The sequence below is a fragment of the Schistocerca cancellata genome, chromosome 8 (assembly GCF_023864275.1).
Source record: "Schistocerca cancellata isolate TAMUIC-IGC-003103 chromosome 8, iqSchCanc2.1, whole genome shotgun sequence".
NCBI classification, from domain to species: domain Eukaryota; kingdom Metazoa; phylum Arthropoda; class Insecta; order Orthoptera; family Acrididae; genus Schistocerca; species Schistocerca cancellata.
The window spans coordinates 10,130,588-10,274,766 of record NC_064633.1 but is presented as its reverse complement, the minus strand read 5'-3'; positions in this window follow the sequence as shown (position 1 = coordinate 10,274,766).

The following is a 144,179-nucleotide window of genomic DNA, read 5'->3' as shown; positions in this document are numbered from 1 at the left end:
CATTGTTATTAATGGGAATGATTAAAGTTTCGTTGCGAGAAGGTGTGGAGGATGTGATGTGTGGGTGCAGTGTTCGAGGAATATCAGGTTTCCAGGTAATTAGTATATTACATTGGGCTCGATAGAATTTTGAAGGACAGAAATCCATGCTACAGTGGCATCGCATATGATGCATTGGAACTGGGATTTATAGCTGTGGTGGACTACCGCGGGGTCAATGGTCTTAACAGTTTCACTCTATCATCGTAGCACCCGGCATACACCACTGAAAGGTGTACAGAAAGAGAAAGGCGGTATAAGAGCTGCTTACAGACCTAGACTGTTAAGTTCTTCACTAAGTAAGTAATACACAATGGGAACAATTGTCGCAGCATTTTCTCGACATGATGTGTATTTGATACTACAACAGAAGAGGCTTAGGAGCGAGCGGCGGCCGCTCCGGAACTTAATTAAATCCGCGCAGTGCCAGAGAGGCCTGCGGTGGCAGCGCTTTGTGGCGCCACCGCCAGGGCGCGCGCGTGTAGCCCGGCGCGTTTCGCCCCTTCTGGGAATCTTCAGCTGCAGTTTAAGCCGCATTACTGCGGCACCAGGCATAAACAGCCGGTTTGTTTGCACGTCGCGGAAGCGGCGCCGCCGCGGTGCTCGGCTTGCAAAAGAGCTACTAGCTCTCCCGCAGACGTGAATGCCGACACAAGTTCCGTGCAGCTGTTCTCCTTTGTTACTAAAGTTTCAGCGCTTTCCCCGTGGTATTCCGACGCTCCTCTTGAGTCGACTGAGGCATGCTATGATAGCTGGTGTCGTCACAATTTTAAGTTAACATGTCCTGTATATGTATACTGGCTGAAAGAGAAAGTCAGGCAGCGAAGAGGGCAGCGCGAAACTAAATGAAACTCCAAGGGTACGAGAGGGTATATGATGTTATTTCAGTCTAGACAATATCAGGTCAGATTTAGAAAGAACATACGTATGAACCCAGTTATCAGTATGTCAGTCTGCCACTACGTACCTATATGCATGCATAGATTTGGCTTGCAAGGTTGTCTTAAGGCTGTTGTATCCCAAATGCATCATCACGTCGATTCATGTGACCGAGACTACTAACTTTAAGAATGACGTTGATTCGCATTAAACATACAATTTATTGTGGCACTTTTCTCAAACTTTAGTGGAGAACAAAGCATATGTTGCGTGAGTTAGCTGTTCTTACTGATGTTGATTTATGCAACCCACAATGTTATGTATGCCTCCAAAAAGTCCGCAACAGATTTTCATATTCTCTCGCTTGCTACGGTCTCACTATTCGTCCTACAAAACCTTCAAACTCACCTCCACCCCCACACTCATCCCTCACCAGTCAGAATTTATAATATGTTGTTCGAAGCACTCCCACCTACCGATGTACAAAAGTTTCCGACTGCACGAACTATTCTTGGTATTCGACCTTCTTTGGTCTCTGTTGGCTAAGCTATTACGTCGCCAGCATTGTCGGGTATTTCGTTAACATTAAATCTGAAACGCGCCCGAGAGGGTAACGAAAGAAAGAAGGCTGTTTTTAAATATTACACTACATCTAATTACGTTGACAATTCCATCCAAACTTGACCCCTTAATGCATAGTAATTTCGTAGCCAGGAGCCCTGACGAATACAGCAATGTCATTGTTTATTTTCTACTGCGCAAAAAAAAAAAATTTATACAGTCAAGTTTACAGTCTGCAAGCGCTCGAACATGCAAGTGGCGTAATACGTCCAGTCAACGAAGGTGGACAAAAAGTGGAACGTAGTAAATAATTCCTGCAAGCGCAAAATTTTTTGTACAGTTGTGGGAGAGAGTGCCACGAAAAACATACTGGAAATCCTGACCGATGGAGGCTGAATGTGGAAGTGGGCGTCAACCTTGTGCGTTTTTGTTGAATAACACGAAAACATATCCCACTACAAAATCTTACTACATTAAATTTCCTACAAAAAGGTCCTGCTCATATTTTTTGTGGGACTAACAATTTGCATGAGCGAGCGAGAGAATGTGAAAACGTCGAGCGTGTTTTTTGAAGTCCCGAGTTGTATAAAACGACATCGGTAGTGCTAGCTGAATCAGGCTGTGTAATATCTTTCACGCACTGATGACGCCCGACATCTAAATCTAAGAAGTCTTCCACGTTGTTATGCACAGGATTAGGTTGCTTCCCGCATTAAGGTGGCACTCACACGTAGCTTCCATATTCATACCATCGATTCACTGTTTGCTGGCTACTTTTTATAATAATGATCCACACACTGTGGCTAATGGTGGGCTGAATACGTATGGAGCGAATAATAGATGTATAATTTCAAGATATCAAAAAAGGGTGCAAATAGAGATCCAGCAGATAAAACTACATGCGATAAAATAAATATGTCATCAGCAATTACACGTTTAAACTGCTGGGAAGTTCTACAACAACGATCAATTTGCAATGACCGTGCAGCCAACACCATGTGAGTAATTGGAAATCAATGGCAGAAACATGCACTCATCATGATGGATCGAGCTTGGATTAACAGCAAAATTTCACATGCAACACACATTGTAAATTACACAAAAACGTAAGTAGCTCATTGACTGTACAGCCAGCACAATATGGGTGATTGGGAGTCATTAGCGCGACTATGTACTCACTATGGATAGTTCTTGCGTTACTAACAAAAGTTCACACGCATCACAAACAAATCATATCCCTAGATGTCTCAGGAAGCAGATTGTCCTTTCACCGTGCACTTTTAGTCCTGTGGGAGCATGTAGACAGCGACCAGCAGATAAAAACAAATGAAATCAAATAATTCCACCCACACACAAAAAAATCAAATATTTAACCATCAAACGGCATTGTGTGGTTCTTTTTGGTACCAGTGAGTACCAGTGAAACTGTACACCCCTTTCATTTCCTCTGTTAGCCGTTCTACGGTTGGTTGTTCTACCTACCTCATCGCCAGGTGGTCTCCGACCAGCAGACAAACGACAAGCATTGTCGAGTCATCCACTTTTTCAGTGCACAACTGTGGCGTCATTACTGTTCCCAGGACACCATAAGTGTTTCTGTTTTCCATATTTTCCAAATTTACTTATCAACTAAGTATCATTTTATTTTTAGTCTCAGTTAGTGTACGTATTTATTTACATTGCTACTATGGCTTCGCGGTCTCATTCATGTACGTCAGTAGTTGAGTCATATTTTTCAGACATTGTGAGAAAAACGCTAGAAGAACTAGAAGAAGAAGGTAGCAACAAAACTGATCTCGAAGATTAAAGTGACCCTTCTTACAATAGTGAACATGAAACTGCTTCAGAACTAAGTTGTGACTATTGTAAATCATATAATGTAGGGAGAAATAAATAAAGAGGGAAAACGTCTAGTTCCGGTGGCAGAAGTGGGTACAAGTAGTCCGCTCTTGAACCTCAAAGTAGTGTGAGAACACCACCCCACAACAAACATGTTTTTTTTTCTATAGATGTGTTAGAGCAAACTGAGAGTTACCAATGTGAAAATATCTTCAAAACCCTCAAAATTTTCTGACCAACAGCGCACTAAGCTACGAGATATGAATGTCAACCAGCTCAGGGCGCTATTTAAATTATTATATTTTAGTGTTATTTTCAAATCCGATCATGAATAAAAAATGGTTCAAATGGCTGTGTGCACCATGGGACTTAACTTCTGAGGTCATCAGTCCCCTAGAACTTCGAACTACTTAAACCTAACTAACCTAAGAACATCACACACATCCATTCCCGAGGCAGGATTTGAACCCGACTATAGCGCCTAGAACCGCTCGGTCACACCGACCGGCGATCATGAATATTCTGAATGTATCTTTGCAGCAGACGACATCGGAAGAGACATTTTCCACGTGCTGATATTGCTTTGCTGCCTAAGAGTTGAAGATATAAGTAGCAGAGATGAAAGGAAGAAAAATGAGCTTGTTGCTACGATTTCTTGGGTATTTGAAAGAATGGTTCACAATTCTCAGACATGATACAACATATGTTCCCATCCATGCATGGATGAAACGCTGTTTGGTTTTCGCGGTAGATGAACATACAGGTATTATATTGCTAGTAAACCAGCGAAATATGCGTTGAACATAATGATTTTAGCTGATAGTCATACAAATTACTTTCTGAGTGCCTATTTGTACACTGGAAATGAGAGTAATGTTGACTTGACAACAGAAGAAAGAAAGTTTCAGAAATCTATTCAATCTCTCCTGAGACTAGCAAAGCCCATTTATGGTACACACCGTAACATTACATCTGACTAATATCTTGGCTCTATTGAATTAGTTGAAAGAACGAAAACTGACCTATGTTGGCATATTGAGCAAAAAGGAAAAAGAAAATTCCACCTGAATTCTAACAATATAAGGGGCGTGTAGAAGGTGTAAACACTTCATGGGTTCTCAAATGACAGGACATTTATTCCGAATGTCCCTCAAAAAAGAATAGGCTGTTATTTTTAATTTCCAGTATGCATCATTCAAACTGTACAGATCCCAAAACAGGACAACCAGAAATAGCACAAAAGCTGGAGTAGACTCTCTTGACCAGAAGTATGTTACCTGCAGCACAAGCAGACAAATACGTAGATGGCCTTTTGATGTGTTTTATATAATTCTGAACACAGTCGGAGTTAATCCGTATGCAATACAAATAACTTGCAAGAAGTGAATACCTGTTTCCCTATTTGACTTCACCAAACCACTGGGCAGGCAGATTACTGAGCCCTATCTCAACGAGAGGTTGGTCAGTGGCAGACTACCAAAAGAACTAAGAATAAGAATCTCAGAAGTTTTGAAAAAACCTCTCCCAACATCGCAAATACCCGTTCTGGATTCAAAGAGGAAACGATGTGCTCTGTCTCCCTGTGCCAGCGAGAAAAAGACCACCCATTATTGTACCTGCTGCAGTCCTCCAGATCGCCAAACCTGTCGTTCAGTCGCGTGTAAATAGGGTGCAGAGGACGTCTTAGTGTCTGAAACGGCGAGGAAAATGACCAGTTGTGAAAAACTCTGTATCACTTCATGTTTGATGTTCATCATATGCTACTAAATTTTTCACACTTTATATGTTCATCTTGCAGCAATCTATTACTAATTCGTTTTATTTCTGACACAGTCTGGACTCTGATGTTTCATTTCACTTCACTGTTATGCAGGGTTACGTAACATTATTTTCCTATTGTGATTTATTTTGAGTATTTTGTATTAAACTGATATATGAGTTTAATAAATATTTGTGTTGAAACTAAATTAATTTTCATGGCTGAAATGAAGTGGTATTCTTTTGGATCCAGAACACCATACCAACTTTTATGTCGTCTCTTTGTCTCTGCAGAGCTGTAGCATGGGAACCAAGAAGAGGATGTTGGCTGGTGGCCGGTATCCTCGTTCTATAACCCAAATCGCACGAAATTATTAACTGCGTTCTTTATTCATGATCAAAGAGCTAATTAACTCGAGCTTCCATGTGCTGTTGTTCAAGCTCTCCTGTATAGTCAACTTTAGCCTTCCTCATTGCTGTTGAAGTGCAAAGTTCGCTATGAACACTATTATGTTCGCCATGTGCTGCCTGTTTCTGTGCTAGAGACTGTGACTGCGGCTCCATCTCGGGGACACGCTGGAACTCACACGGCGTACAGACTCGAACTAACTCCATCTAACTGAATTAACTGGGCATCCGATCCGCGGGGACGATCCTAAATACTGGCAGCCGAAAGGGCGTTGGCAGCATGTTTCCGGTGAGTCTGCTTTTGGCCTCTGTCGATTTTCCCGTGACCTCTATGGCGCATGGTGTGCTGGTGCCAGCTAATTCCAGCACAACCACTCCACCTCAGGGTGAAATATTTCACACTGTTCGCTCCGTTATGAACAAACACAAAAAAGTGTAATCTTTGTTATAACGTCAGTCACTAGGATGACTGGCATACAGCGGGAGTGGCCCATATAATAAAGGAAAAACTTTAAACCTTCTGGAAAAAAGTTAACGAAAGCGAATAGAGGCATATGAAGGGAAAGAAAGAATACAACAGACATCAAAAGTGTGGAGGGCGCCACAGGAATAATATCCTTCTACTGGATTTCAAATGAGCTACACGTCCTCGTTATAAATTTAAGACTTAACAGAAAAGTAGTCCCAGCATAACCCTTACTACGAGGGTAATCCCAAAAGTAAGGTCTCCTGTTTTTTTATAAGTACATAGACTTGTTTACATCTGTTTACAGCTTGAACATTTAGCTATTTTTCAACATAATCACCATTTCTGTCGGTGCATTTTTGTAGACGCTGTGGCAGCTTTTGTATGCCCATATCATACCAGCTCGCCGCCATGTTTGATCAGAAAGTTATGAACCTCTTCTTTCACCCCGTCGTCGGAGCTGAATCGCTGGGACCACAATTAACGCTGACAGGTTCTGTGGGACTCTGAAAAAACTCAAACGGGCAATACAGAACCATAGAAGAGGAATGTTGAGTAAGGGCATACACATTCTCCATGACAACGCTTGGCCACACATCGCTCGGCAAACTGTTGCTCTCCTACAACAGTTTCAGTGGAACATAATCACCCACCCACCCTATATCCTAACTTGGAGCCCACTGACTATCACCTGTTCCCTAGGTTAAAAGAACATTTGGCCGGAAAGGGATTCAGCTCCGACGACGAGGTGAAAGAAGAGGTTCATAACTTTCTGAACAGCATGGCGGCGAGCTGGTATTACTTGGGCATACAAAAGCTGCCACAGCGTCTACAAAAAGGCAGCGACTCAAATGGTGATTATGTCGAAAAATAGCTAAATGTTCAAGCTGTAAACTGATGTAAACCATTGTAGAAATAAACATGTCTATGTACTTATAGAAAAATAGACCTTACATTTGGGATTACCCTCGTATGATGGTACTGAAAAGGAATGGATTAATGATTTTAAATACAATATGCCTCATATTCTGAGTTTACAAACAGCCTGAAGGAGATCCACACAGTGTCCTTCCATCCTTTTAGTCAGGGATTCCCAACCTTTCTGAAAGAATTTCTTAATGGCAACTCCTTCTACTCATAGGATGAATTTTTGGATATAGTAAGTGGGTAATTTCCCCAACCCCCACAAAAAATTAAAAATATTAAGTGTCATGTAATATTTTGTTTAATGTAATATGTTGTATAGACACCTTTTATTATCCTGACACGTTCCACATAATTACGAAATGTCGTATTCATGATCTATGGAACAAGTACTAATGTAATCTAATCTCTAATCTAATCTGAGACTATTACCCCTGAGTCTAATCAAATATTAGCTACTACCCCCTTCACTCACAGCTTCGTCAACATTAGCGCCTACCTAACTTTGGAATGGAAAACAGTTTTCTTTGTGCATTTTTAATTCAAAAATGACGAAAGATAATTGATATTTAAGTTTTGTAGGTGTTTTATTAAACCAGGAAATGATGAGACAAATGCCACCGCTTATTTCTAACAACCTCTCTTTATTATCTTCTTTCCTTTTCCAGACGTTATGTCTGGTTGCAAGTGGAAAGTGACACGGACCTTGATCAAGCGTGACTTCCTTTGAACTGTACGGTATATGTTACACTGCATTTAGGAACTTTCGGGTAATTGAACATGTATCAATAATTACAGATTTCTGAAGTTGTATATATACATTTGGATGTAGCTGTATTGCGTTGATGTACTGGTGGATATTGTGTGGTATGACTCCTGTAGTTGATAGTATAATGTCTATCCTGATGCCACATGTCCTTGACTTCCTCAGCCAGTTGGATGTATTTTTCAATTTTTTCTCCTGTTTTCTTCTGTATATTTGTTGTATTGGGTATGGATATTTCGATTAATTGTGTTAATTTCTTCTTTTTATTGGTGAGTATGAGTCAGGTTTGTTATGTGGTGTTGTTTTATCTGTTATAATCGTTCTGTTCTAGTATAATTTGTATTCATCATTCTCCAGTACATTTTGTGGTGCATACTTGTATGTGGGAACGTGTTGTTTTATTAGTTTATGTTGTATGGCAAGTTGTTGATGTATTATTTTTGCTACATTGTCATGTCTTCTGGTGTATTCTGTATTTGATAGTATTGTACATCCGCTTGTGATGTGATCTACTGTGTCTATTTGTTGTTTGCAAAGTCTGCATTTATTTGTTGTGGTATTGGGATCTTTAATATTATGCTTGCTGTAATATCTGGTGTTTATTGTTTGATCCTGTATTGCAATCAGGAATCCTTCCGTCTCACTGTACATATTGCCTTTTCTTAGCCATGTGTTGGATGCGTCTTGGTCGATGTATGGCTGTGTTAGATGATGTGGGTGCTTGCCATGTAGTGTTTTCTTTTTCCAATTTACTTTCTTCGTATCTGTTGATGTTATGTGATCTAAAGGGTTATAGAAGTGGTTATGAAATTGCAATGGTGTAGCCGATGTATTTACATGAGTGATTGCTTTGTGTATTTTGCTAGTTTCTGCTCGTTCTATAAAGAGTTTTCTTAAATTGTCTACCTGTCCATAATGTAGGTTTTTTATGTCGATAAATCCCCTTCCTACTTCCTTTCTGCTTAATGTGAATCTTTCTGTTGCTGAATGTATGTGATATATTCTATATTTGTGGCATTGTGATCGTGTAAGTGTATTGAGTGCTTCTAGGTCTGTGTTACTCCATTTCACTACTCCAAATGAGTAGGTCAATATTGATATAGCATAAGTATTTATAGCTTTTGTCTTGTTTCTTGCTGTCAATTATGTTTTCAGTATTTTCGTTAGTCTTTGTCTATATTTTTCTTTTAGTTCTTCTTTAATATTTGTATTATCTATTCCTGTTTTTTGTCTTTATCCTAGATATTTATAGGCATCTGTTTTTTCCATCGCTTCTATGCAGTCGCTGTGGTTATCCAAAATGTAATCTTCTTGTTTAATGTGTTTTTCCTTGACTATGCTATTTTTCTTACGTTTGTCTGTTCCAAAAGAAATCTCAGGAACCTTTGATATTCAAGTAGGTGTGAGACAAGGAGGTGGACTCCTTGCCTTTTCTGATCAACGGCGTCCTAGACAAGATTATGGAAGGAGGGAGAAACAACGCAAGAAACGTGGGTTTTGGAAGCCAATCTTACCGTGCTGTCCAAAAACCTCTACACAGGATACCTCGCGATTGCAGAAGATCTCACGACACTTACAGAGGACGAAGAAACTACAGTGAAACGCCTCGAGACACTTACAGAACGTGCAAAAAAAGTAGAGCTATGAATCGCGTTCGATAAAGCTGAATTCTTATGTTCAGAGACAGAAATCGCGAACCAAAAACAAAATATGGTAAAATCAACAGAGCCTCGTACTTTGAATACATCGGAGAATTCATGGAACCGACAGACCTTGAAAAAATGTCATAGCTAAATCTCCTCCAAAAAGTAAATCTGCATTAGGGTTAGTCCAAAACTGCTACAACAAAAATTTCATGCCAAGACGGACAAAAATTTGGTACTACAAGACCATTATAAAATCAGCAGTCCTCTACGAAAGCGAGACACTTAACAGAGAGTACGAAATTGAAGAAGTCAAAAAAGAGGAGAGAAAGGTAATTAGGAAAATTTTGGGAGCACGACATACCAAAAACGGTTACTGACCACAATCAATCAAAACAGAAAAGGTTTCCAAACATCGAAACTGACATTAAGAAAACGCAAATGAAGTTCTTCGGTCCTCCCAACAGACTACCAGAAAAGAGATTGACAAAAAGGATAGATAACAGACTACGTAACATCACTTAATAACTCAACACCTTGGCTGAACGAAAGTCGAAAGCATGGTAACTTACAGACAAGTGTTCCAATAGACGTCAACCATCTCGGCAGTTACTTACCAACCTCTTCAACCTGGACGTGGTAGTTTAACACCCACACAACGTAAAAGTGAAAGAAACAAGTGACGGCAGAAGAGGGGGGAACTATTGTTCTTGCTGCTGTTACAGCAGTTACTTACCAACCTCTCCAACCAGTTACCAGGAAGTGGTAGTTTAACACCCACACAACGTAAAAAGTGAAAGAAATAAGTGACGGCAGAAGAGGGGGGAATTATTGTTCTTGCTGCTGTTACAGCTGATCCGCACGTTAGCTCTCGCGCAGTCGCACAAGGAAGTGGCATGAGTCAGCTAAGTGTCCTACTCATACTCCATTGACATAATTTTCGTATCTATCACATCTCTCTCCATTAAGAGCTGCATGGAAATGATTGTGAGAATCGTGTTAACTTCTGTACACTGGCATTAAGACAGGATACTCCAGATACATCATGCACCTTGTTTAGTGATGAAGCCACATTTACCACTTATGGCCGGGAAACCGCCGAAACATGTACTATTGATCTGTTGGCAAACCCAGATGATTTCATCAGGTGGGACATCAGTGTCCACTGACTGTAAACGTGTGGTGTGGAATAGTAAAGTATCGGCTCTGTTTTTCATAGACGGAACACTGAACGGACAAAAATATTGCAACCTCCTTACGGACCATCTTCCACGGGTGCTAGAAGACGTTCCCCTGAGAACTAGGAGGCACATTTGCTATCAACATGATGGCTGTCCAGCCAATAGTGCACGAAGTACTACAGCAGTTCTGTTTCCAAATCGTTGGATTGGAGTCTGCTCGGACATCTCTGCTGAAATGCTGGCAAGTGTACAGTAGTCGTTCCATACCAGACTGAAAACGTGTATTTCCGCTGCCGGAGGTCACTTTGAACTCAACCTGTGATGGTCAATTGTCTCGTTACTGGTGAGAATCCACAAACCAGTGTGTGCACTTGTGATGTTCTTTAGCGTGTGCTACCACACATCTCGTAAAAGTGTCGCATTGTGAACTTTTCAAAATAAGATATCTCGTAAACGACTCACAACACACGAGACTGACATCCTTATTTACCCTAATTTCAATTTTTTTAATGGCAATAGGTATAGTTCCATTTAAAAAGTGTATATTTGGACAAAAATACGCTTTGTAAATATTATTAAAATCCGTTCATTTGCTAATATGACAAGCCACCGACTACCAATCCATTCAGTGAAAACCGCGCATCAGTAAGACTTTCCATTTCTGCAGTATTTGCTGTGCAAGTTTTAGGTGATTCAACAGAATGTACGTGGCTTTGCTATTAGTTACCTGGCACGTTTGCGCTGGAATGATAATCATCTGAAAATTGAAATATGTATTACACTGAATGATTTCACTGTGTTGCAGTTTTGATGGCCACATGTGCAGTATGCCCGGAACTTACTGTTTTGAATGTTTTATTTTTATTCCCATCCGCTTCTGATTTTCACATTTGTGGAAATGAATGGACAGATTGGTTCCAGCAAACACGTGGTGTGAAACAGAACATCCAACTCTCACCTTCATTGTGTTCCTGGTTGAGATAATGACTAGGTAGTAAAAAAAACTGGTAAGATGACTTGATGGTTTAGGGAAACAGGGAGGCGGAGATTCAGGAAGAAATTGATGCTTGGGAAGAAACTGTGAGACAGTGTGGAATGAAATTCAATGTAAACCAATGTGAGTTCCTTGCTACAACTAGAAATAAAGATAGACCAGTTAACGGAACGCGGATTGGAGGTGAACAACTGAAGAAGTGGGAAGTGTCAAGTACCTGGCAAGTGTAACGGAGGGCAATGGGAGAAATGAGAAAGAGATCAGTGAACGTGGCAGACAAGCAGAAGCATTTTTGTGAAGTCTTAGGGGCTTTGTTCGGAAGAAAGACGCCTCCCCCCCTCCCAAAAAAAAGCACGTAATTAATGTTCAGGCCTTGGTACATCACAATACTCATCCATGTACCTAAAAAATGAGTAACGTTAAAATGGGGTATAAGCACATTAAAGGCATGTGAAATAAGGGTGCTCTGAAGTAGGACAGGAATAACAGGAAAAATAGGGTGAGAAATGAAAAGTTATGGAAAATAGCGAGAGAAGAGCCGTTGTAGAGAGGATAGAAACATCAACGCTACGATGGTATGGTCACTCTGATACTGAAAACAAGAGGTTCCCAAGACGGTACATGAAACGGAGGTGTGAAGGAAACAACCAAGAGGAACACGGAGGGATAGATGGCTGAAAAGTGTGAAGGTGTGGTTTGGAAAAGAGGAAGTTACTGGACCAGAGTGAACACAGAAAGATGATGGGAGAACACGACTAGAGGGAGAGGCTTATATTCCAAACAGAGCCATCCTAGGGCTGGAAACTGTTCAAGATAATGCTGGTGATGATGATGTGTGCTACTCGTTCTGTATGGTTTTCAGAGTCAGATATCAGTGACCATAGGTTCTATTACCATGAAAGAGGTAGCAGCAATAATAACGCCACTCTCCTAACCAATAGCAACAATGTTTTCCACCGTAATTTTTTAGTGGCGTAACGAAGTGAACTGTTACGTTGTCATCTTGCACTTAAAGCGTAGCTTGCTATGGAGCCCGGAGGAGAGGGGAGTTTGGTTCTCATGTTCTCACAGCTGAGGCCGGCTACTCAGCCGAGCGAGCCGTTGAATTTTCTTATCGCAGCGTGCATTACGTTACCCACATTTCAATAAAAGAATCATTCAAATGATCTATCGAACATTTAACTAATTAACTGACCAATGGAAGACTATTGTACCGACAGTCGTACAATGGCACTCAAAAGAAAAACGATTTAAAGCAGCAGCTGAGGATTTGATCCACCTGCTAAACAGTACGTTGATATTAATCTGTTATTTACTGAAGAGGTCGCGTCTTTTACACAACCAATTTTCTTCTATTCAAGCTATGTAAACGACCGTAGTACACAATAATAAATTCATTTAGTTAAAAGAAAGTGTACATAGTCAAAACGAATAATGAACAATATAGTTTGGAAAAATTATTCTGAAACCTTAATTCAGCAGACCCATTTCTGAAGATATTGCACTGCAGTTGAGTCTGTTCTCCTGTTCGTATCATAGTTATACATCAATTTACATTACTTAGTATGAAGTATGTAATAACCACTGCATAATTGTGCAGTCATTACTCATAATTTCTCAGTATTATATTTGATTACGTACATACCTCAGAAAACCAGTTGCCAGTTGCCTTTGCTTCTGTGCTTCAAATTTAGCTGATTTGGTTCTCTTATTGTTATGAATGATGAGAATATCACTAACGCCATCGGAATCTAGACAATTTCTTTTCTGAGTCAATACCATACCTGCCTTACTAAAATTTCTTTCACTCGAGGTACTGCTGGCAGGTATACAGAAAACCTTTTTGCTGAGTTTGCTGAGTTTCGACAGGGCACACGAATTTGTTTTCCACCATGAAAGAAGGTCCGTGAACTCATCATTTGGACTCTCCATGTTCATACATTTCTCAACCACATCTTACGATTTTGAGGTGGATGTTCGCCAGTTTTGAAATTTTTTTGTGGGAGAAGGCATGACATCTTTGGTTACGTTCGTATCAACAACGTTATTTAACACTTTCGCACATCTTGATGAATATTTTCTCTTCTTTCTTCGCGAAAAACTAATAGTTCCTTGACACAGGGATGCAAGAACGTTGCCACGTAATGAATGTCATGTAGTTCATTTAGAACTTTCTGTTTTATGAACAGTTCTGCCCTTTCCTTTAGCTTACACATTGTCACATCGTCTCCTCCAGTTTCGCAGAGACCTATCAGTTTCAAAATCCACGGCACTACAAATGGTAGTGTTGGCTCATTGTCTCCTTCCAAATCGTCCGTGGCCTCTTTGAAAACCTTCAGAAATTGAATAACGCTTTCCATAGTCGCATTATGATACGACATCATCATCTCGTATTTGTTTGAATCAAGCAAAACTGTCTCCATTTGGTCTTTCTGTGAATTGAATGAGTCTAACATCAAGTACACACTGTTCCACCTGGTTTCTACATCATGGTGTAAGGTTTTATCTACTATCGCGACTAAGCCAGGTCGTTTCATAAAGCCTAGTAGTTTACGTACAGTCAGGATGGAGTCATACACTGCAGGAAACTCTTTAATAAAACCTTTATTGAATGTGTGTCTCAGTGCTGTATTAATACAGTGCATCACACATGGGAGTCGTTTGTGTGCTTCTAGTGCTTTCTTGATGTTAGCTCCCTGATCTGTAACGAAAGTAACCTGTCTTAGTTCTGAGGACGTTATCTGCAACTCTGCCATTTGTTCATATATTTCCGTAATGATATGTTCACCAGTCTTGGCAACACCAGGAAACCTCGTAGTTAAGAGTACACTGTTTTTAAGTTTCCATTGTCCATCGACTCATCAATACAGCTGGACGTGACAGTCAGGTAATGGGTCTTACGATAACTGTCTGTCCACAGACCGCACGTAATTGAACACTGGTTTTTACCAATTGCGTCTTTCACTACTGCAGTAAGTTCACTCCTGACTTGAGCAGCCAATTCCTTGATATGTCGCCGGCCGCTGTGGCCGAGCGATTCGAGGCGCTTCAGTCTGGGACTGCTGCTACGGTCGCAGGTTCGAATGCTGCCTCGGGCATGGATGTGTGTGATGTCCTTAGATTAGTTAGGTTTAAGTAGTTCTAAGTTCTAGGGGACTGATGACCTCAGATGTTACGTCCCATAATGCTTACAGCCATTTAAATTGAAAATTGCTTAATATGTTGTGCTACAGTCCTTGTGGAATGTAGCACGTCTTGGGCGGTGATTTGTCCATATTTTGCTCCTCTATTTATCAGTTTTTGAGCTATGCTTATGAATCCTTCACCACTTATCATGTTAAATGGTCGGTGGTCTGTTGCACACAATAAAACACATTTGTCCCTAATAGATATTTTATCAGCACTGGCAGCTGCAACGCTTTTACAAGTGCCGATTCTCCTTACATTTATGTCTGTTCACTCCAGCTGTGCTTCCTCTGCATGCAAGCAATGCTCCACAATTTACATTTTGGCACTGAACGTAACCAACTGGAAGATCTGAATCGCTTTCAACAACCACCTGAAACAGTCGTAATAAACACGAAGAAAATTTTTATTTTCGTTTATTGTCACAACAAACGTACCAATTCATTAAAAAATGCTACACAAACGAAGCAATTCGATTAATCAAATACTATCACGTCTCGAATTCGGAAGCTCCATTCTGTAATTATTTAGTAATAATTGAAGGACTTACCTTAAATTTTTCCCAACTGGAACTGCCACTCCTTACTCCCACTTTATTTATCAGAATGTACGACCCATCAGCAAGTTTCTTCAACACAACGTCTTTTGTGATGGTAGACACTGCACTGGTTCCGGTTCCGCAACCACTAATGCTGGGTTTAGTCACGTGACAATTTACTGCCTACCGCTACGTTACCATAATGCGAGTCTCTCGGCCAGCTCGCGCTCTCGTAGTCTCGGGCCAGCAGGTGTCCTATTCGACAACCCTCGTCTCAGCTCAGTTTCGAAGCGTGACGTCAGTCATCCCCACCTCAGGCGCCCCTGCAAGTGATAATGGGTCGCGTACTCAGTGAGAAGCAAGCGACACTGAGCAGCCTTTTTGACGTGCTCTAGCGTGGACACATTCCCACCACCCTCTTCTTCATGCCCAGCAGAAAACCCACGTTCAGATCCAGCAACGGTCAGTGGAGTCCCATGCCTGTTAACATGGCTCATTTACAGGACTCTCAACAACGCCGGAATCTAGCTAGAAAGGCCAGGCGTAACAATATCTTCTATTATAATCACTGTGCCTATTTCTGGCGTGCTGGATGGCGGGTGTACCTGAGTAGTAGTGCGACAGGAACACAGTCTTGGCCAGTGGATCACTCTCTTGCAACGTCCTAAACGTAACCTCTGGTTTATTCGCCAGCCTACCAGCCCACGGTCGTTAATCCATCGTCCAGATTCCACCCACCTGTTGTTGTTGTTGTCTTCAGTCCTGAGACTGGTTTGATGCAGCTCTCCATGCTACTCTATCCTGTGCAAGCTTCTTCATCTCCCTGTACTTACTGCAACCTACATCCTTCTGAATCTGCTTAGTGTATTCATCTCTTGGTCTCCCTCTACGACTTTTACCCTCCACGCTGCCATCCAATGCTAAATTTCTGATCCCTTGATGCCTCAGAACATGTCCTACCAACCGGTCCCTTCTTCTTGTCAAGTGGTGCCACAATCTCCTCTTCTCCCCAATTCTATTCAACACCTCGTCGTTAGTTATGTGATCTACCCATCTAATCTTCAGCATTCTTCTGTAGCACCACTTTTCGAAAGCTTCTATTCTCTTCCTGTCCAAACTATTTATCGTCCATGTTTCACTTCCATACATGGCTACACTCCATACAAATACTTTCAGAAACGACTTCCTGACACTTAAATCTATACTCGATGTTAACAAATTTCTCTTCTTGAGAAACGCTTTCCTTGCCATTGCGAGTCTACATTTTATATCCTCTCTGCTTCGACCATCATCAGTTATTTTGCTGCCCAAATATCAAAACTCCTTTACTACTTTAAGTGTCTCATTTCCTAATCTAATTCAATCAGCATCACCCGACTTAATTCGACTACATTCCATTAGCCTAATTTTGATTTAATTGATGTTCATCTTATATCCTCCTTTCAAGACACTGTCCATTCCGTTCAGCTGCTCTTCCAAGTCTTTTGCTGTCTCTGACAGAATTACAATGTCATCGGCGAACCTCAAAGTTTTTACTTCTTCTCCATGAATTTTAATACCTACTCCGAATTTCTCTTTTGTTTCCTTTACTGCTTGCTCAATATACAGATTGAATAACATCGTGGACAGGCTACATCCCTGTCTCACTCCCTTCCCAACCGCTGCTTCCCTTTCATGCCCCTCGACTCTTATAACTGCCATCTGGTTTCTGTACAAATTGTAAATAACCTTTCGCTCCCTGTATTTTACCCTGCCACCTTTAGAATTTGAAAGAGAGTATTCCAGTCAACATTTTCAAAAGCTTTCTCTAAGTCCAGAAATGCTAGAAATGTAGGTTTGCCTTTCCTTAATCTATTTTCTAAGTTAAGTCGTAGGGTCAGTATTGCCTCACGTGTTCCAACATTTCTACGGAACTGATCTTCCCCGAGGTCGGCTACTACCAGTTTTTCCATTCGTCTGTAAATAATTCGCGTTAGTATTTTGCAGCTGTGACTTATTAAACTGATAGTTCGGTAATTTTCACATCTGTCAAACCCTGCGTTCTTTGGGATTGGAATTATTATATTTTTCTTGAGGTCTGAGGGTATTTCGCCTGTCTCATACATCTTGATCACCAGATGGTAGAGTTTTGTCAGGATTGGCTCTCCCAAGGCCGTCAGTACTTCCAATGTAATGTTGTCTACTCCTGGGGCCCTGTTTCGACTAAGGTCTTTCAGTGCTCTGTCAAACTCTTCACGCAGTATCGTATCTTCCATTTCATTTTCATCTACATCCTCTTCCATTTCTATAATATTGTCCTTAAGTACATCGCCCTTGTATAGACCTTCTATATACTGATTCCACCTTTCTGCTTTCCCTTCTTTGCTTAGAACTGGGTTTCCATCTGAGCACTTGATATTCATACAAGTGGCTCTCTTTTCTCCAAAGGTCTCTTTAATTTTCCTGTAGGCAGTATCCCCTAGTGAGATAAGCATCTACATCCTTACGTTTGTCCTCTAGCCATCCCTGCTTAGCCATTTTGCACTTCCTGTCGATCTCATTTTTGAGACGTTTGTATTCCATTTTGCCTGCTTCATTTACAGCGTTTTTATATTTTTTCCTTTCATCAATTAAATTCAATATTTCTTCTGTTACCCAAGGATTTCTACTAGCCCTCGTCTTTTTACCTACTTGATCCTCTGCTGCTTTCACTACTTCATCCCTCAAAGCTACCCATTGTTCTTCTACTGTATTTCTTTCCCCCATTCCTGTCAATTGTTCCCTTATGCTCTCCCTGAAACTCTGTACAACCTCTGGTTTAGTCAGTTTATCCACGTCACATCTCCTTAAATTCCCATCTCTTTGCAGTTTCTTCAGTTTTAATCTACACTTAATAACCAATAGATCCCCTAGTGAGATAAGCATCTACATCCTTACGTTTGTCCTCTAGCCATCCCTGCTTAGCCATTTTGCACTTCCTGTCGATCTCATTTTTGAGACGTTTGTATTCCATTTTGCCTGCTTCATTTACAGCGTTTTTATATTTTTTCCTTTCATCAATTAAATTCAATATTTCTTCTGTTACCCAAGGATTTCTACTAGCCCTCGTCTTTTTACCTACTTGATCCTCTGCTGCTTTCACTACTTCATCCCTCAAAGCTACCCATTGTTCTTCTACTGTATTTCTTCCCCCCATTCCTGTCAATTGTTCCCTTATGCTCTCCCTGAAACTCTGTACAACCTCTGGTTTAGTCAGTTTATCCACGTCACATCTCCTTAAATTCCCATCTCTTTGCAGTTTCTTCAGTTTTAATCTACAATTCATAACCAATAGATTGTGGTCAGAGTCCACATCTGCCCCTGGAAAAGTCTTACAATTTAAAACCTGGTTCCTAAATCTGTGGCTTACCATTATATAATCTATGTGATACCTTCTAGTATCTCCAGGATTCTTCCATGTATACAACCTTCTTTTATGATTCTTGAACCAAGTGTTAGCTATGATTAAGTTATGCACTGTGCAAAATTCTACCAGACAGCTTCCTCTTTCATTTCTCTCCCCCAATCCATATTCACCCACTATGTTTCCTTCTCTCCCTTTTCCTACTCTCGAATTCCAGTCATCCATGACTATTAAATTTTCGTCTCCCTTCACTACTTGAATAATTTCTTTTATCTCATCATACATTTCATCAGTTTCTTCATCATCTGCAGAGCTAGTTGGCATATAAACGTGTACTACTGTAGTAGGTGTGGGCTTCGTGTCTATCTTGGCCACAATAATGCGTTCACTATGCTGTTGGTAGTAGCTTACCCGCACTCCTATTTTTTTCTTCATTGTTAAACCTACTCCCGCATTACCCCTATTTGATTTTGTATTTAAAACCCTGTATTCACCTGACCAAAAGTCTTGTTCCTTCACTAATTCCCAGTATATCTAACTTCAACCTATCCATTTCCCTTTTTAAATTTTCTAACCTACCTGCCCGAAAAAGGGATCTGACATTCCACGCTCCGATCCGTAGAACGCCAGTTTTCTTTCTTCTGATAACGACGTCCTCTTGAGTAGTCCCCGCCCGGAGATCCGAATGGGGGACTATTTTACCTCCGGAATATTTTACCCAAGAGGACGCCCTCATCATTTAACCATACAGTAAAGCTGCATGCCCTCGGGAAAAATTAAGGTTGTAGTTTCCCCTTGCTTTCAGCCGTTCGCAGTACCAGCACAGCAGGGCTGTTTTGGTTAGTTTTGCAAGGCCAGATCCGTCAATCATCCAGACTGTTGTCCCTGTAACTACTGAATAGGCTTCTGCCCCTCTTCAGGAACCACACGTTTGTCTGGCCTCTCAACAGATACCCCTCCGTTGTGGTTGCACCTACGGTACGGCCATCTGTATCGCTGAGGCACGCAAGCCTCCCCACCAACGGCAAGGTCCATGGTTCATGGGGGTAGGTCCAACCACCTATTCGTATCGAAATGTAGTGTACTGCGCGTTACGCTATATGAGCAGGTACAGAATTTGAAATAATAAACTATTTCCAGCACTATCCGTGAACATAATGTGCACGAGACGTGGTGATCGAATATGGTTCTGCATTTTTTTCATTCTATTCGTTTTGTCTTTTTCTTTGCACGCTGTGTTCTCAGTTCTCTGTTGTATGTACTTAAATTGCTACCTCCTCTTAGATATTTTACCTACTACCGCTCACTCTGGCAGCATACAAGTTATTTCCTGTTATCTTAACACACATGCTGTCATACTGTCGCTTCATCTTCTCGGTGTTTTCAATGCCTTCCTTTTTTCGACGATTGTGCGGACAGCCACCTCGTTCCTTATCCTGTGAGTCCACCTAATTTTCAGCACCCTTCAATATCAACATGTCTCACACACTTCGATTCTCTTCTGGTTGTCCACAGTTATGATTCGCTTCTATATAGTGATGTCCATCAAACGCACTTCCTCAGGAACTCCTTCCTCAGATGAAGACCGATGTTTGGTACTTCTCTTAGCGAGGGATACCAAGTATCAATTCAAAATATTACACCACTTCTGTATTCGCTGATGATAGACTTTACAACACCAAGACGATCTAGATCTGCAGACCGTACTCAAATCTGACACATGCTTAACCATCAGAGTGAATTTAAAAAAACAATAAAAATAAAACTAAAAAGTAAGTTCAGCAATAGTCTTTAAATAAAGTCTATTTTCGTACTATTGCTGCTAACTAAAAAGACTAATAATATTCTTGACGAAACCGTTAATGAAGGATTAGCACATCAAAATCATATTATTGTATCCGATCGGATTATTAGAATTAACTTCGCAACAATATGTTCATTAAATCCACGTTTGACAGCATTAGTTACGTACACCATACAAAATGGAGGGATGATAAATTCTGAACACAACTGAATATAGCCTTATATAAGTTTGAGCAACTTCATTCCAGCACTACGGACACGTTCGCTGGGAAGCTCACCTATATTGGTCCACTTTCACGAACACGTAGAGAGAACTTTATCGTCACGTTCCAAACCAATGGTCTCTCCAATCTCCGGCGGAACACGAGAGGTTTGACTGCGCAATGGGATCCCCGTGGTCTCTGAGAAATCCAATAGAACTTTGGGCTGAGCGGCCTTGGAAGCCGTCGGATGTGTCCGGAAGCTGCGCCCTTCCGCCCGTCGCGTGAGGTGGAGAAGTAACCAGTCCGCTGTGCGGAAGATCTCAGGCGTTTCCTGCCCTACGGAAATTGCCATCGTCTTCTGAAATATGTATTTTATTCATGCCGTTTTGTAGGCTAAAGCACACACTAAATCGTATAAGAATAACGGTAGCAACGCTTCGGTTTGATTTCACTGTCTTCAGCAAAAACCTTTTGTTTCGTTGTGATCATTACTAAAATCATTATGTTCATATGTTTCCTCTTCTCTTTCTTCTCCTTAACTTCCTCACACACCTTCGCAGGATCCTTCACTTAAATAGAAAATCTGAAAGCTGCCCTGTTATCTCTTCAGGTTTTACCTGTATCAATGTCTTACACTTTAGTTTGGAATTTTATCCGTAATTGAATAACAATGGGGTCAGACAGCTTTTAATGGAGGGTGAGGTTGTGGGCAAACTTCCTAGGACATCGGAAAAATAAAGATAACTCAAATCTTGAAACCAAGATCTTTATGTGTTCTAGAGCATAGGACATCGGAGCAAAATGGTTCAAATGGCTCTGAGCACTATGGGACTTAACTTCTAGGGCATCAGTCTCCTAGAACTCAGAACTACTTAAACCTAACTAACAGAAGGACATCACACACATCCATGCCCGAGGCAGGATTCGAACCTGCGACCAAAGCGGTCGCGCGGTTGCAGACTGCAGCGCATCGGAGCAACAAAGACAGTTTATATGAAGACAACTTCTAACAAATGTCCTGTTGTTCTAATGAAACTTATTAGTCCTTATAGGAAGTGCGTGCCATGCAGGTGCAGCTACACATGGTATGTTCTTATACCTATTATAAAGAGATTAACACGTTTGAAAACTAAATCTTAAAGTAATCATTGATGCAGTTCGTGTCCGGAAGTTTACTACGACTTACACCCAGTCGATAGCCTGAAAATCGTAATAAATTGGAAAATACCGTGTCTGCTGAACACAGTTTACGGGGCCGGCCGAAGTGGCCGTGCGGTTCTAGGCGCTGCAGTCTGGAACCGCGTGACCGCTACGGTCGCAGGTTCGAATCTGCCTCGGGCATGGATGTGTGTGATGTCCTTAGGTTAGTTAGGTTTAACTAGTTCTAAGTTCTAGGGGACTAATGACCTCAGAAGTTGAGTCCCATAGTGCTCAGAGCCATTTGAGCCAGTTTACGGGAAAATTAATTGTGCTGAAGGTACTTTATTTTAAAAATTTTGTAGTCGCAACTGGCACTATTACAAAACTATTACAAATGGAGATTAAATGAGCACATGTGTAAAGGAACATAATAGTTGGTAGGCCTGCATGATGACTACCAAGCAAAATAATTCGTGGGAAATTTTAAATTATTATTATTCAGCAAGCTAGTAGGAAACCTCATGAATAACATTCATAAATGACCTTTAACAGAGAACATTTATTTAAAATACTAGGCAATCAGAAAGAAAAACAGAAAAGTAAACCAATATGCTATCAAAGCCCACAATACTATTTAGAGAGTGTGAAAGTAATGTGAAAGAGGACCGATACTATCGGATGACTCGATACATATATGTCGACCTAAATATTGATCATCGCATATTCAAACAAAGACGCGAACTGAGAAAAGACTTAACTTTGCCCAATATCAAAACCATGCACCTGAAACATCGTATGGTAAACATACAGCCCGTCTCAGTAACACACGGAACAAATATCTGGCTTTTCTGCGGGTAGGATGGCGTTACCAACTTCAGGCACTGTATCTCTACATGGCCGTATCAAACTCGTAACATAGTGCCATGCTTTTCACTACTCAAGGAATGGTAAGACTATGAACTCTAGAGTAGTTGTGTCATACCAACGCTTCGCAACTAGTGTACTAATACATAACATGAGAGTCTATTACAACAGACGGCTTTGAAACCACCTGCTTGAACACCTACTATTTTTCAACTTCTTTATCTATCCGACCCTGTGTTTTTAATAAAAAATTACGCCAATTACGCTGCCATAGTTTGCTTTATCGATTACCTCCGTTGGCACTCAAACTGAGAGCTACGCTGAAACTTCCTTGTTACCTCAATGTAGTTTATTGACATTTTTCAACTCATCCAAGAGAAATGAGCGGGTGTTTGTTGGCTCGATCGTCCTTACAGGACTGTGTTCATTTCGTGTAATTTTGTGTAAGCCAAAATACGGGAAACTGGCAGAGGTGTAAAGCAAAATGAGTGAGGCAAACTACAGGCTAAAAAAAGTGAAATATACAACCAGTGATGTCAGTCAACTTGCAGCAGAAGTAAGTAAACAAGAAGATCCGCAGTGTGTGGAACAAACAGCTACCGTTAACGACACGAAAATTTTAAAGTTAACGTAAATGACACATTAAAGGCACAAATTTGTGTCCACAGACCAAACAGTGTAACAAGATAACCATGAGATTATCAATATACTTGGTAAAATGTATAAGCAACGTAGACAAGAAGTTGACTGTCGTAAAGAAAGTTGTACAATGATGTTACAGAGTGAAGAATGAATTCAAGCGCTAGAAATTTGCATTATTTCAAAAAAACTGTAAAACCTGTAGGCAAATGTCGATATGAAGAAAACTGTCTCCATAGTAGTAGTAAGTGAAATAAATCAGACAGAGAGTAGCTTCCTGCGTTCCACTGCAGCACGAGGCTGTGGCATCGACCTGTTCTGCGATGTTGCGTTTTGCAGTGTTTCATCTATATCCCCGCTCTCCTGGGAAACGTAATCCTCCTGCAACCTGGACGGCTGTGCAGGGTGCTGTGTCGCTCTTTTGCACGACACTTCACTCCCACTGAATAGAAATTATTGACACTTTTCCCCTTGTCTTCAAATTTCTCTCACCCGACATCCACTGTAGTAATTTTCCATCTTAATAGCGTGTCGTTCCACTTTTGGAACGCCATACGGCAGCAGATCTACACACCATGGATTCCAAAAATTGTTGGCACGTCTCTAGACATAGTGGTACCAGGTTTCTACGCATGGGTCACAGAATTCCCGAAAATTAAGGCCTAGTGTTTTGTAGGCATGCCAGATGTGTTCTACCGTGCCTCGACCACGTGACTTTCGCTGCCGAGAACCACAGTGTGATTCCCGTATGACGCTACTCAAAGACGGTAGCACGATTCCAACCTTAAGACACAGATATAGAAGATGCTACTACTGCCGGGAAAACAATGTCGTGAATGGATGCAAGTGGTTTGCAGGAATGTTCACTTAATCCATAGCTCTAATGCTGCAGTCGATTACTACCACAGGTCCCGTGAAACCCCAAGTGAATTTCAGACATAACGTAATACGATCTGCAACGGCTTGAGTCCGGCGCGCGGTGCGTGTTTCAAGCAGCCGTTATCTCGGGTGATACCATGTACGGGAAAGCTATCAACCTGGTATAAGAAGAAACTTGATTCACCCGACGAGCTGACACGTTTCATTTTTGCACAGTCCACTCTTCATGGTCCCAGGCACGCTGCTCTCATAACGGATGATGTCATTGGGTCAACATATAAACACTTAGTTCTTGTGTAGCCCCTTGCTTAACTAAGTGCGCGCAACATTGTACTCTGAATTGTTTTGGTAATACAATGCAGGTTTTCACGACGGAAAGTCTTTGTTGCTGGTGAGTCATTCGGGTTGTATCGAAAAGCGGCAAGCCACCTAGCACGTCTCTTTTCGTTTTGTATATGAATAACAATGTATTTTGTGGATAATGAGGGAGCGCAATATGACAGCAATGTTTATAAAAGTGAACTGGACTACAGTGACTGTATGTACGTTCTGACTTCTAACAGAATTCAAATTTTAACTACACTACTGGCCATTAAAATTGCTACACCGAGAAGAAATGAAGATGGTAAACGGGTATTCATTGGACAAATATATTATACTAGAACTGACATAAGATTACATTTTCACGCAATTTGGGTGCATAGATCCTGAGAAATCAGTACCCAGAACAACCACCTCTGGCCGTAATAACGGCCTTGATACGCCTGGGCATTGAATCAAACAGAGCTTTGATGGCGTGTACAGGTACAGCTGCCTATGCAGTTTCAACACAATACCACAGTTCATCAACAATAGCGACTGGAGTATTGTGACGAGCCAGTTGCTCGGCCATCATTGACAAGACGTTTTCAATTAGTGATAGATCTGGAGAATATGCTGACCAGGGCGGCAGTCGATCATTTTCTGAATCCAGAAAGGCCCGCACAGGACCTGCAACATGCAGTCGTGCATTATCCTGCTGAAATGTAGGGTTTCGCAGGGATCGAATGTAGGGTAGAGCCACGGGTCGTAAAACATCTGATATGTAACGTCCACTGTTCAAAGTGCCGTCAATGCGAACTAGAGGTGACCGAGACTTGTAAACAATGGCACCCCATACCATCACGCCGGCTGATACGCCAGTATGGCGATGACGAATACACGCTTCCAATGTGTGTTCACCGCGATGTCGCCAAACAGGGATGCGACCATCATGATGCTGTAAACAGAACCTGGATTCATCCGAAAAAATGACTTTTTCCCATTCGTGCACCCAGGTTCGTCGTCGAGTGCACCATCCCAGGCGCTCCTGTCTGTGATGCAACGTCTAGGGTAACCGCAGCCATGGTCTCCGAACTGATAGTCCATGCTGCTGCAAACGTCGTCGAACTGTTCGTGCAGATGGTTATTGTCTTGCAAACGTCCCCATCTGTTGACTCAGGGATCGAGGCGTGGCTGCACGATCCGTTAGAGCCATGCGGATAAGATGCCTCTCATCTCGACTGCTAGTGATACGAGGCCGTTGGGATCCAGCACGGCGTTCCGTGTTACCCTCCTGAACCCACCGATTCGATATTCTGCTAACAGTCATTGGATCTCAACCAATGCGAGCAGCAATGTCGCGATACGATAAACCGCAATCGCGATAGGCTACAATCCGACCTTTATCAAAGTCGGAAACGTGATGGTACGTATTTCTCCTCTCCTTACACGAGGCATCACAACAACGTTTCACCAGCAACGCCGGTAAACTGCTGTTTGTGTATGAGCAATCGGTTGGAAACTTTCCTCATAGCATGTTGTAGGTGTCGCCACCAACGCCAACCTTGTGTGAATGCTCTGAAAAGCTAATCATTTGCATATCACAGCATCTTCTTCCTGTCGGTTAAATTTCGCGTCTGTAGCACGTCATCTTCGTGGTGTAGCAGTTTTAATGGCCAGTAGTGTACATTTAACACGGTTCAGGGCTTCTTTTGTCTTTACTCTTGAGGATGCGTGGGAACAGGGCAGAATGTTGGATCTAGGGCAGGAACAGCAGTGTTCAACACAACAAAACTTTGGCTTTCAGATCTGTCATCCAACCCTGCGACCAAGCAGTGGTCAGGGAAAGAGCCACATCCGCGGCAGCCCTGCGCTGTGGTGTGTTCTGAAGAGTACCTTCAGCAGATAAGAATCTTACGCTTTCCAAACGGTCTGCAGAAAAATGTCAGCTACCCTTAAGCAGAGCTTTTGTTTTCTGCGGATCTCTGATGCGAGGCTTGTTTTTGGGCGCTTTATTGGACCGATCTTTGTGCAAGAACGAATCACGCCACTGGCCAGCTGAGTGTTCTTGTTCATAGATTGCCGTGTATGTCCTGTCCGGCGACAAGAAAAGAGTAGACTGTAGAATTCAGCTAATGGAACTGGTTGCGGGACGGAGACACGGATAGATCAAAGACTTCATCCAGAGAGAGGGAGACACGGATCTGGTGTCCACCTTAGCAGCCGATCAGAGCCCCAGTTCGCAACAGTGGAAGCGCGACCCTCGCCTTCTTCTGCAGAGACACAGGGATGATGCCAACTTGCTGCCAGTCTCATGCTGAATATTTATGGTGAGCACTTTTACCAGCGCCAGCATCGCACAACAACTCCTTGTCCATGTTTGCTCAGGTCACTGCGGCTACTTATCTCAAGTCCAGCATTGTATTAGTAGACCCATGAGTTCCCAACCAGTCAGACCAAAAGTCACTGTATTCATTGTAATTCGAGAGTAATTTTAGAACGTCAGTTGTGTCTGAAGAGGACTTCCTCATTTACCTTCAAATAACACTGAAAACCAAGACGTTTACTTGGGCACATTTTGTAACATCAATTGCAGTTCTTTCTTAGTCAGATGAGTTTTATGTGTGTTTTAACTGAAAAAAATAACGTGTTCACTGAAAACTCGTTTCTGACAAAACCTTTCATTAACGTCAAATTTAATGCTACACAATTTTCAAGGATCCACAGCTAGAACCGTTTATACTTTGCTTTAATCTCTCCGCTGTGCGCAATAATTTCAGCTTGGGTTTTAAAGGCATGTACAGCTCTAATTAACTTCGTGCATCAGGGTAAAAATTTTATACACGCACGGCGTTTTGCATAAAACTGGTGAAACCTTGTCCAGGATACGACTTTTGGAATTTTCTCGAAAACACTCAGTAACTTTAATATCTGCATCTGCATAAATTGGTTTCATGTTCATTGTAAGCGACATCGTCAGAGTAATAATACACAGAACCACGACAGCATGTAATTTGACTTTCAGCTTCACCTTCATGGTTTCATATATTTTGTTCAACTTATAATTGCTTATTGGCGCTATAAAATTTTGAATGAGTTATATAATGTGTTGTGGGAATTTGTAAAACAGTATGATGACAACAGATGTTAGTTTTAACGAACTGGGTTTCGTATTTTGAATGTGAACACGAAGTAAAATGCTGCTTGAAGTGCATCAGTGCAAAAATAAAATTAATTTTTTGAGTTACAAAATCTTCACATGTTCCCTTTTAAGGATATAATAACACGCAGAGATCATTCTTTGTTGCCATGTTCAGTCAGGCTTAGTAAACACACCATGGTTTTGACACAAAAAGTATTTTAGCAAATTCAAATATACTTTGCTTCATACATGACTTAGATCACCTTTGACATGAAATGTATTCGTTAAATGTAACTGAAAACGTGGTTAGTCATAAGCACATCATCGGAATCATGTATTTGTTTTGTGTTGGTGTCAGGGTTACCTAGACTGATTTACAGATCCTTGTGTAGTGCCTTACTGTTTCTTTTCTTTCCACATATGTCTCTTATTGATTCTGAGAATGATGTAGGATGTCGTACTGTTTTCTTAAAGCTATGGTCATACTGTACTTTAATCAGATATCAATAGAGGTCATGTATCTTCTGTACACCTTAGTAGTAGGGCAAACTGCGTTCTGTGCCTTTTTGTTGGAGCTGGCTGCACACATTCAGAGGGAAAATTTGATTGACCTATAACCCTCTTCCCCTAATCTATTGTGTTGTTAATTCATTTATGATCCCCTGGGGGTTGGCTTCTAACCCCTGTGAATAATACGTCCTTCTGAGGAAGCTCTGGTGTAGAAGGCAGTAGTTTTATAACCTTAATGTTTGTCACCATAGTGAGTGGGATAGAAACTTGGAGGGTAGATGTAGGTCAGATTTTTGACATATATATATATATATATATATATATATATATATATATATATATATATATATCTTGCAATAGAATGTTAAGAGCGTTGTTTTTCACATGACTAATATTTCGCAAATAACTTGGCTTTAACATCAGAGTATGTTTAAGTACAGAACCGTGTAGTCTTAGGAGTGCCTCTGTTTATGTTCTATGATTATTTATCTCTTGCAAATATGTTCTTGGTATTGACCCTAAGCGTTATAACAGAACTTCACAATTAATAGCACAGTTGATTTACATATTAGGCTTCAACCTATGTCCATATCGAGCTCCATCATCCATAAACTGCATGTTTCTTCTTAACTGTCTGTTATATCACCACAACACTCATATATCTACTGTAGACCGATAAGGTGTGCTAAAGTCCTCAGCATGTGCTCATATGGAGAAATATTGTGTACTTGTTTAGGTGCTTTGAGTAAGATTGGTGCAGAACAGTCTTCACTCAACAGCAGTTACAGACTCTGGTCACTCTGTTCCATCACGAGAAATGGAATGTAGTGGGTATAGCACCCTCCTACTTCCGGTCAGTTGCAAAATAAACCGTGGCAGTGTTGCAGGGAGGGTTGGTTTAAAACAGTGAGGGGAGATCTTTCAATTTCCAGCCTTATTCTATGAATGTGAGAATACTCTGTGACTCCCATCCAAACAGGGAAAGATGGCCAGTAGTAATAGTTTATTCCACACTGTGATCGAACTGCTAGAAATATGTAGATAATCTAGCTGTATCGGTATAGGACACTGTCTGGTGTACTTCCATGTATATGTCCAAGAATTAATCATGAATTGACTTACTACACAGTAATCTATCTACATTCACAATCTAATATATGGTACTCACAAAGTAGTGGAGGGGTGGGAAGCATGCAGCCATAGCATTTGTTGGTGTTGAAATTCTAGAAAAAAGATCAAAATTGCTAAAATTGATTGCACTGCCAATTTTGCTGCTTATTACAGTACATTATCCCATATCGACAGTGGCTTTTCTGTCCCATCTTTCCCTTGGTACACCGTTGATTACCACATAACACCCGACTGACATCACTTATCTGAGATCGGGGGAGTCTTGGTGGGAGCAACACTTGTGGGGATGATCAACAATAAAAAAGTGGTTCCTGTGATATGAGGAATCAATGCTCTAGGTCTCTTCGAAATGGAACACTGAGACATCTACTAACCTGTCCTGTGGAAAATGAGATCAAATGTAGAGATCACCAACTTTGGACAGTTGTTTGGAATTGATCAATGTTGCAATGTCTTCCACATGTTTGTTAATAAAGAACTTCACCGCTGTCTTTTATATCAACCAACATGTGTTGTGATAGCAGCATACTTTACACCACACGATGTCCAGCTTTCTGTGAGAGCCAATGAATCAGAACGTGCTAATTTCCAGTTAGTACCTGACACAGACCTCAAATTCATGGTAAAAAAACAATATATGGTTGTATACACAGCTGCCGTCATACACTGCTTTGATGTGTTACAGCAAAAAACAATGTATTAAAATAATTATGATACAACAACACAAAAACCCTGTTCTTGTGACTGATAGTCGATATCATCTCCCTCCAGTAAAGGCAACAAAACTTTACACAAGTCTGTGGAAGCTACTTCAACCACCGGCGCCTGCTCCAGTGGACCAGTACATGTATATTTAACAGATTCACCACGTATACTCGATGTCAACACTCAGGCGGTATTTGTTTCCTGATATAAAGCGCCACAGTCTGGAATACGCAAACCGGTGACAGGAGGGTAATATTGTGGCGTGTGTAACGAGGTGTGTTTCCGACCAGAGTGTGGAAGTTCACAGCTAATTTCTAGCGGGCAGACTGCACGTCAGGTGACTATAGCAGCAGCATGCATCAATCGTCCAAAGTTACCACTCGCATTGCAAACAGTGGCGTGGAGGCGTCAACAGAAGAGCAAAGAGGTGTTGTTCGTTTTCCGACAGCGGAAGCAGCAGGAGGAATGTACATTCATCGGCGAATGTCACAAGTGTACGATGAACACTGCATGTCCCTTGCAAGGGTCAAGGCATGCCACAAGCACTTCAGGGAAGGACGGGTGTCGTTAGCCAATGACTCTCCCTCGTGATGACTGGGTGTTGTGTGATGTCCTTAGGTTAGTTAGGTTTAAGTAGTTCTAAGTTCTAGGGGACTGATGACCATAGATGTTAAGTCACATAGTGCTCAGAGCCATTTTCGTTAGCCAATGATGCACAGTCTGGAGGACCACACTGCATTACTGATGACATCGTCCAGCTAGTGGATGCACTCATTACCCAGGACCGCCGAGTGACAGCGAAAGCCATAGCCGCCATGGTCGGACTGAGCAGCGGAAGTGTTCATACTATCATGAATGAATGAATGCACATGCGCAAAGTGTGTGCCCAGTGGTTGCATGTCGAATGGGGCACTGTCTTGCTCATCTACAACACTATGCTCGGGAAGGGAGCTGGCACGAGTGGCAGCTGGAGATGATCTGCGGTGTCATGTGTTCGAACCAGAATCAGTGGAAGTATTCAGGGTCACTAACACCAAAGTGAGCCAAGGCCATCTGCACGCGTGCAGGAAAGGTTACGCTGACGTTCTTCTTTGACCAAGACGGCACCTTTCTGATTCACTTCCTGCTCACGGGACAACAATGAATGCCTAGTGTTACATGCAAACCTTGACCACCTTTCAACAAGCGATCAAATCAAAAAGACCAGGCACTCTCACCAATGGGGCCATTCTGCTCCTCGACAGTGAAAAGCCTCATATGGCCAACACAGTCACGGTACTCCTGCAGAAGTTCAAATGGAAGGTTCTCGGCCACAGTTAATACAATCCGGACCTCTCTCCCTGTTACTACACCATTTTTGGTCCCCTTAAATAGGCATTGAGGGGATAACGATTCACCTCAGACGACGACGCCTAGCTGCACGTGCGGAACTGTCTAACATCGCAGTCCCAGGAATTTTATTAGACAGCCATTCACCACCTTGTGTCACAGTGGGACAAGTGTCTCAACAGCCAGGGTCAATACTTCTAACATACACGTACTGGTTTATGTATATATCGGAAGAGAGAGATGTGGTAAAATCTTATTGAGTTTTCTACCTGGTGATGTTAGTGAAGTTTTTATAGTTTCCAGTTTTACTCCATTGGATGCTCAAAAAATAATGAGGAGAGAGAGATTGTGGTGTCAACGAAGACTCGGACATGACCACACTGTTTTCTTTCTAGCGCGATTACCATAGGATTTTGATAAAGGTGATTAGGACATGAACAGAGTGATATTTATAGACCATCATTCGATATTGAAAAATTGTTGATGTCATGCTTGTGAATTTCTTTGTACAGTCCATGTATACTCTGCAAGGTTGTGCATTTCCTCCTGTACGTTAATGTGCTATTTTGAACATTGTGATAGCTCTCTACGTGTCAGCCTTCTAACAAATGGAACAGTGCAGTCGGAACGTGATGGGATTTCGAGAGAATTAGCTGAAATGTGGGACTTACGGCAAGCAAGAAAGGTGTAAACGGGGCTTAATCAGTTACCATTGGCTGCACAGAATACACATAATCTTAATTTTTTTAAAAAAAGAAACAAAACTCCCAACTGTCATTTTTAAAATATTTTACTACACTGGCTGTTGAAAGCCTTATTAGAAGAATTGCAAGCTATTGTCAGCTGAAGGCCACAAGCAATATTACACACAATCAACAGCTGAAGGCATGATTAAGAAGGTACAAAATTATTTGTCGGCTGAAGGCCAGAAGCAATTTCAAAAATACACGACGGCTGAAGGCCTGAATTACCAGTAAGGTGGACAATTACACATTAAAAATACCAAAAATCCTTTTAACACTCTTAATAACTGTAGCAAGTTATAGTGACGGCTGAAGGCCTTATCAAGACAGAATTGAAACTATTTGTCGGCTGAAAACCACAAGTAATGTAGCAAACAATTAACGGCTGAAGGACAGCACCAATTTCTGAACACACAACGGCTGAAGGCCTGAATTACAAGTGAGGAAGGCAGTTTCACATTAACAAATACTAAGCTATTTTCTTCTTATCAGTCAAAACGGTAACAAGCTACAGTAATGGCTGAAGACCTTATTAAGAAAAAAATGCAAGTTATTGGACGGCTGATGGCCGCAAACAATGTTACACGCAATCAACGGCTGAAGGCCTGATTGAAAATTATTCGTGGGCTGAAGGCCACAAGCAATTTCGCAATACACAAGGGCTGAAAGGCCTGAATTACAAATAAGGTGGACAATTACACCTTAAAAATACTAAAACCCTTTCTAATAATCTTAATAACTTGTAACCAGCTATAGTGACGGCTGAAGGCCTCACTAAAACAGAACAGAAAATTATTTGTCGGCTGAAGGCCACAAGCAATGTTACAAACAATTAACGGCTGAAGGCCGGAATTACAAGTGGGTAACGCATTAACTTGTTAATACATCAGGGTAAATTTTAAGCAATTATGACAACTTGTCCAAATAAGACAGAGATATCCACAGACAGTGCTCCCTGGATCGATCCGAGGAAGGTGACTACCGCTGTGTAAGCGGTGAGACAGGCAGCCAAGAGTTGTATTCACGTAACAGGATGGCAACTCGCACTAGGAGTAGCTTAAGCGCCGACCGACTGACTAACCAATCCCTTCAAACGTCCTGGGTTCGATCCTCGGCTACAGCCCTTTGGTCCGACAGTGCCTGCATGCCGCCAGCGGTCCCGGCCTGCCCTTGCACTACAGACCTCCTCGCTACTCGGTCCAGACCAAACTGCCGACACCATAACGATGGCAGCATTTAAATAACTGGACATTAAAACCCTCACAAGATACACACGGATCCGTAAAGACAATTCCACAATGTCTCAATCAATACTGCAACCAGTCACTGCGAAACAACACGTACGAATTGTAAGTCGGCACAAACACAGAGAAGCCAGAAGCGGTCGGAGAACCAACTGCACGTCGTCCGCTGCGACGACCGAATGAACGACCAAACGACGGACGTTCCCGCTAAAGTACGGCACTGGATATATCACAGTATAAACCAACGACTGACAACTTTTGCCATGAGGGTACTTCGATGGGCGGACACACACACGTAGGTGAAAGTTACACTACTCGAAATACCACGGCCCATTCTACTAAAAGTCGCTGAATGCGGTCTTTGACGTGGTCGTGCACTCTCGCTACCACATTCCTCCGTCGGACAGTGCATGTGTGTCGCCAGCGGTCGGGCGAGTACTGGCTGTCCGGACCTCACTGCTGCTCCGTCCCAACACAACTCTCCTCGACAAACGACGACCCGGACATACTAGAGGCCGATCCAAAGATGGTACCACAGTACGTGCTATCGATAAGCGCTGCTGCTGCCACTCACGGACAGACAAGGCGAGCAAACGTAGTCGCGCCAGTGAACACACTAAGAAAACGAGACGCCACTATCGCTATTACAAGATGCCAAGCTATGAACGGCAATACCGCGAGCCGCACACAGCTCACTAGCAGGGTTCTGTGACTTGGCGGGGGACATCTCTTACTAATGGAAATGATATGAATTGAAATGCTATATCTCGAAGACTGGAAGAGTCGTGGCAGTACGGTAGGTAAGTAATACTCTGACGAAAAGGGAGCTGAGTTCTATACCACTTCTTTTAAATGTTGTAGGCAAACGTATTACAACCTCTTACATTCGTCTAGCGGAGTGACTGCACTGACAAAACGGGGAGCCGATATGAAGATTTTTACCGAGAGACAATCATCAGCAGAAGTTCCACCTTTTTTCTCGATAAATACGAGGTGCATTCAAGTTCTAAGGCCGCCGATTTTTTTTTTCTAATTAACTACTCACCCGAAATCGATGAAACTTCTCGACGTAATCGCCCTGCAGACGTACACATTTTTCACAACGCTGACGCCATGATTCCATGGCAGCGGCGAGGGCTTCTTTAGGAGTCTGTTTTGACCACTGGAAAATCGCTGAGGCAATAGCAGCACGGCTGGTGAATGTGTGGCCACAGAGAGTGTCTTTCATTGTTGGAAAAAGCCAAAAGTTACTAGGAGCCAGGTCAGGTGAGTAGGGAGCATGAGGAATCACTTCAAAGTTGTTATCACAAAGAAACTGTTGCGTAAAGGTAGCTCGATGTGCGGGTGCGTTGTCTTGGTGAAACAGCACACGCGCAGCCTTTCCCGGACGTTTTTGTTGCGGTGCAGGAAGGAATTTGTTCTTCAAAACATTTTCGTAGGATGCACCTGTTACCGTAGTGCCCTTTGGAACGCAATGGGTAAGGATTACGCCCTCGCTGTCCCAGAACGTGGGCACCATCATTTTTTCAGCACTGGCGGTTACCCGAAATTTTTTTGGTGGCGGTGAATCTGTGTGCTTCCATTGAGCTGAGTGGCGCTTTGTTTCTGGATTGAAAAATGGCATCCACGTCTCATCCACTGTCACAACCGACGAAAAGAAAGTCCCATTCATGCTGTCGTTGCGCATCAACATTGCTCGGCAACATGCCACATGGGCAGCCGTGTGGTCGTCCGTCAGCATTCGTGGCACCCACCTGGATGACACTTTTCGCATTTTCAGGTCGTCATGCAGGATTGTGTGCACAGAACCCACACAAAAGCCAACTCTGGAGGCGATGTGTTCAACAGTCATTCGGCGATCCCCCAAAACAATTCTCTCCACTTTCGAGATCACGTCGTCAGACCGGCTTGTGCAAGCCCGAGGTTGTTTCGGTTTGTTGTCACACAATGTTCTGCCTTCATTAAACTGTCACACCCACGAACGCACTTTCGACACATCCATAACTCCGTCACCACATGTCTCCTTCAACTGTCGATGAATTTCAATTGGTTTCACACCACGCAAATTCGGTAAACGAATGATTGTACGCTGTTCAAGTAAGGAAAACGTCGCCATTTTAAGTATTTAAAACAGTTCTCATTTTTGCCGCTGGCGGTAAAATTCCATCTGCCACATGGTGCTGCCATCTCTGGGACGTATTGACAATGAACGCGGCCTCATTTTAAAACAATGCGCATGTTTCTATCTCTTTCCAGTCTGGAGAAAAAAAATCGGTGGCCTTAGAACTTGAATGCACCTCGTAAGATAAAACATTCTTAATAAAAATGGCTCTGAGCATTATGGGACTCAACATCTTAGGTCATAAGTCCCCTAGAACTTAGAACTACTTAAACCTAACTAACCTAAGGACATCACACACACCCATGCCCGAGGCAGGATTCGAACCTGCTACCGTAGCAGTCCCGCAGTTCAGGACTGCAGCGCCAGAACCACTAGACCACCGCGGCCGGCAAACATTCTTCCATGAGATGTTTGTGCCTATAAACGGATGGAGTCACATCTTAATAGGTAGATTAAAATTACATTTACATCTATATGCTTACTTCACAAGCTACTGTAGAGTGTGTGGCGGAGGGTACCGTGTACCACTATTAGTCATTCTATTTTCTATTGCACTAACAGATAGAGCGAATGAAAGAGACTGCCTACATGTCTCCTTACAAGCACTAATTTCTGTTGTCTTACCTTCGTGGTCGTTTCTCGAAATGTATGTTGGCAGCGATAGAATCCTTCTGCAGTCAGCTTCAGATGTCGATTCTCAATAGTGTTCCTCGAAAAGAACATCGCCTTCCCTCCAGGGATTCCCATTTGAGTTACCTGGCAAGCACAATCCGACAGCTGAAATAAATCACTCTTGATGCAGAGTGAATTCCATGATCAATTTAATTAATCGGCCTATCAGTTTGATATCAATGACGTCCCACCTGGCGCATGAAACCGAGGGCAGTAATCAGCTGTTGGAGTACTTAATCGGTGCGATTGATAATTTATAAGATTTTGTGCAAGCTCTAAAAAGATCGATGTTTTAAGTGTCATTCATTGAATTCCTGACGCTTGGAATCTAATCCCTCCAATTTCTCTCGTTAGGTTTTGGAAAAAACTCTTAGATCATGAGGCAACTCATTAGTGATGGGAAGAAGGAGGAGGCAACACCGAAACTCAAGGTGACGTGCCAGAAACAGATGGAAACGACGTAATTTTCGTGAATTCACTGGAGAAGCTACCGGGTTGTGAAGACGCGAACTGTTAAGACGTTCAAGAATGGACAGAAAACCATTTTTTTGATTTGACTGACGAAGAAATCATCTAAATTACGACCAGTCAGAAAGCGTCAGAAGAATATGTCTCTGATGACGAAGCAAAGAAAAATATTCTTCACACAGTCGGTTGCGAAGCGATCCAAACCGCCCTGGAATACATCAGCGAATTGGAGGAGGCGACTTATCCCTAAATCGTTTGATTCCAATATTGGAGATATGTTTCTGCAACAAAAGTTTCTCGAGCCAAAAAACAAAAAACCATTACAGACTTTTTTACCAAAAAATAAATTCTAGTGAATCGTCCTAGAACTTCAATGTCCGTAAGTTAAAAGTTTTTGGTTTTTTTACTTTAAAGTTCCTGTAGATAAACTTTTCGTTCCTTTGAGTAAACTCTAGATTTGGTTTATAATTTTGTACAGTAGTTTATTTTTTATTCAAAACAGTAGGTAATAGAATTAAAACTCCTGTTTCTCCCTGCTGTCAAATAAGGCGGACTTTTTCTGTAAGAACGCAAAATAAACGAGTTTTCAGAATGAGATTTTCACTCTGCAGCGGAGTGTACGCTGATATGTAACTTCATGGCAGATTAAAACTGTGTGCCCGACCGAGACTCGAACTCGGGACCTTTGCCAAGTGCTCTACCATCTGAGCTACAGAACCACGACTCACGGCTCGTACTCACAGCTTTACTTCTGCCAGTATCTCGTCTCCTACCTTCCAAACTTTACAGAAGCTCTCCTGCGAACCTGCAGAACTAGCACTCCTGAAAGAAAGGATATTGCGGAGACATGGCTTAGCCACAGCCTGGGGGATGTTTCCAGAATGAGATTTTCACTCTGCAGCGGAGTGTGCGCTGATATGAAACTTCTGTAAAGTTTGGAAGGTAGGAGACGAGATACTGGCAGAAGTAAAGCTGTGAGTACCGGGCGTGAGTCGTGCTTCGGTAGCTCAGATGGAGTTATACCAGTTCCTAGGACTACTCCCGACTTCTCAATGGTCTTATTAACTTCATTATGACGTTTTCATTAATTTATGTTCCTGTGCATCTCTTGTTATCCGTTTGTGTGCTCCAAATGACTTTGAGTTTGGACGGTTATGTATCAAATGACAGAACTGTCATTCCAGTTAAGACAATCAATTATATGTATGTTTGCGTTTCGGTTCTATGTCTCTGTCTGGACTGAACAGGCTATTGTCAGTTTACTATTTATGTTCTATTTTGTAAGCTTACAAATGGCACTATATTGAAATGTGTTCTTCAGACCGTTGTAGGATACAACTCGTGTTGAATCAGTTCCAGCACTTCAATATTTTGTTTTTTTGCTTATGTACATATATGGTTGTTTTAATAAAGGAAAAAAAGGTAAAAAAAAGATGGTAGAGCACTTGCCCGCGAAAGGCAAAGGTCCCGAGTTCGAGTTTCGGTTGGGCACACAGTTTCAATCTGCCATGAAGTTTCATAAACGAGTTTTGTTATTCAGGATTTAAAAACATTTAGTTTCCAATCTTACTCTGGAGCCTTTTTAACACACCAACACAATTTTTTGTCTTGTGACAGCCAGCGCGTGAGCACCAGCAGCAGCGAGTACTGTTTGTATAAAGCGTTTATTTTGCATTTTGTTTACGACCTTCCACTAAGGAAGGGATTCTATTTGTGTTTATCTGCTCTGCATAGTAACTAACAGTTCTTGATAAAACTTTACGTAGTTTTCGTGTTAGATTTCTTAGTGTTTTCTTGATCGTTTAGAACAGAAAGCGCCCTAAAACCGTCTTTTGTTTGTTTCGCGGCCGTTAGCCACTAGTCACTTGAATCAGCAGTTGTCTTGTGACAGCCAGCGCGTGAGCACCAGCAGCAGCGAGTACTGTTTGTATAAAGCGTTTATTTTGCGTTTTGTTTACGACCTTCCACTAAGGAAGGGATTCTATTTGTGTTTATCTGCTCTGCATAGTAACTAACAGTTCTTGATAAAACTTTACGTAGTTTTCGTGTTAGATTTCTTAGTGTTTTCTTGATCGTTTAGAACAGAAAGCGCCCTAAAACCGTCTTTTGTTTGTTTCGCGGCCGTTAGCCACTACTCACTTGAATCAGCAGTTGTCTTGTGACAGCCAGAGCGTGAGCACCAGCAGCAGCGAGTACTGTTTGTATAAAGCGTTTATTTTGCATTTTGTTTACGACCTTCCACTAAGGAAGGGATTCTATTTGTGTTTATCTGCTCTGCATAGTAACTAACAGTTCTTGATAAAACTTTACGTAGTTTTCGTGTTAGATTTCTTAGTGTTTTCTTGATCGTTTAGAACGGAAAGCGCCCTAAAACCGTCTTTTGTTTGTTTCGCGGCCGTTAGCCACTAGTCACTTGAATCAGCAGTTGTCTTGTGACAGCCAGCGCGTGAGCACCAGCAGCAGCGAGTACTGTTTGTATAAAGCGTTTATTTTGCATTTTGTTTACGACCTTCCACTAAGGAAGGGATTCTATTTGTGTTTATCTGCTCTGCATAGTAACTAACAGTTCTTGATAAAACTTTACGTAGTTTTCGTGTTAGATTTCTTAGTGTTTTCTTGATCGTTTAGAACAGAAAGCGCCCTAAAACCGTCTTTTGTTTGTTTCGCGGCCGTTAGCCACTAGTCACTTGAATCAGCAGTTGTCTTGTGACAGCCAGCGCGTGAGCACCAGCAGCAGCGAGTACTGTTTGTATAAAGCGTTTATTTTGCGTTTTGTTTACGACCTTCCACTAAGGAAGGGATTCTATTTGTGTTTATCTGCTCTGCATAGTAACTAACAGTTCTTGATAAAACTTTACGTAGTTTTCGTGTTAGATTTCTTAGTGTTTTCTTGATCGTTTAGAACAGAAAGCGCCCTAAAACCGTCTTTTGTTTGTTTCGCGGCCGTTAGCCACTAGTCACTTGAATCAGCAGTTGTCTTGTGACAGCTAGAGCGCGAGGACCAGCAGCAGCGAGTACTGTTTGTATAAAGCGTTTTTGTACTTATTTGCTGCGCTTAGCTTTTAAATAGTTTTTCTGGGAAAACCTAGCGTAGTTTTCGCGTCTCGTATTTCAGTGAGTGTTTCTTGATTATCAGAGTAGCTCATCAGAAGATTATCTTGGGAATTTGTCACCGTATAGGGTAGGGTAAACATAGTCATGTGTAGGGACTGTGGTTGTTGTGAGCGGACGCAAGGAGAATTGGCCACTCTTCGGGGGCAGGTGGAGGCTTTGTCTGTTAGGCTCATCGAGCTCGAGGCGCAGGCGTCGGCTCGTAGTGGCGTTGGGGCAACTGTGGTGAGACCTATGCCTACTTCGGTGGCCTTGGAATCACATGGAACCCCTGATGTCGCTGCGTCTTCCGGCAGTGAGCATCTTACCGGTCAGCCATCACTCCAGGGTGAATGGCGGACAGTGGTGGGCTCGCGCGTGCCTGGCCGAAAGGCGAAGGTGGGATCTGGCCGCGTGGCAGCTGCCTTACCCCTTTCCAACAGGTACGGGGTGCTTCCTAGTGGTGATGACATCGTTTCCGAGCCACCACAGGATGCCTCGCCTGTTGGGCCAGTGGCCGATTCTCCGGCAAGGTCCCGACAGTCACAGAGGGCGGGCCTATTAGTTATAGGGAGCTCCAACGTTAGGCGGGTGATGGAGCCCCTCAGGAAAATAGCGGGTAGGTCGGGGAAGAATGCCAGTGTGCACTCGGTGTGCTTGCCGGGGGGTCTCGTCCGTAATGTGGAGGAGGCCCTTCCGGCAGCTATTGAACGCACTGGGTGTGACCGGCTGCAGATAGTAGCACATGTCGGAACGAATGACGCCTGCCGCTTGGGTTCTGAGGCCATCCTTGGTTCCTTCCGGCGGCTGGCTGATTTGGTGAAGACAACCAGCATCGCACGCGGAGTGCAAGCTGAGCTTAATATCTGCAGCATAGTGCCCAGAGTCGATCGCGGTCCTCTGGTTTGGAGCCGTGTGGAGGGTCTAAACCAGAGGCTCAGACGACTCTGCGACTATAATGGTTGCAAATTCATCGACCTCCGTTATTGGGTGGAGAACTGTAGGGCCCCCCTAGACAGGTCAGGCGTGCACTACACACCGGAAGCAGCTACTAGGGTAGCAGAGTACGTGTGGCGTGCACACGGGGGTTTTTTAGGTTAGAGGGACCCCCCCTTGGGCGAAACGATAAAATACCTGACGGCTTACCAGAGAGGACATTATCATCATTGATAAAGAACGTCCGTCCTCAGAGACCAAAAACAGGAAAAGTTAACGTAATATTGGTAAACTGCAGGAGTATCCAGGGCAAGGTTCCTGAATTAGTATCTCTTATTGAAGGAAATAGTGCGCATATAGTATTAGGAACGGAAAGTTGGTTAAAACCGGAAGTGAACAGTAACGAAATCCTAGACACAGAATGGAATATATACCGCAAGGATAGGATAAACGCCAATGGTGGAGGAGTATTTATAGCAGTAAAGAATTCAATAATATCCAGTGAAGTTATTAGCGAATGCGAATGCGAAATAATCTGGGTTAAGCTAAGTATCAAAGGTGGGTCAGATATGATAGTCGGATGCTTCTATAGACCACCTGCATCAGCAACCGTAGTAGTTGAGCGCCTCAGAGAGAACCTGCAGAACGTCGTGAAGAAGTTTCGTGATCATACTATTGTAATAGGGGGAGACTTCAATCTACCAGGTATAGAATGGGATAGTCACACAATCAGAACTGGAGCCAGGGACAGAGACTCTTGTGACATTATCCTGACTGCCTTGTCCGAGAATTACTTCGAGCAGATAGTTAGAGAACCAACTCGTGAAGCTAACGTTTTAGACCTCATAGCAACAAATAGACCGGAACTTTTCGACTCCGTGAATGTAGAAGAGGGTATCAGTGATCATAAGTCAGTGGTTGCATCAATGACTACAAGTGTAATAAGAAATGCCAAGAAAGGAAGGAAAATATATTTGCTTAACAAGAGTGATAGGGCACAAATCGCAGAATATCTGAGTGACCACCATCAAACGTTCATTTCTGAGGAAGAGGATGTGGAACAAAAATGGAAAAAAATTCAGAAACATCGTCCAGTACGCCTTAGATAAGTTCGTACCGACTAAGGTCCAAAGCGAGGGGAAAGATCCACCGTGGTATAACAATCATGTACGAAAGGTACTACGGAAACAAAGAAAGCTTCATCATAGGTTTAAGAGTAGTCGAATCATAGCTGATAAGGAAAAGCTGAACGAAGCGAAAAAGAGCGTAAAGAGAGCAATGAGAGAAGCATTCAACGAATTCGAACATAAAACATTGGCAAACAATCTAAACAAGAACCCTAAAAAGTTTTGGTCATATGTAAAATCGGTAAGCGGATCTAAATCCCCTATTCAGTCACTCGTTGACCACGATGGCACCGAAACAGAAGACGACCGAAGAAAGGCAGAAATACTGAATTCAGTGTTCCGAAACTGTTTCACTGCGGAAAATCGTAACACGGTCCCTGACTTCAGCCGTCGCACGGACGCCAAAATGGAAAATATTGAAATAAACGATATCGGAATTGAAAAACAACTGCTATCACTTAGTAGCGGAAAAGCATCCGGACCAGACGAGATACCCTTAAGATTCTACAGTGATTATGCTAAAGAACTTGCCCCCTTTCTATCAGCAATTTATCGTAGATCGCTGGAAGAACGTAAAGTACCTAGCGACTGGAAGAAAGCGCAGGTCGTTCCCATTTTCAAGAAGGGTCATAAATCAGATGCGAATAATTATAGGCCTATTTCGCTTACGTCAATCTGTTGTAGAATAATGGAACATGTTTTGTGTTCTCGTATTATGACGTTCTTAGATAATACAAATCTCCTTCATCATAACCAACATGGATTCCGCAAACAGAGATCATGTGAAACTCAGCTCGCCCTATTTGCCCAAGAAATTCACAGTGCCGTAGACACTGGCGAGCAGATTGATGCCGTATTCCTGGACTTCAGGAAGGCATTTGATACGGTTCCGCACTTACGTTTAGTGAAAAAAATACGAGCTTACGGAATATCGGACCAGGTTTGTGATTGGATTCAGGATTTCCTAGAAGAAAGAACACAACATGTCATTCTTAACGGTTCAAAATCTGCAGATGTAGAGGTAATTTCGGGAGTACCGCAAGGAAGCGTGATAGGACCTTTATTGTTTACAATATACATAAATGACTTAGTTGACAACATCGGTAGCTCCGTGAGGCTATTTGCAGATGACACGGTTGTCTACAAGAAAGTAGCAACATCAGAAGACTCGTACGTACTCCAGGAAGACCTGCAGAGGATTAATGCATGGTGCGACAGCTGGCAGCTTTCCCTAAACGTAGATAAATGTAATATAATGCGCATACATAGGGGCAGAAATCCATTCCAGTACGATTATGCCATAGGTGGTAAATCATTGGAAGCGGTAACGACCGTAAAATACTTAGGAGTTACTATCCGGAGCGATCTGAAGTGGAATGATCACATAAAACAAATAGTGGGAAAAGCAGGCGCCAGGTTGAGATTCATAGGAAGAATTCTAAGAAAATGTGACTCATCGACGAAAGAAGTAGCTTACAAAACGCTTGTTCGTCCGATTCTTGAGTATTGCTCATCAGTATGGGACCCTTACCAGGTTGGATTAATAGAAGAGATAGACATGATCCAGCGAAAAGCAGCGCGATTCGTCATGGGGACATTTAGTCAGCGCGAGAGCGTTACGGAGATGCTGAACAAGCTCCAGTGGCGGACACTTCAAGAAAGGCGTTACGCAATACGGAGAGGTTTATTATCGAAATTACGAGAGAGCACATTCCGGGAAGAGATGGGCAACATATTACTACCGCCCACATATATCTCGCGTAATGATCACAACGAAAAGATCCGAGAAATTAGAGCAAATACGGAGACTTACAAGCAGTCGTTCTTCCCACGCACAATTCGTGAATGGAACAGGGAAGGGGGGATCAGATAGTGGTACAATAAGTACCCTCCGCCACACACCGTAAGGTGGCTCGCGGAGTATAGATGTAGAAAAACATACAGGCTCATTCACAACCATATCAATATCATTCTACGTGCCCTACGCACGTTTTACGATCATATTTCACGGTATTGACGCAATACTGAGTGTTTCACGCGTGAATAGAGGGGGACTTCGGTTATCCGAAATTTTCGTTATCCGAACCGGCCGCCGTCCCGACAATTTCGGATAAACGGGAGTGTACTGTATATAAATTCGATAATACATCGGATTTTATTATTATGGTCATCGCTCCCTGTGTAGGTGGGGGATTGAAATTTCGTTAAGAGATATCGCTGCAACTAAAAACGCCTGATTACTGCCCTCGGTTTCATGCGTCTCTAATGTGTTTTCATCGCCTCAAGAACATCTTGGTCCATCGGTTGTCATAGAGGCGTGACATAGAGATACACAGATTTGATATCCCCCATCTTGTACATCATCTGGGTGAGAAAGAGCGTTGTCCACAAGAAGTATCATTTTTCGAGTAAATCCATTTTCCTCCGTGTATTTTTCTACAGCTCGAAGTAACTCTGCCTAGAACCACTCTTTGGAGATGGCACCTTTCATCCGTGCCTTAGACTGAATCGTGGCAAAGGTTCATCAGTTAGTTGCCGTCTAAATGCTCTTGGTTTTTTGGAATTCCCAGTTAAAATAAGGCGCAGTTTATGACTACCAGTGGCATTACTGCATGCGAGGACAGTAATTCTTACTTGGCTTTTTTTATATCCAGATGCCGTATTTTTTTCATTTTTAGAGGCAAGAGTTGTTGTTGGCAACAGTTTGTAATTCAACTCGGTTTCATCACAATTGTAAAGCTGATCGCCAGTATAACCTCCCTTGTCGATGATTATGTCCAGTTTCTTCTTAAAATCAGCGATAGCGGCTTCATGACAGGATAATGATTCGCCGCTGATGGCAATTTCACGTCATGCCGTTTCTTGAACCGATCCAGCCAGCCATAACTTCCGAGGAATTCTTGCGTCTGTCCTTCAATCAGCTCATAAAAAATCGCTTTTTGATGAAACAGAGAACCTGAAAGTGGCACACCTTTGGCTCTTATTCGTTCGTGCTACAAAAATAAGGCCTTTTCTAACAGAGGATGTGCACCTTTTGTCATTGTTTTTCGACAGTTCACTGCGCTGCCTGACGCTAGGATTGAACAATTTTTTTCAGTTTCTGATCGATTTGTCTTCGGGCCAGTAATCGTACTCCAACCGACGTTCAAATCCGCAGCAACTATCGCGGGTGGCCAGCAGCATCAATTCTGTGCAAAGCGAGAAGCTTTTGTTTCAGAGAGATCACATTCGTTTTCCGTCTCGCACCTGTAGTCAGGTTCAGTGTTTTTTTACCGACACTCAACTGATTCTTCTTTGGTTTGTGGCCACTTTTAACTCTGGACATTTTAAAGCATGTAGTGCAAGCACGAAGCGTTAAATCGAAAACACACAGTGGCACGACTTGATAGCACTCGAGACGCACTAGACAAAGCTTTCGACTTTTGAGACCAGGCTGTGGCAGCCATCGAACGAAAACATTCGATACATCTGTCCCCTCTCCCCTGTCCTACCCAAATCCACGTGGTAGCACAACAGTACGTTGTACGTTCACTGTTAAATTGTTAAACGCTCAGCTTCGTCTGGCGTACCGACAACAGGCGGAAAGTGTTTGGCGACGCACTCTCATTGTCGGTTTAGACAGGGCTACGTCGCGCTGCATAGAACAATACTGTAGGTACTGTACTTCCAAGGAGTTCGAATAGATGGCCTTGGCATGAAACCACGCAATGCAAACAAGAAATACGTTATAACTTCAACCAATACACGCACGAATTGAGGACATTCGGACGTACCGACAACAGGCGGAAAGTGTTTGGCGACGCACTCTCATTGTCGGTTTAGACAGGGCTACGTCGCGCTGCATAGAACAATACTGTAGGTACTGTACTTCCAAGGAGTTCGAATAGATGGCCTTGGCATGAAACCACGCAATGCAAACAAGAAATACGTTATAACTTCAACCAATACACGCACGAATTGAGGACATTCGGACGTTTGACACCTAAAGTGCACTGATAAGCAGTAGACTGCCGAAAAACACCAGCGAATGCAAGGCTCCAGGCGCAGACAAGTTGAAACCTGTCAAGTGTCAGTCTAGGTAGCCAAAAGTGCAGCTACGCGATGCGTCAGACAGCGCCAATGCGAGCTGCGAAAATCGGAAAAATTTGTTCGGATAAAGCGGATTTCGGATAAAAGTGATTCGGATAAATGGGAGTTAACTGTAGTGATAAATTGTACAAACCTGATATTTATAACTTCTCTGTGCTTTTACCTTAATAGAGGCTTCGTATGTGGTCGGCCGTTGTGGCCAAGCGGTTCGAGGCGCTTCAGTCTGGAACCGCGCGACCGCTACGATCGCAGGTTCGCATCCTGCCTCGGGCATGGATGTGTGTGATGTCCTTAGGATAGTTACGTTTAAGTAGTTTTAAGTTGTAGGGGACTGATGATGACCTCAGATCTTGAGTCCCATAGTGCTCAGAGCCATTTGAACCATTTTGAGATTCGTATGTGGCCAAACATTTCCTTATTTGAAGAGAGTTCCAAAGTGAGGAGGTATTCTGTGAGCCAAAAATAAGTTTAATATTCTAGTCCTGTAATACAGGACGTAAAAGATATTAAGGAGCTTATTGCAGATTTTTTCTTTACCTGATGAGAGAAAACATAGAGGACGGATAGGTAACGCAATACCGTTACAGGACTTTCACAACAAGTACTGCTATTTGGGGTGTCAAAAGCGTTAACTGTAGCAACAAAGTGGCGAAAACGAATGCGTGACCAGCAATTATAACGAAGTTTTTGCCTGATTTCAATGAGAAGAGCATGGAAGAAAAAACAAAATTGGTAAGGTGTGTGTGTGTGTGTGTTTTTTTTTTCATTTTTCGGACTGTAAAAGACGAGTGAAATTTAGTTGCTACCCCTGTTCGAAGCTAGGAGGGCAGTAACCTTCAATCACATTTACATGCCTCAGTCCTTTTCTTTTGCATTTACCAGTATCAAGTGTAATGTTATGTAGTCTTAATGCGATAATAAAGGACAAAATCGTTGAGCGTGGAAACCATGAACTCACCCCTTGTGGGAGAATGAAGAGAAAATCTAAAAAAAAATACTAATATTTCAAAATTTCCGTAACAAAACTAAGGGTGCGTCATATCGTCGTCTTATGGTCCGAAAAATAAGTTAAAACAGTATTCTTAATTACTTTTATTTAAACGTATGTGGCTACTACAATAATGAATTTTATTAAATTATCATAGTCTTATTGTGGTACAAGTTCCTGACACTGGATGATTTTAATTGTAAGTTCCAATCAGTATTGCAACAATAGGACGTGTTACAGATAACATAGTAATAACTGCACAATTCACATCACAAATACAATGCCACATGAACAATGAAACCTAACCTCTTTAACGTTTGCATAACATTTCTAGCAATTAGATTATTTGAGGGGCTTACTTCAATAGAGGTACAGGTCCATTTTTGTTCATTCTGAGATACAGAGTCCTAAAGTTAAATGAGCGCGGAAAAATCTGCAATTGAGATACCAGAAATATTCAAGAATATCACCTGTTGCTAGAGATGAACCTTTCTTTCTATTTGTTTGGACCATTAATTTCAGAAGCATTATAGACAGAAAAGTGGAGGTAATGGACTTGTACCACTATTGAAGTAAGTCCTTCATTTATAGCTGCCAAGACACTTCGCCTTCAGGGCCAACGAAGTAGTTTGCAAAGTCATCTCTGATACTGTTCGCAATATTTCCTCCGCAGACTAAGCAAGGTGACATGCCATGCAATCCCTGAATAGTTAACGTATCCTCAAACTCTATTCCACTGCGATCACGCACAAAGTTATGGAGGAGACAACATGTCTTTACAGTAGGCACTGCTAAATCTAATTTAACATCGAGTGGTCTATGGAAATTCAACACTTGTGTGCAAGAATTCCAAAACTGTACTCGATGTACCTTCTTGCTCAACACATGTTTTTAACCTCTCTATACTTTCCTCAAAAAGGTTTCAAATGGTTCAAATGGCTCTGAGCACTATGGGACTCGACTGCTGAGGTCATAAGTCTCCTAGAACTTAGAACTACTTAAACCTAACTAACCTAAGGACATCACACACATCCATGCCCGAGGCAGGATTCGAACCTGCGACCGTAGCGGTCGCGCGGTTCCGGACTGGAGCGCCTAGAACCGCTTGGCCACTCCGGCCGGCCCTCAAAAAGGGCATAGAATTAATTTTGACAACTCGAAACCTTCATCACCAACTAACATGAATGACATAGGTCTTTCAAAAGTTAATGACAGTGGTTTGGGTGTAGGGAAATCTTGTTTCAGGTCGACGTAGATAGTATAAAACAACCCTTTCTCCAGCCGATAAAGTAGCAGTGGATGTACGTGTAATGAACGTTTTGTCTTCATTCTCCTCCTCCTGCTTAGAAGTACTAATAAAAGTTCCTCCTCGCTCGAGTCCATTTCACTAACTGATCAGTTGGCAATACCAGCGGTGTCGGACACTGGTGATCTAGGAGTATTCACCACAATTATCGGTGACCATCACTGGCGACCGTCACCAGTGTCCCAGTGTGAAACAGACCTTAGCCCACGATGGTCGGTTAAGTACAAACGATGTGCCGACCTGTCTGCTCTTGCTCTCATCAGCTGGGACTAGTGAAGTGAACTATGTGCTGGGTGAGCGGCGACACAAGCGGACATTTGTGCTGCATCAGAATGAGGGGTGTGTACTAGACTATTATACTCGCATGTAAATTGATTCGTTGACTGCTTGGTGATAGACTGTACAACCTCTTGAGTGTTCGGTATGGTCGGCGTATGGATGCTAGGGGATGAGCATGCAGCAGCCAGCATAGCCAATACATGTTCGGGTCTCTCCTGTTCAGTGCCTGTGAGATGATGCGATGTCCCTGCTGGTGCCAGATGGAACGTCCGCAGTTCCCAGCAGTCGGTGGACAGTGCGCTCTTTGCGATCGTGAGTGTGTGTGACTGATTCGATTTTTTTACCTCTTATGTTTAGTGGAAACGTTACAGTGGAAGAGGGTGCTTGTGTTCTCAAACGTCGGTGCATACAAGACCTCAGATATACGAGGTGTGATTGAAAAGTTTTAAGAATCTTCATACATCCATAGTTGAAATGGATGACAGTGGGACGTCAGCTGACATAAAATTATATTACAAATGAAGAAATTCCTCCAGCTGTGTTTAATGTGATTTTATTCTGGCAACTTGTTCCAACGTTATAACAACGTCATCTTCAGGCCCAACTGCGTGCGGCTGATACTAGAAGTCAGTCGTGAGATATGGACGTGCTCTGTATGGAAGGTAGGTTACTACCCACCTTCCACACAGAGCATGTCCATATCTCACCACTGACTTCTAGTATCTACATCTACATCTACATTTATACTCCGCAAGCCACTGAACGGTGTGTGACGGAGGGCACTTTACGTGCCACTGTCAATTACCTCCCTTTCCTGTTCCAATCGCGTAGCGTTCGCGGGAAGAACGACTGCCGGAAAGCCTCCGTGCGCGCTCGAATCTCTCTAATTTTGCACCCGTGATCCCCTCGTGAGGTATAATTAGGGGGAAGCAATATATTCGATACCTCATTCAGAAACGCACCCTCTCGAAACCTGGACAGCAAGCTACACCTAGCGCCTCTCTTGCAGAGTCTGCCACTTGAGTTTGCTAAACATCTCCGTAACGCTATCACGCTTACCAACTAACCCTGTGACGAAGCGCGCCGCTCTTCTTTGGATCTTTTCTATCTCCTCTGTCAACCCGACCTGGTACGGATCCCACACTCATAAGCAATACTCTAGGCCGAACGAATGTATTGTAAGCCACCTCCTTTGTTGATGGACTACACTTTCTAAGGACTTTCCCAACAATTAATTTTATATGATCATTCCACTTCAAATCGTTCCGTACGCATACTCCCAGATATTCTACAGAAGTAACTGCTACCAGTGTTTGTTTTGCTATCATATAATCATACAATAAAGGATCCTTCTCTCTATGTATTCGCAATACATTACAATTGTCTATGTTAAGGGTCAGTTGCCAGTCCCTGCATCAAGTGCCTATCCGCTGCAGATCTTCCTGCATTTCGCTGCAATTTTCTAATGCTGCATCTTCTCTGTATACTACAGCATCATCAGAGAAAAGCCGCATGGGACTTCCGACACTATCTACTAGGTCATTTATATATATTGTGAAAAGCAATGGTCCCATAACACTCCCCTGTGGCACGCCAAAGGTTGCTTTAACGTTTGCAGACGTCTCTCTATTGAGAACAACATGCTGTGTTCTGTTTGCTAAAAACTCTTCAATCCAGCCACACAGCTGGTCTGATATTACGTAGGCTCATACTTTGTTTATCAGGCGACAGTGCGGAACTGTATCGAACACCTTTCGAAGTCAAGGAAAATGGCATCTACCTGGGAGCCCGTATCTAATATTTTCTGGGTCTCATGAACAAATAACGCGAGTTGGGTTTGACACGATCGCTGTTTCCGGAATCCATGTTGATTCCTACAGAGTAGATCCTGGGTTTCAAGAAATGACATGATACGCGAGCAAAAAACATGTTCTAAGATTCTACAACAGATCGATGTCAGAGATATAGGGCTATAGTTTAGCGCATCTGCTCGACGACCCTTCTTGAAAACTGGAACTACATATGCTCTCTCCCAATCATTTGGAACCTTCCGTTCTTCTAGAAACTTGCGGTACACGGCCGTTAGAAGGGGGACAAGTTTTTCCGCGTACTCTGTGTAGGATCGAATTGGTATCCCGTCAGGTCCAGTGGACTTTCCTCTGTTGAGTGATTTCAGTTGCTTTTCTACTTCTTGGACACTTATTTCGATGTCAGCCATTTTTTCGTTCATGCGAGGATTTAGAGAAGGAACTGCAGTGCAGTATTCCTCCGTGAAACAGCTTTGGAAAAGGTGTTTAGTATTTCAGCTTTACGCGTATCATTCTCTGTTTCAATGCCATTATCATCCCAGACTGTCTGGATATGCTGTTGCGATCCACTTACTGATTTAACGTAAGACCAGAACTTTCTAAGATTTTCTGTGAGGTCGGTGCATAGAAATTTACTTTCGAATTCACTGAACGCTTCACGCATAGCCCTCCTTACGCTAACTTTGACATCGTTTAGCTTCTGTTTGTCTGAGAGGTTTTGGCTGCATTTGAATTTGCAGTGAAGCTATCTTTGCTTTGGCAGTAGTTTCCTAACTTTGTTGTTGAACCACAGTGGGTTTCTCCCGTCTCTCACAGTTTTACTTGGCACGTACCTGTCTAAAACGCATTTTACGATTGCCTTGAACTTATTCCATAATCACTCAACACTGTCAGCGTCGGAACAGAAATTTTCGTTTTGATCAGTTAGGTAGTCTGACAACTGCCTCTTATTACTCTTGCTAAATAGATAAACCTTCCTCCCTTTTTTATATTCCTATTTACTTACATATTCAGGGATGTTGCAATGGCCTTATGAACACTGATTCCCTGTTCTGCACTTACAGAGTCGAAAAGTTCGGGTCTGTTTGTTATCAGTAGGTCCAAGATGTTATCTCCACGAGTCGGTTCTCTGTTTAATTGCTCGAGGTAATTTTCGGATAGTGCACTCAGTATAATGTCACTCGATGCTCTGTCCCTACCACCCGTCCTAAACATCTGAGTGTCCCAGTCTGTATCTGGTAAATTGAAATCTCCACCTAAGACTATAACATGCTGAGGAAATTTACGTGAAATGTTTCCCAGATTTTCTCTCAGTTGTTCTGCCACTAATGCTGCAGAGTCGGGAGGTCGTTAAAGGAGCCAATTATTAACCTAGCTCGGTTGTTGAGTACAACCTCCACCCATAATAACTCACAGGAACTATCCACTTCTATTCCACTATAGCGACAAACACGCCACCGCCGGTTGCATGCAATCTATCCTTTCTAAACATCGTCTGTGCCTTTGAAAAAATTTCAGCAGAATTTATCTCTGACTTCAGCCAGCTTTCTGTACCGATAACGATTTCAGCCTCGGTGCTTTCTATTAGCGCTTGAAGTTCCGGTACTTTGCCAACGCAGCTTCGACAGTTTACAATTACAATACCAATTGCTGCTTGGTCCCCGCATGTCCTGACTTTGCCCCACACCCTTCGAGGCTGTTGCCCTTTCTGTACTTGCCCGAGGCCATGTAATCTAAAAAAAACGCCCAGTCAACGTCACACACCCCCTGCTACCCGCGTAGCCGCCTGCTGTGGGTAGTGAACTCCTGACCTGTCCAGCGGAACCTGAAACCCCACCACCCTATGGCGCAAGTCGAGGAATCTGCAGCCCACACGGTCGCAGAACCGTCTCAGCCTCTGATTCAGACCCTCCACTCGGCTCTGTATCAAAGGTCCGCAGTCAGTCCTGTCGACAATGCTGCAAATGGTGTGCTCCGCTTTCATCCCGCTAGCGAGACTGGCAGTCTTCACCAAATCAGATAGCCGCCGGAAGCCAGAGAGGATTTCCTCCGATACATAGCGAAACACATCATTGGTGTCGACATAAGCAACCACCTGCAGATGGGTGCACCCTGTACCCTTGATGGCATCCGAAAGGACCCTTTCCACATCTGGTATGACTCCCCCCGGTATGCACACAGAGTGAACATTGGTTTGCTTCCCCTCCCTTGCAGCCATATCCCTAAGGGGCCCCATTATGCGCCTGACGTTGGAGCTCCCAACTATCAGTAAGCCCACCCTCTGTGACCACCCGGATGTTGCAGACTGAGGGGCAACCTCTGGAACAGGCCAAGCAGCCATGTCTGGCCGAAGATCAGTATCAGTCAAAGACAGAGCCTGAAACCAGTTTGTCAGACAAACTGGAGAGGCCTTCCGTTCAGTCCTCCAGAATGCCTTTCACCCCCTGCCACACCTCGAGACAACCTCCCACTCTACCACGGGTGAGGGGTAAACCTCAGTGTGGGCAGTATCCCGGGCAGCCACAGCTGTAGTCCAATCAGGGGATGCATGGGACGAGCTGGCTCTCCCCGACAAACCCCCGTCCAGACCCCCACAGCGATGCCCATTGGCAACAGCCTCAAGCTGTGTTACCGAAGCCAACACTGCCTGAAGCTGGGGGTAAAGGGATGCCAACTCAGCCCGCATCCAAACACAGCAGTCGCAGTCCCTATCCATGCTAAAAACTGTTGTGCAAAGAACGTCTGAACTAATCTACAGAGAGCACAAACAATTTGGCACAAAATTTAAACAGTCATTGAAATACAAATGCATTAATGCTGCTACCTGCCCACTGCTTACACACTGCTTGGCACCAGAAGGCTAACTGTACTGTCAGTAACGTACAAAGACTATTTAAAAGAAAAAAATGACAGACGACTACGCGACTTTACACGCCACAGATATTAAAATGCAAATCTGCCCCTGCTAAATACGAAACTATACAATGATTTGTCGGAATTAACTAAACAAGTTCGCTAAGAACACTCAAACAAATTTTCAACTTGACTACAACACTTACATGAACGCTAAATAAGCCACTTGCTGCTACTTGCGCACTGCTGACACACTGCTCAACGGCAGTTGACGTCAACAAGTGTATGAGCCTGAAGATGACGTTGTTACAATGTTGAAATTAGTTGCCAGAATAAAATCACCACCTTAAATACAGCTGGAGGAATTTCTTCATTTTTAATATAAGTTTTTGGTCGGCAGGTACACGGAGTCTGGGGAGTGAGTCATCGCCTTGTCCTTGAACGCCCTCTGACACGAAACTGCGTTTCCTTTATTCAGTTCACTGTGGCAGCTGGTTGAGTGTGGGTATGGTAGGTCTTGTTGCTGGATTCTGTCTGCGTGAAAATGGATGTAAAAACGGAGTAACGAGTTTGTGTGAAATTTTGTTTTAAAACTCTGTGTTCTGAGTTCGCAGCAGTGGAAGCAAGACACTGTCCTTCTAGCTCAGACACAGGAACCATGGCTACTTGCTGCACGTCTCACATTGAATATTTACATTGAGCACTATTAGTAGCACCAGCATCGTAGGACAAGAGCTGGTTTGCATTTGCTCAGCCGGCAGAAACTGGTCGACGGGAGCAACTGCAAGTTGGTGGTTTCAGCGGCGAGTGGGGGCAACGAGCGGTGCTTCACGTGAGAACGACTGGTGGGCGTATGGCCGGGTTGGCCGCTCGACGCTCGTGGCGGGTTTCGCGACAGCCTGGAGGCGGCACCTGACTTTGCTATAGTTAATGTAACTTTTACTTACAAAATTATTAACAATAGGAACTTCTGTTGTAATTTCAAAGTATTCGTATTGAAATTCTGCTATTGGTAAGTTTTGTGTTTCGTAAATTATTGACGACGCAACATGGATTCTAGTAATGATAATATGGGCGATGAAATCACCACTCCAGTAGGTGTTGCTAATGTTGAACACAATATTAATGAATTAATTAATAATGACAATAATAATTTACTATCATGCAGTGAATCTCGTAATGCAGCATATGACGAAACAGTTCAGATGAATGGGGAACAACGCGTCTCTGAAAATGTAAATCAAATTGCTAATATACCTGATGACGACAGTTTTGATGTAAATAGGAAACAAGAGGTTAATTTTAATATAAAACATGTTGAATCGACAGAACTGTCACGTAGTGATAATGAAATTATGATGTTACTTAAAATCCGTCTTGATTGCAAATTTTTTTTTATTATTCATATGACCGGTTTCGGTTCATTCAGAACCATCTTCAGATCTGATATTTCAGTTACAGGAGTAACCCGTCCAAATCCAGCAACTTTCACATGCTACGTCACATTTTTTTTTTTATGTGACGTAGATGTGAAAGTTGCTGGATTTGGACGGGTTACTCCTGTAACTGAAATATCAGATCTGAAGATGGTTCTGAATGAACCGAAATCGGTCATATGAATAATAAAACAAATTTGCAATCAAGACGGATTTTATTTAACATTATAAAATCACTGATTGCTGTTATCCCATAAGACATTATGTCTGTTTTTGCAAAGATAATGAAATTGGTAGTGGGATAACCGCTGAATATGATTTTAGAATGTTGTTACGTAAAGTAAGACACATATCAGAAAATTTTTATAGGGATCTGAAATAGCCAGTAAACAAAGGTCCCAGTAGCATTAGATCTATTTCTTTTTTTTTCAAATTTTCTGATTTTTATTCAAGACCAAATAATCTTAAAAAACATTCATGATCGTGAGGGATATGTGGCGTTTGTGACACGTCACTGTCCATGTTTATTACATTTTTCGGACATGATTTAACGCCTCTTACGGGAAGGTTTTGTTGCGGGCGGCTAGCAAGTAGGGGTCACAAGGCAGACTCATCGGAAGACGTGCCAAATGGTCGCATAGCGTGAGAATGGCGGGGCGGCCCAGAGCTTGTAGTACTGGAGCAGAGAGAGACACTGAGGATTCAGGTACCACGCTGGGCGCCAATTAGCAAACCTTTAATTAGTTATATTTAATGTTTAAATGTCAATATGCTGATCCAACTATGAAGATGACGCTATATGCACCGAAAACTTGTTAATCGTAATTTCAGTACCACTCAATTCACGCAAAAATCCTAATTACAAATTTTAGTTAGTGCTTATTAATGGAAAGAATGGACCAATCGCAAGTGCACCGTAAGAGGGTAGGCTCCAAACTGCTAAGATATTTCACTACCAGTCCACAATCGGTTTCGTAGGAGGTAATATATAAATTCGTGTATAAAATCTGATCTCATGTAACAACGGAAACAATTGTTGAAAAATTGCCTTGGATGACGTCCACGGTTGGTCTTCGTGGTGGCAACACGAACAATACGAGACTGGAATAGAAGGAAGAACCGATAGAGGTACTGAAGGTACCCTCCGCCACACACCGTCAGGTGGCTTGCGGAGTATGGATGTAGATGTAGATGTAGATCAGTCTGTGAAGTGCAACTCCGCGTAAAGACAGACATAAGTGTTGAATTTGCCTGAGAAAACGCATTTGTACTATCATGTGAATCATTGTTGTGACTGTTGCAGTGCTTGAGAACTAATGATACTTGACCGGGCGTCTTGTAATGAATATTTACGATAGACTGGCTTTAGAAACCGTATTAGTAATTTTGCGATTAGTGAAATAAAAGAAAATTAGTTGGCATCCTAAATTTTACTATTCTTATTATCCTTAGCATTTAAGTCTACCCACATATGACATTATTATGCACTATTTACTGCACCACGTTAGAGAGCGCGACCGACGGAGAAAAAAACCAATCTGGAGAACGTCTACGACACGCGAGGTAAGCAAGTCGGCTACAGTTCAGTTACAAGAAGAACGGGCGGCCGCACTAGACTTTCATCTGCAAATCACATATTGTGTCCCCGTCTACATATTGTGGTGAACGATAGTTCGAACATGCATTCTGCTGTCTGTTGTGATAATGTTACATGGTGATACACGTAGATAAGAAAGTAAAGAAACTAGGACTGCTGGACGAACTTCCAATAGCAATTTCCTGAGTTAGGTTTGGCTATGTAGTTACTACACGAACTGTTGAGAATGGTAATAACGTCTTCAATGGTGATTTGGGTCGTTTTTAAGATGAAGTGAAAGATGTAGCACAGATAACGTTTAGTATTGTGTCTCTTCATATCCTTTCTAAGATCTTTGGAATATTATGGGACTGCCGAAGGTTCATTGCTGTCCGTCACAGTTATGCACAAGGTTACAAACTACTGGTGTACGTAGACGCAGCTGATGTGAGCGGTGTTTACCACATGTAACACCATAGCTCTTATGCTGTACGGATTTATTTTACTTTTGTTTCATTTAATATTACGTCATTGAGCTTCTGTAAATGTGTTTGATTGAACAGATAACACAAAATTGTATACTCTATCCTTTGTCAAACCTTTGATGTCGTGATTTGATTCTATGCAAAGTAGTGTATCTGTAATTTAAAATTCTTTGTCCCGTTTGGAGGGATGAAAACTTACTGTATATGATTGTAATTTTGTGTGAATAATTTTTTGTAGAAATGTCAATATGTGCAAATGTTCTGTCTTATTTAATGTATTTGGTTGCTGTTATGTAAACTGTTGATCCTCACTTAGGGTTCTTAGTTAGTTTGTATGTAAATGGTGTAGTGGTTCCCCTCAGGAACGGAACTGTGTAGCGCGCGCAAATTTTGGTTGGCATAGGTGAAAAAGGTGGAACTGATAGTCAGTCGGAGACGAGCTACGAGTCGGAGACGAGCTACCAGACTGTGCACTGTCATGTAAATGTTGCATATCGTGCTGGTTCCGAGAGAGGCTTTTCCTCCCGCTTTCCAATGCCTCGGATGGATGGATAAATAGCTGGAACTATTCTGGAATTGGTATCTGTCGTCGCCACCAAGAAATGACAGAGTCCAGCAATTCTGTCTGCGAATCCACCTACCAACATGCAGTTGCCACCACGTTGCGCAATCACTGTAAGGTAATACTATAATGATGTACAGTGAAGGATCAGCTTAATGGATGTGTTATTGTGCTCAAATATAAGGTAATTTATATCTGAATTTATGTACCTACCCTGATTTTTCTCCTCATCATAACACCTCTCAGGTTCCTCTCCGTTTGAGCTAAAGTGATATCCGAGTGTCCTTACTAAAAGAACATTAAAGCCCAGTATTTTGCTCATTAATGCCTCTTCAACATAGTAAAAAGAAAGTTAAAGTTAATGTGGCAAGAGAGTGAGTTAAAGTAAATGTTGTTTGCTGAAAATATTCCTATTAAAACTGCTTATTAAAGTGCTGTTGCCAACTTCAAAATTAAAAATTCTTAAGACTGAGGCTTATAAAGTAAATGATCACATGGTTGTCTGTAGTAAATTCAAAAAGGTGAGTCAGTTTCTTGCAATTTTGTCAACATTGTGTTTCGCTGTAGTAAAATTGGGAAACTGCAATAGTAGAAAACTGTATGTTCATGATTGCTAAGTGTTTGTTTCTCTTGTGTATTAGAAGTGCATATTAATAGTGATGTTATAAAGGCCATTCACTTTGTGTAAGCCCTGAAAGTAATAGTGTGTTTCGGTATATGTTATAATTTTGCAAATAGTTTGTGCTGCTCTAACTGTTAGCTTCAATCTTAAAACATATGTGTGTGTCAGAGTTCATTGCACTCACGTGTGGTTAAGTCTAGGTTGTGTTTGTCCATTATAGTTACTTATACCTACTTTCTTAAACGAGAACGTTAATCTTTCTCTTGCCTAATTAGGCTGGCGACCGTTTCCCTTATTCTATAAACAGTATAGCTAGGCAAAATTTTGTTTGCTACTGTTCAAATATTTACGTAATTCTCACTTTCACTTCCGATAAGCTACCTCCGTTAGGTACAACACGGTCAACATAACAAAATTCCTCTCAGGGGGTAACACTGCTCTGTTGCTTTATACCATTATTACTCCAACAAAATAATTCTGTTTGCAAATTGCCTCCAGTTTTGAGGTTATGGTATAGCAGTAGCAGACAGGAGTGTTATACACATTACTGAAAAAACACTTCGGTGCTTGGGCCGTAATATGGATAGCGGAAAAAAGAATATTGTGACGCTATTTTTAAAGTAAGACCAGGATTTCACTTCCAAATAATCTTCTTTCTTTCTTTATACTTTGTGTGCTTTTGAAGCTCATGTTTATTTAGGATTAACTTAGACGGCCATATGATGGGGGTTTGACTTTCGTAACACGTTGATAAGGACTAGGTTTCTAATGTTAGTGGTTGTATGCTGAAGCATTTATAACTGTTATCTTAACAACGACTACCGCTGTTCCGTAAGATGGACAATATTAGAATGAAATGCGGGATGTTGCAGTGAATGAGGAATATTGCAGATATAAGAGATCCAGTATTAAAGCCACAGTTTTAAAGATCTTTGGGAGGTTTGCGTGCAAACAATGCAAGAAGCACATATATTAATTTCTAAAGCAATTGGTGGAAATGACAACCAAAAATTATTCCAGTTACTTTAGAAAACTATTTAATTACAGACATACCACCGTATTGTCGCAAGAATACCATCCACGTAATCTCGATGATAGCTAGTGTAGGTAAGTGTGAGAACTATCACACTTACAACTTATGATGCATTTCTTAAGAGTGGCCTTGTAACCATTTGTTGATGTAATCTAGGCTGTGATGTTGTTACGTGTCAATCTATCCTCAAACACTCATGCAACTTACTGTATATCACAGCATGCTGTCACGTCCCAAGCGTGGGTTTTGCCGGGTATTGAGCGGCACGGTTCGTGAACGGGATTTAGCCGGTTGACCTTAGTGAGAGGGAGACTTTTTGATCTGGCTAAGATGTTATACTCCCTGATGTGAAGGTACAAGGCTGGGAGGTGGGTAGAAATAAAATCTTCTGAAAGTTACACAAGTTCTGGTTTATTGAATGAGAGTACAGATCACCCTAACTGCGATGGTGAATGTGCCCACAGAATGGCCAAGTCTGTAACAGAGACGGTGACTGAAGACCACCGTTCAGACTGCCTGACAGAAGCCCGTCAGTAAAACAACTGACCACACCACCAACAGCAGAGTCCCGCGGCTGCTGCCTAACGCCCATCAGCGACTGTCTCCGGCTGCCTGCCTACAGCCCGTTGCACAGCCCAAGACGGCTGCTCCTACCTACGCTGACTACTGTTGCTATCGGGAGCTTAACCTCGAGAGCGCCGGAGCGGCATCATCCCGAGTTTTGTTAGCTTTCCCCCTTCGACCCCGCCAGCGCTTGGCATGACGTAACGTCGAAGGCAACTTGCCCTTATTTGATTCTGTTTATGTATTAATTTCATTCTTTTCTTTCAGACGCTGGGTGGAGGGATAGAGGTGCCTCTCTATCTACGGTCATGCACTGTGTCTTGAACTGTCCAATGGCTTCTCCTGACGTCGTGCTGTCCCCACCAAGGGCCCTCTTTCATTTTCTCTCCACTGCCAGACTTCTCTCTCGAACCAGAAGTGCTCTCTGTTGATACTTTTAATTGATGCTTATCACGGTTCCCTTACACAGAGATCATTTTGTCTCTCTAAAATTTCCGGCTGTTTGCTTTCTTATCACGCGAAGCTGCCAAGCAGTTTGGGCTTCCGCCTCGGCTCCGTCCTGTTTATTTCTGACCCCTCTGCCACATCCTGCGTCTATCTTTACATTTTAACTCACCTACTGTTCACGTACTGTTTCTCTCATGCTACCTGAGAAAGACTTTATTTAGACTTGGCTTTTTCCTGTGGTTACAACAATGCTCATTCCAATACACAGTTGTTGTTGTTGTGGTCTTAAGTCCTGAGACTGGTTTGATGCAGCTCTCCATGCTATTCTATCCTGCGCAAGCTTCTTCATCTCCCATTACCTACTGCAACCTACATCCTTCTGAATCTGCTTAGTGTATTCATCTCTTGGTCACTATCTACGATTTTTACCCTCCACGCTGCCCTCCAACACTAAATTGGTGATCTCTTGATGCCTCAGAACATTTCCTACCAACCGATCCCTTCTTCTGGTCAAGTTATGCCACAAACTCCTCTTCTCCCCAATTCTATTCAATACCTCCTCATTAGTTATGTGATCTACCCATCTAATCTTCAGCATTCTTCTGCAGCACCACATTTCGAAAGCTTCTATTCTCTTCTATTGCAAAATATTTATCGTCCATGTTTTACTTCCATACATGGCTACACTCCATACAAATACTTTCAGAAACGACTTCCTGACATTTAAATCTATACTCGATGTTAACAAATTTTTCTTCTTCAGAAACACTTTCCTTGCCGTTGCCAGTCTACATTTTATATCCTCTCTACTTCGACCATCATCAGTTATTTTGCTCCTCAAATAACAAAACTCCTTTACTACTTTAAGTGTCTGATTTCTTAATCTAATTCCCTCAGCATGACCCGACAATTAATACTCAGTACAGTCAATATATTAACGCTGCATAATAACTGCAGACAGTTATCATCACCGCCAATGATTGAACTGCTGCCGATCTTTGTGGCTGAACGGTTCTAGGCGCTTCAGTCTGGAACTTCGCGACCACTACGGTCGCAGGTTCGAATCCTGCCTCGGGAATGGACGTGTGTGATGCCCTTATATTGGTTAAGTTTAAGTAATTCTAAGTTCTAGGGGACTGATGGCCTCAGATGTTAAGTCCCATAGTGCTCAGAGCCATTTGAACCATTTGATTGCACTGCTGATTGCTTTCCCTCTTCTTTCTTTTATTATGGTGAGGAGAACATGTCAGCCCGCATCTCGTGGTCGTGCGGTAGCGTTCTCGCTTCCTACGCCCGGGTTCCCGGGTTCGATTCCCGGCGGGGTCAGGGATTTTCTCTGCCTCGTGATGGCTGGGTGTTGTGTGCTGTCCTTAGGTTAGTTAGGTTTAAGTAGTTCTAAGTTCTAGGAGACTTATGACCACAGCAGTTGAGTCCCATAGTGCTCAGAGCCATTTGCCAAGAACATGTCATTTACTGAAGTCTTTTGAGAATCTCTAACTGGCCTGCAAATGGCAGTCGTAGGACCGTGAACGTTTTCAGTGCAGAGTAGCATCCCGAGCAAGTATAGGTCAGAGGCTTTGCTGTGTCCTCTCTCGGCACAACATATATATATTGCTGGTGGCCTATATTCCAGTAAACTGCATTGTGCGACATGCTAAGAGGAATCCTTTTTGGATATATAAAATCTGAAATACTCATGTAGCACTCGGAATGAAAGAGCATGGAATCAGCCGTTGCCTGGGGCCACACGATAAGAGAATGTTTGTTTCAATTTGAGTAAAAATCCCTATGATAGGCTCACAATAATTATTTCTGTTGAAAACGTTTCTTTGAGCAAAACTTTTTGTCTGAATGGGCTTAAAAACCTGTTATGTAGTGAGAGAAATTTTCTGTTTTCCATCCCATATCAAACGGCTATTGGTTAACCACTACAAAGTCCATGAGAGTAGGAATTTGTTAAACTGACTTGTAAACTTGTGACTGATCAGAACTCCAGGGATTGCTGCAATTGGCCAGCGAGGTTCCTACGCTGGCAGAACCAGCCAAGTGTCAAAGTTAGAGCAGTGACTGCGGGGTGCCTTCAGGTCGTCGCAGAAAACGGCAGAGGAGGACGTGTGTAAAACAGAGTACAGAGATCGAGTGGGACTCAGATTTTCCAGCCGTTAATGCTACCGTCTTGCACACCCACACTGTTTAAAATTGTGGTATGCATGAATCAGTGGTGCATCTACTGAGCCAACGGGTTCGTGTGGCTGGTAAACTTACATCACGGTCATAACTGTCGTAGCCAGATAGTCGCTACCACCTCGCCATTTGGTGAATCTATTGATGTTCACACTTTCTTTCCCGGCGTTCTTTCTTTAAATCACTAACCAGTTTCCCAGACATTGGCTGTATCAGTGACATAGTTCCATGTTATGCTTTATGCATTCACACACATATTCCAGTGCTATATTTCATAATTACATTTTCTCCACATCTTAAAGGTCACATGCTTAATTCAAAGGGTGATTAATTTATTTGTTTCCTTATGATAATGAAGCAAACTGTTATAGTGACCACTAGTTTCCTTTGAAGATAGGTGAGTCACCCCATTAATATACCTATGTGATTTGAGGACCCTGTACTTTTAATGTCTGATTGTGCAATCCGTACTGTCGAGATGGCGTAAGAAGTTCTATGACAGCTGACTGCGTTGTTGTCAGCTTTCAGCAATGGTGCGCTAACGGCTTCGCGAGAAACAGAGCCGTCCAGAGAACAGTGACAAAACTGAGTCGTTGCCATAGAGACGTTAACAAAATCGCGTTATTATTAGTTGAAGTAGGCGAAAGAAGTTACCGCGCCCAGCCCGCTACACCTATCACCTTACGCTGAACCAACTGTAGTGGTCTTTTTTCAATAAGACGTCATCGCTTGCGCAACATTACTTCTCCCAAATCTGCATGATCTTATACGGAGCGTGTCTCCCCTCTAGGTCAACAACTTTCGGACTTATAGCATCTTAATGGTATGCAAAACTACTCAACCGACACCTCACAAGGTGCATATCTTGAGCATTATATTTCAGTCTGTTGTATGTCTGAACTATTTCGTAAATCTTACCCATTTCTGATGTTTAAAATACATGTTCGTCAAATTACTCATTGACTCATTGATGGTTTGTTACTTACGGAAACTAACATTATAACTTTGGTTTTATAACAATAACGACACAAATACTTACTGTAAATCATTGAAAATGTAGCTGTAGGTGTAAGTCAGATATGTCGGAAAGTTGTCGTAACATGTTGTGGTTTCTTCTGAATTTGAAAAAGTGTTCAGTATATGTTGGTTAGTGAAGAATTTAACATAAAACAAAATTTACCTCAAACACAAACGGAAATCGCATCGACTTGACAAATTCTTCTACTCCGCATAGGAATTTCTAAATACATACAAATGAGGTGCGTGCGTGCGTGCGTGTGTGTGTGTGTGGTTTTATTTTAAGGGTCCTAGGGCGAAAGAGAGATTTAACCTAATTAAATATAAATCACTGTATGTAAAAAAAAATATGTAACTTAAGCCATTATTCAATGGTTTGCATACGCCGTGTTCTTCACTCAGAAAGTGGTACTGAAATTACGATTAACAAGTTTTCGGTGCATATAGCGTCATCTTCATAGTTGGAGCAGTATATTAACATTTAAACATTAAATATAACTAATTAAAGGTTCGCTAATTGGCGCCCAGCGTGGTACCAGAATCCTCAGTGTGTCTCTCTGCTCTAACACTACAAGCTCTGGGCCGCCCCGCCATTCTCACGCTATGCGACCATTTGGCAAGTCTTTCGATGAGTCTGCCTTGTGACCCCTACTTGCTAGCAGCCCGCAACAAAATCTTCCTGTACGAGGCGTTAAAACAACCCTTTTCACATCCTAGCTGGCGGTCGTAGTTAATGCCTCATGAAACATACAAATAACCACAAAAAATTAAAATAAGGCCCCTTAAGTGATGTTCGCCTTTATGGAAGGTGAATGTACAAAATAAAATAATGACGTTACGCTTCATAATAAAAGAAACAGTTAACGAAAATAAAGACGCTACCATAGCATCTGTTGGTGTAGGTAAAGCGTACAGTGGAGGAAGACATTTAAAATCGTCAGGTAAATAAATATGTACACCACAGCGAAAAAAAGTCAAGAACCCATAAGAATTAATGTGTCCGAATAAAATGCGCTATAAGAAAGGAGTTGCCGTCTACTATTCAACGCTTATATCGAAGAAGCAATGAAGGCATCAAAAAGAAAGTTTCAGAACCTGTAATTCAGAATGAAAGAACATCAATGTAAGATTCGCTGCTGACGCTGCCATCCTTGATGAAACTCAGGAATAATTCTGAGAACAGAATAACGATTAGTAGTAAATCAAAGAAAGCTGAAGGAAATGAGCTAAGCGTCAGACTTAACATATAACATTGTGGAAGAAATGAAGCAATTTTGACAAGTAGGAAGCAAATTAGAGCACGATGAATGAAGAAGCAGTGCATATACGAAGCAGACCAGCACAGGCAAAGAGAGCGTTTATTGTAGAAATAAGTCGACTCCCAAGAAACATAGACCTTAGGTTAAAAGAGAAACGTAATGTACGGCTGGAGCACAGCGTATGTAGTAGAAGTGAATCGTGGACTGCTGCAAATCCGGAAAAAGAGGACAATCGAAGCATTTGAGCTGCGCTTGTACAGAGGGATATAGAAAATTAATTGTACATTTAAGAAAAGATATGAAGAGATTCCTAACACAATCGACGAGGTCAGGAATAACTTGCACGCAACTTGAAGTGGCTACAGAGAGAAAACATTTTTAGAGGAAGACGTATGCCTTTAAATGGGGATATATACACAAGTAATTGAAGGCGTTGAATGTTGATACTACTCTGCCAAGAAGAGGTTAACACATGAGAGATAATCATGGGTCTCCATTTGGAACAAGCCACAACAAAAGGCTGATAATCCGAAACGCTAATTTCCCCTTTCCTTATCGACTACTTCCTGCGAATTAAAAAAAAAAATGTATCTAAAAGTGATCACTCACATAAATTCTATGACTTGAAAACATGTGAGGACATTAAGCCTGAATACTACTAGCACAGACCTATAAAAAACGGGACACTTAGAGTTCCTTGGAACTGAAAATCAAGACCTTCGCCTTCTATGTACTGGCGTGTCTCTCAAGGTTTCCGGGAAGCGTGCAGCCTATATCGACGAACGTCAAAGGCCCAGACCATCGAATTTGGGAGACGTCGTCTGCCTCCTCTTGCTGCGTCTCTCGCAGTGAGCAGTGGAACTGGAGAGCAAATGCAATTCGCGAGCAGGCGGACGTGCCATTGGTTTTCACGAGAAGGCCCCTTCGCAGTAATGTGATGGCTCTCCAGTCCCGAAGCTTTTATTTTGGAGAAGAAGAGGGAGGAACCCGGGGTGAAACACAGGCCGTGAACAGCAAAGTGGGTGTAGGAACACGCACGAAATTGGCATTTCAGGAAGAACAGAAGAACAATGCAATTTAGCTGCAGCTACATAAATGAAAACGGTTCTGGAAAGCACATGGTCCGACAGCCGTAGTTTGTATGTATTGTTATTTCGACGACTCCTATTTTCAGACGGGTTTAATGAGTTCTGTATGTATCATACACAGAAGAGCCAGAGAAACTGGTACACCTGCCTGATAGGGCCCCCGCGAACACGCAGAAGTGCCGAGACGCGACGTGGCATGGACGCCACTATTGTCTGAAGTAGTGCAGCAGGGAAGTGACACCTTGGATCCTGCAGGGCTGTCCATAAATCCGTAAGATGGGGTGGAGATCTCTTCTGAACAGCTCGTTGCAAGGCATCGCACATATGCTCAATAATGTTTATGTCTTGGGGGTGTTTGGTGGGCAGCTGAAGTGTTTAAACACAGGACGGTATTCCTGGAGCCACTCTATACCAGTCTGGACCTGTGGGGTGTCGCATTGTCCTGCTGGAATTGCCCAAGGCCGTCGGAATGAACAATGGACAAGAATGGATGCAGGTGATCAGAGAGGATGCTAAGGAGCGTGTCATCTGTCAGAGTCGTATCTAGAGCTACCAGGGGTCCCATATCACTCCAACTTCACACGCCCCACACCATTACAGAGCCTCCACCAGCTTGAACAGTCCTCTGCTGGCACGCAGGATGAGGTTGTCTCCATACCCGTACACGTCCATCCGCTCGTTACAATTTGAAACGAGACTCGTCGGACCAGGCAACATGTTTCCAGATATCAACAGTCCAGTGTCGGTGTTGACGGGTCCGAGCTAGGCGTAAAGTTTTGTGTCGTGCTGTTCTCAAGGGTACACGAGTGAGCCTTCGGCTCCGAAAGCCCATATCGATGATGTTTAGTTGAATGGTTCGCACATTGACACTTGCTGATGGCCCAGCACTGAAATCTGCAGCAATTTGCGGGAGGGTTGCACTTCTGCCACTTTGAACGATTCTCTTCAGTCCTCGTTGGTCCAGTTCTTGCACTATCTTTTTCCGGCAGCAGGGATGTCGGAGATTTGATGTTTTACTCGTTTTTTGATATTCACCGTACACTCGTGAAATGCTTGTAAGTGAAAATACCCACTTCAGCGCTACCTCGGAGATGCTATGTCCAATCACGTTAAAACTCACTTAAATCTACCATTGTCACAGCAATAACCGATGTAACAACTGCACCATACACTTGTTGTCTTATACAGGCGTTGATGACGTCAGGCGCGTATTTTGCCTGTTTACAACTTCTGTATTTGAATACGCATGCCTATACCTGTTTCTTTGGATCTTCAGTGTACTATCATCGACTGTACACACACGTCTACTCTCAGTAGTGTCGAAGAGTCACATTTTTCGTTACAGTGGAAGATATCATCAGTTATTGCCAGATTCAGGGCAACGTTATAATTATTTGTCTAAAACTCAGTCTTCCTGCAGTATACCAGGCGAAGTGGAAAGTTGAAATAATTATATATCTATGACGTCAGCCATTTTTCTGGTTGGACGTCTTGCAGAATTAACGATGTTACTGCATATTCATTCACATACTACGTGTTTGGCACAGTTCGCCGCAGAGGTGAGTTAACTGGACGAGAAAATTAGACAAATAACTATATTTTCGTTACCTGATGGTATGAGTTACTGCAGATGTTCAGTTAATGAATGAACAGTGGATGTTTAAGATTTGGTCTGTCTGAAGTGGCAGAGAAATGAAGAGAGAAGCCAGCTGTTCCCTTGCCGATAAATAGCAAAAGTACGTACTTAGTACCAAACTTTGACTGTAAAAATTTGAACATCGTAGTCTGAAGTATCTCAGAGGCTAAACAGTAGTCAGAAAACAACATAAACGGAACACCAGCTCAAATGAAAAGAAATGAAAAATGGAACATTATTTTAATGCGAGAAATTGCAACTTAGTCTCAGGATAATCTTAGATATGGATTAAAACTAGATTCAAATTCTCAGTTCCGACTGACGCTTTCGCCAGGTTTCATTTCGTTGTGACGCACATGCCAGAACTGGTAATGCGCTCCTGGAAATGACAATTCTCTCTCATTTATTTCGTACAGGGAACCCTTCAACCCTAGAGCCAGCACGGCTGTTGAGTGGCTGAAAAGAACGGTGACTGTACTATGCCCCGGTTCTCAAGCACTTCTACTCTTTGGAGTAGAGACTGAAAATTACACATAAATTACACATAAAGGGAATGACCCCCCCCCCCCCACACACACACAGACACACACACACAAATATTTATAAATTCTGTAGACGTTGTTATTTGTAGCACACATTATGAAAATTTGGCTTATAAATTCAGATGTCTATCTTTTGCAACATATGTAATACTCGCGATAGTTCGATAATCTGCGTCGGAAGTCGGCACTGCGCTTGCTCCAGACACAGCAAGTCACATACTTGTCACGACAGGTGCCTCCCCCCTTCTAGCACGTGCCTCACGCCAGTGTAAAGTAATGTGTCATTGAGTGGGCTCCTTTCGTGTTATTAGTGAATATGAATTCTGCTACATGGATTAAATGTTCTGTTTCAATTTTGTGTTGAGAAGTGTTTTGTGATGGCGAGCACAAGTCGAAGGGCTAAAAGTAAGCATAAAACTAACTCCCGCTGATAAATGGGAAATAATTAAATCGCATGACCTCGGTGAAACTCCAACTTTCATTTCTAAGGCTTTTGATATCGCGCGACCTAGCGTTTACGACAGTGTAAAAAATAGCCAAAAAAGACATGAAATGAATTTTATCCATAGTGGATGCTGTCGAACTCCGTGACTGTTCCTTTATAGGGTGTAGAAAAAATCCGCTACCAGTCACAATAAAAGGTTATTTATATGTCACACGACGGTTTCAGGGTTGCGCCCATCCTCAGGTGTTTATACATTCATGTACATGTTTATACTGTTGGAGAGCACTTTATAAATATATAAAAATTATTTACTGGTGACTACACAGATACAAGTGGGACAGTTGTAAGTGGTAAGGCAGCATTTGACGAAAATATATATCTGTACCTACATAAATATGAAGTACCATTATTTCAGTTACACTGTGGTGACATTTTTGCCACTTAGTTACACACTTACTATCGTTTTCACGTCCATATTTCAGTTTTACCAAGTATAGCTTCATATTTCACTATAAAGATATGCACTCGTGAAATACACTATGTTTGCATACAAACATGTGGGCTGTGGTTAAAGAACTTAGATGTAACAGATGTAAAGATGTAGCTTATACAGAAACTTGTAGATTATGGTCAAAGAACTTAGCCACAGGAAGTGCAAGGGTGTCGCATATATAGAAACTTAAAAAGCTATTGCAGATTGCGAAATTTTTTGATACACATTATGAAACTTTTTGATTCACATTTTTGTCAGAGAACTTAGATCTAGGAAGTACAATGACGTTATATATGAAATTACTCAAAGCTATTACAAATTCTCTAACAACAGTGTGGCTCAAAACAGTTCTAGGTGTCATTTTTAAATTTGTAATAAATTTGAGTAATTTTATATCTATAACATCATTCTACTTCCTAGATCTAAGTTCTCTAACAAAAATGTGAATCAAAAAATTTTGTAATGTGTATCAAAAAATTTTGCAGTCTATAATAGCTTTTTAAGTTTCTATATATGCAACAACCTTGCACTGCCTGTGGCTAAGTTCTTTGACCATAACCTACAATCTTCTGTATGAGTAACATCTTTATGTCTGCTACATCTAAGTTCATTGACCACAGCCAACATGTTTGTATGTAAACATAGTGTATTTCACTAGTGCACATCGTTATACTGAAATACGAAGCTATACTTGGTAAAACTGAAATATGGACGTGAAACTGATAATAAGTGTGTAACTAATTGACAAAACTGTCACCACAGCGCAACTGTAATAATGGTACTTCATCTTTATGTAGGTAAAGATATGTATTTTCGTCAAATGCTGCCTTACCACTTACAACTGTCCCACTTGCATCTGTGTAGCCACCAGCAAATAAATTTGTTTATATTTATACAGTGATTTGTAACCATATAAACATGTACATGAATGTATAAACACCTTATGATGGGCGCAAGTCCGAAACCGGTTGTGTGACAAATAAATAATCTTTTATTGTGACTGATAGCGAATATTTTTCTACAGTTTGTAAAAACTGTAGACGATGACTCTAAGAAAAAACCCCAAACTGTAAATATCCTCAGTTTGAAGAAGGTCTACGTTTAGTTTAAACAACAAAGAAGCAGACATGTTCCTATTTCGGGAGATATTTGAAAACCCAGATCACGGCTTATTTATCGTGAAATGGCCAATAAAAATTATTTTAGTGCCAGTGATGGTTGGTTTGCAGATGTGTGGAGAAAATATATCAACTAACGAGACTGAAGATTCTCAGGTCATTCAAAATTTAAACACCAAAATCGACGAACTAGGTCTTACACCCGAACAACTGTACAGTGGCGATGAAACAGTCTTAAACTGGTGGAAAATCCCAACAGAAACCTTTGTAATGGATGAAGAAAAGACAGTTTCAAGAAGGAAACCTCAAAAAGAGCATATCACGTTGATGATGTGCGTTAACGGCGCTAGAAGCCATGTGTAAGAACTCTTAGCTGTTGGCATATCGAAGTCGCCATGGACATTTAAAAAAAAAAATAAAAATCGAATCTCTGTCAGGGGTGTACGAAAGCCAGAGCCGAGCATGGGGTAATAAAGACGTGATTTTAGTCTGGCTTTCCAATCATTTAACACAAGAAGTCAAAGATCACTTAAAGAGGAAGAAGCTGCCATTGAAGGCCCTTTTCTTATTAAAAATGCTCCAGACACCCGGACAAGGAAGAACTGAGAGTGAAGACGGCATGGGGGCTTTGTATTTGCTAATACGACTGCATTGATTTTCCGATGGATCAAAATGTTATCAAAACATTGAAAGAACATTATAAAAACAGCCTACTGATTGATATCGTCAGCCAACCTGACGCAGATATCACATCAATCCTGAAAAAATTTAACGTCGATGAGCCTATTGTCAATGTAACATTTACGTGGCCTGAACTGAAGCCTTTAAATCTGATGATATCTTGGGGAAACATGTGGCTGGCAAACCCTTGCAATGAAATACGACAAAGAAAACAAATCTGAAGACTATAATGAAGCAACCAAGGCTGTGCTTACACTTTGTGGTGAAATAAACATTCAGCAAAAGATGCAGATGAATTGAGAAGATTGGTGTTACACGGTAACCAGGGTTCTGAACTATCAGAGATAATCTATGGCCCATGGTTCATTGAACCCTCTGCCAGGCACTTTATTATGAATAGAAGAGTAATCACGTAGATGTAGACGTAGATGTTGTAGACGACGACCCGACTGAGGCGGCCACGGAAGTGAAATCCACTGTCACTTGCTATGAGGTTATGGTGGCTGCCAACACTTTGGTACGTTGGCGTGAAGAGAGTGAACTCGACTAGGAGAATATTTTAATGTCAAAAGACATTCAAGAAAAACCCATGACGGATTGTTCACGAAAGAAAGAACAACAGACTATCACATATTTCTTAAGTGATAAATATCCTACTGGTATACATTTGTCTGTATGTATGTACATTGTTTGTATGTATTTGTGTACATTTGTGATACATAGATAATAAATTTGTATGATGTGTACGTACGTATTTTTATAGCCTCAATGGCCGTAAAATACGTATGTATGTACTCAGTCTGTACTGTAACAACGGGTGTTCTACAGAACATAGAGTACATACTAAATGTTTATACAAAACTACTTAAATTTTCTTGCCTTAGAAGTCCAAATTCCATTTTGAAAAGTCTACCTTCGGCAATCCGACATTTCTGATAATCCGACACCTACTCGGTCCCGTAACTGTCGGATTATCGCGAGTCTACTGTATTTATGTTGTAGACATGTTTCGCCCATTCTATTACAGGCTCTTCCAGGTGTCTTTTTCTGTATAATACAGTTTTGTTATCACATATGATACTGATAGACTAAAAAATACGAAATAACCCACATTATAATTTCCAGATAAATTAAATGTTATTGTTACACGTCCCTTCTCTTAAAATACATTTCACTTACGAAAATTCGGTATATGTCCATTTCGAGATATTCTGATTTTCTTGCATTCAGACTTGATTCGTTAACAAAATGAGGTCGAAGACTTCATTGTCGATATGACAGTAACGTCGCATCCACAGAGGTAGAGCTGTGAAACTTCTCTGTATAAGTACTGACAGTTTATTTTCTGCATCTTGTCCTGTAACTGTTTATGAGTGTTACCAACTTCTCCTCACTTGCTCCTTTATGTTCTTTATCTCTGTAACTGATAGTGTGTGTGTGTGTGTGTGTGTGTGTGTGTGTTGTTTCCTAGGAACTAAATGTGTGGTGATAGCATTATAATTACTTGGATGTCAACATTAAGTTAAGCCATTGGCAGAATTGGATTGTGGGTGTTGTGAAACAATAGTTACAGAATGCTGAATACGGATAGAAGTACTGGCAGGAAATGGGTGAAAGGTTTGGGAAGTAGGTGAGGTGGATAGGCATTCACAAAGTGCCTGACAGTCTTCTTGCCTACAGGCTGGCTTGTGTTTATGTTTCTGATATGCTCTGTTAATATGAATATATGGCGAAAGGCAGTGGCAACCGGTATGTACATATCCATCGATTCTTTCCATACCTCTTGGCAGAACAGCTGCATACTTAAGGTTGAATAAAACTACATTGTTTTTCTTCTACTCATTCTTTTTTATTTCAAACTAGTTTTCGGCGTAAATGGCCATTTCAGGAAACAATTGCTAGCATCAGAGAGGGACACTAGTTCTTAGGTAACAAACCATTATAAGGGAAGGTACAATCTACTTGCATAAAGTGCTATCCATCAAACTTGTTTCTTAACATTGAAACTGTACTTTGCACAAAGGACAATATTAAGCATAACAAATAATTAAACCACACAATATTTGAGGTTCTTTTGTTATACTGCTGAAGTTTGTGAGGTCTGGACCTTGGCTGAGGAATTGTTAGACTAACCACTCTTCATTCATGATGTCTAATATTGATCATTCCATTAATTCTAGTTTATAATTTTAAAAACATATTTTTACATAACATAAATGAAGAGTGCTGGGTTTAACAGTTTCTCCGCCAGTGTCAGAACCTCAAAAAGTTTAGCGTTGTAACCTTTTAACCTGCACTATTATGTAATTCAATTATTGTTTGTGCTTACTATTGTTTATTGCGTAGTCTTCAATTTCAACCTTAAGAAACAAGTTTGATGCACGACAATCTATGCAGGTGCATTGTATCTTCGTTTATAAAGTTTCGTTACCTAAGAACATATCTCAAGTTAGTGTGTATAATATATTCGTCCACATAAAAATACCTGATACAATGAATAGTAGTTTCTAGCGGTACATTTGGAAATATTTCTTACAGTATGTGGTGCATTCGAAAAAATCATCATGAAGGATATCTGCACGTGAAGGATCTGGTTGGGGATCTGTGCTCGTAATAAATGTGTCCATAAAAATGACGTATCTATTAACATTGAAGATGGGAACACGGTATCTGGATACACATTAAAGAAAAACCTTTTATGTATAAATGAACTGAGTTGCCGCATCTGCACATGTATGATAGCTGAATATATATTAAATAAATTACTCGGCCATATTTATCTGTTGCACAACGGATAGCAGTAATACGTAAATATGGAATTGTACGAGGGAATACATAAGCACGTGCTCTGGTAAAAATATCATGTTAATTGAAGACATAAGTGAGCAAACTAATAAACTCAATAACTAATAAACAGGTGCTTCCTGCTGTTCTTCATAACACTCTCAGCTGCGTTACAGAATTATATTTACAGCTACGGATTGGAGACCCCAGTAGAATTTATCATTTATTACTAACTATGGAAGGGTCAGATGAATCTTTTAACGGCTACATTCACGCACATATACACATATGGTAGATAATATAAGAATAAAGAAAAACGTCACCAGTATGTACGTGATTGGCGAACGGTCGTTCCCTTGGCTTGAAAGCAAAAAGCAAACGAACAAGAATTCATCGATAAGAATAAACTGTTAATTGTTGCACCATAGAAGAAATTCTGAAAGTAAGTTGAAATTTTACCCCGAGGGTCAGTAACTGTGACACGTAAGAACCCGCGAACACGTGGTTGCTACAAACAAAAATTCTGCAAAAAATTAATGGTAAAATTCGGAATAGCTAAGCAAATTGGACAGAATATATTATTGTGAGACAAGATCTGAGAACTTAAGGCTCTCAGATCTGTACTTAACATGCACTGAGACCACAAAGACACGTGAACTAGATTACGAACTGAAATCGAAATTAGCGAAGTTTCAGAAATCTATTCATCTATACTCATGAGATCAAGAACGCACTAAATCAGACTGAATTGAGAAGATCGATCACGCGTCCACATGTTTGAACAAGGGAGGAGCAAAATAATACCTTGCACGTGTCGCTAAGTGCAGCTACTCACACTGTTCCGAAAGAAACCAGAAAAATTCCGTACACCGCTCAACGAGCAATAAACGATGAGAGCAAGACGTTAACTTTGACCGGAGCTGTAATCTACAAAACTAAGATGATGAGTTAACTATGAATAAGTACACTCACACGTAGTCGGTGTCGCCCTTTTCGCGTATCCCATAACACTGCCGAGCGAACCCTTTTGGAACCCACGCGCTCCGTTCCTCCGGAAGTGCTCAGAGAGTACCTGGTACGTGCTCTATAGTGTTGGCTATTTTACCACAGTAGTGTACTACTTTTACTCCTTCAGATCTAGATACTGAAATTTATCTTGTACACTCTCATTCATGCTTTTCATTCATCAGGTGAGAGGAGGAAAGAATATATACACTAACATTTAGCACATAGCTGTACTGAATACGTGTGTGGGACTCGGACAGTTACCAAAGATCTTAGTAAAATGTGAAGTGAAATAAAGATATATACATTGTGGCCACTATAGACACACTCAGCTGTTCAGTCTTTTCTAATGTAGTTTACAGTTTGCACCCAGAATTGAGGTGCCAGCGGTGGGTACATTAAGTTAAATGTTAAGCAGAATGATGGAGAGGCTCATGTACAGACTCTTGAATCGGATAAAGTGCTGACACGTTTATAAGAAATGGTTTGTTGAACATTTTCAGGCTCTCGTATGTTAAACTCTATAGTTCCCCCATGTACCTCCCATCTCAGGGGTTACTTGCAACTGTATACACTTGCGCCTGGTACATGCGTCAGTCTTTTTTGATTCCGAAATGATTCTGTCTGCTTTGTAGGGTATGCTTATCCGTTGTCTTTCGAGGTTGTTAATGCTTGCGTGTATGAGTTTGTCTTAACATCTGTTGTATGAACCATTTTCGACCTTTGTTGAAGGCCAGTTTGCTCTCTGTTATTGTTGTGGTATCAAGTGTGTTTTTTAGTGTGGGATTACGTAGTTATTTTTTATGCTCATCTTTTTCTGCCCTTTACTTTGGTGGTTCAGTTTTGTGAATGAATTATTACTGTAACCATTATTTTCTGCCTATATGCTTTACGTTGTTTTCTTAATTTCATGTTCGTTGAGTGGTACTGTGTTGACTTATCAGGTTTACGGGAATACTGCTTCTTTTTCTAACTTTCTGTGTTTCTGATTTTCGAGTGTCATTTATTGTGAGACTATAGCATATTCTAAATATATTTTATCTTTCCTTGTTAGTTGTTGCATGTATACAACTAATTTCGATACGTGTTCATTTTCCATTGCGAATTTTGTTCTTTATGTGTCCTGTTAATGTCAGGACGAAGTTAATCAATGTTTGTGCGTGGTTCATCAGCCAAGTAGTGGATATCATTCATGTATTTAACACAGTAAAACCGAGCGGGGTGGCGCAGTGGTTAGACACTGGACTCGCATTCGGGAGGACGACGGTTCAATCCCGCGTCCGGCCATCCTGATTTAGGTTTTCCGTGATTTCCCTAAATCACGTCAGGCAAATGCCGGGATGGTTCCTCTGAAAGGGCACGGCCGACTTCCTTCCCAATCCTTCCCTAATCCGATGAGACCGATGACCACGCTGTCTGGTCTCCTTCCCCAAAAACCAACCAACAACCAACCAACAAAGTAAAACATGTAATTCTGATCTATTTTGCGTAAAAATGTGCAGTTGGACATATTTGCTAGAAATATATGCCAAATTTACTACAACTGGGGAAGACACAGGCCATCTAACCTACTGTTAATAAAACAGTTGCACTGGACGTAGCTTTCCTCTATTATACGTAGTAATAATTTGAATTGTTTCTTTGATATGTTCATTAAAAAGTTGCTTTTTAGGTGTCCAATATTTTTAAAATGCCTGTCGACTCTGATACTGGTATGTTGGATTACATGCTTTCTATATCAAAGGAAATAAGTGTTGTTGTATCTGGAATTTTTGTATCGCTTATGTACTGTATTAGCAGTGTGGTGATTTTCGTTAAAACTTATTACTACCACAAATGTTACTTCTTAACTTTAACGAACTGGTCGCTTATGATCACGTGGAAGGAATATTTATGCCAAGGGTGTATATGTTCATCTACATTTTCTCGTCTCCTTGATTGCTGGGACACTTGGTTTGAGATTTATTTATATATTATAGATATTAATCAGTGAAATTAATATTACTCATCATTAATCATTCAAACGTAAGAAAAACTGCTATGCATATTTCATTTCACACATGGCTGTTCTTTCTTAAATGTCGTTTCGTTAGATTAGTCATAAGGATCGATTAAAAAGTTTGCTTTTGAGTGAACTACTGCAGCGTGTACGCAGCCCAGCGTGATCCGAATGCTGATATATAAACCATATGTACGCAAGTGTTTAGTGTGGCCTTCGAATGGGGGAAACATTTTGATTATTGACTTTCGTATTAATCATGGGAATCAGTACCTCGGATCATTATTTAAACTGCGTTTACGTAATAAAAATCTGTTAGAGTCTCTCGACAGCAGTTTTGAAGACACTGTAACGTCGCGAGTCAAACCGCAGTATCATTTTATTGCAGTAATCTACCTTGCAGTACGGTCTCGTAGCTTTGGAGTCGGTGGCGGTGACAGCACCTTGTATCTCGGAGTGATTCACTCGCACCTGTCGCTAGCACGACCGTGGGAAGCGCTACTTGTGTATGTTCCAGCGACAGAATTAAGAATCTAACTCAACTATACTAAATCTTATTCAATTTCGAAAAAAACATATTTAACCTTTTGTTATAAAAGAAGCAGGTTTCAAAATCTCAGCTTTCTGATTGGGATACTTTCAAAGCTGGAGAAAATTACCAAAAATACCAAGAACCGACTCTGGTAAGATTAAAGTCAGTTAGGATGCATAACAACTTGTCCTTTGCTATCAGTTGGAATCATTACTGAAGGTTACAATATATTAGGTCAGTTTGTTTGAATTTTTATACTTAAATAACGTTCACTATTTTTCGTTTTCATAATAGGGAATTCAGTAAGAATTAATAATCATTTAGTAACTATTTGTTTTGAAACTTCCTGGCAGATTAAAACTGTGTGCCCAACCGAGACTCGAACTCGGGACCTTTGCCTTTCGCGGGCAAGTGCTCTACCAACTGAGCTACCGAAGCACGACTCACGCCCGGTACTCACAGCTTTACTTCTGCCAGTACCTCGTCTCCTACCTTCCAAACTTTACAGAAGCTCTCCTGCGAACCTTGCAGAACTAGCACTCCTGAAAGAAAGGATATAGCGGAGACATGGCTTAGCCACAGCCTGGGAGATGTTTCCAGAATGAGATTTTCACTCTGCAGCGGAGTGTGCGCTGATATGAAACTTCCTGGCAGATTAAAACTGTGTGCCCGACCGAGACTCGAACTCGGGACCCTTGAAAATCTCATTCTGGAAACATCCCCCAGGCTGTGGCTAAGCCATGTCTCCGCTATATCCTTTCTTTCAGGAGTGCTAGTTCTGCAAGGTTCGCAGGAGAGCTTCTGTAAAGTTTGGAAATTAGGAGACGAGGTACTGGCAGAAGTAAAGCTGTGATTACCAGGCGTGAGTCGTGCTTCGGTAGCTCAGTTGGTAGAGCACTTGCCCGCGAAGGCAAAGGTCCCGAGTTCGAGTCTCGGTTGGGCACACAGTTTTAATCTGCCAGGAAGTTTCATATCAGCGCACACTCCGCTGCAGAGTGAAAATCTCATTCTGGAACTATTTGTTTTGTTGTGTAAATAAATGAAAGTAAATGAGAGTGTGTATGTGGGACATATGTGAAGATTCAATATTATCTCCTGTTAAACATTATGTAACTTGGTGATGGGAAAGTGTGCAACAAGCTGTTGCAACGAAAGCTAGAATTCCCCTTACTTGCTGATGACGTATGTCCAAGTGTGCTTGTTTTTGTAAGAAGGCAGCCCGAATAGTTATTTGTAGAGTAAAGTTTTTCTAAAGTTATGTCAAGATTGGTTTTCATTTGGTATGGTTTGGTGGAACATTCTATTAATATTTGCAGCATAAAATTTCGTAAATGCATCTGTGAATGTTGATTGGAGATGGCCGCGGTGGCCGAGCGGTTCTAGGCGCTTCAGTCCGGAACCGCGCGACTGCTACGGTCGCAGGGTCGAATCCTGCCTCGGGCACGGATGTGTATGATGTCTTTAGGTCTGTTAGGTTTAAGTAGTTCTAAGTTCTAGGAGACTGATAACCTCAGATGTTAAGTCCCATAGTTCTCAGAGCCATTTGAACCATTTTGTTGATTGGAGTAAAACAGTTTAGGCGCGAATTTGATCTTGAAAGATTGATGTGATTGGCTGTTCATTTGATCAACGAATCAGAGTGAAGTATTTCCCACGCGCTGTCAGGTAGTATATGCGCTGTGAGCAACGGCATTGAGGCAGTCGTAGTCTCGCTGCCGGGCGCACAGGTCATGTTGAATGTGTCCGAAAAAGTTATATGTAAAATGAAGAAGGTACTGTTATTTCGAGCTCGGTGTATATCGCCGTGAAAGCAGATGCATTTACGGACAGATTGTGAAAATTTGAGCTTTGTGGAGGAATTAGTTGGAGAGATAAACGCATGTGAACTCTCGGCCTTTGTGAAGAATTCCGTTTGGCATATTTCGTAATCGTTTACAGGATAGTTGGCGAGCAACTTCTTTTAAAGGAATCCACTGAAAAGGACAGAATATATAACTCATGTTGTGGCTGAGTATAAACTGTGAAAATCGCGTAACTATTCGCGTTGAACTGTGGTACATTTCTGGCTGTCTTGCATGTGTACTAGATGGTATGAGCTGTGAAATGAGGACAGTGATACTAGATGTTGGTTTTAAATGAGGGCTGATAGCACCTATTTGATTTGGCATCTAAAGCAAATAAAGAACTATTTGCCGAATTTTGACATTTTTCTAAGTGATGAAACAATCACCCTCCACCCGAAAATTGTTATAAGATATTTACAGGACATTTAGCTACAGAGTTAATTCGGACTGTGCTAACGTAAGTATTGACGATGTTTTTCTTCGACGCTGCGTTTAACATCGTCAGAACAGTATCTACGTTGCAGAGAAGCGGGTTGGTGACCAGACGCTTACTGAGGTACGTGGAACTTCTGTGGTTGACAGTTCGACGAAAGAAGCAGTAAGTAGTTACGCGAAATTTAACACAGCAACGCCGCAACACTTGATTTGCTTTGATCTCCTAAAGCAACGTAAGTGACTAAAAATTAATGAAGATTTATTTTTCATCAATTAGGAACACACAAATTCAGAAATCAACACTTTTAATTTCTCTTATTAAAAAAAATTACTTCGTAGTATTTGGTGAATGTAGTTACTAAGATTACCAGTTTCTCCTTTTATAAGAAAATTTCCTTGAAAGACGAAAATTTGGAAACAGATCATAAGTACACAACAAAATATGGTTGAACCCAATCATACATCGAGAAAAGGTAGGTGAAATTAGAGAGAAGGTTAGCGTTGGCCGTAATATTGATGGTTTATTGACAGCAAAATCGATTTCCAATCACATAGTAATCACCATCAGTGCTGTGGTGTACAAATTAAACTCATAGGCATTGGTGTCAAGTTATTATCAGTAACCAAAGCTTATGAAACGATCACAATAACTCGCTCTGTGGAGTCGCCAATCAATAAAAAGACAGGTGTTGTAGTAAGTTTCATAGCAGCTCAAGTCCATTAACGATTTCTTTGTGAGAGAAAAACCATCATATTCTCTCCAGTCCCCTAAAACCACCATTTTCAGCGTATACTCCAATAGGACACAAGAATGATTACGTAACAACCAACTCATATGGTGCTATAATTGCCCGTGGACAATTACAAATTTTCTCTCCCTATTGCAAAAGTAGCTTCAATAACTGGCGTGTCAATGGTACTACACGCACCCTTACTCCAGCTCCTGAATCATCATGTATATGTGCGATATATACAATCTGTGTTCATCAAGGAATCTTTCTTTTAAATGCTGGCAACATTTTCACTTTTTATTCTCCCTGTCCTCCTTGTTTTCTTGTCTCATCACACCATGCTTCTCAACATGAGCCTCATATCCCCACAACCACATACACCACACACATTCTCTCTATCTCTCTCTCTCTCTCACACACACACACACACGCACACACACACACACACACACACACACACACACACACACACGGGTAAACATTGTGGTCACTTAGCTCACTTACACAAATTGGTTGTAATGCACAGCATCTGTGCAGTTCAGTATCTCGCCTGTAAATTAGAGAAATGAAAGCATGCTTCATCTGGTTTGTCTTCATATACCGGGTGATCAAAAAGTCAGTATAAATTTGAAAACTGAATAAATCACGGAATAATGTAGATAGAGAGGTACAAATTGGCACACATGCTTGGAATGACATGGGGTTTTACTATAACCAAAAAAATACAAAAGTTCAAAAAATGTCCGACAGATGGCACTTCATCTGACCAGAATAGCAATAATTAGCATAACAAAGTAAGACAAGGCAAAGATGATGTTCTTTACAGGAAATGCTCAATATGTCCACCATCATTCCTCATCAATAGCTCTAGTCGAGGAATAATGTTGTGAACAGCACTGTAAAGCATGTCCGGAGTCATGGTGAGGCACTGGCGTCAGATGTTGTCTTTCAGCATCCCTAGAGATGTCGGTCGATCACGATACACTTGCGACCTCAGGTAACCGCAAAGCCAATAATGGCACGGACTGAGGTCTGAGGACCTGGGAGGCCAAGCATGACGAAAGTGGCGGCTGAACACACGATCATCACCAAACGACGCGCGCAAGAGAGCTTTCACGCGTCTAACAATATGGGGTGGTTCTAATAAAACCTCACGTCATTCCAAGCATGTGTGTCAATTTTTACCTCTCTATCTGCATTATTCCATGGTTTATTAAGTTTTCAAGTTATACTGACTTTTTGATCACCCTGTATGTAAGGGCTTCCCATACATCTTTCCCAGAGCGACCAGCCAACTGGAGGTGTGAAGACTTCGCCACTCGTGCCTCTGGGCCGAAATTTCCTCCCTTTTCGTCTCGCCAGAGTAAGCAGCCGCTCCTTCAGCTGCGGGCAAAGTGTGCGCTGCCCCGCTCCCGTTCCCCCACCACCAACGCCCCGGCCTCCCCCACCCGCTGCTCGTGTGACGCGGGTGGCAGCGGGCAGAAGGGGCAACTCTGTTCCAGCTAATCCTGTCATTCCTCTGTGAGCGGCTGTAATCCGCGGCTTCTTGCGGCAGCGCGAGGATCTGCGCTAAGGGGTCCGGACAGTCGGCGTCTTTATCTCGCTATCCAGCTGCGCAGGGTCGCTCCGTTATCGCTAAGACCGCGGTCACAGTCTTGGTTCCAAGCTGTGGAGGGTCTGCCGGCCCAGAGGCCAGAGGCGAAATGTCTTCCTGTTTCTCTGACTGCCGAATGGTACATCTTAATTTCAGCAGGAGAGATTTCTTCACAGGGTCTTTGATATGCCTGGGGTAGCAGGACACGGCGGCTTCGGTTGTGGAATCGGGCCGTAATAAGTTGCTGTCAGTTGCACTCAACATACAAACTTTATTTATCGACACACAGTATTACAAGAAGGATGCAAAACACTCAAAACTTTCATAGACCTCCTTTGATTAACTTTACATCGGCTGTAGGCCACACTCAAAATCCAAGACACAAGACCTAATCAAGAAACTGAAATACAAGGTTCTTCTGGAGATTTCACCCAAAATATTTGCTAAATCTTCAATCTAAACAGGCTGGAGGCAATTTAATTTCAAAGGAACTTGGCTTCAGGCCGCGTATGAAACAATGAGAAGAGTTTCAATAAAAATGCATAACGCCTTATCTTAAAACATTTCATGCCAAATTTGGCTGAAGGCCCCTTACAGAAGCATAACAATCTTATGCCTTAAGGGCAAAACAAGAACATGATTTTAAGAGATATTAAAACTCGGCTGAAGGCCACACTTCAGCAAATGATTTAACAGCTTAGGCCCTAGAAGGAAGAGTTTCAATTTTAAAAGGTAGAAGACCATATCTTAAAATATTTCATATAAAATTCGGCTGAAGGCCCCTATAAAGAATAACAATCTCACGCCTTAAGGGCAAGACAAGAACATTAAGAGATATTAATACTCGGCTGAAGGCCACATATCAACAAAATATGTTTAACGGCTTAAAGCCTAGAAAAAGAGTTTCAATTTAAAAGGCAGAAGGACTTATCTTAAAACTACTCATGTAAAATTCGGCTGAAGGCCACATATGAAGGAATAACAATCTCATGGCTTAAGGACAAGACAAGAACATTACGACATACTGATACTCGGCTGAAGGCCACACATCAACCAAATATCTAAAACCCAGACAGGGAAATTGCTATGTAATACACAAGGGGCGGCGCTCAGAAGTTTCCAAGGGTCGGCCTGGGATTGCAACACTAACGCCCGTTTAGGTGAGACAGGCAGCCTGTCCAACGACTTCTTAATCTGAAGGCAACCCAACCGACAGACAGCCGACCGACCAATCAACAAAACCATTTCCGCTCCACGCAACCAACAAATCTGGCATAAGATTTCAGTACAACGACACAGAATATTGACGCCAACAACGACCAACAACACCTCAGCTGTCGAACTACACACCACGCTGGACAGCAACAACACGACGAGGAAAATACACTGCCGAAAATTACGCCAACGACCAGGGCAGGTAACCGGAACGTCAACGGCCAGAAGTCAGAAGATACCGCTGGTCAACTTCAATAACAAGGAATAAATTAAGTTAAACTCCGCAGGAAGATGGCTGGAATCTTAGCCGACTTGAATACACACTCTTTGTTGCTCGGAGGTATGTCCCAAAGGCGACAACCGGGAACAAACGAAGAAATGTAAACAGTTAAGTGATGACTCAACTTTCATGTCCAAGAGAGGCGGGCGACGAACTTCGTAGCACTCGCAAACAGCAGCTCACATTCCAACCCCGCATGCACACCGCCAGCGGCCCCGGCTAGAACATGCACGACGGACACTTCCTTGCTTCTCCACACCAACCGACTGACTGGTCACACACTGCCCAGCTGGAAACAATATCCGCAACACCAAAGATAGTACAGCAGTACTAGTAGTATCGATACACGCTGCTGATGCCACTCACAGAGAGGACAGCAACATTATCGCGATAATCACAGGAGAAATAAAACCACAGGGCTGCAATAAGGGTTTAACCCAAGACAAGTATGATTCGAGCCAGCCACGGCTCAATCTTAATGTATGAAGGCAAGGAATACTTCAAGCTCTTAGTTATAATTTGGTGAGTAATATATGTAAAAAAAACTTCTGGTCCATGGTTTATCAGCTTGATGCTGTACCGTACTCACTATCACAGCCATGATGTCTCACTCCAATGTTGCTTACGTGCAGATACACACACACACACACACACACCTCTCCCAGTCACAGTTCAATATTTTACCACCATAAAATATTAAATGGCCAACTTGTATGTACACTAGAGCCATTACCTTCTCCTCATTGTTTGAACTCTCTACAGCACATGGCGCCAAAATCGTGGAAATGCTGTGTATGATCCATGGACGAAAGGTCGACCTTTGCACCAAAGTAAAACAGCACTTTAACAAGACCTAAGACAACCTGTATTATGTGTCAAAATGTACAATATGTAAACATATGTTCCATGAAAGTGCACGATATTTGTGGCTTACTCACTGTCACTATCTGTTTGACATACTGGTTAAGATACACTTTCAACCAAAAGTACACTGAGGTGACAAAAGTCGTGGGATACCTGCAAATATCGTGTTGAATGCTATTTTGACTGGCGCAGGGCAGCATCTCGTCGTGACATAGGCTCAGCAGATCGTTGGAAGTCACCTGCAGAAATATTGGGCCAATCTAACTCTATAGCTGTCCATAACTGAGAAAGCGTTGCCAGTGCAGGATTTTGTGTACGAACTGACCTCTCAATTATGTCCCACAGATCTTCGATGGGATTCATGTCGGCCGGACTGGGTGGCCAAACCACTCGTTCGAATTGCCCAGAACGTTCCTCACACCAGTCACGAATAATTGTGTTCTGCTAACATCCAGCACTGTGATCCATAAAAATTCCGTATTTGATTGGTAACATGGCATCCATGAATGGCAGTAAATGTTCTCCAAGAAGTCGAACATCTAGACAGCCCGTTTCATTCCTTTACACACACCCCACACCGTTATGGAGTCACCACCAGCTTGCACAGTGCCTTGTTGAAAACTTGAGCGCATGGCTTCGTGGGGTCTGCTGCACGCTCGAACCCTACCATCAGCCCTTCCAACTGAAATCGAGACTCATCTGACCAGGTCACGGTTTTCCAGACGTCTAGGGTCTCCGTAGTTGTACAAGAAAATTGTATCTTGCAACCTACAAAGGTAATTGGACCTTGAAGTTGTTCTTGCTGTCCTATACCATCAGGTGTAAGAGAGAAAGTATCCACACTCTTGTAAACTGGAATTCTTGAACGACGATAAGATCTTCTCCTCCTGTAAGGCATGGCTGTGTGCTGCGTGCGGCTGCCTCGAGTTGAATGAGCATGCTGTTGCCTCACTAGCTAAATATACAGTCCCCTGACGTCATAAAGATAAGCTTATCTGGGCGTGGCAGGAAGTAAGCCCGCTCAGCAGCGCAATGGCGTCACCGGAAGCTGAGTTTTCCAGCGGATCGCGCTCTGTTAGAACTAGAGCGCGATCCTCCGAGGCCTAGCGGCGGCTGAGCGAAACTCGTTCAAGGTCACCCGCCAAGATGGCGGCGCACACGCTCGAACCCTACCATCAGCCCTTCCAACTGAAATCGAGACTCATCTGACCAGGTCACGGTTTTCCAGACGTTTAGGGTCTAATCGATATGGTCGCGAGCGCAGCAAAGACGCTGCTGGTGGTGTCATGTCATTAATAAAGGCACTCTCATCAACCGTCTGCTGCCATAACTCACTAATGAAATATTTAGCCACACTGTCCTAACGTACGCGTCTCACGTTGATTTCTGCGATTGTTTCACACAGTGTTGTTTGTCTGTTAGCACTGACAACTCCAGGCAGACGTAGCTGCTCTCTGTCGTCAGGCGAAGGCCGTCGGCCGCCGCGTTGTCCGTTGTGAGAGGTAACGCCTGAAATGTAATATTCTCGGCAAATTACTGACACTATGAATTGTGATGCACTGAATTCCCTAACGATTTCCGAAAGAGAATGTCCCATATGTCTAGCTCCAATTACAATTCCGCGTTGAAGGTCTGTTAATCCCTGTCGTGAAGCCATAATCACGTTGGAAACCTTTTCACGTGAATCATATAAGAACAATTGACGGCTCCGCCAATGCACTATGACTTTTGTCACCTGAATAAATTGTCTATACTGTTTGTCAAAATATGCTCTACAATGGGGCTCACTTACTGGTATTGCTGGTGTAAGTTACTGGTTAAGGTACACTCGGTTTCAAAATCTATCTGTGGTTGGATCATTGTACCCACGTGTTGCGAGACATTATTGCCATCAAAATAAGTACCACAGTGTTATTTTTATATCTCGTACTGGTATGCGACAGGCATCAATTGCTTTCAACTATCGACTTATCATTACTGTTCGTATTGGTACGAAATGTAGCAAGCAACACTTTTCTCTTCCCACTTTTGAAATGACTGTTGCCATGCTTTCAACTACCTAGTTTTGCCTCTTTTCACATTCATCGGTGCAAGACACAAAGGACCCATTTGCTAGACACACAACGCTGAGTGCGCTACATTTAGATACAATGCAGCGGGAATGGAGGTTTGTAGATCGATTTTTCCGATCTTCCCCAATGTAGTAAATATCCTGGATCCGTGATTTTCTGTGAGTATTTCAACATACAGGCACTTTTCGTGGAATATGCGGGAATTACTGATATCTTGTACTTCCCAGACATATCCTGATTTTCCATACACACTGTTTGATAATTTATATGCCTTGGCACACCTGCGATTGCTCTTTCCTTTTCGAAAAGCACATTATGTTCTATCTTTGTGGCAGTTATTTTCACCAAGTACTCCATATTACTTTTATGACTTCACCCTCTTTCATTTGCAGTTTTCTTTCGTATGCACAGAAGACATTGTCTGCATTTAAAGGAGCTATTTTGTGATAGGGAATGACTTAATTTTGTTTTATACATCGATTATTTTTCTTAAGACCATCAGTATAACATTCATTAAGGGAAGGAATCGGAATTCGGAAATATTTCCATTTTATTGTATTGTGAGGGACAATGTTCTGTAAATAGAAAAATAGTAGGATTTAATAAAAGCTGACACTTCAAAATTTCTAAACTCTTCACAACAGGGAAGTCATACCGTCAGCTATATCTTAACGACCTTCTAGAGGAAGGGTGCGTTGGAAAACGTATTTGTCTATTATCTGTTTGTACCCTCTGGCTCTACAACGTTTCCCGAGCACATTTATGGAAGACTGAGTATATCGATGTTTGTTTTGAAATTTCCACAGATAACAAGAGTTAACACGTGGATATCTGAATTCTTCACAGCTTAGCAGTTACCTTGTAGTCGAGTGCAGCTGGAAACTCAGGTCAGGCCAGAGATGTACCATTTCCACCAAAACTCCTTTAGGCAGGAGTTGGCATTGTAGATGCGGATCAGAGTTCCCCTCAACGACCCTGTAGCAAGCGAGGTGCAAAACGCGCCAGTGGAAAATCTCTCGTGATCTGGGCACGTGGGTTCAAGATAGGGCTTTCTAGATCCTACTTTTAGCTCTTGGAGTCAGGTTTTAATTTGAGTTATTTCAACTTGTAGTTTTGCTTAATACACTATGTCATCAAAAGTGTCTGGACACCCCCAAAAACATGTTGCTGTTGTTGTGGTCTTCAGTCCTGAGACTGGTTTGCTGCAGCTCTCCATGCTACTCTATCCTGTGCAAGCTTCATCTTCATCTCCCAGTGCTTACTGCAACCTACGTCCTTCTGAATCTGCTTAGTGTATTCATCTCTTGGTTTCCCTCTACGATTTTTACCCTCCACGCTGTCCTCCAATACTAAATTTGTGATCCCTTGATGCCTCAGAACATGTCCTACCAACCGGTCCCTTCTTCTTGTCAAGTGGTGCCACAAACTCCTCCACAATTCTATTCAATACCTCCTCATTAGTTATGTGATCTACCCATCTAATCTTCAGCATTCTTCTGTAGCACCACATTTCGAAAGCTTCTATTCTCTTCTTGTCCAAACTATTTATCGTCCATGTTTCACTTCCATACATGGCTACACTCCATACAAATACTTTCAGAAACGAGTTCCTGACAAATCTATACTCGATATTAACAAATTTCTCTTCTTCAGAAACGCTTTTATTGCCAGTGCCAGTCTACATTTTATATCCTCTCTACTTCGACCATCATCGGTTATTTTACTCCCTAAATAGCAAAACTCCTTTACTACTTTAAGTGTCTCATTTCCTAATCTAATTCCCTCAGCATCACCCGACTTAATTCGACCACATTCCATTATCCTTGTGTTGCTTTTGTTGATGTTCATCTTATATCCTCATTTCAAGACACTGTCCATTCCATTCAACTGCTCTTCCAAGTCCTTTGCCGTCTCTGACAGAATTACAATGTCATCGGTGAACCTCAAAGATTTTTATTTCTTCTCAGTAGTCATTAGACATCGTGAGAGCAGAATGGGGCACTCTGCGAAACTCATGGACTTCGAACGTGGTTAGGTGATTGGGTGTCACTTGTGTCATACGTCTGTGTGGGAGATTTTCACACTCCACATTTTTAGATGTGATAGTGAAGTGGAAACGTGAAGGGACACGTACAGCACAAAAGCGTACAGGCCGACCTCGTCTGTTCAGTGACAGAGACCCCCGACAGTTGAAGAGGGTCGTAATGTGTAGCAGGCAGTCGTCTATCCAGACCATTACGCAGGAATTCCAAACTGCATCAGGATCCACTGCAAGTACTTTGACAGTTAGGCAGGAGGTCAGAAAATTTGGATTTTGTGGTCGAGCGGCTGCTCATAAGCCACACATCACGCCGGTAAATGCCAAACGATGTGTAAAGAGCGTAAACATTGGACGATTGAACAGTGGAAAAACGTTGTGTGGAGTAACGAATCACGGTACACAAAGTGGCGATCCAACGGCAGGTTGTGGCTATGCTGAATGCCCGGTGAACGTCATTTGCCAGCGTGGGTAGTGCCAACAGTAAAATTCGGAGGCGATGGTGTTATGGTGTGGTCGTATTTTTCATGGAGGCGGCTTGCACCCATTGTTTTTTTGCGTGGCACTATCACAGCACAGGCCTACATTGATGTTTTAAGCTCTTTCTTGCTTCCCACTGTTGAAGAGCAATTCGGGGCTGCCGATTGCATCTTTCAACACGATCGAGCACCTGTTCATAATGCATGGCCTATGGCGGTGTGGCTACACGACAGTAACATCGCTGTAATGCACTGGCCTGCACAGAGTCCTGACCTGAATCCTATAGAACACCTTTGGGATGTTTTGGAACACCGACTTCGTGCCAGGCCTCACCGACCGACATCGATACCTCTCCTCAGAGAAGCACTCCGTGCAGAATGGGCTGCAGTTCCCCAAGAAACCTTCCAGCACCTGATTGACTGTATGCCTGCGAGAATGGAAGCTGTCATGAAGGGTTGGCTAACGCAGTATTGAATTCCAGCATTACCAATGGAGGGCGCCACGAACTTGTACGTAATTTTCAGCCAGGTGCCCGGATACTTTTGATCACATACTTCCGTTCCTTTCAGCTGTTAATTATTATAGAAACAATTCTGCAATTAGACTTGCAATATTCTTGAGTTAATTTTGTGTACAGAGCGTACTTTCTTGTAAAGGGTTTTGCTCAATCCGAAAAGTAACGACTTGCATCCGTAGATAGTTACACTTACTCTACCGAGCGAGGTGGCGCAGTGGTTAGCACACTGGACTCGTATTCGGGAGGACGACGGTTCAATCCCGTCTCCAGCCATCCTGATTTAGGTTTTCCGTGATTTCCCTAAATCGTTTCAGGCAAATGCCGGGATGGTTCCTTTGAAAGGGCACGGCCGATTTCCTTCCCAATCCTTCCCTAAGCCGAGCTTGCGCTCCGTCTCTAATGACCTCGTTGTCGACGGGACGTTAAACACTAACCACCACCACCACCACCACACTTACTCTTTCATGAGTCGTTTAGTTGCTAATTCATTTGCATAATAGCTTTTGAGGCGGACGTAAATTGTATTATCGAAATTATAGTCACGTTTAAACCATTAACTGAGACATGTTTTATACTGTGTCCTCTGTCTTTTAGTATATCATGTGTTGCCATAGTCAAATTAAATTCCTTTTGAACGGATTAAGAGCAAAGACTGGCGTCTTCAGCGATCTATGTTTGTCATGTCGCGACTCTATTTTCTTTTGTATATTTCACACGGATTTTTTAGTTTTTTCTCTGTGATCGAATGACCCCTGCTGGACTGTGCGTGCGACGCGACCCTTGTTTTACGTCCCTCGAGTAATGCTGGAGTCCTTCTTATAATATCTGAAAATATGTGTGGAACGGTTACCAATATGTGTAAAGAATTTCCATTGGTTTACGATTTACAAAGTTTCATCCACATTAGCTACAATGGCACTGGGTCTGAAACCATTCTGTGCGCTCTCTACTTATGCTATGATGCGCTCAATTGTAGTGGCTGCAGTGAATAAACAAAGAACTGCTTGATTGTTAGCAAAATTTACAATTTTAAAAATTGTCAATTCTTGTCACAGGAATTGCTATAAAATATTTCATAGCAATAAGTTACCGTCACGATTGACGAAAGTCGTCTATGATGTAAAATCATTCTGCCTTCATTTTCTTTCCTCTGATAGTCATTTGTGTACCATTTACATATATTCAACAGTGTATCCGTCGATATTAACTGCAAGTTATCGAAAAAAGTAAAAGTTGAGACATTTCTGGCCTGGTTTAAGTGCTTAAAATTCACGTGTGTACACAGTAGACTTGGCGCTAAGAGGCGCTCGTCCTCTTGTTACGGCTGTGTATGCTTATTCACCGGAACGGCTGTACAAACAGCTATTATAAGCGGTTATTCATGCGAGAAAAGTGAGTAAATTTTACATTTTTTTAGTAGTTAATATTTTGACAGTGCATTTCTTTCCATGTATTCTTCCCGCGTGGAAAACTTGACAATAGGTTTCGCCCTGCCGGAATAGACCGTCCCTTACTAGTCCCTAAATGCACTCATCACAGTCTCCGACACACAACAGTGACGCAACTCTGGTACTTCGCCAAGGACAGAAGACCTCGTGTGCGAGAAAGACCTTCTTTCCTGTCAGAAATTTCAATGTGCCTGTATACAGGGTGTTACAAAAAGGTACGGCCAAACTTTCAGGAAACATTCCTCACACACAAATAAAGAAAAGATGTTATGTGGACATGGGTCCGGAAACGATTAATTTCCATATTAGAGCTCATTTTAGTTTCGTCGTCCACCTACGCTCAATGGAGCACGTTATCATGATTTCATACGGGATACTCTACCTGTGCTGCTAGAACGTGTGCCTTTACAAGTACGACGCAACATGTGGTTCATGCATGATGGAGCTCCTGCACATTTCAATCGAAGTGTTCGTACGCTTCTCAACAACCGATTCGGTGACCGATGGATTGGTAGAAGCGGACTAATTCCATGGCCTCCGCGCTCTCCTGACCTCAACCCTCTTGTCTTTCATTTATGGGGGCATTTGAAAGCTCTTGTCTACGCAACCCCGGTACCAAATGTAGAGACTCTTCGTACTCGTATTGTGGACGGCTGTGATACAATTCGCCATTCTCCATGGCTGCATCAGTGCATCAGGGATTCCATGCGACGGAGAGTGGATGCATGTATCCTCGCTAACGGAGGACATTTTGAACATTTCCAGTAACAAAGTGTTTGAAGTCACGCTGGTACGTTCTGTTGCTGTGTGTTTCCATTCCCTGATTAATGTGATTTGAAGAGAAGTAATAAAATGATCTCTAACATGGAAAGTAAGCGTTTCCGGACACATGTCCACATAAAATATTTTCTTTCTTTGCGTGTGAGGAATGTTTCCTGAAAGTTTGGCCATACCTTTTTGTAACACCCTGTATATACAGGGGATAGGCAAAATAATGTGAACACCTGTATTTACTTGGGAATGGTTTATCAATAAGGGGTTGGGCCCCCATGTTCCCGCAATACAACTGTGATTCTTCTTGGAATACTGGCATATAATGATTGTATAGTCTCCAGTGGAGTGTTATGTCACTCTTCAATCAGAACTCCTTCTAACTCCTGTAGTGACGAGGGAGGCGGATCTTCTCCGGAGTCTGCGCTCCAATACCGCCCACAAGGGTTCGATAATGTTCAAATCCGCGGACTGTGCTGGCCAGGGAGAACGCTGCAGTTCAGTTGCGTGCTGCTCATAGCACAATTGTACTATCCCGGTGGTGTGAATGGGTACATTATCGCCCTGAAATATAGCATTATTGTTGAGGAACAGTATTTGAATCATGAGGTGCACCTGATCACCTAAAATGTTTACATAAGCGATGGCTGTAACACGGCCTTTGATAATAGGACGAGCAGAGTAACATGATATGGCTGCTCACACCATCGTACTTCCACCTCCATGCTTAACCGTTGGAATCAAGCAATCAGAAAGGTAGATTTCTTTTGGCGTTCTCCAGATGTTAACCCGGCCCGATGTTTGAAATAACGAAAGCACTGACTCGTCGGACCATATGACATGTTTCCACTGATCAGCCGACCATGATTTATACTCCGGACACCGTGTCTTACACTTTTTTGCGTTGGTTGTCGTCAATAATGGTCTCTGTATAGTAGCTCATTTATGAATACTCGGTTTTTGATTTCTCGGCGTACAATGTCGATAGACATGTGGTCTCGGAGATGGCTATTGAGCTCTGCAATCACTTTAGCCTCCAGTAGTTTGTGTTGTTTTGACACAATTCATACTAGCGTACGACGATCTCTGTCATTTTGATTTCCGTCCGCTATTACGTTTACAAGAAGATCTCTTTCCATGTTGAAACACTTGCTCTGGAAACATTCAATAAGTTGGCTGTTTTAGTTCCTGATGCTCCAGCTAAAATCACAATCCTTTAAACTGCAAAACGTTTAGCACAGACCGATTACACTTCGGTGTGCTAAGAAGTTGATCATAATTATTTTCTTTTATTGAAGTTACGTTATCCTGAGATAGGTTATTGCACACCAGAGCAAAAACAACATATGAACATGATTTCTTGTGGTCTCAGGAGTTGAAGCTTTAGGGTTAGTATGTAGCTATATTTATTAGTAGCACATTGGTCTGTCAATTTAATTACATGAAACATGTTTAATTATAGATTTCTATGTAATGGCGTCTGTGTGAAAGATAACGTACTCGATATTTGTGGTCCAGTACGGCAAAATTTGCATCAGAAGACGAAAATAATGCGAGAGACACTTTCAGATTTTCAAAAATGCATAATACAAATTAGTTAACTCAATACTATCTGGGCTAAAGAGCCGTAATTACCAAAAATAGTTGTACCGACCGCAATGAAGGACAAAAATAGAGTAATGTCGTAACTAATAAAACTTTTAATAGATGCAGGAAACGACGCAATTCTTCTTCATAACAGATGGTTTCAGTAGTAAGAAATAGCATTTAATATTCTGAAAACGATTTCGATAAATAAACAATTATTACTCTTATTACAGACCTCATAATATGGACGCAGGAAGAGTGCGTCTTGCTAGGTCAGAGTAATATTTCAAAAGGTACAATTTCTTCTCTTTTATCAGGCAAATGAAAATTAACAGAGTATATATTGTCTTTTTTAATCATTGTCTACACGGATAATAAATCGTCCTTATTGACTTTGCCGTTTTCTCTCGATGCTCTTCGCATGAAAAAATGTCAATGTTTATCACATATTATAGCAATATATTGTCCTCTTCGCAAGTATGATCGCAGTGAAAAATACGTAGGAGACGGCACATATTCCAGCCAGTGACCATATGAATCATTTTATCTTTCTGAATGTTTCAAATGGCTCTAAGTACTATGGGGCATAACATCTGAGGTTATCAGTACCCTAGACGTAGAACTAGTTAAACCTAACTAACCTAAGGACACCACACACATCCATGCTCGAGGCAGGATTCGAACCTGCGACCGTAGTAGCAGCACGGCTCCGGACTGAAGCGCCTAGAACCGTTCGGCTTATCTTCTGGAAATGAAATGGTTAGACAAGGGGGCTGGTTATACAGGGTGTTTCAAAAATGACCGGTATATTTGAAACGGCAATAAAAACTAAACGAGCAGCGATAGAAATACACCGTTTGTTGCAATATGCTTGGGACAACAGTACATTTTCAGGCAGACAAACTTTCGAAATTACAGTAGTTACAATTTTCAACAACAGATGGCGCTGCGGTCTGGGAAACTCTATAGTACGATATTATCCACATATCCGCCATGCGTAGCAATAATATGGCGTAGTCTCTGAATGAAATTACCCGAAACCTTTGACAACGTGTCTGGCGGAATGGCTTCACATGCAGATGAGATGTACTGCTTCAGCTGTTCAATTGTTTCTGGATTCTAGCGGTACACCTTGTCTTTCAAGTGTCCCCACAGAAAGAAGTCACAGGGGATCATGTCTGGCGAATAGGGAGGCCAATCCACGCCGCCTCCTGTATGTTTCGGATAGCCCAAAGCAATCACACGATCATCGAAATATTCATTCTGGAAATTAAAGACGTCGGCCGTGCGATGTGGCCGGGCACCATCTTGCATAAACCACGAGGTGTTCGCAGTGTCGTCTAAGGCAGTTTGTACCGCCACAAATTCACGAAGAATGTCCAGATAGCGTGATGCAGTAATCGTTTCGGATCTGAAAAATGGGCCAATGATTCCTTTGGAAGAAATGGCGGCCCAGACCAGTACTTTTTGAGGATGCAGGGACGATGGGACTGCAACATGGGGCTTTTCGGTTCCCCATATGCGCCAGTTCTGTTTATTGACGAAGCCGTCCAGGTAAAAATAAGCTTCGTCAGTAAACCAAATGCTGCCCACATGCATATCGCCGTCATCAATCCTGTGCACTATATCGTTAGCGAATGTCTCTCGTGCAGCAATGGTAGAGGCGCTGAGGGGTTGCCGCGTTTGAATTTTGTATGGATAGAGGTGTAAACTCTGGCGCATGAGACGATATGTGGACGTTGGCGTCATTTGGACCGCAGCTGCAACACGGCGAACGGAAACCCGAGGCCGCTGTTGGATCACCTGCTGCGCGTTGCCCTCTGTGGTTGCCGTACGCGGTCGCCCTACCTTTCCAGCACGTTCATCCGTCACGTTCCCAGTCCGTTGAAATTTTTCAAACAGATCCTTTATTGTATCGCTTTTCGGTCCTTTGGTTACATTAAACCTCCGTTGAAAACTTCGTCTTGTTGCAACAACACTGTGTTCTAGGCGGTGGAATTTCAACACCAGAAAAATCCTCTGTTCTAAGGAATAAACCATGTTGTCTACAGCACACTTGCACGTTGTGAACAGCACACGCTTACAGCAGAAAGACGACGTACAGAATGGCGCACCCACAGACTGCGTTGTCTTCTATATCTTTCACATCACTTGCAGCGCCATCTGTTGTTGAAAATTGTAACTACTGTAATTTCGAAAGTTTGTCCGCCTGAAAATGTACTGTTGTCCCAAGCATATTGCAACAAACGATCTATTTCTATCGCTGCTCGTTTAGTTCTGATTGCCGTTTCAAATATACCGGTCATTTTTGAAACACCCTGTATGTAACGTATGTGGCAGCTGTCTGAGATTGTAGATCTTTAAACACATGCCTCATTCGAGCCCATTCTAATCTACTTGTTGACTCTTAGATAGTACAGACATGATACCTTCCCCTGACAAAATAGCAGTGATTGCCCTAAACGAAGTCAGTGGTCTTTTTGGAGTGCTATAGATTGTGTACAGCTGATAACAGTCAGTCTTGTGGTCCTGCGCGACGACGGTAAGTCACGGAATTTAAAAAGTCGGTGTTTACCAGACGATTATCTGGAACCAGCACACAGTGTTGGTTCGACGTGGAGACGCGGACCAGGATCAGACGGCAATTGCAATGTAGGGAATTGGGCATGACTCCCCTTCGGATGAACCTGCCGATTAGCTGGTGTATCGACGAAACTGTGCAACGTGTAGGCCTGTACACTGACGTGACAAAAGTCATGGGATTCCTCCTAATATCGTTTGGACCTACTTTTTCCCGGCGTAGAGCAGCAACTCGACGTGGCATGGAATCAACAAGTGCCATCAGAAAAAATGAGCCATGCTGCCTCCGTGGCCGCCCATAGTTGCGCAAGTGTAGCCGGTGCAGGATGCTGAGCACTAACTTACCCCTCTGTTATGTCCCACAGCTGTTCGATGGGACTCACGTCGGGCGATCTGGATGACCAGATCATTCGGTAAAATGATCCAGAATGTTCTTCAACAAAAATTGCGAACAATTATGGCCCAGTGACATGTTGTCATCCATAAAAGGTCCATTTTTGGGAACACGAAGTCGATTGGTGGCTGCAAATGATCTCCAGTAGTCGAACATAGTCGTTTCTAGTCTATTATCGGTTCAGTTCGACCACACATTATAATGCAGCCACCACCAGCCTACACAGCGCCTTATTGACAACTTGGGTCCATGGTTTCGTAGGGTCTGCGCCACACTCGAACCAAGCCACCGGCTCTTACCAACTGAAAGCGGCACTCGTTTGACCAGGCCACGGTTTTCTAGTCGTCTAGCGTCCAATCGATGTGGTCAAAAATTCAGGAGAGGCGCCCTAAGCGACGTCGGGCTGTTAGCAAACGCATTCGTATCGGTCGTCTGCTGTCATACATCACCCATGCAAGAGTAATATCAGACGACGATAAGCTTCCCCGTGAACTGAGCCACCTACGTAAGGTTTTCAGGAATACAGCGCCAATCAAGTGAAAGAAGTGATTTCTGGGAAATATCAGAATAAGACCACCGACGAAGAGCAGGAAAAGAAGCTTTGCTGCCATTCTGTGGCTCTGTGTCGGGAAAGATAAGCCGCCTGTTGAAAAGACACAAGATCAAATCAATCTTGAGGCCTCCAATGAAAATCCGTCAATTACTGAGACCAGTTAAGGGGGATAGGACGTCAAACGGGCCGTCTTGGAGCAGGAGAGACACCACACGACATTTTAATTTCCACTGTCTATACTTTTACGAATAAATTCATAAAACTTGGCGTGACGTTACAGAGAAGGCTCCGTACTTCGAGGTCACTTGGTGTGTCTATTTGCGCACTCTGTAAGGAGCAGACGCAGCTTCGGTACGCCGCGCGGGATTAGCCGGGCGGTCTAGGGCGCTGCAGTCATGGACTGTGCGGCTGGTCCCGGCGGAGGTTCGAGTTCTCCTTCGGGCATGGGTGTGTGTGTGTTTGTCCTTAGGTTAATTTGGGTTGTGTGTATGCTTAGGGACTGATGACCTTAGCAGTTAAGTCCCATACGATTTCACACACATCTGAACATTTTAGCTTCGGTACGTCATCCCATATTTGTCTCACTTAATCAGCAGGCGGCCAGCCTCCCTGATTCAGGCTCGGGCGCGGCCGCCGCCCGCTATGCGCGCTATGCGGCTGACGCCGCCGCCACTTGTTCGCCGTCGCCGGCTGCGATCGGCACGCCACGCCCCAATTCCGGCGCCGATTGTGCGAGCCGCATACCGGCCGGCGCAGGCACAATGCGCTGCCCATTACACCGCACCACGCCACACGGGCTTATATATTGCGCGCCCGACGCCAGCCGAGAATGCCCGCCCGCGAGACATATTAGCACCATACTTGTGGAGTTAACCACAAGAACACGCTCCCAGGAATGCGTTCGGAGAGCAGTTCACAACTGAAGGAATCTGATGAACGAATCGGCTGGGTATAGCCTCTAGGATTCTGTCGTGGTACATTCCTCGCACACGTTTATCTGAAATCCAGGGGTACACTGAGAACCGTCTAAATGTACCACTGCAATTGAGTGATGGTTACCAAGTGTTCCAAACTTGAAGATATGGGTTTCTTATTATTCTGCAGGGCTTATTCACAATTTATCTATCGATTGACTATCAAGAATAAACAAATGCTTGTAGCTTAGTGGAAGTTGTGATGTTGAAAAAAGAAAAATATTGCAAGAACTTGTTGAATGAACAAACACAGTTTAACAGCCACAATTTTTTCTACTCCTTTAAAAGTTTATTTTTTCCTGATGAATCAAATCTATAATAGTACAAACAGCTGACAACCTACAACATGGTACCAAATAATTATTTTAATAATACCTGTGTACTAATAATACTATATCATATTATCGTCTGTGAAACAACAAAATCGATTATACACTCCTGGAAATTGAAATAAGAACACCGTGAATTCATTGTCCCAGGAAGGGGAAACTTTATTGACACATTCCTGGGGTCAGATACATCACATGATCACACTGACAGAACCACAGGCACATAGACACAGGCAACAGAGCATGCACAATGTCGGCACTAGTACAGTGTATATCCACCTTTCGCAGCAATGCAGGCTGCTATTCTCCCATGGAGACGATCGTAGAGATGCTGGATGTAGTCCTGTGGAACGGCTTGCCATGCCATTTCCACCTGGCGCCTCAGTTGGACCAGCGTTCGTGCTGGACGTGCAGACCGCGTGAGACGACGCTTCATCCAGTCCCAAACATGCTCAATGGGGGACAGATCCGGAGATCTTGCTGGCCAGGGTAGTTGACTTACACCTTCTAGAGCACGTTGGGTGGCACGGGATGCATGCGGACGTGCATTGTCCTGTTGGAACAGCAAGTTCCCTTGCCGGTCTAGGAATGGTAGAACGATGGGTTCGATGACGGTTTGGATGTACCGTGCACTATTCAGTGTCCCCTCGACGATCACCAGTGGTGTACAGCCAGTGTAGGAGATCGCTCCCCACTCCATGATGCCGGGTGTTGGCCCTGTGTGCCTCGGTCGTATGCAGTCCTGATTGTGGCGCTCACCTGCACGGCGCCAAACACGCATGCGACCATCATTGGCACCAAGGCAGAAGCGACTCTCATCGCTGAAGACGACACGTCTCCATTCGTCCCTTCATTCACGCCTGTCGCGACACCACTGGAGGCGGGCTGCACGATGTTGGGGCGTGAGCGGAAGACGGCCTAACGGTGTGCGGGACCGTAGCCCAGCTTCATGGAGACGGTTGCGAATGGTCCTCGCCGATGCCCCAGGTGCAATAGTGTCCCTAATTTGCTGGGAAGTGGCGGTGCGGTCCCCTACGGCACTGCGTAGGATCCTACGGTCTTGGCGTGCATCCGTACGTCGCTGCGGTCCGGTCCCAGGTCGCCGGGCACGTGCACCTTCCGCCGACCACTGGTGACAACATCGATGTACTGTGGAGACCTCACCCCCCACGTGTTGAGCAATTCGGCGGTACGTCCACCCGGCCTCCCGCATGCCCACTATACGCCCTCGCTCAAAGTCCGTCAACTGCACATACGGTTCACGTCCACGCTGTCGCGGCATGCTACCAGTGTTAAAGACTGCGATGGAGCTCCGTATGCCACGGCAAACTGGCTGACACTGACGGCGGCGGTGCACAAATGCTGCGCAGCTAGCGCCATTCGACGGCCAACACCGCGGTTCCTGGTGTGTCCGCTGTGCCGTGCGTGTGATCATTGCTTGTACAGCCCTCTCGCAGTGTCCAGAACAAGTATGGTGGGTCTGACACACCGGTGTCAATGTGTTCTTTTTTCCATTTCCAGGAGTGTATTTAGAAGTAGAGCATCTGTATGAACGAGAATCTTTGGCATGTTTACGTTCTGCTACTACAATGTGCGAAAAGTGTGTGACCATGTATATATCCCAGTATGTACTGCAAAATTTAAGTTGTATATTGTGTATACCAATTGCACAACAGAAGCAGACATCATACAATGTTAAACTGTAAGTTATTTTCATATCATTAACGCTGTTAAACTTATATCTACAATATACCACTTTGTAACACAAAAATGTAATATCAACAGGCAAACAACTAAAACGAAACTGATGCAAATCACTCAAAAGCACCTGAAGATGAGCCTTCAGCGCTCGAAATGCATAGTGCAGTAAATAAACGCAACTTGTGACTGAAAACGGTTTGTTCTTCATTTTACGAAAGTAAACCAGTCGCGGACGAAACACGAAAAAACAATTGATAAAATTAAGTTTAAAAAAAGAGTCTCTCAAGATCACGTTGCATCAGAGCTGTCTGCTCGTATGTAAAGTATGCTAGCCCCAATTTCCGGAAGCCTTTTGACACTGTACCACACAAGCCGCTCGTAGTGTAATTGTGTGCTTACGGAATATTGTCTCAGTTAAGTGACTGGATTCGTGATTAACTGTCAGAGAGGTCATAGTTAGTAGTAACTGCCGGAAAGTCATCGAGTAAAACAGAACCGATTTCTGGCATTCCTCGAGGTAGGGTTATAGGCCCCTTCCTGTTCCTTATCTATATAAACGATTTACGGGACAATCTGAGCAGTCGTCTTAGGTTGTTTGCAGATGATGCTGTCGTTTATCGTCTAGTAAACTCGTCAGGGGTCAAAACAAATTGCAAAACGATTCAGAAAAGTTATCTGGTGGTGCAAAAATTGGCAATTGTCCCTAAATGAGGAAAAGTATGAGATCATCCACATCAGTGCTAAAAGGAATCCGTTAAACTTCGGTTAAGTAAATTCAACTAACTACGGAGGAATTACAATTACGAAGAACTTATATCGGAAAGAATAAACAGAAAATGTTGTGGGGAAGGCAAAATAAAGACTGCGATCTATTGGCAGAACACTTAGAAAATGTAGTCTTAGGTTTTTGCAGATGATGCTGTTGTTTATCGTCTAGTAAACTCGTCAGGGGTCAAAACAAATTGCAAAACGATTCAGAAAAGTTATCTGGTGGTGCAAAAATTGGCAATTGTCCCTAAATGAGGAAAAGTATGAGATCATCCACATCAGTGCTAAAAGGAATCCGTTAAACTTCGGTTAAGTAAATTCAACTAACTACGGAGGAATTACAATTACGAAGAACTTATATTGGAAAGAATAAACAGAAAATGTTGTGGGGAAGGCAAAATAAAGACTGCGATCTATTGGCAGAACACTTAGAAAATGTAACAAATCTTGAACAGGATTATCGAACGATTTCAAAACAGGTGGAAAACTCCTTCAGATGAACGTCAAATTAAGAGACGCGAACGGTTAAATTACTAAAGGTATTTATTTAAGTCAAGAACAAAACTGCAGCATTAGAATTCATCCGCTGCTACCTCAGTGGGTTTACATAGCCGCAATCTTGCAATCTTATTTTATTTCATCCGTCAGTCTCGCGCACACTTCTTGGCGATACATTACACACATCATAAAAACTTGTGATACGACTTGAAAAATAAATCGATTACCACTGGTTCCGCTGATGCATACAAATAACGGGCCCAACCAGGGCAAACTCAATGACAACCTTGTAACATGAACAGCCAACAAATAAGTGACCAGCCACGAAATAGTGGAACTAATAGCGCCAACCACAAGGGCAATCTCAATTAAAATTTTGCAAGATGAATTACTAAAGCCGGCCTGTGTGGCCGAGCGGTTCTAGGCGCTTCAGTCTGGAACCACGCGACCGCTACAGTCACAGGTTCGAATCCTGCCTCGGGCATGGGATGTGTGTGCTGTCCTTAGGTTAGTTAGGTTTAAGTAGTTCTAAGTTCTACGGGACTGATGACCTCAGAGCCATTTGATTTTGAACAACTAAAGCACACCGAGTCATCCACTACTCGCGTGCTAATGCTACCAGGGCGCATTGACAGTATAGTGACGGCTGTCCAGACCTCCAACCGATGCTTTAACCGCCGATCTCTTCGGCAACACCAGTCAATGTGCAACCGAAGCGCTCTTGCGCACAAAAGGGAGCTCCTTTCCAAATTACAGCTTACCAAACAACGGCTTTCAGCGACTACTATTCCGCACTGTCACTCCAGGTGCGTCCAGGTGGTGTTCCGGCACACACACGACTCGAGACTCCTGTCGCTGCCCGTCACACGCCGCTCCCCGGACCACATTCGCACCACCAGCCTCTCTGGCAGCGAGTTTCTACACAATCAGCGATCCCACCAAATTGGCACGAAGTCGAAAAATACCGAACTTTGGGGAAGGTTTTGACGCACGGCACAATACACAACTGGACATGATAGGAAGTTTATTTTCTCCACCACGAATTTGGTAGCACCTTACATAATACGCAACATCATGTTTCAAAACTGCCGTTCTGAACGCACAAAAATGAAATACAGTATCAATCTAGATAAGGAGACAACACACACAGTCAGAATCTAGCAGCTGAGGATACTCGGATCACTGCTGGAAGTTATTTCGTTCTGTGTATCTGTTAGATACTAGATAAACTGAAAGCTTTCCTCATAAAAATTATACAATTCTAAAGAGCGCTTCCTCTTCCGTGTCTGAATACAAACTAATGATCCGAAGTATTATGACAACTGCCCACCGCGGGACAGAATGTCATTTAGTGGCATTATGGACACGTGGTACGGTAAGGGAAGTACACTACCGGCCATTAAAATTGCTACACCACGAAGATGACGTGCTACAGACGCGAAATTTAACCGACAGGAAGAAGATGCGGTGCTATGTTAATTATTAACTTTTAAGAGCATTCACACAAGGTTGGCGCCAGTGGTGACACCTACAACGTGCTGACATGAGGAAAGTTTCCAACCGATTTCTCACACACAAACAGCAGTTGACCGGCGTTGCCTGGTGAACGTTGTTGTGATGCCTCGTGTAAGGAGGAGAAATGCGTACCATCACGTTTCCGACTTTGATAAACGTCGGATTGTAGCCTATCGCGATTGCGGTTTATCGTATCGCGACATTGCTGCTAGTGTTGGTCGAGATCCAATGACTGTTAACAGAATATGGAATCGGTGGGTTCAGGAGGGTAATACGGAACGCCGTGCTGGATCCCAACGGCCTCTTATCACTAGCAGTCGAGATGACACGCATCTAATCCGCATGGCTGTAACGGATCGTGTAGGCACGTCTCGATCCGTAAGTCAACAGATGGGGCCGTTTGCAAGACAACAACCATCTGCACGAACTGTTCGACGACGTTTGCAGCAGAATGGACTATCAGCTCGGAGACTATGGCTGCTGTTACCCTTGATGCTGCATCACAGACAGGAGCGCCTGCGATGGTGTACTCAACGACGAACCTGGGTGCACAAATGGCAAAACGTCATTTTTTCGGGTGAATCCAGTTTCTGTTTACAGTATCATAATGGTCGCATCCGTGTTTGGCGACATCGCGGTGAACGAACATCGGAAGCGTGTATTCGTCATCGCCATACTGGCGTATCACCCGGCGTGATGGTATGGGCTGCCTTTCGTTACACGTCTCGGTCAACTCTTGTTCGTATTGACGGCACTTTGAACAGTGGACGTTATATTTCAGATTTGTTACGACCCGTGGCTCTACCCTTCATTCGATCCCTGCGAAACCCTACATTTCAGCAGGATAATGCACTACCGAATGTTGCAGGTCCTCTACGGGCCGTTCTGGATACAGGAAATGTTCGACTGCTGCCCTGGCCAGCACATTTGCCAGATCTCTCACCAACTGAAAACGTCTGGTCAACGGTGGCCGATCAACTGGCTCGTCACAATACTCCAGTCACTACCTTTGATGAACTGTGGCATCGTGTTGAAGCTGCATAGGCAGCTGTACCAGTACACGCCATCCAAGCTCCATTTGACTCAATGCCCAGCCGTATCAAGGCCGTTATTACGGCCAGAGATGGTTGTTCTGTGTACTGATTTCTCAGGATCTATGCACCCAAATTGCGTGAAAATGTAATCACATGTCAGTTCTAGTATAATATATTTGTCCAATAAATACCCGTTTATTATCTGCATTTCTTCTTGGTGTAGCAATTTTAATCGCCAGTAGTGTAAGAGACCGATAGGCTATCATTCTAGCGACGCTAGAGGCGGTAAATTGGGAATTTCATTGCCATGATCGGTTATGACGAGGTGCAGATAGTTATGGCTTGTAGCCTTGAAACGAACGTCTCGCACATGGCAAAGCTGGACATCGTGTCCGAGCTACTATCGTGTGGGTGAATGGGAATTGACTGAAGGAAGGCAAAATCTGAAGAAGGGGGATAGGTGTGAGTCCACACGTGGCGTTTGTAGGCTTGCCCGCTATGTAAAGTACAATAGACTCTGATCTGTGGCAGAGAAGGCAACGGAGAACAATTCTCGTTCACGCACATGTGTTTCGGAGCATACCATTCAGCGCTTGTTTCGAATATGAATATCTGCAGCTGACGAATCCTACGTGCTCCAGTGATGACCCCGGGACATCGTCAATTGCGATAGCATACGCACTCGTCAAGACTGAACCGTGCATCATTAGGAACGAGTCGGTCGCTTGGATGAGTCACGTTTCTTGTCGCACCATTTCGATGGTCGTGTGCGGATACAGCGTCGATCACTCCAACGGCTGCTCGGAAGACGCCCCACGGCACGGCCGTTTGCCGGTGCTGGCATTCCTGTGGTATGGGGGACATTCTCCCGAGTTTACATGAGACCTGTGGTAATCGAAGGCACCGTTACAGCTGTGGACTACGTCAACATTACTGTGCACCAAATGCATTCTTTAATGTTTGATGTGTTGTCCGACGGCGATGGCCCTTTCCAGCAGGAGAAATGAACGATTCACGAAGCCAGTATTATGCTACAGTGGTGTGAGCAGCGTGACAGTAAACTCCTGTTGATGTATTGGCTACAACATACGCGTGATACGATTCCGTTGGAAATCATGTGGGACGCCATCGAACGCTATCTCAGCGCCCACGAAACTTCCAGCCTATATCAGCGCACACTCCGCTGCAGAGTGAAAATGTCATTCCGGCCTATAGTTTAAGAGATCTGGTTGACCTACGCTTAAAAATCGGGTGCCACAGTCCTCCAGGAGCGTAACAAGGAGTTGTCGCATCCAGCGCCACGCCGAATCGCTGCTGCTTTGAGCTTAAAACGTGGACCAGCATGCAATTAGTGTTTTGATTCATTAGTGTATTTCTTCCAGGAGGATAATACACGAGTCAGTAGCCCACAAATGAAATACAAACTTTCACCTCTAATTCATGTTATCCACGATGTTCCAATCGAAAATTGAATCCTAATTAGCTCTGATCTTAGTTTCCGTTTCGCTGGACCAAATTTTATCATTTGTATTAGAAAAGAGGACGTTACTATTAATGTGACAGCATTTTTTTCTTTTCACTAATTTTGGTAGACTCATATGAACTTTTTACACGATATACAGGGTTGGTGAGAAGTGGCTCCCTAGTTTTAAATGTTCATAAATTTTGTGGTTGTTGATATGTATTAATGAACAGTGTTGTGTTTTGTTACAGGATCCCTCAGAATAGCTTAACCGTCCGTAGCACCGCTTTACGGTGAAAGAAAAGATGGCAGGAAAGCTGACGTCACAATAACGCGTCTTTGTCACTTCGTGCTTTCAAGTGTGCCGACTTGTACGTCGTCTTCAGTGATGGTTCTGAGAGTTCATGGCCATTCGTACTGTTGTGACTTGGCAAGACAGCCAAGCCACTATGATTGGTAACCGAAAGGCACGCGTTTAAGCTCACGCAGGCTGGCGTGATGTCTGGAACATGACAATGTAATTAATATAGCCAATAAGGTACGTTGCTGCTGGAATACTTAACTTTAATTCATAATTGGTGAACATCGGTCTGACGGTACATGCATCACAAGATAAATAGCAAATGATAATGGCGCCTTGCTAGGTCGTAGCAAATGACGTAGCTGAAGGCTATGCTAACTATCGTCTCGGCAAATGAGAGCGTATTTTGTCAGTGAACCATCTCTAGCAAAGTTGGCTGTACAACTGGGGCGAGTGCTAGGAAGTGTCTCTAGACCTGCCGTGTGGCGGCGCTCGGTCTGCAATCACTGACAGTGGCGACACGCGGGTCTGTCGTATACTAGCGGACCGCGGCCGATTTAAAGGCTACCACCTAGCAAGTGTGGTGTCTGGCGGTGACACCACACGTACCACGTTAGATGCTAAAACCATTCAGAATTGTCGCACCAAAATGATGACAACTGGGTCCGTTGAGGATGAACAACAAGGAGGACCACCTTCAGTGGCCCGATCTCGAGAAATGTAGCGGTAGTGAGGGACATCTTCAAGTGCAGCCCTGGTAAATCAAGAATCCAGGCAGCTCGTGAGAGTGGGATCAGCAGGAATAAGGTGCGTGTTGTGTTAAAAAAGGACGTGGTCTCTGAATGTGCAAACTCAATTACGTTCAGAAGTTGCAATTGGAGGATTGTGACAGGCTGATGGAATATGAGCAAATTATTCTCTCATGGCATAAGGATTGGCACCGATTTGTTCAAGAATATTATTTGGAGCAATAAGACGATGGTTCACATTCGGGGAATCGTAAATCGACACAACTGCCATTATTGGGCAGAAAGAAATCCACGAATGAGAAATGGAATATCACAAAGTTGACCAAAATTGAGAGTCTGGTGCGGTATGCCCGTGAACCGCCTCATTGATCCCTTCGCAGAATATCAGAAAGTTGACCAAAATTGAGAGTCTGGTGCGGTATGCCCGTGAACCGCCTCATTGATCCATTCGCACTGCGAGACGCCATGAACAGTGACCGGTATAACCAGATGCTGAAAGAGTGTGTGTGTGGCCATTGATACAATGTTGCGGAAAACCTTTCTAAGATGGAGCACCACCTCATTTTGTTTTCTTCGTTCGTGACTGGCTGGACGAACACTTCCCAGGACGTTTGCTGGGACGGCTAGAGCATCATGAATGATATCCTTGTGCAGTTGGGTCAAAGAAGAGGTGTGCCGAATAAACCCACGCACTCTGGTCGAATTAGAGGATAGGATCACACTTGTTCTCGGAAATATGCATGCGACATTCCCGCAGAAATCAGTTGACGACACTCCTACACGTTTACATCGTTTGTTCGACAATGCAAGAGAATATTAGGAACTGCACTGTAGTACAAATATTCTCATGGTACTGAGAACCGACTACAACTTGTTTGCTGTGCAAATATTCATTAATAAAAAATTATGGTTATTTAAAACCAGGGAACGACTTCTCACCCACTGAGAAAGATTTTAATTTAACGGCTTGTAATTTTCTTTCTACAGTTCTGTCAACTTGTAAGTCTTCACAGACAAAAATATCCAAAGTATAATCCCAAATTACTTGTCTCTGCTTTTCTTTAAATTACAGTAATTGCTGTTGCCACCCACTGTGTCTTTAGGCAAATGTTTAATCCACATGTTGTTATATATCACGCGATCTAAATGCTCGTAACAGTCTATGCTTATCACAGTAAACGTGTTGCTATGCACAAGAACTCGAATGCGGTTTTTCTATTTTCTCGACCACGTATCATCACATGAAGCTAACCAAGTTCGATTGTTCGGTGTTATCAAATTCTTAGTGTTACTCCACGTTTCTTCTTACTTCCCAAAGACATATATTTCTGTAGCTGTTGCTCTCTACTACTACTCTACATGTATCTCAGTTGTGAGGGAAATCGTCATCTCTAGTATCATTCCAGCAATGAAAAGAGAGGCAGTGAAATATAGTTCATCATCCTGGACAACATATCTAACGTCTCCGCTTTGTCGGAGCGAGGTCGGAGGTTGGTATCAGAGCTTCTTGACGCTGTTCGACAGGAGACTTCGTGCATTTCTCAGCCATCTACACGTAACTGACTGGATGAGACCCGCCGCGAATTTCTCACTTGTGCCAACCGCTTTTTCCGAGAGGACGCTGACCGTTGTGGCCGAGCGGTTCTAGGCGCTTCAGTCCGGAACCGCGCTGTTGCTACGGTCGCAGGTTTGAATCCGGCCTCTGGCATTGATGTGTGTGTTGTCCTTAGGTTAGTTAGGTATCAGTAGTTCTAAGTCTAGGGGACTGATGACCTCAGATGTTAAGTCCCATCGAGCTTAGAGCCATTTGAACCATTTTCCGAGAGGGACACTTGCATCTTAGGTCCTCAATTATTTGTTTGTTTTTCTGTCTTCCCTGTAGGTTTCCATCCTCAACACCTACCTCTTGTACCATGCAAGCTATTCCCTGATGTCTTAACACATTTGTACCATCCTGAACCGGTACCTTATCACTGCTCTCCATATGTTCCTCTCTTCGTCGATTTTATGGAGAACCTACTCATTCCTTGTTTTATCAATCCACCTAAGACTCAACATCCTTCTATGGCACCACATCCGAACGCTTCGATTCTTTTCTTTCCCGGTTTTCTCACCACGGTTCACTACATCACAATGCTGTACCTCAAACGTAGGTTATCAGAATATTCTTTCTTGGATTAAGGCCGATGTTTCATATTAGCAGGCTTCTCTTGGCTAGGAATGGCTTGTTCGTATGTGTAGAACTACGTGTTACGTTCTTTCGCTTCGTCCACCGTAGGTTATTTTGCTTACAACTTAGCAGAATACCTTTTCCTTCTACCTGTTCCCCAGAATTGATGTTACGTTCATCGCTCATGTCATTTCTGGTAGTCCTCATTATTTTCACCTTTCTTCGGTTTAACTTCAATCTGTATTACAATGTTCATTCCATTCAACACGTCCTGTAATTCTAATTCAATTTGCCGCACGGGGTAGCCATGAGGTCAGGGGCGCCTTATCACGGTTCGCGCGGCTACCCCTGTCGAAGGTTCGAGTCCTTCCTCGGGCATGGGTGTGTGTGTTGTCTTTAGCCTACGTTAGTTTAAGTTAGATTAAGTAGTGTGTAAGATTAGGGACCAATGACCTCAGCAGTTTAGTCCCATATGACTTACCACAAATTTCCAAATTTTCTTCTTCACTTTCATTGAGGATAATATTACCAGCGAATATCACCACTGATATTCTTCCACCCTTAACTTTAATCCCATTCCAGAATATTTCGATTTCAAGAAGAAAAGCACTTCATGATGTTCTGCAAAATTAGACACTTTTGGTCACGAACCGGCTTTCAGCTTCTCAGGGCACCTTCAGGTGACAAGTGAATCTCGCCAGCAAATTTTGCAGAACATTATGAAGTGTCTTTCTTTAGCATATTATTACCATGTTCTGCCAAGTACCGACGGAAAATTCAGTTAATATTAATATTTCATTTATTTCCCTCACTACTTCGATGGATATGTTGAACCTTAGGGATGAGAGATTACGTCCTTCTGCTATACCGTTTCTTGTTCTTTGTTTCTGCTCTTCCGTTCTTATTTTCCATCATGGTTCTTGTACATATTGTACACTCATGATCAGAAAAAACAATAGGCCTGGAACGATTAGAGATAGGACATACATATTTACACGACATGTACATTAATATGTTCTGCAGAAGTGATTAACATTTGAACCATGTCGGTCCGCAGTGTGGAGATCAAAAACGATATCGCAGCGCAACACCACCTACCGGTAAAATGTGCCTTCGACTCTCATTACCGCTATAAACCAAAGGTAATGGGGTCAGTGTGGCTTGAGCAGACGTGCATGATGCCTCGCAGAAAAAAAATGGTTCAAATGGCTCTGAGCACTATGGGACTTAACATCTATGATCATCAGTCCCCTAGAACTTAGAACTACTTAAAGCTAACTAACCTAAGGACAGCACACAAACACCCAGTCATCACGAGGCAGAGAAAATCCGTGACCCCGCCGGGAATCGAACCCGGGAACCCGAGCGTGGGAAACGAGAACGCCACCGCACGACCACAAGCTGCGGACTAACTAGAGTTGAGCAGCCGGCCGCCCGGGAGTGCCTCGCAGACATATGCACGAACCGTACCATAAAATTACTGAGTTTTAAAGACGGCGCATTATTAGCGACATGTGATGCATTCGGGAATTTGCTGCTCGTGTGCGACGAAGTGTTCGGGCAGTGCAAAGGCAGTGTGCAGAATGGTTCACGGGAGGTCGTAGATAACTGCGAGGAAGGTCAGCTCTCACCACCCAGACCATCTCCCGAGAAGATTGACACCTCATCCAAATGGCATTGCAGGACAGATCTGCATCGTCATCAACAGTGGAACAGTGGAACATATCACACCCCATCACGGGTGGCTGTTCGTCGCCATTTATTACGGCGTAGGCCACGTGCGCGTCGTCCACTTCTCTGGCTGCCTTTGACGAATCTACAGAGACGTGGTAAACGGCAATGATGTATGGAACAACATCATTGGGTACAGCAATGGCATGAGACAGTGTTTTCGGATGAATCCAGGTTCTGTTAGTTCGGAAACTAGGGTCGCATTTTGATTTGCTGCAGACACGGAGAGCAGCATCACAGTGACTGCATTCGCACAAGACATACAGCGCTAAGTCTTGACATTATGGTATGGGGTGCTAATGGATATAATCACAAATCATAGTTAGTGCATGTTCAGGGCATTGTCAGCAGTGTGAGATATGTGAATGACATCCTGCAGCACATAGCTATACCCTTAGTGCCTGCCGGCCGGAGTGGCCGAGCGGTTCTAGGCGCTACAGTCTGGAACCGCGCGACCGCTACGGTCGCAGGTTCCAATCCTGCCTCAGGCATGGATGTGTGTGATGTACTTAGGTTAGTTAGGTTTAAGTAGTTCTAAGTTCTAGGGGACTGACGACCTCTGAAGTTAAGTCCCATAGTGCTCAGAGCCATTTGAACCATTTTGAACCTTAGTGCCTAACACCGCAGATTTTCAGCAAGACAATGCACGAGCACGTGGTGCTGCACCGACACGTGCCTTCTTGGTGTCACAGGACGTCAGCCTTTTGCCCTGGTCCGCCAGATCACCAGACTTGTCGCCAATCGGAAAAATTTGGGATATGGTGAAACGACAGGTGCAGCGTTTTGACCCAATGCCAACCATCACAGATGAATTTGGAACCAGGTGACGGCATGGAACTAGTTATCAAGGCCCAATGCAGACCCTGTGGCAACAGGACACATGCTGAACAAGATGACTGAAGTGCTAATAATTTCTGCAGAACATACTAATGTACATGTCCTGTGAATATGAATGTCCCATCTCTAGTCGTTCAAAGTGTATCCTTATAGGATACTAGTATTTTTCACGGAATTTCGAGCTCCTTGCACCGCTTTACGCTGACGAACCCCATTCCAGATCTGCAAATCTTGTGAGCGTGTCTTTGTTTTTCTGAAGTCTAGCTTCCATTGTCAGTCGCAAAGACAGAACCGTATCTTTAGTCCCGTTACCTACTTTGTTTTTTGTTTTTTTAGGCCATCAGCATTCCGACTGGTTTGATGCGATCCGCCACTAATTCCTCTCATGTGCCAGCCTCTTCATCTCAGAGTACCACTTGCAACCTACATCCTCAATTACTTGCTGTACGTATTCCAGTCTCTGCCTTTCTCTTCAGATTTTGCCCTCTACAGCTCACTCTAGTACCATGGAAGTCATATCCTGACGTCTCAACAGATGTCCTATCAGCCTGTCCCTTCTCTTTGTCCATGTTTAATACATATTCGTTTCCTCTCCAATTCTGCTTTCACTACCATACAAAGTTTATTCTCCGAAATTTCTTCCTCAAATTGGGGCTTCTATAGGCCAGAAATGCCATTTTTCCCAGGGCATGTCTGCTTTTGATGTCCTCCTTGATCCGACCGTCATTGCTTATTTTGCCGCCCAGGTAGCAGAATTCCGTAACTTCATCTATTTCGTGACCATCAAACCTGATTCTAAGTTTCTCGCTGTTCTCATTTCTGCTGCTTCTCATACTTTCGTCTTTCTTCGATTTGCTCTTAGTCCATAATCTGTACTCATTAGATTGTTCTTTCCATTCAGCATATCATATAATTCGTCTTCACTTTCCCTCAGGACAGCAATGTCATCAATGAATCGTATCATTGATACCCTTTCCACTTCCACTCCTGAAGCTTTCTTTTACTTCCATCATTGCTTCTTCGACGTACAGATTGAACAATAGCGAAAAACTACATGCCTGTCTTATGTCCTTTTTAATCCGAGCACTTCGTTCTTGGTCGTCCACTTTAATTATTCCCTCTTGGCTGTTGTACATATTGTATATTACCCATCTCTTCCTATGATGATGATGAAGTCCCATACTCCTTAACAGAGCGGGAGATGGTTCAAATGGTTCAAATGGCTCTGAGCACTATGCGACTTAACTTCTGAGGTCATCAGTCGCCTAGAACTAATTAAACCTAACTAACCCAAGGACATCACACCCATCCATGCCCGAGGTAGGATTCGAACCTGCGACCGGAGCGGTCACGCGGTTCCAGACTGAAGCGCCTTGAACCGCACGGCCACACCGGCCGGCGGAGATGGTTCAAATGGCTCTGAGCACTATGGGACACAACATCTGAGGTCATCAGTCGCCTAGAACGTAGAACTACATAAACCTAACTAACCTAAGGACATCACACACATCCATTCCCGAAGCAGGATTCGAACCTATGGACCCCAGCAGTCGCGCGGTTCCGGACTGAAGCGCCTAGACCCGCTTGGCCACAGCGGCCGGCTCGGTCGGACAGATCACCCCCTCTACTGGTATATCTTTCATAGGAAGATATTCTCACAATGTATTTAGCATCTACTGCGTGTATGGGTTACTATTGATTACACTTGACTTCAAAGAATTGCAAGCAGACAGTGTGGTACACGCAGATTAGCAGTATGAACCGCAGAAGGTCCTTGAAAGCTGTTGAAAGGTGACTATCTTAATTTGACCTACGGTACGGGTCTTTATCGCATTCTCCAAGCCCGAACAGACTTGCTGCGCGAAAGAGAGGCGTCTTATTTTAGTCATTAGTAAGCACTGATAATAAAGTGAAACTAATTTAGCTTTATTGCCTAATCAGTTCGTCAGTAGTGTGCGGTTTTGAGGAAATCTATTTTAAGTTAGCACACCGGGCAAAATTTTAGTTGCTGTTACTCGCCTCGTTGGAGGATAAATTGTTCGCTTTATGTATAAGGGTCGTATGCGATCCAGACTTGTTAAGTAAAACATCTACACATTCCAACTGATCTGACAAAAGGATAAACAACAAACAATAGCAGCGGATACGCTTTGATCCAGTATGACCATACAGTGACGAAGCTATTTACTTTCAACAGGCATGCATTTTTTTCGTAGATTGCTGATATACCAATACTATCTGAAGGAAAAGGAAGATGGAATATTCTTCAGTGACAATTAACTTGTGTTCAGGGATCTGGTTACTTATTACAGAGCCGATACCAGATCAGATATATGCAAAAAAGATAGTTGTATCACATTAGTCCTTTACGTGGATTTCGTTAACTTAGCTTTGGAACTCAACGCAAAAAGGATCTTCATACGTCAGGGATACCGATCTACTTTATAATGGATTTTTGGAAATGTATTCACAAAGGGGTTCAGAGAGACAGAAATTAGTGCAAATGGTTCAAATGGCTCTGAGCACTATGCGACTTAACTTCTGAGGTCATCAGTCACCTAGAACTTAGCACTAATTAAAACTAACTAACCCCTAACTAACCTAAGGACATCACACACATCCATGCCCCAGGCAGGATTCGAACCTGCGACCGTAGCGGTCGCTCGGCTCCAAACTGTAGCGCCTAGAACCGCACGGCCCAGAAATTAGTAAGAGGGGAAGATCCTTCACCCCAAACTACAACAAATTCCTTGGAGACGCCGACTTTTCGTTTGATATAGTGACTACTGGACTGGACTGTTGATGACTGGAACATGTTGCCTGGCCGGGCGAGTCTCGTTTCAAATCCTATCGAGCGGATGGACGTGTACGGGTGTGGAGACATCCTGATGGGTCCATGGACCATGCATGTCAGCAGGGAACTGTTCAAGCTGGTGTAGGCTCTGTAATGATGTGGGGCGTGCGCAGTTGGAGTGATATGGGACCCCTGATAAGTCTAGATACGACTCTGACAGGTGATACGTACGTAAGCATCCTTTCTGATCACCTGCATCCGTTCATGTCCATTGTGCATTCCGACGGACTTGGCAATTCCAGCAGGACAATGCGACACTCAACACGCCCAGAATTGCTACAGAATGCCTCCAGGAACACTCTTCTGAGTTTAAACTCTTCCGCTGGCCACTAAAGTCCCCAAACTTGAACATTATTGAGCATATCTGTGTTGTCTTGCAACGCGCTGTTCAGAAGGGATCTCCACCCACTCGTACTCTTACGGATTTACGTATAACCCTGCACCATTCGTGGTGTCAGTTCCCTCCAGCACTACTTCAGACGTTAGTTGAGTCCATGCCAAGTCGGGTTGCGGCACTTTGCGTGCTTTCGGGGGCGCCCTACACGATATTAGGCAGGCATATCAGGCATACCAGTTTCTTTGGATCTTCAGTGTAAAAAGGTTCCAGAAAGGAATGAGGCTGTTGATAACAATAACTAAGTGGGAAATGAAATGAGCATACTGCTTTCACTGTAGAGACTTATACACAGTATGCGTGATAATGATTTTCTTTGTTTGGAACGCTTGCCAAATAGTAGCAAATACATTTAATTAACTAGTAATTAATTATAGAAGATATGTTGTTAATTAACGTTATTTTTCTACGGCTTGTGCCTTTCCCTTTATTTGATGACGCCCTCCACCTCCAATTACTTAAAGGAATGACGGGTAGTCAGAGGGCAGCAGTAGTCTCTCGTGCCGCGTTCTGCCGCCGCTGCGAGCGCTGGCCGCGTCTGCCCTGCAACTGTTGATTAATTAACAGCGGCGCGCTATTGGCTGATGAGCTGCCGCTGCGCTTCCGACGTCACACGCAGGTCAGCGCGCCCCACCCCTCACTGCCTTCCCCTCCCCTCAGCACCCCTCCCTCATTACCCCACTACCTGATTAACACACCAGCCCGGTGCCTCTGGAATACAGTGCTCGTGCAGCGTCGAATACGGCACTACGCAGCGTCTGATGTAGTTGACAACTGCAACTCAGCTAAAAACGAGATGTCAATTAATTTTATTTATAGCATTCCAGCGTTGAGAGAAGGCATTAAAGATGTTCAGAACCGTCTGCCCTGTCGAATCACGGTATGTGGCCTTTCATGAAAGTCGACGCAGAAATCAAGATGGCCTATTCTTTGTTTAACGACAATTTGTCATTGTCCTTGTTTGACATACGTTTCACGCCTCCCTGTGCATTTCACTTACTCCGCACCTGAAGGCAACTATGGTTCTGCAAGCGCGTACCCATTGATGAAAAAAATGGTTCAAATGGCTCTGAGCACTATGGGACTTAACATCTGAGGTCATCAGTCCCCTAGAACTTAGAACTACTTAAACCTAACTAAGCTAACGACAGCACATACATCCATGCCCGAGGCAGGATTCGAAACTGCGACCGTAGCGGTCGCGCGGTTCCAGACTGAAGCGCCTAGGACCGCCCGGCCACTGCAGCCGGCCGCAGTGATGAACATGGCGAAAATGGCAGCAGCGCTGAATCCATAAATGGGCTAAAATGATCTTCGAAAACCAAACTCTTACGCTGTAATGGATATTGACTGGCGCAGGAAAATGGACGTGTATTTGTTATCTGTTAAATCTCAAAACTATTTCTGGGATGGCTGCTGTTCTCCTTGCAATTGAAAATGCCAAATTCCCTCTACTTTCTAAACCTTCCAGTAGCGTAGCATCTTCAGCTGGCGATGTTTTTTCCTACAAGTCACCAGCAAATTTCGAAAACTACAACATATGAATATAGAAAGTAAGCACACCGAAAACAATACACATTGACCTCGAGAAGCCATCGACCTGTACTATGTCCTCTAGCCTTGATAGCTGCCTCAATTTGGCGAGGAAGAGAGACCACAAGTGAGAATACGGCCTGATGTAATGAACATGTCTCAGTGTCCCTGGGAGATAAGTGGGTTATCAGATTACACATCAGTTGTCAGGTTACACACTTGGGCGATTTAAATTTGAGGCCACTCCCCACTCCTCTTCCCCCCAGAAAATCACCACTAATTGATCGAGGTCACCTAAGGCACCTAGAGCTCATCCTACCTCTCCCCGTCCCCTAACCTCCCCCGTGGACCAATATGCATCAAGTACCCCCCCACCCCTCATAGTCAGCTTTTATAACTGCAGCATTTGAGGGGGTGCGCTTCACTCTGGATCTATGCACCGTAGGGAGACAATCAATCTGTCTCCATGTGTCAATACCAAATTAATTAAGAAACGCAAATGAGCGTCTGTTTGTTAATTTATTCATTGGAGGAACCAGCAAGACCAACCTAGGCAGTTATCTAAGTACCGTCATTCTTCTGCAGTTTTAAATAATTTCATCCATTTTCGTCCATTTTCCATATTTTCCATAATTTAAATATTTTCCACATTATTTAGTATTTTTTTCTACATTTTATCCACTTACTTCATTCCACTGTCATGTCAACCAAGCATCATGTCCAATCGTGTAGTGTCGTGCCAACACCAAGATGCTCTCAGCCAAGAGCAATGCTGCATGGATCTGAATTATATACAATACTGTCCATTATAATTGCTACACCTCGAAGATGACGTGCTGCAGACACAAAATTTAACCGACAGGAAAAAGATGCTGTGATATGCAAATCATCAGCTTTTCACACAAAATTGGCGCCGGTGGCGACTCCTACAACGTGCTGCTATGAAGAAAGTTTCCAACCGATTTCCCATACACAAACAGCTGTTGACCGGCGTTGCCTGGTGAAACTTCGTTGTGATGCCTCGTGTAAGCAGGAGAAATGCGAACCATCACGTTTCCGACTTTGATAAAGGTCGGATTGTAGCCTGTCGCCATTGCGGTTTATCGTTCGCGACATTGCTACTCGCGTTGATCGAGATCTAATGACTATTAGCAGAATATGGAAACGGTGGATTCAGGAGGGTAATACGGAACGCCGTACTGGATCCCAACGGCCTCGTATCACTAGCATTCGAAATGACAGGCACCTTACCCGCCTGGCTGTAACGTATCGTGCAGCCACGTCTCGATCCCTGAGTCAACAGATGGGAATGTTTGCAAGACAACAACCATCTGCACGAACAGTTCGACGACGTTTGCAGCAGCACGGACAACCAGGTCGGAGACCATGGCTGTGGTTACACTTGACGCTGCATCACAGACAAGAGCGTCTGCGATGGTGTACTCAACGACGAACCCGGGTGCACGAATGGCAAAACCAGGTTCTGTTTACAGCATCATGATGGTCACATCCGTGTTTGGCGACATCGCGGTGAACGCACATTGATAGCGTGTATTCGTCATCGCCATACTGGCGTATCACCAGGAGTGATGGTATGGGGTGCCATTGGTTACACGTCTCGGTCAACTTTTGTTCGCACTGACGGCACATTGAACAGCGGATGTTATATTTCAGATGAGTTACGGCCGATGGCTCTACCCTTCATTCGATCCCTGCGAAACCCCTTCAGCAGGATAATGCACGAACGCATGTTGCAAGTCCTGTACGGGCCTTTCTGAATACAGAGAATGTTCGACAGCTGCCCTGACCAGCACATTCTCTAGATTTCTCACAACCTGAAAATGTCTGGTCAATGGTGGAGGAGCAACTGGCTCGTCACAATATGCCTGTTACTACTCTTGATGAACCGTGGTATCGTGTTGAAGCTGCATGGGCCGCTGTACCTGTACATGCCATCCAAGCTCTGTTTGACTCAACGCCCAGTCGTATCAAGGCCGTTATTAGGGCCAGAGGTGGTTGTTCTGGGAACTGATTTCTCAGGATCTATACACCCAAATTGCGTGAAAATATAATCACATGTCAGTTCTAGTATAATATATTTGTCCAAAGAATACCCTTTTATCATTTGCATTTCTTCTTGGTGTTGCAATTTTAATGGCCAGTAGTGTATCTTTGCAAAGCCACCACATCATCACAGGTGTGTCTATAACGTCATAGTGTATGTGTCAGAAATTAACAAGTTGGCTGAAATAATAACGTTATTTCATTTTAATGACGTCACAGCAAATTTTGTAAGCACAATACTTTTACTGGTTGCCAACCAAAGATAGGGTATGCATAAGTATTACAACACAGCGGTAAACAAACCCTAGCCGCCACCACATTGCTAGATTGTCTGACATAATAGCAAATTTCTGATGCTTGCAACCAGACATACTATGTGTGTAGCACAGCACTACAAAAAAATACGCAACTAGAGAGGCACCTGACCAGCATTTAACAATTTTATTTGTGTGAATTATTAAATGTTTTGAAAAATACTGGTCTACCCCCACATCTAAGTGAATTCTGTACGTCCAGCACCTCGCTGACGTTAGCCTGTTTGGAGTACATAACATAGATGCTGCTTCTCGATATACACTGAGATGAGAAGTCACGGGACAGCGATATGTGCGTGTTGTCTCGAATGAAAAACAGCCCAGAGTTGCTCTAAATTATGTTTGTTTTAAACCTGGACCATGGTTTCTGCTATAATACTATAGCCTCCTTCTGAAGTCATACACACTAATAGATGATTAATGTCTTTGCCCAGTGGCTGCGTCAAAATCAATAAAATAACTTCAACAGACATAAGCCTGTTTCGAACATACGTAAAATTACATATGGCATGTCCTCCGCCTCTACCACTGTTATACTGCAGGAGGCCATACGGTGCCATCTGTAATTTTACTTAAGTTCGAAACAGGCTTATATCTGTTGAAGTTATTTTATTGATTTTGACGCAGCCACTGGGCAAAGACATTTATCATTTATTAGTGTGTATGACTTCAGAAGAAGGCTATATTATTATAGCAGAAACCATGGTCAAGGTGTAAAATAAACATAAATTAGTGCAACTGTGAGATGTTTTTCATTCGAGACAATTTCGTAACCGTTGCTGTTGTCGCTGCCATGATGAAAATAACGAAATATTTGCATATACCGTAGTATCATGTACGCAAGGTATAAAAGGGCAGTGCATTGGTGGAGCTGTCTTTTGTACTTACGTGGGTCATGTGAAAATACACTCCTGGAAATGGAAAAAAGAACACATTGACACCGGTGTGTCAGACCCACCATACTTGCTCCGGACACTGCGAGAGGGCTGTACAAGCAATGATCACACGCACGGCACAGCGGACACACCAGGAACCGCGGTGTTGGCCGTCGAATGGCGCTAGCTGCGCAGCATTTGTGCACCGCCGCCGTCAGTGTCAGCCATAGTGATAGGCTAAACTGCGATTTTCCGATATCAGTGATTTCTGTGAATGCTATTTTTCAGTATCTGTTATTCTTAACTGTGATTTGTCGCAGTTAAGAGTCGCAGTTAAAGAACATAATTCGTGTATCCCTCCGCCACTGCTATTTCTGCGATTTCTGCTACTTCCGCGATTTCTGCGATTTCTGTGACTTCTGCTACTTCTGCGATTTCTGTGACTTCTGCTACTTCTGCGATTTCTGTGATTCCTGCGACTTACCACCGTATGAAAAAGCTACATCTGTCAACACAGAAAATTGCATCTCAACAAACCTGTCATTGGCAAGTATGTTTTACGTTTTTTCTTCCGTTGGCTTCAATTTTGTATTAAAGAAACAACTGTGAAAATATTAATAGTGTAATTAATATGTAAGTAGCGTACAGTACCGTAATAGTTCGTATTTAGAAAATGAATTCTAACATATTGTTATGTTCACAGGTACCTGAACTACATTTCAGTAACTCAGTAAAGTGATAACTCAAAATATCATTGTCAACAGATCTGAAGAAATTGACACAGCGTCTTTAGACCGTTTTCGTCAGACGAGAGGTTAGTTTCTAAGCGTTTCGATGGACTTAATTACTTCAGTGAGTTCGTTCTTGCAAATGTGATATTCATTATAGCAAATATTAGCAATCTACTCTGTCAATTATATAGCTATTAATTAATGACAGCAAAAATTGTTTAATAATCCTTGTGTTTTTGCAGACACAGTTCTGACTCTGATTACTGGTTGCTGTACGTATCTATCCACATCAAGGCTGTTTTTGAGAGAGACTCTTGAAGATTCAAGACAGCTCTTAGACGATTTGCAGTTTAAAAGTGAAATTATTGTGAAATAAGTGTGTGAAAGATTAAGCTGTGTTTTATTGAAGTTGTTGTGCGATTTTAAAGGAATAATAAATGTCAAATACAGTGAGTGAATTATAAAAATCTCATTTTCCACATGTTTAAGCCGTCCTATACCCATAATTTTCCGCCACTTACTTATTGGTAAACACTTGTTGGAGAGTGACATGCCGCCCCCCCCCCACCCCCTTTCTCCACAATATTGGTGTGACACTGACCTGTAACATATCCCAAAGTGTACAATATGCATTTTGAGGCTGTTGATATGGAAGTGGGAAGTACAGATCTTCCAGTTAAATCGGGAATAGCTTAAGTGCATTACTTGAAAGTAACACAGGAAAAGCTTACTTATGTAGGTGGTAGTAGTGTCAGCAAAAAGTTCTTGTGTGTGAAGTTGCCATGTAGAACACCAGGTGTAAAACTTTTCTCCCGAGTCTTGAACTGTATCGGAACAAAAGTGAGGCATTCATATGACTGTTTTCATTTCTCTACACTTATACAGATGTCTGAATTGTGCTGTGTTAACATTGCAAAGTCCTGTAGGCATGTGGAGTATTAACCAAAACTGTCATATTGGAAGCAGAATCAAACACATTTGTTACGTTACTTGATATTTTCAGGAGAAAAAGGCAATGTTGCTTCTTATTAATATAATACATTCAGAGTCACAGCAGTATTTGACCAATCATAACTGATGCTGAATGTGCATGTCGTCATATAATATGAGGGGCTTATTTCAATAGTGGTACAAGTCCATTAGCTTCACTTTTCTGTCTATAATGCTTCTGAAATTAGTGATCCAAACAAACATAAATAAAGGTTCATCTCTAGCAAGAAGCCATATGCTTGAATATTTCTGGTATCTCAAATGCAGATTTGTCAGCGCTCATTTAACTTTACGACTCTGTATCTCAAAATGAACAAAAATGGACTTGTACCACTATTGAAATAAGCCCTTCATGTGCACACACAGCACATCGAACTCGTGAGGCACAAGGCTCTCATAACAAAGTACGTACGTCGGTCAACAGATGACACTAGGAAAAGTATGTTAACTGCGCTTTTTAGTTGCTACTTGCGACTCTTAGTTGCGATTTGTCACAGAAATCGCAGTTTGACTCGGTAGCGAATAGCGTAGTATGAACTTTGCTCAACAGATGGCAGTGCTAACTGCGCTTTTTAGTTGCTACTTGCGACTCTTAGTTGCGACTTGTCACGGAAATCGCAGTTAGACTCCATAGCGTACCGCAGAGATGGGCATAGTACGAACATTGACCCACAGATGGCACTGTTAACCGCGCTTTCTAGTTGCTACTTGCGACTCTTAGTTGCGACTTGTCACGGAAATCGCAGTTAGACTCCATAGCGTACCGCAGAGATGGACGTAGTACGAACTTTGGCCAACAGATGGCACTGTTAACCGCGCTTTTTAGTTGCTACTTGCAACTCTTAGTTGCGACTTGTCACGGAAATCGCAGTTAGACTCCATAGCGTACCGCAGAGATGGACGTAGTACGAACTTCGGCCAACAGATGCCACTGTTAACCGCGCTTTTTAGTTGCTACTTGCGACTCTTAGTTGCGACTTGTCACTGAATTCGCAGAAAGCAGTGCTAAATTCGACCAATAGATGGCTCACGTCTTTGAATGTGAAATACTACTTGCGACTGCTAACTGTGACTGAAATCGCAGTTAGATTCTGTGAAGTTGCTACTGTGATATCTGTGACTTCTCAGTCACTGCGATTTCTAACAGATACGCGATTTCCTGCCCACCACTAGACAGCCAGTGTGCCGTGGCATACGGAGCTCCATTGCAGTCTTTAACACTGGTAGCATGCCGCGACAGCGTGGACGTGAACCGTATGTGCAGTTGACGGACTTTGAGTGAGGGCGTATAGTGGGCATGCGAGAGGCCGGGTGGACGTACTGCCGAATTGCTCAACACGTGGGGCGTGAGGTCTCCACAGTACATCGATGTTGTCGCCAGTGGTCGGCGGAAGGTGCACGTGCCCGTCGACCTGGGACCGGACCGCAGCGACGCACGGATGCACGCCAAGACCGTAGGATCCTACGCAGTGCCGTAGGGGACCGCACCGCCACTTCCCAGCAAATTAGGGACACTGTTGCTCCTGGGGTATCGGCGAGGACCATTCGCAACCGTCTCCATGAAGCTGGGCTACGGTCCCGCACTCCGTTAGGCCGTCTTGCGCTCACGCCCCAACATCGTGCAGCCCGCCTCCAGTGGTGTCGCGACAGGCGTGAATGGAGGGACGAATGGAGACGTGTCGTCTTCAGCGATGAGAGTCGCTTCTGCCTTGGTGCCAATGATGGTCGTATGCGTGTTTGGCGCCGTGCAGGTGAGCGCCACAATCAGGACTGCATACGACCGAGGCACACAGGGCCAACACCCGGCATCATGGTGTGGGAAGCGATCTCCTACACTGGCCGTACACCACTGGTGATCGTCGAGGGGACACTGAATAGTGCACGGTACATCCAAACCGTCATCGAACCCATCGTTCTACCATTCCTAGACCGGCAAGGGAACTTGCTGTTCCAACAGGACAATGCACGTCCGCATGTATCCCGTGCCACCCAACGTGCTCTAGAAGGTGTAAGTCAACTACCCTGGCCAGCAAGATCTCCGGATCTGTCCCCCATTGAGCATGTTTGGGACTGGATGAAGCGTCGTCTTACGCAGTCTGCACGTCCAGCACGAACGCTGGTCCAACTGAGGCGCCAGGTGGAAATGGCATGGCAAGCCGTTCCACAGGACTACATCCAGCATCTCTACGATCGTCTCCATGGGAGAATAGCAGCCTGCATTGCTGCGAAAGGTGGATATACACTGTACTAGTGCCGACATTGTGCATGCTCTGTTGCCTGTGTCTATGTGCCTGTGGTTCTGTCAGTGTGATCATGTGATGTATCTGACCCCAGGAATGTGTCAATAAAGTTTCCCCTTCCTGGGACAATGAATGCACGGTGTTCTTATTTCAATTTTCAGGAGTGTATTTCCGATGTGATTATGGTCACATGGCGGGAAAGTACAGATCCTGAACACGGAATAGTAGTTAGAGACAGACACATAGGACATTCCATTTCGGAAATCGTTAGTGAAGTCAGTATTCGAAGATCCACAGTGTCAAGAGTATTTCGAGAACACAAAATTTCAGGAGTTACCTCTCAGCACAGACAAGGCAGTGCCCGATGGCCTTCACTTAACAACCAAGAGCAGCAACGTGGAATGTACGACGAACATATCCCTTAATACAGTGCAGTGAAACTTGGCATAAATGGGCTATGAGAGCAGATGACGAAAGAGAGTGCCTTTGCCTGCCTGCAGTGCCCCTCACGGGCTCGTGACCATATTGGTTGGATCCTAGACTACTGGAAATCTTTGACCTTGTTAGCTGAGTTCTGATTTCAGTTAGTAAGAGCTGATGGTGGGGTTAGAGTGTGATGCAGACACCACGAAGCCAACGACCCACACTGTGCGAGTTGGTGGTGGTTCCATAATGGTGTTGGCTGTATGTACATGGAATGGACTGGTTCCTGGCTATGTTTGGCTACTTGGAGACCATTTGCAACCATTTACGGACTTCATGTGTCCAAACAACGATGGAATATTGTGAATGACAATGCGCCATGTCAGCGGGCGACAATTGTTCACGATTGTTTTGAAAAGGAGTCTGGAGAATTCGAGCGAATGATCTGGCCATCCAGATCGCTCGACATAAGTCTCATCGAACATGTAGGGGACAGAATCGAGAGATCAGGCCGTGCACGAAGCCCTGCACTGGCAACTCTTTCTCAATTACTGATGGCTGTAGAAGTAGTGTGGCTCAGTATTTTTGTAGAGGGACTTCCAACGACTTGCTGTATCCATGTTACATGAAGCTGCTACACTATGCCGGGCAAAAGGAGGTAAGACACAATATTAGGAGGTATCCCATGACTTTTCTAATCTCAATATATAATCTCTTGTAAAGCTGTCCCTACAGTGCTAAACAAAATCCGTTTGTGCAGGCCTCAGAATGTCCAACGGTACTGATCGACCGCCATTTCATCCGGTAGGTGTCATGAATATGGATCTGAAGGGGCATGTCGGCAGCACACGGCTCTCCCAGCCATTGTGAGTTTTAAGGGACGAAGTCACCACTTCACCATCAGCCTTGCCAACGGCACTCAGCAGACACAGATGGTCAAGCATCCAAAGCTAACCAAGCCCTACAGGCTTAAGCGATCTGACGGGACCTGGTGTTACCACTGCGGCTAGGTCATTGGCCCTTAGGGTATTAACGTGTGTTGAAATGTGCTCGTTATCATGTTGGTGAAATTAATGACATACACTCCTGGAAATTGAAACAAGAACACCGTGAATTCATTGTCCCAGGAAGGGGAAACTTTATTGACACATTCCTGGGGTCAGATACATCACATGATCACACTGACAGAACCACAGGCACATAGACACAGGCAACAGAGCATGCACAATGTCGGCACTAGTACAGTGTATATCCACCTTTCGCAGCAATGCAGGCTGCTATTCTCCCATGGAGACGATCGTAGAGATGCTGGATGTAGTCCTGTGGAACGGCTTGCCATGCCATTTCCACCTGGCGCCTCAGTTGGACCAGCGTTCGTGCTGGACGTGCAGACCGCTTGAGACGACGCTTCATCCAGTCCCAAACATGCTCAATGGGGGACAGATCCGGAGATCTTGCTGGTCAGGGTAGTTGACTTACACCTTCTAGAGCACGTTGGGTGGCACGGGATACATGCGGACGTGCATTGTCCTGTTGGAACAGCAAGTTCCCTTGCCGGTCTAGGAATGGTAGAACGATGGGTTCGATGACGGTTTGGATGTACCGTGCACTATTCAGTGTCCCCTCGACGATCACCAGTGGTGTACGGCCAGTGTAGGAGATCGCTCCCCACACCATGATGCCGGGTGTTGGCCCTGTGTGCCTCGGTCGTATGCAGTCCTGATTGTGGCGCTCACCTGCACGGCGCCAAACACGCATACGACCATCATTGGCACCAAGGCAGAAGCGACTCTCATCGCTGAAGACGACACGTCTCCATTCGTCCCTCCATTCACGCCTGTCGCGACACCACTGGAGGCGGGCTGCACGATGTTGGGGCGTGAGCGGAAGACGGCCTAACGGTGTGCGGGACGGTAGCCCAGCTTCATGGAGACGGTTGCGAATGGTCCTCGCCGATACCCCAGGAGCAACAGTGTCCCTAATTTGCTGGGAAGTGGCGGTGCGGTCCCCTACGGCACTGCGTAGGATCCTACGGTCTTGGCGTGCATCCGTGCGTCGCTGCGGTCCGGTCCCAGGTCGACGGGCACGTGCACCTTCCGCCGACCACTGGCGACAACATCGATGTACTGTGGAGACCTCACGCCCCACGTGTTGAGCAATTCGGCGGTACGTCCACCCGGCCTCCCGCATGCCCACTATACGCCCTCGCTCAAAGTCCGTCAACTGCACATACGGTTCACGTCCACGCTGTCGCGGCATGCTACCAGTGTTAAAGACTGCGATGGAGCTCCGTATGCCACGGCAAACTAGCTGACACTGACGGCGGCGGTGCACAAATGCTGCGCAGCTAGCGCCATTCGACGGCCAACACCGCGGTTCCTGGTGTGTCCGCTGTGCTGTGCGTGTGATCATTGCTTGTACAGCCCTCTCGCAGTGTCCGGAGCAAGTATGGTGGGTCTAACACACCGATGTCAATGTGTTCTTTTTCCATTTCCAGGAGTGTATACCAAAATTCTGATACTTTCAAAAAATGATGCTGTGTGTATTAGAAATAGCATGGATCTACAAAAAATACAGATAGACAGCTGACAGGTATGTGCGACTATCTCACCGAAAAGGATGTTGCCTGCATATTAGCCCACCCCTCGAACTCCAATGTGAGCTGTATAGCCATGAACAACACTGAGCCCGCCCAGCAAGAAACAAGGTATTTGCACAATGTTTGCGTAATTCACTCCAGTGTGGTGGCTGCTACAGAAGACACTGCTGCTGTTGAATCAATCATTCACAGAGGGATCATAACGCCACTTTAAACCAGTCATATCTCGCTGACGTCCGTACATGTGCCAGCAGAAATCTGTGGACGCCTTTGGAGATAAACGTTGTTGAAAGTTAAAGCTTCAAGCACTCACACCCTCCTCATTTCTCTAAGCAACAGTCTTAGCCCTGCTTTCACAGCTAGGGATTTCACTGTTGGTCGGCCCGAGCAAAATAAAAGAAACATGTCATTCTCGCAGTATGACTGTGGGACGGCATTACAAGACTGGTATATGGAGTATATAAAAATATGGAGAACATACGTGTCCACGCCACACAAACGAGATAGAGCAACGGCCACAGTGAAGCAAAAGTGCACTACTCCTTATCACAAAGTCAACGAATCAAACAGACCGCGGCATCACAAAGCGATAAAATGTGACCTTAGAGAGCTGCAGACTTCGTGCACCGTCTGATAGTAAGCCAATTCAACGAAATTAGAGTCCAATAAGCGACTGGAGAATTCAGACATGTATTCTCTCTAATGGATTATTATGCCACATTCTCCCTATGATGCCACATTAATTGTTGTGTACATGTCTTCACATCTTCTTTTTGACCTTAGAGAGCTGCAGACTGACATCATGTACCACATGTCAATAAGCCGATTCAACAAAATTAGAGGCCAATAAGTGGATAGAGAATTCAGACTACCGTTTTCTCTGCTGAATTATTATGTCACACACTCCATTTGCTGTTACACTCCTTATTGTGTACGTGCCCTCATAGCTTCTTTTTGATACGTTTGGTTCTCCCTCTATTGTAATATTATTAACGTTGTCACCGTTTTGTAATGTTTCTTTTCTGGATGTTATTATTGCTTGCTTTATTAAGCTGGTATCAGTGAAGCGCTTTTGTAATTCGCTACACAAGATATCCACATGGGCATTATTTTGTAAAATACCTCCAACCGAAAGGAAAGTTTTGGGTGTTGCAGTTTCAATCTCAAGCGATATGCTTGATTCACAGTTGTCGTCTGGTTGACGGCATCTTCAGTGTGTTAAAGACAGCCTGGAATGCCCTCTTTATCCACATGAACTGTAAGGACTACCCTCCATTTTAAGTTGCATCTGGTGGTTGATCCGTGAGGGACTCTTTGTTTGACAGATGCATTCAGAACAGCCACTCTCTGAGGTGAATGGAAGAGGTATATTTGTACTTCTTTATTTTGACATGCAGCTTATGCAAGAATTAAGTTTAGGTGGTGTGCATAAGAATGAATATAATATTCGAAATGATACTCTCCTCTTACAATTGTCTGGAGCCCTTCATGCTGGCCACGTTCGACGCAAGTAGCATCATAACTTTCATATGTTTCTTTTTCTTTCTGTTCCTAGACAACACTCGTGAGTTAATTTTTAATGCAAGCTGCTAAAACAAATGTCGTGTTACTAGGGCCTACCGTCGGATAGACCGTTCGTGGAGTGCAAGTCTTTCGATTTGACGCCACTTCCGTGACTTGCGCGTCGATGTGCATGAAATGATTAAGATTACGACAACAAAACACTCAGTCTCTGAGCGGAGAAAATATCCGACCAAGCCGGGAATCGAACCCGTGCCCTTAGGATTGACATTCTGTCGCGCTGACCACTTTTTTAATATATATATTAAAAAAAAGTGGTCAGCGCGACAGAATGTCAATCCTAAGGGCACGGGTTCGTATATATATATATACAAAGCAACAGGTCTTCAAGGTACCAGTTAAACATATACAAATGAGTGTTAGGTAAACAAATTATTAGAATAACATTAAATACAACAAAATATAACATATTCTGTCTTATCCTTTTTTTTAATAATCTTTATTGAACAAACTAAAAGTACATATATATATATACACTATGCAAGAGTTCTTCAAGGTACCATTTAAACATATACAAATGACTGTTAGTAAAACAAAAAATATTAGAAAAACATTAAATACAACAAAATATAACATATTCTGTCTTCTTCCTTTTTTTATTTGTTTTTTTGGTCGATGCATGAGAACGTGGATAAGGGTGTTGCATCATGTGACAGGTAGGCAAGGCACACCCCAACTCTGAGGGGGGTCAAGGAAGACGCTGCGGAGAACCACTCAGCTACCTGGGGTGGACTGCTAAGGAGAAAGCATCTTTACCATGTGGATTAAAAAATGTCCAAAGTCTTTCAACGGGCTCTCGAGTAGATAACAGTCTATACAGCAACCAACTGAAATTTGGAAGATACATCAGAAGTTTTATCTGCTGTCACAGACACAAAACCTGCCTTCACTTTTTCTGCATTAATTTCTTCATGACATGCATGTTATGTACACTGGTGGTTTTCAGGAGGTTTCTCTTGCTCATGAGAAGAGCGCTACAACTGTGAATCCCCTCCCACACATTCCTAATCGGGACATTCTTGTATGTTTGGAGGGAAAGGACGAAGTTCTACAACTGACCGCCCTTCTCTCACTAATTGGGAATGAAAGAAGTAAAATAAAAAGTACTGTACACTTTGTAAGCGTTTAGTATCTCAGATGTCTTATTCAATACATAAGAAATGCAGCTTCGCTGGTTTGTATGTCTTACGTGCAACACTATGGCAGTAAGATTCTCCTCCACTTTCGTGGCAACAAGTTTGTATTCCAGATTTATTGCTCATTTTAATTTTGCGTTAGTGTGTGGATATACGTTTATTCTGAGATCACAAACTGAAGTTTATAAATTTGTGGCACAGTCGTAGTCTGGTGATAACCGAAAATTACATTTAAGGTTGCTACACTTCAATAGAAACTAGAAGAGCCAGCACCAGACAAGACAGGGCTGTTTCATTGTAAAGTTTTGCACCATCGGAAAAATTCCTTTCTTTAGAAAAGGGCCTGTTCTGGACGTCTCCTAAAAATTGTATCCCCGGATAGAGCCATGATATTTGGAATTCCAGTAGATTTCAATGAAGATCTCTTCTCTGAGGAGTCTGTATGCCTCCAAATTTGAGAAACACCCTCTGGATACCTACAGGAAAGTGACGATAAATTTTAGACGCATTTGTGTTCCAGCAGCAGTAAGACAATAATGACTTTGGACTGTTACACCTTCTTGCACATTGTTTGTGTTCATAAAGGAATGAAAAATTGTTTTTGTTGGTGTGACATAAGTTATGTATGCATAGTGATGCAGAGTTTTGGATGGCAGGATATTATTGAGTATCACTTTAGACAGTTTCCGAGTGTTGGCATCCTTCGTCCAATCCTAATCTCAACTTTGATTTTATATCTTCCGATGTGTGATCACCATCCGTGCTTGTCTAACATATGCTGCGTTACCAGGGGCAGGTATTACTCAATACAAAAACAATGTAGACAAAAATACGCCATTCAAAGCAGAAACTTCCGTTACAAATCAAATTCCGTATGAAATGGAATCAAATTATAAACCTTTCTTATGCACTGAGCCAAGACGTTTTCTGAATAAATACAGAATCTGAAGCAAAGTCCTGCTGCGAGAGAGACTGACCACATCAGAGTAGACGTCAGAAGGCGTTGACGAGGGCTTGGAGTTAGCCGTCTGGTTACCACAACGCTGAGATGTCAGTTCACTACTAAGTCATTTGGCTAAGTAGCTAATAAGCGACGTAGCCAGGTGTGATAATCACTAGTGGGAGAATGAAGTTCGGCATATTGCAGTACAAGAGAATCTTCAACTGAAGAATCTGTAAACCATGGTTCAGCTTCTAAAGAGGTGCACCGAAATTTTAGCTAAGAAGCAGAACTTCTCGTTGACGACGAATTATGAGTTGAAACAGGACTATTTTATCAGGTGAGGTTACACGGACTGCTGTCGCCACGCCATTATGGAATAATGCTTTACTCGACTTACAATCAAATTTAATGATGTTCGATATATTTGGTTGCACTGTGACCGGGAAACACTCTGGTGTCAGTAAAGTCAGTGGACGAATGATACTAATCTGACTTAGCACAAAATGCTAGATTTACGAAATGCGTTTCACTTATTGAAAATACACGTTTAATTATTGCTGTGACGTCATTATTCACAGTAATCTACCTCTCCATTTTCCAGAATGGCACGAAAGCCATGTTGCAGTTCAGTAATTTCCATTTTCTTCTCTATGATAACAGTGGATGGAAGTTGTAAAATAATATGACTGTAGTCCCTGGTTTAGCAGTTGACGTACATCGCGCTGCCCCACGGCAGAATGATTTATACACATATCAAAAACATTTTTGCATCACCCCGGTTCCCAGAACCCACGTTGACTGTGGATATTGTATCACGCCGAAGTGGCGTCAACTAAAAAGGACTTGCAATACGGCAGCCGAACTCCCCGAATGGGGCCTTCGGGCCAACAATGCCATACTATCATTTCCACAGACATAGTCCCTCTGACTGTTCACAGGCAAGATGTAAACAACCATGCTTGAGCAGCGCCCATTAGAAAGAGGGGGTCTGACAGCCGATCAGTTCCAGTCATTCCACCAGGAAGGAGGTACACGACTCGTGTTGTCTGTAGTTCAACCATGCCTAGACGGTCAATACCTCAGTTCGATCATGTCCGCATTGTTACTTTGTGGCCGGCCGGTGTGGCAGAGCGGTTCTAGGCGCTTCAGTCTGGAACCGCGCGACCGCTACGGTCGCAGGTTCGAATCCTGTCTCGGGAATGGGTGTGTGTGATGTCCTTGGGTTAGTTAGGTTTAAGTAGTTCTAAGTTCTAGGGGACTGATGACCTCAGATGTTAAGTCCCATAGTGCTCAGAGCCATTTGAACCGTTTGTTACTTTGTGCCAGGAAGGGCTCTCAACGAGGGAAGTGTCCAACCGTCTCGGAGTGAACCAAAGCGATGTTGGTCGGACATGGAGGAGGTACAGAGAGACAGGAACTGTCGATGAAATGCCTCTATCTCGCCGCCCGAGGGCTACTTCTGCAGTGAATGACCGCTACCTACGGATTATGGCTCGGAAGAACCCTGACAGCAACACCACCATGCTGAACAATGCTTTTCACGCAGCCACAGCACGTCGTGTTACTACTAAAACTGTGCGCAATAGGCTGCATGATGCACAACTTCTCTCCCGACGTCCATGGCGCTGTCCTTCTTTGCAACCACGACACCATGAAGCGCGGTGCAGATGGGTCCAACAACATGCCGAATGGACCGCTCAGGACTGGAATCACGTTCTCTTCACCAATGAGTGTCGCATACGCCTCCAACCAGACAATCGTCGGAGACGTGTTTGGAGGCAAATCGGTCAGGCTGAACACCTTAGACACACTGTCCAGCGAGTGCAGCAAGGTGGAGGTTCTCTGCTGTTTTGGGGTGGCATTATGTGGGGCTGACTTACGCCGTTGCTAATGGAAGGGGCCGTAACGGCTGTACGATACATGGCCAGCATGTTTTCCAGACATGAACCCTATCGAACATGCCTGGATAGATTGAAAAGGGCTTTTTACGGACGACGTTACCCAGCAACCACTCTGAGGGATCTACGCCGAATTGCCGTTGAGCAGTGGGACAATCTGGACCAACAGTGGCTTGATGAACTTTTGGATAGTATGTCACGATGAATACAAGTCTGCATCAATGCAAGAGGTCGTGCTACTGGGTATTAGAGGCCCCAGTGTGTACAGCAATCTGGACCACCACCTCTGAAGTTGTCGCTATATGGTGGTACAACATGCAATATTTTTTTTTTTTCATGACCAATATAAAGGGCGGAAATGATGTTTATATTCGTCTCTATTCCTATTTTCTGTACAGGTTCCGGAACTCTCGGAACCGAGATGATGCAAAACTTTTTTTGATGTGTGTACAATTTCAGATTTTGTTTGTTGGTTACAAAGTAGCAACAAAGTGTTTCCGATAGAAACCCATACAGCTTAAAGCTTAATCGAAACTGCTTTCACAGCTTAAATGTCCTATATATGAGCGTTATTTCGAAATATGATTCGTTTATACATTTCAGTTCTTAGGAGCTCTATGATTAAACATGTATTCCAACAAGATGGCAGTAAAAAAAAGAATAAAAAAGAAAAAGAGAAAAAGGAACTGATATACAAGCAAACACGTGTGTACTACCGAAGCACAACTCACGGACGGTCCTCACAGCTTTACTTCTGCAAAGGTCCCGAGTTCGAGTCTCGGTCGGGCACACAGTTTTAATCTGCCAGGAAGTTTCAGGACATTGTACTGCTTGGTCAAAATCACCAGATAATCCTTGGCAGTGGTGCTGCCTTGCAAGGTATACATGGGGTCATGAAATACGACTATTTGACTGTGCAAATGATCACCAAACCCCCAGAAGGCGTCACCCTTTGGGAGAAAAGTCGGCTATAAGTAGGAAATAATGTGCAGCAAGAGTCTTCCGAACAAATGTCTTTCTTCCACTGCTTCACAGTGCAGGTTTTACGTCTCCGGCACTACGTTTTCCTGTTTGCATCTCTAATGAGTGATTGTGGAACTGCAGCTCCCCTCCTACTCCCTGCTCATGCAGTTCTGTTGGTATTGTTTTGCTACTGACATGGTTCGCGAGTGACTCATCAGTTCTGCAGTGACATTTGCAGCTGTCGCCTTTTTATTTTCGTCACAATCCTCTTTAATGGCCGTCTATCATTCAACACACCATTTCTTCCGCATTATGATTTACCGGAAGGTATTTCTCCGCTTTCCCTGTATGCAATATGGTGCCTCTTGAAACACCACAGGCACGTTGTTTACGGAAGCACTCACCAGACGATCGTCAACAATCTGTTCATCTTGGAAATCCTTTAGATCCGACATAATTCACAATTATACGGAACACTGTTGTGCCCACGATGGGCGCTTGTTACGTGTGTGCCGTCAGTGGTCAGATACCCTGCCCGAAAAATTCTGTACACCAGAAAATAATTAATGTAGAGTAATGAAATTTTGAGAATACTTTTGTCTAGATAACATAAGCAAGACTACAGGTTAATCTAAGTGTTAGATGAGCCATTGCAAATGTGAAGTGCTGCTATATTAACAACCGGCACAACAGCCAGAATGTTGAGTGAAAAAATACAAACGTGCAGGTGACGGATGTCTGCTTAACGGATGTAGTTCCATGTTGCAATTGATGAGTCAACACAGGGACGGTTAATGCTGCTTTTGGGTGACACTGGAGTTATCCGATGATGTCCCATATGTGCTCGCCTGGAGACAGATCTGGTGATCGACCAGGACGAGATAACGTATCGACACACTGTGGAGAATGTTGTGTTACGACAGCGGTATGTGGGCGAGCGTTATCCTATTGGAAGGCGCCGCCGGGAATGCTGCTCACGAATGACAGCACGACAGGTCGAGTCATCAGACTGAAGTACAAACTTTCAGTTAGGGTGCGTGGGATAACCACGACAGTGCTCCTGCTATCATACGAAATCGCACCCCGGGCGGTAAATTCAGGTGCAGGTCCAGTATGCCAGCACGCAGACAGGTTGGTTACAGGCCCCCAACTGGCCTTCTTCTAAAGGTGCGTTTACACTGTGATTTGTATCGGCACATGTATGAGATACATGTATATGCGACTTTGTGACATGTATCGCGACTTGTATGAGTTGACAAGTATCAACTACATACATGTATGAGCGTGCGTTTACACTGATTTGTATCACTGTGCGATGGCTTCCGACGACGATTTGGAAGATTTCACATTTTTATGTGCTGGTACACTTGCTCTTTTGGAAGATGATAGGAAGAAAAGGCGGAGGAAGCGTAGATGGTGGCAGAGAGAGTTTCTTCGCAAACGCGCTACTCACGGAGTTTACGCAATGCTCGTTCAGGAATTAACGCTAGAGGATGGCGCATATTTTAGAAATTATGTTAGGATGAGTATGGAGGATTTCCGCGGTTTGCTATCTCTTGTTGCTCCTCTTTTGTCCAAAACCAACACAAACTTTCGGGAAGCGATTCCACCAGAGGATCAGTTGGCAGTAACACTCCGTTTTTTGGCCACTAGGGATTCCTTTTCGACGTTAATGTATCTGCATAGAATATCAAAAAGTGCCATATGCAACATTATTCTTCGTGTTTGCGAGGCCATTGTGCAAGTTTTCTCCCAAGAAGTGAAGGTAAAAGTTTATATATATATATATATATATATATATATATATATATATATATATATATATATATATATCAGAGTATGTATTACATTATATAATTTTTTCGTGCATCTGGCACGTATATCAGTTTTTTGCTATTATTCCGGCTGCCTCGCGTGATAATGTTGACAACGGACAATCGTGTGTGAGACGTTGGCATTAGCAATCGCGCGACAATGCAAATGTTTTGTCATGAAATCTTCGTTTTACGAGGGTAATTACTTTTAACGAGCGGACGAGGGTACATACAAGTAACTGTCAACCAGGAACAGCAGCACAAATTTTCTACCGCGCCGTTGATGTTGCCAACATAACCACATGAGGATGCTGGAATAGGAACTAATATTTTAACGGCACATACATTTTGCAGCATAAATTTCTCAAATTTTGATGAAATGGGTTAGCTTTTAGTTCTTTGGATCGACTGACATGCTTCACTCAGTAATACAATATCACAATTTCTGAGGACACTTTCTTCACAGTAAAGATATCCAACAACATTAATTTGTATTTAGTTTTATTAAGTAATACTTGACAGCACATTACATGCATAATTCAACAATTATACATGTTTTTAAAGAATACATAAATTATGATGCATTTGCGTCTATTAGTTCATCGTTTGCCTCCTGCAAACATATGTAATTCCGTTCTCAAGTCTTGCCATAGTTCTAGTATGGCCATTTTCATACAGAAATCTGAGCTTATTGGCGACCAAGTCACCCAAGTGGGTAAACTGGTCCCCTTTTCTGCCAGCTAAATTGTCGCCAACTTTTCTTAAGGTCTGTAAAAGACCTTCTCGGTCTTCATCCAGGTCTCTCCTGGCTCTCTTCGGTGCACTTGATCTACCACTTCCACTCGGACTTGGAGTGGTACAGGGTGACACGGTTGCACATCCACTTTCATGTGGAGGCACAGAGATGACTGGAGTGGTTTCCACTTCCACAATGTCTTCTGGGGGCGTGGCAAATGTCACCTCCTTCATTTCTGTGACATCGAAAGGGAAAGTAATGCTTCCTTCTCCTTCTCCTTCTCCTTCACCATCTCCTTCTGTGGCTGGGGCTTCCATGACCTTTAAAATACATAACACATTTCTAAGGCAAAGTGAGCTATATGTTATACATACATTATAATCAAAGTATCTTAATGTATTTAGAATTTTTTTGAGTGTCCATGCGTAAATTAAATTAAAAGAGTAACAATTTTCTTTCCAGCTTCCTGCTACTGCAGAGGAATGGCTGAAAATTGCCAAAGAATATGAAGAAAAATGGGATTTCCTCAGGTGTTTGGGAGCTATAGATGGGAGGCACATTGACATTGTGGCACCACCCAACAGTGGAACAGTTTATTTTAATTATAAAGAGCGCTTCAGCATTGTTTTGCTAGCCATTGCTGATGCTAATTATAGAATAATTTACGCTGATGTTGACACGCAGGAGAGGATTTCAGATGGTGGTGTCCTTAAAGACACCACATTTTACAAAATGTTAGAAACCAAAACTCTAAATATACCACCATCAACTCCTCTTCCTGCTAGGAGCAAGCATGTTCCATATGTTTTCGTCGCTGACGAAGCCTTTGGCCTAGAGGAAAATATTGTGAAACCATTTCCAGGTCTGCATGAAAAAAATAGTTGGCAACGTATTTTTAACTATAGAGCATGCAGGGCAAGAAGAGTAATAGAAAATGTATTTGGGATTATAAGTGCTGTTTACAGAGTGCTGAGGAAGCAAATGCTTCTCAGTCCGGAAAAGGCTACAGTGGTGGCACTAGCCTGTGTTTATTTACATAATTTTCTTCAAAACAGAAAATCTCAAAGTTATTGTCCAGCTGGATCATACGACAGAGAGGGAGATGATGGCAACGTAATACCTGGGTCCTGGAGGGACACCCCTACTGTGCTGGAGCCACTGCCCAGAACTGGCCGAAGAACTTCATTGCTGAATGACAACAGAAGAGAATATGCTGAATACTTCTGCAGTATTCAGGGCTCCATCCCATGGCAGTATGGAAAATAAGTTCCACATCATTGTTAAATGATGACATAAAGTAATATGCTCTATTCTTCTGCAGTATTCAGGACTTCAAACCATAGCAGTATAGAGAATCATGTTTTTCAGTGAAATTGTAAATATTCACATTATGTAAAGCATTAGCACGAAAAAATGTTGCCAAATATATGATTAATAAAATAATATAACAAATTTACTTACTGGTACTACTTCATGTGTGCTCCTATGAGAGAGTGGTTTGTAATTGTCTCTTATGAACTGCTTACCTTCAAATGCATACCATGAAGTGTGGTACACATTGCTTGTAGCACTTCCCCTTCCTTTGCTGCTCTTCCTTTTCGCTAACTCGGGACTATATTGGCTTTTTAAATTATGCCACTTGTCCTCACATTCCTTCCTTGACACGTTAATTGTCTTGGCAATTTCCTCGCACTCGCCGTACCTTTTCTGAGTGTTCTTATAGTCTCGTAGTTTCACATCCCATATATAGGGATGCCTGCGCACTGCCTCTATAAAATATAGTGTATTTTGTTTGGACCAAGAAGTCATGGCAAATTTTAAAGTATTACACGCGGGCACAACACACGACACAATACACAAATAACTACACAACAAACGACAGTCGGCACCTCCAAAACCCAAACAGCCGCCAAAGAGCCTGGTACTACGCATGCGCTAATCGTCAAAATAAGCGGCAGGCGACAAGACGACAGGAAATGATACTACTGCGCATGCGCGAGTTCTTAAGATGTCGCTCATACATGTCGCGTATATGGCCAAAAAGCGATATACAAAATGTATACGCGACATGTATGAGCTCGAGGGTCCGCATACAAGTTCCGTGAATTTTTGTATGAGGTGATGTATCGCGACATGTCAAATTGACATGTCGCTCATACATGTCGCGATACATGTATCCCAGTGTAAACGTACCTTAAGCGACACACGACAAACACTGAAACAGAGGCAGAACCATCTTTCACCAGAAAACACTGTCCCCCGATGAGCTCTCGCTTGAAACCACTGAAGCTGAAAATGAGTGGTTTTGGGTCAGCCGAGTGCACGCTGTAGGGCGTGTGGCTCGGAGCCGTCCTCGAGTTATCCGATTTGCAACAGTTCATTGTTTCACAGTGGTGCCAACTGCTGCTCAGATTGCTGCTGCAGAATGAGTACGATGCGCCAGAGCCGTACGCCGAAAGCGATGCTCTTGCCTGTCTGTAAAGCCGCGTGGCCGACCAGAGAGCTCTGTCTAGTTGCGCCTGTACATTCACGTGACCACTGCTACCACCTATCACGTACAGTGGCTGTATTTCTATCTAGTATTTCTGCAGCACCTCAGAAGGTACGTCCAGCTTCTCGTAGGCCTGTTACACGACCTCGTTCAAATTCAGTGTAGTGCTGACAACTGTATTGTTGTCGCCTTAAATGCGTTCTTGACTGTCATCAAATGATCACGTGCAATCTCCAAGGTAACTAAGTCATGACCATTTTTTTTAATTGTTTATTTATTTATTCTTCCGTGGGACCAATTTAAGGAGAAGTTCTCGTGGTCATGGAACGAGTCAATACACGAAAGAAACAGATAAAATGAAGTACAAGAAACGTATTCAGGCGACAATTTGTAAGTTTAAATAAAGAAAATCAACAATGTAACACTGGAATTTGCTTAATTTTTCGGCTCTTCCAGGTGCTCCTCGACAGAATAGAAGGAGTGAGCCATGACGAAACTCTTCAGTTTAGACTTAAAAGAGTTTGGGCTCCTGCTAAGATTTTTGAGTTCCTGTGGTAGCTTATTGAAAATGGATGCAGCAGAGTAGTGCACTCCTTTCTGCACAAGAGTCAAGGAAATGCATTCCACATGCAGATTTGATTTCTGCCTAGAATTAACTGAGTGAAAGCTGCTAACTCTAGGGAATAAGCTAATATTGCTTACAAAAAACGACTTTAAAGAAAATATATACTGTGAGGGCAATGTCAGAATTCCCAGACTATTCAATAGGGGTCGACAAGAGGTTCTCGAACTTACACCACATATAACTCGAACAGCCCGTTTTTGAGCCAAAAATACCCTTTTTGAATCAGAAGAATTACCGCAAAAAATAATACCATACGATATAAGCGTATGAAAATATGCGAAATAGACTACTTTTCGTGTTGAACTGTCACTTATTTCAGATACTGTTCTGACGGTAAATAAAGCAGCATTTAGTTTCTGAACAAGATCTTGAACATGGGCTTTCCACAACAGCTTACTATCTATCCGAACGCCTAGGAACTTGAACTGTTCCGTCTCGCTTATAATATGCCAATTCTGTCTGATCAAAACATCAGTTTCTGTTGAATTGTGAGTTAGAAACTGTAGAAACTGAGTCTTCCTGTGATTTAGCATCAAATTATTTTCCACAAGCCACGACCTCATTTCATGAACTGCATTATTTGATAATGTTTCAATATTAAACACTGCCAAGCTGGTGTCATCAGCAAACAGAAATATTTTTGAATCACCTGTAATACTAGAAGGCATATCATTTATGTAAAGAATCATTTGTTTATTTATTCTTCAGCAGTCTTCTTCTGACTGGTTTGATGCGGCGTGCCACGAATTCCTCTCCTGTGATAAATTCTTCATCTGAGAGTAGCACCTGAAACCTACGTCCCCAATTATTTGCTGGATGAATACCAACCTCTGTCTTTGTCTACAGTTTTTGCCCACTACGGCTCCCTCTAGTACCATGGAAGTCATTCCCTGATGTCTTAATAAATATTCTATCTGAGTCGAAACAAGGCCCCGGGAGTAGACAACATTCCATTAGAACTACTGACAGCCTTGGGAGAGCCAGTCCTGACAAAACTCTACCATCTGGTGAGCAAAATGTGTGATACAAGCGAAATACCCTCAGACTTCAAGAAGAATATAATAATTCCAATCCCAAAGAAAGCAGGTGTTGACAGATGTGAAAAAAATGGTTCAAATGGCTCTGAGCACTATGGGACTCAACTGCTGAGGTCATTAGTCCCCTAGAACTTAGAACTAGTTAAACCTAACTAACCTAAGGACATCACAAACATCCATGCCCGAGGCAGGATTCGAACCTGCGACCGTGGCGGTCTTGCGGTTCCAGACTGCAGCGCCTTTAAGCGCACGGCCACTTCGGCCGGCTCCGACAGATGTGAAAATTACCGAACTATCAGTTTAATAAGTCACAGCTGCAAAATACTAACGCGAATTCTTTACAGACCAATGGAAAAACTGGTAGAAGCCGCACTCGGGGAAGATCAGTTTGGAACACGTGAGGCAATACTGACCCTACGACTTATCTTAGAAGCTAGATGAAAGAAAGAAAAACCTACGTTTCTAGCATTTGTAGACTTAGAGAAAGCTTTTGACAATGTTGACTGGAATAATCTCTTTCAAATTCTGAAGGTGGCAGGGATAAAATACATGGAGCGAAAGGCTATTTACAATTTGTACAGAAACTAGATGGCAGTTATAAGAGTCGAGGGGCATGAAAGGGAAGCAGTGGTTGGGAAGGGAGTGAGACAGGGTTGTAGCCTCTCCCCGATATTATTCAATCTATATATTGAGCAAGCAGTGAAGGAAACAAAAGAAAAATTCGGAGTAGGTATTAAAATCCATGGAGAAGAAATAAAAACTTTCAGGTTCGCCGATGACATTGTAACTCTGTCAGAGACAGCAAAGGACTTGGAAGAGCAGTTGAACAGAATGGATAGTGTCTTGAAAGGAGGATATAAGATGAACATCAACAACAGCAAAACGAGGATAATGGAATGTAGCCGAATTAAGTCGGGTGATGCTGAGGGAATTAGATTAGGAAATGAGACACTTAAAGTAGTAAAGGAGTTTTGTTATTTGGGAAGCACAGTAACTGATGATGGTCGAAGTAGAGAGGATATAAAATGTAGACTGGCAATGGGAAGGAAAGCGTTTCTGAAGAGGAGAAATTTGTTAACATCGAGTATAGTTTTCAGTGTCAGGTAGTCGTTTCTGAAAGTATTTGTTTGCAGTGTGTATGGAAGTGAAACATGGATGATAAATACTTTGGACAAGAAGAGAATAGAAGCTTTCGAAATGTGATGCTACAGAAGAATGCTTAAGATTAGATGGGTAGATCATATAACTAATGAGCAGGTATGGAATAGGATTGGGGAGAAGAGGAGTTTGTGGCACAACTTGACTAGAAGAAGGGATCGGTTGGTAGGACACATTCTGAGGCGTCAAGGGATCATCAATTTAGTATTGGAGGGCAGCGTGGAGGGTAAAAATCGTAGAGGGAGACCAAGAGATGAATATACTAAGCAGATTCAGAAGGATGTAGGTTGCAGTAGGTACTGGGAGCTGAAGAAGCTTGCACAGGATAGAGTAGCATGGAGAGCTGCATCAAACCAGTCTCAGGACTGAAGACCACAACAACAACACTATCCCTTCTTTTTGTCATTGTTATTCATAGATTTATTTCCTTGTCGATTAACCAGAGAAGCTCCTTATCAGTCAAACTACTTTTCAACATTCTTCTGTAGCAGCACACTTAAAGTACTTCGATTCTCTTCCTTTTCGCTTTCCCCACAGTCCATGTTTCACTACCATACAACGATGTGCCCCAAAAGTACAATCTCAGAAATTTCTTCCTCAAATTAAGGCCCATGTTAGGAACTAGCAGACTTCTCTTGGCCAGGAACGCCCTTTCTGCCAGTCCTAGTCTGATTTTGATGTCCTTGCTTCGTCCGTCATTGGTTATTTTGCTGCCTAGGCAGCAGAATTCGTTAACTTCCTCTACTTCGTGATCACCACTCCTGATGTTTTCTCACTGTTCTTGTTTATGCTGCTTCTCGTTACTTTCGTCTATCTCCGATGTACTCTCAGTCCACATTCTGTGATTATTAGTTTGTTCATTCCCTTGGCAGATCCTGTAATTCTTCTTCCCTGTAACTGAGGAGAGCAATGTTGTCATCAGCGAATCTTATCATCGATATCACTACACCTTGAATTCCAATCCCAATCTTGAACCTATCTTTTATTTCCGTCATTGCTTCTTCGATGTATGGCTTGAACATCCGGCTTTAATCCGAGCAATTCGTTCTTGATGTTCCAGTCTTATTGTTGCCTCTTGTCCCTTGTACATATTGCCTATTACCCGTCTCTCCCTATACCTTACCCTTATTTTTCTCAGACTTTCCAACATCTTACACCATTTGACATTGTCGAAGGCTTTTTCCAGATCGAAAAATTCTGTGAAAATGTCTTGATTCTTTTTACCTCTCCTAAAGCCAAATTGATGTCTTCTAACATAGCCTCAATTTTCTTTCCCATTCTTCTGTGTATAATTCTTGTAAGCAAATTGGAGGCACGAGGTGTTTAGCTGACTGTGCGATAATTCTCGCACTTGTCGGCTCTTTCTGTTTTCGTAATAGTGTGGATAATGTTTTTCCGAAACTCATACATTCTACAGACCAACGTGAGCAGCCATATTGTTGCCACTTCCCCCAATTATTTTAGGTATTCTGATGGAATGTTATTTATCTGTTCTGCCTTATTCGACCTTAAGCCTACCAAAGCTTTTTTAATTTCTGGTTCTAATACCACGCCAGTTCTAGTTCCTCTATATCTACTCCTGTTTCTTCTTCTATCACGTCGTCACAGGAGTCTTCCGCCTCACAGAGACCTTCAATCTACTCTTTCCGCCTATCAGCTCTGCCTTTAGCAGTCTAACACCCATTGCACTCTTAATGTTACCTCCCTTGCCTTTAATTTCACAGATGATTGTTTTGACTTTTCTACGTGGTGAGTCAATCGTATCGATAATCACTTCTTTTTCGATTTCTTCATATTTTTCATGTATCTATTTTGCCTTATCTTCCCTGAAGTGCCTATTTATATCATTCCTAAGTGACTTGTTTTTCTGTATTCGCGAATTTCGCTGAACATTCTGGTACTTCCTTCTTTCATCGATCATCTTTAGTATTTCTTCTGTTACCCATGGTTTCTTCTCTGTTACCTTTCTTGTATCTACGTTTTTCTTTCGAACTACTGTGACTGCTCTTTTTAGTGTTGTCCATTCAACTGAACTGTCTGCTGAACTATTCGTTGTCTCAGTATCTGCAGCCACAGAGATCTTCAGGCATATCTCTTCATTTCTTAGTACTTCAGTATCGAACTTCTTTGCACACTTATTCTTCCTGACTAGCCTCTTCAGTATTCATCACTACTAAATTGTGATCTGAGCCTTCATATGCTCCTAGGTACCTCTTACAATCCAGTAGACGATTTCGAAATCTCTGCCTGACTGTGATGTAATTTAACTGAAATCTTTCTACATCTCTCGGCCTTTTCCAAGTATACCTCCTCCTCCTGTGACTCTTGAATAGAGTATTCGCTTTTACTAGCTGAAATTGACTCCACAACTGAATTAACGTTTGTCCTCTCTCATTCCTAGTACCAAGCCCACTTTCACCCGCAACTCATCTACTCCTTCCCCTGCAACTGCATACCAGTCCCCCATGATTATTGGATCTTCATCTCTCTTTACATACTGAATTACTCATTCAATATCCTCACATACTTTCTCTGTGTCTTCGTCTTCTGCGTGTGACATTGGCATGTATACCTAAACTATAGTTGCCGGTGTTTGTCTCCTGTCGATTCTGTCGAAGACAACCCTATCACTGAACTGTTCATAGTAACTCACTCTCTGCCCTACCTTCCTATTCGTAACGAATCCTATTCCCGTTATACGATTTTCTGCTGCCTTTCATTGGTTATTCAATCTTTATCTCATGGTTAACTCGCCATATGCAATCCCTTCCCGGAGAACCGAATGGGGTCTAGACCGTAATCTTTTGCCAATGTGGAGAACATCATGACCCTTTTCAATCATAGACTACATAATCTGTAGATACACGTTATCTATCTTTAATGTAGTGGTTTCCATTACATTCTGCATCCTGAACCGTTGATCATTGCTGATTCTTCCGCCTGTAGGGACAACCTCTCACTCCAAGGGCAAGAGAGTTCCCTGGACTTCCGTCCACTCCTCTGACATTTTTGATAAGGCAGTTGGCCGAATGAGGGTGACTTCTTATGCCGCAAGTCTTTGGCCACCATTACTAATTATTTTCATTCAGGATTTAAACGGTGGTGCTGTTCGAACCTGGGACGGAAGACGTTTTGATTAATGATCAAAGACGCTACCGCTACACCAGCCCCGTTAAGCCACATTTTTAAGACAAACCTGATTTTCTTTCTCATTGTGGCGCTGCTGGCGCCACTCTTAAGGAACAGGTGCGAATTTTTTTACAGACATCAGCTTTCAGATGTGGAAAGTCTTACCGTCTTTTTTTATATCGCACAATTCGTTCTTGCTTTTGAGATTAATTTTTTCTTCAGTGTACAACAGCGCAACTTGCAGGCTTGCCGGTCGGAGTGGAAGTGCGGTTCTAGGCGCTACAGTCTGGAACCGAGCGACCGCTACGGTCGCAGGTTCGAATCCTGCCTCGGGCATGGATGTGTGTGATGTCCTTAGGTTAGTTAGGTTTAATTAGTTTTAAGTTCTAGGCGACTGGTGACCTCAGAAGTTAAGTCGCATAGTGCTCAGAGCCATTTGCAGGCTCGAGTGGCATCCGCATTTATGTTGAAGAATGTATTTCTCACGGTATTTCCATATAACCCCTGTACGTTGCACTCTTAAATGCATATTTACCGTCGCTCATGGCATACATAAACAAATAACGCTGCTGTCCTCATCCATGGCAATACAGGATGCTTCACTGGGTACCAGGCTGCAACAGGTCGGTGAGCAAGTAATGCGGTAACACCGGCAACTTCTGTGTTAAAACTCCCGCTGTTCGCGCACATATATATTCTCAACCTAACATTGCATAATCACTCAGATTGTAACTGAAAGCAAGACATGTGCAGAGACAAATGTCACAGGACCATTAATCAGCCATTGCAAAAGATGAAGGCACCGACAGCTTCCTCCTTTTGAGGTTCAGAATCTCACGTCCAGGTCCCGTTGTCACGAGTGTGATATTTCATTACTGGCCAAAGAGTATTTATCTTCTGAAATGCCCTGCTGGAGCCCAGATGTCATTTTTTCAACATTCTAGTTATTTAATGACACAGCCACTTTGTCTTTGTCGGCAAAATTCACGTGCCCAACCGCAACTCTCACCGTCACATGTGGGTTTATCCACGAGAAAAAATTTTGGAAATTTGTGGTGAGTACCTATGGGACCATACTTAATCTAACTTAAACTAACTTATGCTAAGGACAGCACACACACTGTAAGAGGTCCGAGCAGATGTAATTTCGATGTATTGCTCATGCGCTGCCTGCGATATGCAAGGTATAAGAGAATCGCTGACCAGAGAGCAGTGTTGACTGTAGTAGCAACTGTGTAGCTGTAGCAGTAGGTTGTTGCTAGTCTGGAGTCTGCTCTGATCTGGTCTGGTGTATCGTGTTGCGTGGCCGGTCGCGGTGCAGCGATGCCGCAGCCTGAGCATTATTGTATAAGGTAAAAAAGCAGCCTCGCGCATATGTAGTAATGTTATCTCAAGTCGCATGTAAATGTTTTAAAACTCTCGTAATAATAATCTTCCTCATAAAAAGTAACTTTTAACAACCATTCATTTCAATTTAAAGAATTTACTAATTTCTCCCATCGATGATCATCCTGATTATTGCAATAGAACAATCAGTTGCTTCCTTTCATAAATGACAGGTCGGCCAGCATTGCACAGAGCTGTGCCGGAAAAATTTATTGTAAGAGCAGATATATCCGGCGACTTCATTGCGGTAAGAATTTTTCCTTTTTTTATTCAGAATGATCTTTCAGGGCCATGACGCAGCACTGCTGTCGTCCAAAATTTTCCAGGTTAAATTCACAGTGAATTATTGAA